Source organism: Loxodonta africana, chromosome 15, assembly GCF_030014295.1.
Source record: "Loxodonta africana isolate mLoxAfr1 chromosome 15, mLoxAfr1.hap2, whole genome shotgun sequence".
Lineage (NCBI taxonomy): Eukaryota > Metazoa > Chordata > Mammalia > Proboscidea > Elephantidae > Loxodonta > Loxodonta africana.
In genome coordinates this window covers 23,969,437-24,085,923 of record NC_087356.1, presented here as the reverse complement: position 1 = coordinate 24,085,923, position 116,487 = coordinate 23,969,437, and the positions used below count along the sequence as shown (strand labels likewise).

The 116,487-nt window shown below is 38.8% G+C and overlaps 2 protein-coding genes across 11 annotated transcripts; both read left to right on the top strand.

The window, feature by feature from the left end:
- Nucleotides 1–805: 805 nt before the first annotated feature.
- On the top strand, nt 806–64,354 carry NFU1 (NFU1 iron-sulfur cluster scaffold). Of its 7 annotated transcripts, none has more exons than XM_064268680.1 (10): nt 806–1,053; nt 3,307–3,410; nt 7,048–7,183; nt 24,339–24,405; nt 29,629–29,743; nt 35,263–35,323; nt 43,455–43,629; nt 45,855–49,139; nt 50,456–50,633; nt 51,895–57,147. In XM_064268680.1, exons 1-8 carry the CDS (start codon nt 821–823, stop codon nt 45,897–45,899), a joined length of 936 nt encoding a protein of 311 aa, XP_064124750.1. In that variant the 5' UTR covers nt 806–820; the 3' UTR covers nt 45,900–49,139; nt 50,456–50,633; nt 51,895–57,147. The 7 variants fall into 7 exon arrangements, with proteins under 7 accessions (XP_064124750.1, XP_064124749.1, XP_064124748.1 ...); XM_064268679.1 differs by having other exon boundaries at nt 50,453–50,633; XM_064268678.1 differs by having other exon boundaries at nt 50,415–50,633.
- Nucleotides 57,282–114,786, top strand: GFPT1 (glutamine--fructose-6-phosphate transaminase 1). 4 transcript variants are annotated; one of them, XM_010593623.3, is made up of 19 exons: nt 57,282–57,474; nt 64,251–64,358; nt 68,237–68,344; nt 76,931–77,056; nt 81,100–81,158; nt 82,083–82,217; nt 83,131–83,192; nt 84,264–84,343; nt 87,996–88,101; nt 92,002–92,165; nt 93,104–93,199; nt 95,217–95,314; nt 98,676–98,796; nt 99,196–99,353; nt 107,366–107,480; nt 107,885–108,012; nt 108,581–108,748; nt 109,722–109,883; nt 110,548–114,786. In XM_010593623.3, the coding sequence occupies exons 1-19, from the start codon at nt 57,468–57,470 to the stop codon at nt 110,590–110,592; spliced, it is 2,046 nt and encodes a 681-aa protein (XP_010591925.1). In that variant the 5' UTR covers nt 57,282–57,467; the 3' UTR covers nt 110,593–114,786. The 4 variants fall into 4 exon arrangements, with proteins under 4 accessions (XP_010591925.1, XP_064124745.1, XP_064124746.1 ...); XM_064268675.1 differs by lacking the exon at nt 76,931–77,056; XM_064268676.1 differs by lacking the exons at nt 57,282–57,474; nt 64,251–64,358 and adding an exon at nt 71,628–71,801 and having other exon boundaries at nt 68,236–68,344.
- Nucleotides 114,787–116,487: the final 1,701 nt, after the last annotated feature.

The following is a 116,487-nucleotide window of genomic DNA, read 5'->3' as shown; positions in this document are numbered from 1 at the left end:
GACTGCCACAGTGGCTGATGGGTTTGGAACCCCATGGGGCAGTTCTACCCTCTCCTACAAGGTGGCTATTAGTTGGAATCCACTCAAATACACACAACAACTCTGGACGTGTTATCAGGAAGAGCCAATCCCCAGAGAAGGACGGCATGCTCCGTAGAGGGTAAATGAAAAAGAGTAAGACTCTCAATATGGACTGAACCAGCGGCTGCGGCAATGGGCTCAAAACATAGCAACGATTGTGAGGATGGCCCAAGACCGGGCAGTATTTTGTTCTGCTGTACATAAAAAAAAATAGGGGCGCGATAAGTTGGAGCCAACTCCACTGGCACCGAACAACAACCACGTTCCCCAGAAGATGCTGTTGCTGCTCCAGTCCATACTTTGAGTGCTGCTGTCCTAGAGAAAGACAAGTATCACAGACAGGGTTAGCGTGGCACTTAGTGTGTCTTCTGTGCGGGTTGGCCCATAAGCAAAATCTAAAAACGGAAGGAATAAGAGACACAGGTCTCATCAGCCCCATGGGGGTAGCCAGACAGCTCGCTGGAAGAAGGTGAGAACCCTTCGGAAAGCATGATCGGGGAAAATTTGGGGGGTAGGGGGGTCACCCGTAGGGCAAGGCGGATTCCACAGACGGAATGGGGAGGATTTACGGGTGGGATACAGCATTCCAACTGCAGGATCAGCGCAAACGCAGTACCCAGGTAGCAGTAAAAGAATGTACAGCTCCGCTAATGCGTGGGGAGTCCGGCGTGCCTTAGCGAGGGCGCATGAGCAAGCGTCTCAGAGTGGGTTCTCAAGATGACACAGTAGGTAGGCTAGGATGCAAACGGCGCCCCACAAGCCTTCCCCGCTCCTCCGCAGCAGCGCCACTCGCTCCCGGCAGGGTGCGCACTCCGTTCTTGGCCGAACTGCGCCTGCGCGGAGCTTTAGGGGTCAACTAAGGGACGAGACCGGGTTCACGCCTGCGCACTCTCGGACTAAGATGGCGGCGGCGGCAGCGGCGGCCCGGCTGGCCTGGGGACGTGCGGCCGCTGCCGCTAGGCTTCGTAGGCGGTAGGTGACGAGCCCGGAGTCTCCGCATAGGGGTGCTACCGGGCTTAGCCAGCGGAGTAGTTGCCGCCTTGCCTCAAGGGGAACGGGTTCTCCTGACCGAGCTCTCGGGGCGAGCCCCCTCTTCGCACTCGTGGGTTTAGCCCTGAGGTGGGCGGTTGTCGGTGAGGCAGCTCCGCCCCTCCGGTTCGAGCCTTGTCCCAGCCTCTGGGGCGGGACCTCAGCCCCCGCGGTGGGGAAGCTCTCAGAGGCTGGCTGGAGGCCCCCCAGCCCTTCCACGACGTGCATTCCCTCCTCTTGTAAACAAATTCAGAATATCATACAGCATGGAAGACAACACCTTGTCCCATCCCCTCATTCTCCCAATGAGGCGCAGAAAGGTTACGCGACTTACTTAAGGTCACACAGCTGGTAAGCGAAGGAAGTCTCGTGAGAATGCAGACCCGTAGATTTCCTCTCCACCACCTAAGCCCACTCCGTTCCCCCTTCTTTGTGCCCTCCCTTTGAGTTTGCCTCCTAAAGGATGTCCATCAGCACTGGTGTGGTGAAAGGCAGGCTGAGGATTTATTCAGGTGTAGGACCCTGATTTTGCTTCTGGAACAAAGGGAAGGGTTGACCTCTTGAGTATTAGTGCTCTCGTGATGCTTTTGAAGTTCAAATGCATTTCCTTCAAAAATTAAGGTTACAGCAGGATTTTGTTGTTGTTGTTAGTCACTTCCTGTCTCCGTCTTGTCTTTTGAGTAAATGCACCACCCAGTGATTCCATTCCTGTAATAGCCGTATAATTTAAAGTGTTGGCAGACCTTACACGATCAGTTCTGTTTGGAGCAGGTGTCAGGAGTGGTGGTCGGGGCTTTGCAGATTACTTGATTCCCTCTTCAGTGTTGTTTCCACCTCGTCGCTAATGTTTAGCTTCTTGTTCTCCTAAATCCTTAAACCAAGCCAAACCCAGTGCCATCCAGTCGATTCCGACTCATAGCGACCCTATAGGACAGAGTAGAACTAACTGCCCCATAGAGTTTCCAAGGAGCGCCTCGTGGATTTGAACTGCGGACCCCTTGGTTAGCAGCCATAGCACTTAACCACTACGCCACCAGGGTTTCCCCTAAATCTTTAAGAAAAAAGAAATCTTTAGCAGTACTTTAATGTCCCATAATGCCCTATTTGAAGAAGTATTTTGAATGAAGGCAAAGTTGTTAGGTAATGTGTATACCAGTGAATCGGTGCTCACTCTTGCTTTGTGAGAGCAGAATCTTTATTAGAAAGTATGGTGGTGATGCAGCCCCTGTCCTTAGCCTCCTGCATATTTTGGTGGAAAATAATGAGAGAAACGTTTAAAAAAAAAAAGTGATCATTTATATGATCACAAAAGTGACTTCTGTTTAAAATTCTTCATTGACTTCTGTGAAATGACAGTTATAATGGATAGCAATAGTATTTTAAAGTAAGCTGGATTTTAAAGTTAATTGCATCAGTTCTAAAATTTTGCAGAACTAAAATCTCCTTTTATTTCCTTATCCAGTAATTGTTTTTCCCTTCTTTCTTTGTTTTCAATTTAGGAAAGCCATGAAAAATAGCCAATCAGCATTTCCCTGTCAGCGTAAAGAAATCAAAGTTACGATGTACAAAGTTAATAGCTTTCCAGTCAAAAAGCATATATATATAGGTTGTTAGCTTCTTTAGCAGTTTGGAGGAAAGTTTTAAACTTTCTGTTAAACATTTTGAATTATTGAAAGACTTTTCAAAACAGGCTATATAGGTTATCTCTAGAGAGGGAGGCATGGTGGTAGGAGGCAGAAAAGAAGGAAAAATTTTCACTGTATGTACTTTCCTTTGTTTTGAATTTTTAACCATATGAATCTGTTACTTAGTTTTAAAATAAGATGAAGAAAAAAAAAAAAGAAACTTGTACTTCTTTACCTCCTTCATGCATAGCAGAGTCTGGAACTCTTAAGATGTGAATCGCTAACGTAGATACATTTCTGTTTCTTATACCCAGATGTTACACTATCCTTTGTATATCTAATTATCAAGGCTGTAAGTTTCCATTTCAGATCTGTTTGTGAATTATTTGTAGATATGGCTTGCCTAAGGAAGTGAAAATAATGTGGATGGAAAATAAAGTCACCTCTGTAATGATTTCATTGCTGGTTATGTTTCAGTTTTACTTACGTCTTTTATATGTGAGAAGTAGAAACTTGAGTTTCAAAGATTAAATCTCTTACAATGTCATTTATTATTGTTTTTAAAATGTAGATTCCGTCACGTAATGATGAGTCCACACACCATTAAGAAACAGGCTCTGCATCACTTTGTACAAAGACCGCTTTTCTCACTACCTGCAACCTTATGTTCCACAGGTAAAATTTAACCTCTTTTAAAATAAATTATGTTTCGGATGCTAATGCAACTATGCTAGGATTTTTGGGGGCATAAAAGATGAGAATTTGTAAATTTTCTGTTTAAACGAACGGACCAAAAAACCCAAACATGTTGTTGTCGAGTCGATTCCAACTCATAGCAACCCTATAGGACAGAGTAGAAGTGGCTGGTGGATTTGAACTGCCAATCTTTTGGTTAGCACCCAAGCTCTTAACTGCTACACCGCCAGGGCTCCTCTTTTTCTGTTTAGAAGCCTGTAAAAGCAACATAGCATTTTGAATGTAGTTTTAATCTTGTCAGAATTAATCACTGATGATATTGACAATATTGTTGACATTACATGCTTTGGTAAACAAAATTTTCTTTAAAATTGGAAATAAGTATGCAGACAGGATTTGAAAAATATTTCAAATGTCGCTACTGTCCTGTAGTTAGGGAAGCTTGGGGGAGGGTGTGTGTGTGTGACTGCATACCTGTATGTGCTTATGGAGCTGTGAGAGTAGGGATTCTCTTGGCCCACCCCGTTTCCATCACTGCCTTGAATACCTCTCTGTGGCCGTACTCTGAAAGGTTACCGAGTCTGATTAAAGGCATGAGCTGGCCCAGGATAAAGACCTTACTTGTCCTGTAGGCTATGCCAAGAAGAGGAGGGTTTGCTTGTCTCCATGAATCACAGAATAGTTTAGGCATAAATATAGAGTAGCTCAGAAGATTAAACCACTTTAATTGACTTTTAAATTTTGTAGTACTGAATTAAGGTCATCTACACTTTTCAAATTAGAAGCCCACTGATTTTAGTCTTCAATATTGACATTAAGCACCATTAATATTTTGGGGGAGCTTATGCATTTTTTTTTTTATGCATACCTATTTTTTTTTTTTTATTAGGTACTTATTAGTGCCAAGCATAATAGAAAAAAAAAATATTAGATTGGTCTCTATCCTGTTGTTACCCTCATGATACATTCAGGAGCCTCAGAAAGATGATGGAGCTGGGAGTCATTTTTGGAATATCTAATTAAACCCAACCTAGACTGTAATGGGAGTGATTCTGTTAAATACCTATTCAAATTATTCTTTTAAAATAGTTTTTATTGTCAAAAGAGGAAATTTATGTGGTGATTATTACTGTCATATTTTCATAATTTTCTACTTCGGAGAGAATTATATAGATTTTACTATCGTATAACTCTGCGAGGCACTTCTACTCTGTCCTATGGGGTCGCTATGAGTTGGAATCGACTCGACAGCACTGGGTTATGTATATGTTTTACATACAGTTTTTACCTTCAAGTATTTCAGAAGGTCTTTCTTTCTACGAATGTGGTTTTACTTAAATGGACTGAATACACCCGCTCTTTACTTATTGGGCATGGTTAGGCTCCAAAGACCAGGTTGTTTGTGGAAATCAGTGTTATGTGAAAATGGAGGATGACCACATCAGATCAAAAAAATAGAGGATGAGTTCGTCATTACATAACTGCCAAATTACATCATTACGTAATTGCCAAAACCCCAAGATTCATGGCCCAACTAAACTGACAGGTAACCTTCACCATCACAGCCAGTGTCACTCTCACCTTGCACCTCAGCGTTCGTTACTGCCAGACATACGTTATTAATTTGCAAAATAGCTGGATAGTGGAATTTTTACTAGTGTTGTAGATTCGAAATATTGGATAATGAGATAGTTAATAAGTGGGGAGTAGGTGTAGAAATAAAACCAGATTTATTTCTTCAGATGTTGGCAGAATGCCTAATTTACCAGCAAATTATTAAGAAAGGCTGCAAGAAATTACTGGCTCAGAACTAGGGTTAAAAGAGCCCTGATGTCTTCATATTTTACAGAAAGTGGTGGCAATTGTTTCTTTAATGTTTTCCCCTTAATATGTAGGTTTTCAGAGGAATTTGTTGGATGGAGGTAGGAGTGGAAAATATTTGAGTTTTCCTTCTCTGGTAGGTTTTCTCCTTATACAGGTTCTGGCTTTGGCAGGTTTTACTGTATAAATATTTTAAATCGAGTGCTTGGACGTTAAGGTTATCACTTTTAATTTTTTCCTTTTTTAGGATTTTCCTGGTCACTAAGTCACCAACTGATATCTTTATAAGACAGTGACATAAGCAAAATGTATGGGAGTTTAGTTTCAATTTCTATTTCATCAAGGAAATGGTTCACCATTAGTTAGCTGGAACTGCATGGAGAGGTGCAAAAATAACTCTCAGCTGTCAAATTAGATTCTTCTCCATAATGGTTAAGAAAAGCACTTTCATGCCAACCATGTTTTGTCAAATCTGGTTTCTTTCAAATTTAAAATAAAACTGATACTTTTTGATATTTTACTATCTCTACTAAGATAAGCGGTATGAGGGTTATGACTGGATAGGATAAGAAGACTGATCCTAAATATATCTCCCTAGTATGCTTGGTACTAATAGGTGAGGAGTGGCTGTACGCACAGTGGTTAAGAGAGTCAGAGCTTGGACACTGGTCAGGCTCGAATCCTGGCTGCATTACTTACTAGCTGAGTGGTCGTGAGCTTTAGCCTGCATACTCATAAAATGTGATAAAAACAGTACCTCCCTGGAGGATATAAGGATTAAATGATGTAATGCATATAAAGTGCTTAGCATCATGCCTAGGACATGGTATGTGCTCAATAAATCTCAGTTGTTATTATATACTGTTGTCAACCTATTTAAATAAACTGCTCTAAGGTGGTAATTTTTTTAATGAGAAACATGTTTATTTTCATAATAAATAATCAGGGTCTGTTTTATAGTTTAAAACTATTCAAACCCCAGTTCTATCCTATTGTGCTAAAACTTGTTTTCATAATAGCAAGACAGGAAATTAAAAGATTTAGTTACCTCTTTATTGATTTGATAAATTCACTCTTAATCTAATCATGGCCCTGGAAGAACAGAACCTATTAAGATAGTTTTTAAATATTCCAGAAAGTAATTATATAGGTTCCAATTTGCATATATTTTATAATGTTACTATGTACCCTTGGACAAGTTACTGAACATCTCTAAGCTTCAGATTCTTCATTTGTAAGATGAGGCTAATGATAGTATCTTTTTCATATGGTTATTATAATGCATAAGTAAATTTAAAGCACTTGACCCTGTATCTGGCATGTAATAAACAATAAATATTAGCTATTGTTGTTATGAATTACTAATTTTGTTGTCTTTAAAAGACTGGTAGGACTTTGGAAGAAGAGAATGTAACATTTTACTGTGTTAATATTACAGTGATGATTTATGGTTATGATTATAGTAGTCATCGGTACCAAGACACCAAAGAGAATGTATGTAATACTCGAGTCATGATCTACTTTCCTACTTAAGTGTAGGATAGTGCTAGAATCTGTTGTATAACAAAACCATCTAAATGATCAGAACATTAATAAAAATTCTATTCAGTTTTCCTAAATATATTGATATTTTTCTTCCTTGTCTTTATAAATTCTTATTTTGTTGACTTGGGCGATAAAACCTTATTGTCTTTTTAAAAATTTTTCTTACTTCTGGTTCTTTGAAAATGTGAGCACTTCTGAAAATGTCGACTTTTTTCTTTTAAGAATAATATTATTCTCTTTTCTCTTTTAGTGAGAAACATGTTTATTCAAACACAAGATACCCCAAATCCCAACAGTTTAAAGTTTATTCCAGGAAAGCCAGTTCTTGAGACAAGGACCATGGATTTTCCCACACCAGCTTCAGCGTTTCGCTCCCCTCTGGCTAGGTATGTTACCTTATTTACTTTTGTAAGAACATAAATAACTGGATATTTTAAATGCACTGCATTTTTTCTATTTTCAGTGTAGAGAATACTTTGTTTTCTTTCCAGGTAAGAGATACAGAAAAACAAGAGTTGATACTAGGAAATCTGTCTCCTGAAAAGTGATGCATTTGAGAGGTTTATAGTATGAATAAATAAAAATTTCTATTTTTACTTAAGAAAAATATCCATCAAAATGATAATCATGGTGAATTTTCATTCCAAATTTTTATAAACCAAAAAAAAAAAAAAAAAAAAAGCCTGGTGCCGTCAAGTCAATTCCAACTTATAGCAACCGTATAGGACACAGTAGAACTGCCCCATAGGGTTTCCAGGGAGTGGCTGGTGGATTTGAACTGCCAGCGCTTTGGTTAACAGCTGATTTCTTACCCACTGTGCCACCAGGGCTCCAAATATAAACTTTATAAGTCTTTGTTTTTATTAAGAGCAATGAAAACTTGTCCATTTTATTCTTAAGAATAGCTGAATTTTTAAATATTTCAAGACATAGTTTCTAAATTTTCCACTAAGAATTAAATGCTAATAGTTATCAGATATGGCATGATTTTTTAAAAGCTAGTCAGTGAAGACCTTTTTTAAGTTACTGGATAAAAAAAAAAAAAAAAAAATGTTAAATATATGTCAGAGAACATAAAGCATAAAAGATAAAATTGTTGGATTGAACCTCTTTTTAACTGATAACTAGAGAAATTATTTATAATAAATATTAGAGTCAGTATCAATTTGAGATTTTTGATAACCTAAACCTAGTCCTGATTGCCAAGAATATTTGGAAAATACAGCTTAGGTAAATATTTTTAATATTTGTCTAATAATATCACTATTTTATGTATCTCATTTATGAGAACCAGAAATATGCTAAGCTCAGGAATAGTTTTTAAAATTTCTAATTAGTAAAAATGCACATTTCTTTTGACCTGAATATACCACCTCATAGAATATGCCTTAGAGCAGTGTTTTTCCAAGTTTTTGGTATAACCCACTGTAAGAAATGTTTTACATTTACATTGCAATGTTATATATATGCACACACACAAATGTGTGTATGAAACAAATATTTTATGAAATAATTTTCACCTCTATGGTATGCATTTTGGTATCTCCTTTATTCATCTCTTTATTCTATTCTGTTTTATTTCATTAAATAAAATTTCTGGTTACTACACAGTTGATTTCACAATTCACTAGTGGGTTTGAAAAACACTATTTTAGAGAACACTTGCACATGTACGCCGGGTGTGTTCAAGGATGTTCATTGTAGCCTCTTTGGTAATGGTGATAAGTTGGAAAGTCTGTACTTATTCATCAGTAGGAAGAGTTAGATAAACTTTGTCTATCCAGAGTCTGCAAGTATTAAAAAAGGATGAGGAAGACCCATACTTACTGTCATGGCAAGATCTCTAAAATGTACTTTTAAGTGAAGAAAGCAAGTTGCAAAACAGTACAGTATAATATAATGCATATAAAAACAAAAAACACAAAGCAAATGCACTGACAAAAATGCCTGGAAGTATGCACACCACACTGATAATAGTGGATTTGGGAGCGGTGGTCAAGGGGGATTTTCACTTTATTTGTATTATTTAAAATGTTTACGTCAAGGATGAGTTTACATATTAGTTTGTATTAAAAAGTGTAAAGGTAAAAAATCCCTAATTCAGTTACAGATTAGTTGGAGATTATTTCTGTAGGTGCTTTGCTGGCAAAAGCCTTTTTTAAATTAGTCTTTTGAAAGTAGCCTATTTCCTGGGATAACAGAGTTTATTATTTTTAGTCAAGCAAAACTAATCTCACTTTCTTTATTGTTTTAGTTGGGAATGTTTTTGCCATTAGCTAGAATGTAAGCTTCATAAGAACAGATACTAGTCTGTCTTGCTCATCATTGTATCCCTAGTACTTAGTACAGTGCCTGGCACTCAGTAGGTATTCATATACTTGTTGAATGAATGAGTGGCTATGACTAAATAAGCATTAATTTACCTTACTTCAAAGAAGCATTCAACTTCTTACCCACTATTTTTATGGACAAGACCAAGAAATGGAATGTAAACAGAGGGTGAACCAGTCTCTTGTGGTATATAAAAGGGTTCTGTATCTCTGTAGCTGGCATGTTAATTCAACATTTTTTTTTTTTTTTTTTTTAAGTCTGCAACATAAGTAAAGACAGCCTCTTTCAGATGGGAGAACTTGTTTCTATGTTGGATGGCAAAATTCAGAGAAATAAAAAAAGTTTTCATTAGGCTGCAATGATAGGTTAAAGCAAATAAGATAAAGTTGACTAGGAACCAATATAAAGCCTTCTATTTAAATTTTTAAAATGAGTAGCACAATTAAAGGATGGAAGAATCTGCCCTTCCAGATGTTAATGTGGGATATGGTACGACTCTCAAAAAAGTCATTCAAACTGTAATAAGATTTGCACTGTCCAGGTTGTTATTGTTTTTAGATGCTGTTGAGTTGTGTCTGACTCATAGCGACCCTATGTACCACAGAATGCAACACTGCTCGGTTCTGTGCCATGCTCACAATCGTTGTATTGCTTGAGCCCATTGTTGCAGCCACCGTGCTAATTCATCTGGTTGAGGATCATCCTCTTTTCCGCTGACCCTGTACTTTACCAAGCATGGTGTCCTTCTCTAGGGACTGATTCCTCCTGATGTGTCCCAAGTATGTCAGATGCACTCTCACTGCTATCCTTGCTTCTTAGGAGCATTCTGGTTATACTTCTTCCAAGACAGATTTGTTTGTTCCTTTGGCAGTCCCCGGTACATTCAGTATTCTTCGCCAACACCACAATTCAAAGGTGTCAGTTCTTTTTTGGTCTTCCTTATTCATTGTTCAGCTTTCCCATGCATATAATGCAATTGAAAATACCATGACTTGTATCAGGCGCATCTTAGTCTTCAAGGTGATGTCTTTGCTTTTCAACACTTTAAAGAGATCTTTTGCAGCAGATTTGCCCAATGCAATGTGTCTTTTGATTTCTTGACTGCTGCTTCCATGGGCGTTGATTGTGGATCCAAATAAAATGAAATCCTTGACAACTTCAGTCTTTTCTCCATTTATCATGATGTTGCTTATTGGTCCAGTTGTGAGGATTTTTGTTTTGTTTTATGTTGAGATGTAATCCATACTGAAGGCTGTGGTCTTTGATCTTCATCAGTCAGTGCTTCAAGTCCTCTTCACTTTGAGCAAGCAAAGTTGTATCATCTGCATAATGTAGGTTGTTAATGAGCCTTCCTGCAATCCTGATGCCCCATTCTTCATATAGTCTAGCTTCTCAGATTATTTGCTCAGCATACAGATCAAATAGGTACGGTGAAAGGATACAACCCTGACGCACACCTTTCCTGACTTTAAACCACGCAGTATCCCCTTGTTCTTTCTGAACAACTGCCTCTTGATCTATGTACAGTTTCCTCATGAGCACAATTAAGTGTTCTGGAATTCCCAATCTTTGCAACATTATCCATAAATTGTTATGATCCACACAGTTGGATGCCTTTGCATAGTCAATAAAACACAGATAATCATCTGTCTGGTATTCTCGGCTTTCAGCCAGGATCCACTCACATCAGCAATGATATCCCTGGTTCCACGTCCTCTTCTGAATCCGGCCTGAATTTCTAGCAGTTCCCTGTCGATATACCGTTGCAGACACTTTTGACACTTTAGCAAAATTTTGCTTGTTTGTGATATTAATGATATTGTTCTATAATTTCCACATTCGGTTGGCTCACCTTTCTTGGAAATAGGCATAAATATGGATCTCTTTCAGTCGATTGGCCAGGTAGCCATCTTCCAAATTTCTTGGCATAGATGAGTGATCACTTCCAGCAGTGCATCCCTCTGTTGAAACATCTCAATTGATACTCCATCAGTTCCTGGAGCCTTGTTTTTCACCAATGCCTTCAGAGCAGCTTGGACTTCTTCCTTCAGTACCATCGGTTCCTGATGATATGCCACCTCTCGAAATGGTTGAACGTCGACTAATTCTTTTTGGTATAATGACTCTGTGTATTCCTTCCATCTTCTTTTGATGCTTCCTGAGTCATTTAATATTTTCCCCATAGAATCCCTCACTATTGCAACTCGAGGCTTGAATTTTTTCTTCAGTTCTTTCAGCTTGAGAAATGCCAAGTGTGTTCTTCCTTTTTGGTTTTCTATGTCCAGCTCTTTGCACATGTCATTATAATACTTTGTTTTCTCGAGCCGCCATTTGAAATCTTCTGTTCTTTTACTTTGTCATTTCTTCCTTTTGCTTTAGCTGCCTGACGTTCAAGAGGAAGCTTCAGAGCCTCTTTTGACATCCATTTTCGTCTTTCCTGTCTTTTTAATGACCTCTTATTTTCTTCATGTATGATGTCCTTGATGTCATTCTGCAACTCATTTGGTCTTGGGTCATTAGTGTCGAACGTGTCAAATCTATTCTTGCGATGGTCTCTAATTTCAGGTGGGATGCACTCAGGGTAGTACTTCGGCTCTTGTGGACTTGTTCAAATTTCCTTCAGTTTCACCTTGTATATGAGCAGTTGATGGTCTGTTCCACAGTCAGCTCCTGGCCTTGTTCTGACTGATGATATTGAGCTTTTCCATCATCTTTTTCCACAGATGTAGTCAATTTGATTCCTGTGTATTCCACCTGGTGAGTTCTGTGTGTATAGCCGCCGTTTATATTGATGAAAAGGGTATTTGCAACGAAGAAGTTGTTGGTCTTGCAAAATTCTATCATGCTATCTCCAGCATTGTTCTGTCACCAAAACCATATTTCCCAACTAGCGATCCTTCTTTGTTTCTGACTTTTGCATTCCAATCACTGGTAATTATCAATACATCCTGATTGCATGTTCGATCAATTTCACACTGCAGAAGCTGGTAAAAATCTTGACTTTCTTCATCTTTGGCCTTAGGGTTGGTGCGTAAATTTAAATAGTAGTTGTATTAACTGGTCTTCCCTGTAGGTGTATGGATACCATCCTATCAGTGACGACATTGTACTCAGGATAGATCTTGAAATGTTCTTCTGGACAATGAATGCAATGCCATTCCTCTTCAAGTTGTCGTTCCAGGCATAGTAGACCATATGATTGTCCAATTCAGAATGGCCAATACCAGTCCATTTTAGCTCACTAATGCCTAGGATATGGATGTTTACGCATTCCATTTCATTTTTTTTTTATTAACTTTTATTGAGCTTCAAGTGAACGTTTACAAATCAAGTCAGTCTGTCACATATAAGCTTACATACATCCCACTCCATACTCCCACCCGTTCTCCCCCTAATGAGTCAGCCCTTCCAGTCTCCCCTTTCGTGACAATTTTGCCAGCTTCCCACTCTCTCTATCCTCCCATGCCCACTCCAGACAGGAGATGCCAACACAGTCTCAAGTGTCCACCTGATATAATTAGCTCACTCTTCATCAGCATCTCTTTCCCACCCTCTGTCCAGTCCCTTTTATGTCTGATGAGTTGTCTTCGGGAATGGTTCCTGTCCTGTGCCAACAGAAGGTTTGGGGACCATGACCGCCGGGATTCCTCTAGTCTCAGTCAGACCATTAAGTATGGTCTTTTTATGAGAATTTGGGGTCTGCATCCCACTGATCTCCTGCTCCCTCAGGGGTCCTCTGTTGTGCTCCCTGTCAGGGCAGTCATCGATTGTGGCCGGGCACCAACTAGTTCTTCTGGTCTCAGGATGATGTAGGTCTCTGGTTCATGTGGCCCTTTCTGTCTCTTGGGCTCTTAGTTGTCGTGTGACCTTGGTGTTCTTCATTCTCTTTTGCTCCAGGTGGGTTGAGACCAATTGCTGCATCTTAGATGGCCGCTTGTTAGCATTTAAGACCCCAGACGCCACATTTCAAAGTGGGATGCAGCATGTTTTCATAATAGAATTATTTTGCCAATTGACTTAGAAGTCCCCTTAAACCATGGTCCCCAGACCCCCGCCCTTGCTCTGCTGACCTTTGAAGCATTCATTTTATCCCAGAAACTTCTTTGCTTTTGGTCCAGTCCAATTGAGCTGACCTTCCATGTATTGAGTGTTGTCCTTCCCTTCACCTAAAGCAGTTCTTATCTACTAATTAATCAATAAAAAACCCTCTCCCTCCCTCCCTCCCTCCCCCCCTCGTAACCACAAAAGTATGTGTTCTTCTCAGTTTATACTATTTCTCAAGATCTTATAATAGTGGTCTTATACAATATTTGTCCTTTTGCTTCTGACTAATTTCACTCAGCATAATGCCTTCCAGGTTCTTCCATGTTATAAAATGTTTCACGGATTCGTCACTGTTCTTTATCGATGCGTAGTATTCCATCGTGTGAATATACCACAATTTATTTACCCATTCATCCGTTGATGGACACCTTGGTTGCTTCCAGCTTTTTGCTATTGTAAACAGAGCTGCGGTAAACATGGGTGTGCATATATCTGTTTGTGTGAAGGCTCTTGTTTCTCTAGGGTATATTCCGAGGAGTGGGATTTCTGGGTTGTATGGTAGTTCTATTTCTAAATGTTTAAGATAACGCCAGATAGATTTCCAAAGTGGTTGTACCATTTTACATTCCCACCAGCAGTGTATAAGAGTTCCAATCTCCCCGCAGCCTCTCCAACATTTATTATTTTGTGTTTTTTGGATTAATGCCAGCCTTGTTGGTGTGAGATGGAATCTCATCGTAGTTTTAATTTGCATTTCTCTAATGGCTAATGATCGAGAGCATTTTCTCATGTATCTGTTAGCTGCCTGAATATCTTCTTTAGTGAAGTGTGTGTTCATATCCTTTGCCCACTTCTTGATTGGGTTGTTTGTCTTTTTGTGGTTGAGTTTTGACAGAATCATGTAGATTTTAGAGATCAGGCACTGGTCGGAGATGTCATAGCTGAAAATTCTTTCCCAGTCTGTAGGTGGTCTTTTTACTCTTTTGGTGAAGTCTTTAGATGAGCATAGGTGTTTGATTTTTAGGAGCTCCCAGTTATCGGGTTTCTCTTCGTCATTTTTGGTAATGTTTTGTATTCTGTTTATGCCTTGTATTAGGGCTCCTAAGGTTGTCCCTATTTTTTCTTTGATCATCTTTATCGTTTTAGTCTTTACGTTTAGGTCTTTGATCCACTTGGAGTTAGTTTTTGTGCTTGGTGTGAGGTATGGGTCCTGTTTCATTTTTTTGCAAATGGATATCCAGTTATGCCAGCACCATTTGTTAAAAAGACTATCTTTTCCCCAATTAACTGATACTGGGCCTTTGTCAAATATCAGATGCTCATATGTGGATGGATTTATATCTGGGTTCTCAATTCTGTTCCATTGGTCTATGTGCCTGTTGTTGTACCAGTACCAGGCTGTTTTGACTACTGTGGCTGTATAATAGGTTCTGAAATCAGGTAGAGTGAGGCCTCCCACTTTCTTCTTCTTTTTCAGTAATGCTTTGCTTATCCGAGGCTTCTTTCCCTTCCATATGAAATTGGTGATTTGTTTCTCTATCACCTTAAAAAATGACATTGGAATTTGGATCGGAAGTGCGTTATATGTATAGATGGCTTTTGGTGGAATAGACGTTTTTACTATGTTAAGTCTTCCTATCCATGAGCAGGGTATGTTTTTCTACTTAAGTATGTCCTTTTTAATTTCTTGTAGTAGAGCTTTGTAGTTTTCTTTGTATAGGTCTTTTACATCCTTGGTAAGATTTATTCCTAAGTATTTTATCATCCTGGGGGCTACTGTGAATGGTATTGATTTGGTTATTTCCTCTTCGATGTTCTTTTTTTTTTTTTTATCATTTACTTTTTTTTTTTTAATAACTTTTATTAAGCTTCAAGTGAACGTTTACAAATCCAATCGGTTTGTCACATATAAGTTTACATACGTCTCACTCCCTACTCCCACTTGCTCTCCCCCTCTTGAGTCAGCCCTTTCAGTCTCTCCTTTCTTGACAATTTTGCCGGCTTCCCTCTCTCTCTATCCTCCCATCCCCTCTCCAGACAAGAGTTGCCAACACAATCTCAAGTGTCCACCTATTATAATTAGCTCACTCTTCATCAGCGTCTCTCTCCCACCCGCTGACCAGTCCCTTTCATTTCTGATGAGTTGTCTTCGGGGATGGTTCCTGTCCTGTGTCAACTGAAGGTCTGAGGAGCATGGCCGCCGGGATTCCTCCAGTCTCAGTCAGACCATTAAGTATGGTCTTTTTATGAGAATTTGGGGTCTGCATCCCACTGATCTCCTGCTCCCTCAGGGGTCCTCTGTTGTGCTCCCTGTCAGGGCAGTCATCGATTGTGGCCGGGCACCAACTAGTTCTTCTGGTCTCAGGATGATGTAGGTCTCTGGTTCATGTGGCCCTTTCTGTCTCTTGGGCTCTTAGTTGTCGTGTGGCCTTGGTGTTCTTCATTTTCCTTTGCTCCAGGTGGGTTGAGACCAATTGCTGCATCTTAGATGGCCGCTTGTTAGCATTTAAGACCCCAGATGCCACATTTCAAAGTGGGATGCAGAATGATTTCATAATAGAATTATTTTGCCAATTGACTTAGAAGTCCCCGCAAACCATGTTCCCCAGACCCCCGCACTTGCTCCCCTGACCTTTGAAGCATTCATTTTATCCCGGAAACTTCTTTGCTTTTGGTCCAGTCCAATTGAGCTGACCTTCCATGTATTGAGCGTTGTCTTTCCCTTCACCTAAAGCAGTTCTTATCTACTGATTAATCAATAAAAAACCCTCTCCCACCCTCCCTCCCTCCCCCCCTCGTAACCACAAAAGTATGTGTTCTTCTCAGTTTATACTATTTCTCAAGATCTTATAATAGTGGTCTTATACAATATTTGTCCTTTTGCCTCTGACTAATTTTGCTCAGCATAATGCCTTCCAGGTTCCTCCATGTTATGAAATGTTTCAGAGATTCGTCACTGTTCTTTATCGATGCGTAGTATTCCATTGTGTGAATATACCACAATTTATTTACCCATTCATCCGTTGATGGACACCTTGGTTGCTTCCAGCTTTTTGCTATTGTAAACAGAGCTGCAATAAACATGGGTGTGCATATATCTGTTTGTATGAAGGCTCTTGTATCTCTAGGGTATATTCCGAGGAGTGGGATTTCTGGGTTGTATGGTAGTTCTATTTCTAACTGTTTAAGATAACGCGAGATAGATTTCCAAAGTGGTTGTACCATTTTACATTCCCACCAGCAGTGTATAAGAGTTCCAATCTCTCCGCAGCCTCTCCAACATTTATTATTTTGTGTTTTTTGGATTAATGCCAGCCTTGTTGGTGTGAGATGGAATCTCATCGTAGTTTTAATTTGCATTTCTCTAATGGCTAATGATCGAGAGCGTTTTCTCATGTATCTGTTGGCTGCCTGAATATCTTCTTTAGCGAAATGTGTGTTCATATCCTTTGCCCACTTCTTGATTGGGTTGTTTGTCTTTTTGTGGTTGAGTTTTGACAGAATCATGTAGATTTTAGAGATCAGGCGCCGGTCGGAGATGTCATAGCTGAAAATTCTTTCCCAGTCTGTAAGTGGTCTTTTTACTCTTTTGGAGAAATCTCTAGATGAGCATAGGTGTTTGATTTTTAGGAGCTCCCAGTTATCGGGTTTCTCTTCATCATTTTTGGTAATGTTTTGTATTCTGTTTATACCTTGTATTAGGGCTCCTAGGGTTGTCCCAATTTTTTCTTCCATGATCTTTATCGTTTTAGTCTTTATGTTTAGGTCTTTGATCCACTTGGAGTTAGTTTTTGTGCTTGGTGTGAGGTATGGGTCCTGTTTCATTTTTTTGCAAATGGATATCCAGTTATGCCAGCACCATTTGTTAAAAAGACTATCTTTTCCCCAATTAACTGACACTGGTTCTTTGTCAAATATCAGCTGCTCATACGTGGATGGATCTATGTCTGGGTTCTCAATTCTGTTCCATTGGTCTATGTGTCTGTTGTTGTACCAGTACCAGGCTGTTTTGACTACTGTGGCTGTATAATAGGTTCTGAAGTCAGGTAAGGTGAGGCCTCCCACTTTCTTCTTCTTTTTCAGTAGTGCTTTGCTTATCTGGGGCTTCTTTCCCTTCCATAAGAAATTGGTGATTTGTTTCTCTATCCCCTTAAAATATGACATTGGAATTTGGATCGGAAGTGTGTTAAATGTATAGATGGCTTTTGGTAGAATAGATATTTTTACTATGTTAAGTCTTCCTATCCATGAGCAGGGTATGTTTTTCCACTTAAGTATGTCCTTTTGAATTTCTTGTAGTAGAGCTTCGTAGTTTTCTTTGTATAGGTCTTTTACATCCTTGGTAAGATTTATTCCTAAGTATTTTATCTTCTTGGGGGCTACCGTGAATGGTATTGATTTGGTTATTTCCTCTTCGATGTTCTTTTTGTTGATGTAGAGGAATCCAAGTGATTTTTGTATGTTTATCTTATGACCTGAGACTCTGCCAAACTCTTCTATTAGTTTCAGTAGTTTTCTGGAGGATTCCTTAGGGTTTTCTGTGTATAAGATCATGTCATCTGCAGATAGAGATAATTTTACTTCCTCCTTGCCAATCCGGATGCCTTTTATTTCTTTGTCTAGCCTAATTGCCCTGGCTAGGACTTCTAGCACGATGATGAATAAGAGCGGTGATAAAGGGCATCCTTGTCTGGTTCCTGTTCTCAAGGGAAATGCCTTCAGGTTCTCTCCATTTAGAGTGATGTTGGCTGTTGGCTTTGCATAGATGCCGTTTATTATGTTGAGGAATTTTCCTTCAATTCCTATTTTGGTGAGAGTTTTTATCATAAATGGGTGTTGGACTTTGTCAAATGCCTTTTCTGCATCAATTGATAAGATCATGTGGTTTTTGTCTTTTGTTTTATTTATGTGGTGGATTACATTAATGGTTTTTTTGATATTAAACCAGCCTTGCATACCTGGTATAAATCCCACTTGATCAGGGTGAATTATTTTTTTGATATGTTGTTGAATTCTATTGGCCAGAATTTTGTTGAGGATTTTTGCATCTATGTTCATGAGGGATATAGGTCTGTAATTTTCTTTTTTTGTAATGTCTTTACCTGGTTTTGGTATCAGGGAGATGGTGGCTTCATAGAATGAGTTGGGTAGTATTCCGTCATTTTCTATGCTTTGAAGTACCTTCAGTAGTAGTGGTGTTAACTCTCCTCTGAAAGTTTGGTAGAACTCTGCAGTGAAGCCATCCGGGCCAGGGCTTTTTTTTTGTTGGGAGTTTTTTGATTACCGTTTCAATCTCTTTTTTTGTTATGGGTCTATTTAGTTGTTCTACTTCTGAATGTGTTAGTTTAGGTAGGTAGTGTTTTTCCAGGAGTTCATCCATTTCTTCTAGGTTTGCAAATTAGAGTACAATTTTTCGTAATAATCTGATATGATTCTTTTAATTTCAGTTGGTTCTGTTGTGATGTGGTCCTTCTCGTTTCTTATTCGGGTTATTTGTTTCCTTTCCTGTATTTCTTTAGTCAGTCTAGCCAATGGTTTATCAATTTTGTTAATTTTTTCAAAGAACCAGCTTTTGGCTTTGTTAATTCTTTCAATTGTTTTTCTGTTCTCTAATTCATTTAGTTCAGCTCTAATTTTTATTATTTGTTTTCTTCTGGTGCCTGATGGATTCCTTTGTTGCTCACTTTCTATTTGTTCAAGTTGTAGGGACAGTTCTCTGATTTTGGCTCTTTCTTCTTTTTGTATGTGTGCATTTATTGGTATAAATTGGCCTCTGAGCACTGCTTTTGCTGCGTCCCAGAGGTTTTGATAGGAAGTATTTTCATTCTCGTTGCACTCTATGAATTTCCTTATTCCCTCCTTGATGTCTTCTATAACCCAGTCTTTTTTCAGGAGGGTATTGTTCAGTTTCCAAGTATTTGATTTCTTTTCCCTAGTTTTTCTGTTACTGATTTCTAGTTTTATTGCCTTGTGGTCTGAGAAGATGCTTTGTAATATTTCGATGTTTTGGACTCTGCAAAGGTTTGTTTTATGACCTAATATGTGGTCTATTCCAGAGAATGTTCCATGTGCGCTAGAAAAAAAAGTATACTTTGCAGCAGTTGGGTGGAGAGTTCTGTATAAGTCAATGAGGTCAAGTTGGTTGATTGTTGTAATTAGGTCTTCCGTGTCTCTATTGAGCTTCTTACTGGATGTCCTGTCCTTCTCCGAAAGTGGTGTGTTGAAGTCTCCTACTATAATTGTGGAGGTGTCTATCTCACTTTTCAATTCTGTTAAAATTTGATTTATGAATCTAGCAGCCCTGTCATTGAGTGCATAAATATTTAATATGGTTATGTCTTCCTGATCAATTGTCCCTTTTATCATTACGTAGTGTCCTTTTTTATCCTTTGTGGTGGATTTAAGTCTAAAGTCTATTTTGTCAGAAATTAATATTGCTACTCCTCTTCTTTTTTGCTTATTGTTTGCTTGATACATTTTTTTCCATCCTTTGAGTTTTAGTTTGTTTGTGTCTCTAAGTCTAAGGTGTGTCTCTTGTAGGCAGCATATGGACGGATCGTGTTTCTTTATCCAGTCCGAGACTCTCTGTCTCTTTATTGGTGCATTTAGTCCATTTACATTCAGCGTAATTATAGATAAATAAGTGTTTAGTGTTGTCATTTTGATGCCTTTTTATGTGTGTCGTTGACAATTTCATTTTTCCACATACTTTTTTGTGCTGAGACGTTTTTCTTATTAAATTGTGAGATCCTCATTTTCGTAGTGTTTGACTTTATGTTTGTTGAGTCGTTAACGTTTTTCTTGGCTTTTATCTTGAGTTATGGAGTTGTTATACCTCTTTGTGGTTACCTTATTATTTACGCCTATTTTTCTAAGTAAAAATCTAACTTGTGTTGTTCTATATCACCTTGTATCACTCTCCATATGGCAGTTCTATGCCTCCTGTATTTAGTCCCTCTTTTTGATTATTGTGATCTTTTACATATTGACTTCCGTGATTCCCTGTTATGAGTATTTTTTTTTAAATTTTTTAAAATTAATCTTAATTTGTTTTTGTGGTTTCCCTATTTGAGTTGATATCAGGATGTTCTGTTTTGTGACCTTGGGTTGTGCTGGTGTCTGATATTATTGGTTTTCTGACCAAACAATATCCTTTAGTATTTCTTGTAGCTTTGTTTTGGTTTTTGCAAATTCTCTAAACTTGTGTTTATCTGTAAATATCTTAATTTTGCCTTCATATTTCAGAGAGAGTTTTGCTGGATATATGATCCTTGGCTGGCAGTTGTTCTCCTTCAGTGCTCTGTATACGTCGTCCCATTCCCTTCTTGCCTGCATGGTTTCTGCTGAGTAGTCTGAACTTATTCTTATTGATTCTCCCTTGAAGGAAACCTTTCTTTTCTCCCTGGCTGCTTTTAAAATTTTCTGTTTATCTTTGGTTTTGGTGAGTTTGATGATAATATGTCTTGGTGTTTTTCTTTTTGGATCAATCTTAAATGGGGTTCGATGAGCATCTTGGATAGATATCCTTTCGTCTTTCGTGATGTCAGGGAAGTTTTCTGTCAGGAGTTCTTCAACTTTTTTTTCTGTGTTTTCTGTCCTCCCTCCCTGTTCCGGGACTCCAATCACACGCAAGTTATCCTTCTTGATAGAGTCCCACATGATTCTTAGGGTTTCTTCATTTTTTTTAATTCTTTTATCTGATTTTTTTTCAGCTATGTTGGTGTTAATTCCCTGGTCCTCCAGATGTCCCAGTCTGCATTCTAATTGCTCGAGTCTGCTCCTCTGACTTCCTATTGCGTTGTCTAATTCTGTAATTTTATTGTTAATCTTTTGGATTTCTACATGCTCTCTATGGATTCTTGCAACTTATTAATTTTTCCACTATGTTCTTGAATAATCTTTTTGAGTTTTTCAACAGTTTTATCAGTCTGTTCCTTGGCTTTTTCTGCGGTTTGCCTTATTTCGTTTCTGATGTCTTGAAGCATTCTGTAAATTAGTTTTTTATATTCTGTATCTGATAATTCCAGGATTGTATCTTCATTTGGGAAAGATTTTGATTCTTTTGTTTGGGGGGGTTGTAGAAGCTGTCATGGTCTGTTTCTTTATGTAGTTTGATATCGACTGCTGTCTCCAAGCCATCACTGGGAAACTAGTTTTTCCAGAAAATCCCCTAAAGAAAAATGCAGTCAGATCCCTATCAGAATTGCCTTTGGATTATAACTGCCATCTTGTTCCCTGTAAGGATGAAAGTCTGAGATTTGGATCATATGTGCTTGGCTGTAGATGGTTCTCTGTTTTTAGTCCAATTAGGGGTGGATTTTTGGTCCCTGGGTTTTTTTTTTGTTTTTTTGTTCCTTCTCTCAGGCTGAAAGAGTGGGTTAGGAAAAGACCAAAAGAAGAAAAAAAAGGGCGGGGGGGGAAGCAAAGCCGCCGCGGAGCTGGAGCCGTTCTCCCTCTGGCTCAGGCAATTCCAATGTTAATGAAGCCGCCTGGGGAGGGTGGGGGAGGGATCAGAGAGATAGGAGAGTAGCGCCTCAGAATATAGCCAGAGTTGCTTGTCTTGCTTGGAATGACTATTATATCTGAGATTCCCGTGGGGCGTGTCGCCTATGTGTGCTGGCTGTGTGGAGATCGCCCCCGGGGGTCTGGCCTGCTGAAGTCACGGTCAGATCCTACGCTGCCAGTCCAAATCCTAACGTCAAGGTTCCTCAGCTGGGACGCTTTACTCCTGGCTCCGAAATCAGTCACTGCCTCCCGGGGACTTCTCGTCCCGCCAGCTGCGTCGCCGCGCCGCCTCCGATAACTGGCTGGGCCCCCTCTCGGGGTTGGTTCAGGGGAGTGGAGCAGGTCCCCGTGCTTTTGCCGTGACAGCACCCAGTCAAATGCCCAGCAGCACGATTCCCTGGCTGGGACGCTGCTTTCCCAGCTCCAAGACCTGTCACTGCCTCCCGGGGACTTCTCCCACTGGCTGCGTCGCCACGCTGCCCGCGCGAACCGGCTGGGCCCCCTCCCGGGGTGAGTTCAGGGGGGTAGGGCTGGGCCCCTTGTTTGCGCCGTCCGCTCCCCTGGGCTCTGCCCTAGATCGGGCGCCAAAGGTTACCTGACTGGGATGCTGGCTCCAGGCTCTGAAAACAATCGCTGCTTCCCCGTATTTGTTCATTTTCCGTCTCTAAATCTGTGTTTGTTGTTCAGGGTTCGTAGATTGTTATGTACGTGATCGATTCACTTGTTTTTCCGAGTCTTTGTTGCAAGAGGGATCCGAGGTAGCGTCTACCTAGTCCGCCATCTTGGCCCCGCCTCCCTCCATTTCTTCTTGACGATTTCCAGTTTTCCTAGATTCATAGTTTGTACATTCCACGTTCCAGTTATTAATGGATGTTTGCAACTGTTTCTTGTCATTTTGAGTCGTGCCACATCAGCAAACAGAGGTCTCGAAAGCTTGACCCCATCCATGTTATTAAGGTGGACTCTGATTTGAGGAGGCAGCTCTTCCCCAGTTGTCTTCCAATCCGAGGGGCTCATCTTCTGGCACTATATCAGACAGTGTTCCACTGCTATTCATAAGGTTTTCACTGGCTAATTCTTTTCAGAAGTAGACTGCTGGGTCCTTCTTCCTAGTCAGTCTTAGTCTAGAAGCTCAGCCATAACCTGTCTGCCATCGGTAACCCTGCTGGTATCTGAGCACTGGTGGCATAGCTTCTAGCATCACAGCAACATGGAAGCCCCCACAGTACGACAAACTGACAGACACATGGGAGTTGTCCAGATCGGGGGAGGTAATAGTCTGTGCTCTGAATAAGTCCAACTACATTTGAGGGATTGTGTTCAGTTCTGGGTATCATATTTTCTTTTGCACATTCACAAAGTGAAGTTAGTTAGTCCTAAGGGGGGTAACCTAAATGGCAAAGCGTGTATAACGTGTTTCACCTTTTCTTTCTTTTAGGGACAGAGCCTGTGAACTCTTTGCTTAAAGCAGTCTTCATGACATTGCTGTAGATTGAGTTGATTCTTTGACGTGGCGCTTTCATTTGGAGACAGATGGTTTGCTAACTGCAGATGTACAGAAGGCTAATCTGCTGAGCCAGTCAAGGGACTTACTTAAAGGCCTCTACCTGAGTTTTTGGATCAAAAAATGCAGCCAAGGATCTTGTGAATACTTGTGAATTTAATATTGAATGGCTGTGGAAAGGACCCAGATAACATTGCATTAGACAAATTCCCAAATAATTCAAACCAGTAAAATCCTAATAGCGCTCTTATGATAATAGACAAAGAAAAGGAAAACTGTAACCTTCTTTAGAATATGTCACCTAAGGTTAGAAGACAGGAAACTGCGGTAGAGTGTATACTGTACTAGGTGTGGTAAATATGTGAGCCAGTAGGGAAAGAAGGTGCATTTCAGAACACTTGTAGGGGCTTTTCCAATTACAATCTTCCTCTCCACGCCCTATAGGATTTTTTTAAGTTAGCTGTATTGATGTATAATTTACATGCAGTGAGATCCACCAATTGTAAGTGTACGATTCGATGCGTTATGACAAATATTTACAGCTGTATAAGCACCACCATAAAAAAAAAAGTAGTACATTTTTATCACTGTAAAATACCCTTTATGCTGCTTTGCATTCAGTCCTCCTGTTCCACTCCCACGTCCTGGTAACTGCTGATCTGCTTTCCGTCACTGTAGTTTTGCCTTCTCTAGAATTTCCTATAAATGGAACCACGTGGTCTTTTGTGTCTGGCTTCTGTCACTTAGCATAATGCCTTTGACGGTCATCCTTGTTTTTGCGTGTATGATTCCTTTTCATTGCTGAGAAGTACTGCGTTGTATGAAAATACCACAGTCTGTTTATTCATTCACCAGTTGATGAACTTTTTCAGGATTTTTTTTGTTGTTGTTGTTTTGTTTTTTGTAGTTACGAATAAAGCTGCTATAAAAGATTTATGTGCAAGTCTTTGTGGAGCATTTGATTTCCTTTATCTTGGGTAAATACTTAGGAATGGCATTGCTGGACCGTAGGATAAGAAAAGGAAACAAGATTGGCCATGAGATGGTAATTGTTGAAGCTGGTGATACGTGGTATCACTATGGTTAATGGAGATTCTTTTACTTTTCCCTACGTTTAAACTTTTCTGTAATGAAACACATTATTTCTTTATTTACAGGCAGTTATTCAGGATTGAAGGAGTAAAAAGTGTCTTCTTTGGACCAGATTTCATCACTGTCACAAAGGTAAATGTAGGATTGTATAAGATACGACTTGAAGGACTTTCAGTTTTTTTGAGTCCAGTGCTCATCTCCAGAATTTGTGTTCTTAATATATTTTACACATACTGTTATTACAAATCTCAAGTGAAGTTCATTTCTCACATTTCTCAATTATTTAATAGGATTTTCAAGTTGAAATTAATTGTAGTCCAGAACCTCATTTTTCAAAAAAAAAAAAAACTTGAGCTTCAGAGGGTTAAATGAAGTGCCTAATATTATATATAGTTGATCTACAACAGGGCCATGACCCAACCTTAGCAAGACTAGAATTTAGGCTTCCAAGTATTATTTTTACTAATTCTTAATCTAAATTGATAATGTAAAAGGGAAGCAAGTATTCCACCAAGAGACTGAATATGTGTCATCTTTCAAATTGGGCACTTATGTAATGACATCGGACACATTCCCACCACCTCTCAGTAACGCTTCAGTAACAACAGCGACAGCAGTAACACTTGCTGTTATTGAACCACTGTGCCACCAGGGCTCCTTACACTTGCCTAATACTGTGTCAAACTCGAAAGTGGTCATTAAACTCCCATTAAACAGTTTAAAGGATTATTCTTTCTTTTATAATTTTTAAGGGGATCAAGGAGACAAGCCTTTGTTAATATCTCTTGACCTGTCAGATACGCTGCTAAGTGCTTTACGTATACTGTCTAATTTAATTACAACTACGTATTTTTGGAGGAGCCCTGGTGGCGGAGTGGTTAAAGTGTTTGGCTGCTAACTGAAGGTTTGGTGGTTGGAATGCACCAGCCGCTCCATAGGAGGAAGATGTGGCAGTCTGCTTCCTTAAAGATATGTAGCCTTGGAAACCCTATGGGGCAGTTCTGCCCTGTCCTGTAGGGTCACTGTGAGTCAGAATCCACTCGTCAGCACTGAGTTTGGTTTTTTTGGTTAGGTATTCTTGTCTTCTTTTTATAATGACAAATTACATATTTACTTAAAACTTTTGGTTAGTTCTTTTATATATGGCCCATACTGTATAGAAGTTTTTATACATGAAAACTCTAAAAGATTTTCTTATATTTTTTCCCTTTTCTTTGATTTGATTTGGTGAGTCATGTTTTATTTCCCTTTCTCTTCATTATTTAGTTACCCTTTTTGAAATTTCTTCACCTCCACTATTTCTTCTTAAGTGAAATAACCTAAACAAGAGATAACACTCCAAGTTAGGGCACGCATCAGTACATATTTTTTTTCCTCTAACTGTATCTTTTTTTTTTTAATTGAGCTTTAAGTGAAAGTTTACAAATCAAGCCAGTCTCTCATACAAAAATTAATATACACCTTGCTATTTTTTTTTTTTTTTAATGTACTCCTAGTTGCTCTCCCTGTGATGAGACAGCACACTCCTTTCTCCACCCTGTTTCCCATGTCCATTCAGCCAGCTTCTGTCCCACTCTGCCTTCTCATCTGCCCTCCAGACAGGAGCTGCCCACATAGTCTCATGTGTCTACTTGATCCAAGAAGCTCACTCCTCACCAGTATCATTGTCTATCGTATAGTCCTGTCCAATCCCTGTCTGAAGAGTTGGCTTTGGGATTGAACAGAAGGTCTGGGGACCATGACCTCTGGGGTCCTTCTAGTCTCAGTCAGACCATTGAGTCTGGTCTTTTTATGAGAATTTGGGGTCTGGATCCAACTGTTCTCCTGCTCCATCAGGGCAGTCATCGACAGTAGCTGGGCACTATCTAATTCTTCTGGTCTCAGGCTGATGTAGTCTCTGTATGGTCCTTTCTGTTTCTTGGGCTTATAATTACCTTGTGTCTTTGGTGTTTTTCATTCTCCTTTGCTCCAGGTGGATTGAGACCAACTGATGCATCTTAGATGGCTGCTTGCTAGCGTTTAAGGTCCCAGACGCCACTCTTCAAAGTGGGATGCAGAATGTTTTCTTAATAGATTTTATTATGCCAGTTGACCTATATGTCCCCTGAAATCATGGTCCCCAGAACCCTGCTCCTGCTACAGTAGCCTTCGAAGCATTTGGTTTATTCAGGAAATTTCTTTGCTTTTGGTTTAGTCCAGTTGTCCTGACCTCTCCTGTATTGTGTGTTATCTTTCCCTTCACCTAAAATAGTTCTTGTCTATTGTCTAATCAGTGAATACCCCTCTCTCTCCACTCTCATAACCATCAAAGAATATTTTCTTCTCTGTTTAAACTATTTCTTAAGTTCTTACGATAGTGGTCTCGTACGATATTTGTCGTTTTGCAGCTGACTAATTTCACTCAGCATAATGCCTTCCAGATTCCTCCATGTTATGAAATGTTTCACGGATTCATCATTGTTCTTTATCCATGTGTAGTGTTCCATTGTGTAAATATACCACAATGTATTTATCCATTCATCCGTTGATGGGCTCCTTGGTTGCTTCCATCTTTTTGTTATTGTAAACAGTGTGGCAGTGAACATGGGTGTGCATATATCTGTTTGTGTAAAGGCTCTTATTTCTCTAGGATATATTCCAAGGAGTGAGGTTGCTGGATTGTATGGTAGTTCTATTTCTACCTTTTTAAGGAAACGCCAAATCATTTTCCAAAGTGGCTGTACCATTTTATCTTCCCATCAGCAGTGTGCATTGATATTTAATCAGTAGAATAGTGTGTTTGATTTGTTTTTTTTTTTCAGTAACCTTGCTCATCAGGGACTGTTCCATTTATCTGATGATTTGGTGGTAGCCTATTTGCTTTTTAGATTTGTAATGGATGACTCAGAAGCTTCATTGTGCATCACTTATGTTATTTTTTTTCTAAATGTATATGTGTACTTGCAGCTTATCTACTGCATTTTCCCCCCATTTAGACAACTTCAAAATATCCTTCTTTTTATTTCCAGTATTCCCCTACTCAGCAGAGTCCATTATTTACTTAGGATCTGAAGGTGGCACTCTGATTCATCTTCTAGTTCCCATTCCCAATTGCCAGTGCATCTCTCTGGTTTTATTTTTGTATCCATAGCAATGCCTGCTTATCTTGCCTTTCTGTACTGTCTCCAAATTGATTCTAGTCCATGACAAAAATCATTCCTTTTGTCCATGTTGACTCATTTTTTTAATACTGTTTAAGCATAGCCTATAGCCAGTGACATCCTAAGAGTCTAAATAGACTGCATGTAAGTTTTTCCTCCAAAAGAGCTCTCCTTTAAAAAAATAAAAACAAAACTTGTTGCCTTTCTCTTAACTAGTTGGTAGTACTATTTAAGTATTTCAAAATCCTATTATTCTGTGAAACATTTCATAACATGGAGGAACTGGAAGGCATTGTGCCGCGTGAAATTAGTCAGATGCAAAAGGACAAATATTGTATAAGACTGCTATTATAAGATCTTGAGAAATAGTTTAAACTGAGAAGAACACATCCTTTTGTGGTTTCAAGAGGAGGGAGGGAGGAAGGGTGGGAAAGTGTTATTTACTGATTAGATCGTAGATAGGATCTACTTTAGGTGAAGGGAAAGACAACACTCAATATAGGGGAGGTCAGCATAACTGGACTGGGCCAAAAGCAAAGAAGTTTCCTGAATAAACTGAATGCTTCGAAGGTCAGTGGAACAGGGGCCGGGGCTTGGGGACTATGTTTTCAGGGGACATCTAAATCAATTGGGAAAATAAATTCTGATAAGAAAACATTCTGCATCTCACTTTGAAGTGTGGCGTCTGGGGTCTTAAACGCTAGCAAACGGCCATCTAAGATGTATCAATGAGTCTCCGCCCACCTGGATCAAAGGAGAATGAAAAACACCAAGGTCACAAGGTAATTAGGAGCCCAAGAGACAGAAGGGGCTACATGAGCTAGAGACTACATCATCCTGAGACCAGAAGAACTAGATGGTGCTCGGCCACAACCAATGACTGCCCTGACAGGGTACACAACAGAGGACCCCTGAGGGAGCAGGAGAACAGTGGGATGCAGACCCCCAAATTCTCATAAAAAGACCAGACTTAATGGTCTGACTAAGACTAGAAGAATCCTGGCGGTCATGGTCCCCAAACTTTCTGTTGGCCCAGGACAGGAACCATTCCTGAAGCCAACTCATCAGACATGGATTGGACTGGACAGTGGGTTAGAGAGAGATGCTAATGAGGAGTGAGCTACTTGCATCATGTGGACACTTGGGACTATGTTGGCATCTCCTGTCTGGAGGGGAGATGGGAAGGTAGAGGGGGTTAGAAACTGGCAAAACGGTCATGAAAGGAGAGACTGGAAGGAGAGAGCGGGCTGACTCATTACAGGGCAAGTAAGTGGGAGTATGTAGTAAGGTGTATATAAGTTTATATGTGACAGACTGACTTGATTTGTAAACTTTCACTTAAAGGACAATAAAAATTATTTAAAAAGAAATCCTATTATTATATGAGCTCTGGTGGTACAGTGGTTAAAGCACTTGGCTGCTAACTGAAAGTTCGGCAGTTCAAACCCACCAGCCACTCAGCGGGAAAAAGGTGTGGCAGTCTGCCCATAAAGATTTACAGCCTTGGAAACCCTATGGGTAGTTCTCCTCTGTCCTATAGTGTCACTATGCGTTGGAATTGACTTGATAATAATGGATTTGATTTTTGGTGTCTGTTATTATGGAATCAACTAATTGGTCAGGTATAGAAGTGAAATAGTTATTAAATCTTTTCTCATGGATTCCGGTCATGTTGACAATCTACAAGTCCTCCAGCAGTGTAGCCCTTGGTAGAGGATGTTAATGTTTTCATTAGACAGTTGCATCATTGAGTTTCTTCAGAACTCTGAAGTAACACCTGTAAGTTGAATTTTTTGAATAGTTCTAGGATATGCTATATATTTGATCTTACACTTTGTATTTATTTCCTTCAAGAGAATGGAAATCTTTTTATCATCCTCTTTAAAGACAGAGAATCCATTCAGTATTTTAGTTCTCTTCACATCATGAAAAAATATCTTCTAATCATTTTGGTATCCTTGCAGAGTGTATGGCACATATATAGTGCACTTAAAAGTTTGATGACTGAATGAATGAATAGGGGGTGTTCTGAGATTGAGTCAGACCCTGTAAGAGCTGAACTCAGAGCTGAAATGCGTTCTCCAGAAATGACTGTTCTTGCTTAGTAGGATGAAGGTGGAAAGAAAGATTCTTTAAAGATACTGGGTACTGTTCTGTATTTATTTTTGCCCTTGAGTGGAAATATTAAACAGTGTTTTTCTTCAAATGTTCACAGGAAAGTGAAGAGTTAGACTGGAATTTATTGAGACCAGATATTTACGCAACAATCATGGACTTCTTTGCATCTGGCTTACCCTTAGTTACAGAGGAAACATCTTCAGGAGAAGCAGGTAACATGTCCTGTGGGCTAATTAATAGTTAGCATTTTTTTTTTAGACTTTTTACTTTAGTCACATTTGCTCTGATTTCAGAAGTAATGGGAATACAGACTATTATCATTTAATTCAGTTAGCTCTGGAATCAGTTCCAGAGGGAACAAAACTTCATATGTACTAGTTTTATCCATCGTTTTTGAAAACTTGTATGTAAGTGGAACCTATTATACAAAACTAAATTTTCAAAAGTTTTTAGCATACACAAGGCTAGCATTAATTCAAAAAACCCAAAATAAGAAATGCTGGAGAGGTTGTGGAGAGACTAGAACACTATACTGCTGGTGGGAATGTAAAATGGTACAACCACTTTGGAAATTGATTTGGCACTCCTTAAAAAACTAGAAATAGAACTACCATACGATCCAGCAGTCCTACTTCTTGGAATATATCCTAGAGAATTAAGAGTCTCTTCATGAACAGGTATATGCATACCCGTGTTCATTGTAGCATTGTTTACAATAGCAAAAAATGGAAGCAACCAAGGTGCCCATCAGCGGATGAATGGATAAATAAATTATGGTATATTTACACAATGGACTATTACCCATTGATAAAGAACAATGATGAATCTGTGAAACATTTCATAACATGGAGGAATCTGGAAGGAATTATGCTGAGTGAAATTAGTCAGCTGCAAAAAGACAAATATTGTATAAGACCACTCTTATAAGAACTCGAGGAATAGTTTAAACAGAGAAGAAAATATTCTTTGATGGTTATGAGAAGGGGGAGGGAGGGAGGGAGGGAGGCAGATGGGTTTTCACTAATCAGATAATAGATAAGAACTATTTTAGGCGAAGGGAAAGACAACACACAATACAGGGGAGGTCAGGATAACTGGACTAAACCAAAAACAAAGTTTCCTGAATAAACTGAATGCTTTGAAGGCCAGCGTAGCAGGGGTAGGGGTTTGGGGACCATGGTTTCAGGGGACATCTAAGTCAATTGACATAATAAAATCTATTAAGAAAACATTCTGCATCCCGCTTTGGAGAGTGGTGTCTGGGGTCTTAAATGCTAGCAAGCAGCCATCTAAGATGCATCAACTGGTCTCAACTCATCTGGAGCAAAGGAGAATGAAGAACATAAAGATACAAGGTAATTATGAACCCAAGAGACAGAAAGGGCCACATAAACCAGAGACTACATCAGCCTGAGACCAGAAGAACTAGATGGTGCCAGGCTATAACTGATGACTGCCCTGACAGGGAATACAACCAAGAACCCCCGAGGGGGCAGGAAAGCAGTGGGATGCAGACCTCAGATTCTCATAAAAAGACCAGACTTAATGGTCTGACTGAGACTAGAATGACTTCGGAGGTCATGGTCCCCAGACCTTCTGTTAGCCCAAGACAGGAACCATTCCTAAAGTTAACTCTTCAGACAGGGATTGAACTAGACTATGGGATAGACTGATATTGGTGAAGAATGAGCTTTTTGGATCAAGTAGATACGTGAGACTATATTGGCTTCTCCTGTCTGAAGGAGAGATGAGAGGGTCAGAAGCTGGCCAAATGGACTCTAAAAGAAATAGAGGTGGGAGGGAGTATGCTGTCTCGTTAGGGGGAGAGCAGTTAGGAGTATATAGAAAGGTGTTTATAAATTTTTGTATGAGAGTCCGACTTGATTTATAAACTTTCACTTAAAGCACAATAAAAAAAAAGTGTATATAAAAATAAAAATTAAAAAAAATTTTTTTAGCATACAGAAAATTATAATACTTACCAGTTAGCCCTCTTCTCAGATTTAGCAAAGGTTAACTTTTGTATTAGTTGCTCTGGGCCTATTTTTAAATAAAATATTAAAGATACAGCTAAAGCTCCACAGCCCCCATCCCTTTTTGCTTCTACTTCCAGAGATGTATATAAGCTTAATTTTTTTTTTTAAATATACTTTTACTACACTTATAAGTCTTCTCAGGGGATATTTAGTATTGTTTTTTGTTCTTAAGCTTTAAATAACTTGGGTTATAGTACAGTTTACCTTTTTCACTGAATGTAGTATTTTCAAAATACATCCATTTTGAAAAATGTAGATCTAGTTTATTCATTTTAAATGCTGGGTAATATTCCATTATACGAATAAGCTACAGCTAATTAATTTGTTTCTTTATATCCAATCGAGTTGTTTGTACTAATTTCTATTATAAATATTGTTGCAATGGACATCCTTGTGCAAGTCTTCAAGTGCATATGTGGAGAGTTTCTCTAGAATATATTTTTAGATGTGAAATCGTGTCATAAGGGTCTATAAAAAATACAAAAAAAAAATTTTATTTTTAAGGGTCTATACATTAGATAATGTGTAAATGCCCTCCAAAAATGATCTAATTACTTGCACATTGGAAAATGTGTAAATGCCCTCCAAAAATGATCTAATTACTTGCACATTAGCAGTATCTAAGAATTCCACATTTTTTATATCTGTCATCACTTAGTGTTGTCTTTTACTTTTTTTCCTTTTTTCTTTCTTTTCTTTGCCACTGTGTTAGGTGTGAAATAGTATCTCGTTTTAATTGCATTTAGCTGATTAATACTGAGCCTGAAGGTTTTTTGTATCTTCACTGGCCATTTAGCATCCTTGTCAATAAATTGCCTGTTCATATCCTTTGCCTGTTTTTTAAAAATTGAGTTGTATGTCTTTTTTGTATTGATTTTAGCAATATTAAAAAATATGTATTTTGGGTATTAATCCTTCGTTAGGTCAATGTATTGCAAATAACTTCTCCCTAACCATGGCTTGGAGTCCCTGGGTGGTATGAATGGTTAACATGCTTTACTGATAACCAGAAGGTTGGAGATTCAAGTATGCCCGGAGGCATCTTAGAAGGAAGGCCTGGCAATCTGCTTCTGAAAAAACAGCCATTAAAAACCAGTTCTTCTCTGACATAACACAGCGCTACCATGAGTCAGGGTTGTCATAAGTTGTGGCTGACTTGGTGGTAACTGAATGTACGGGGTGGCTAATAACTAGTATATAATAACAATATCTGGCAGGGTAAGTTCCTCATTATTTTTTTTCAAAAAAATTTTGGTGGCACTAGTCCCTTTATTCTTCCATGTGAGTTTTATGATCAGCCTCTAAAGTTCTGTAAAGAACCCTGTTGAGATTTTGAATGAAATTGCATTGCATTTATAGATTAAATTTGGGACAGTTGAGATTTCTTCATTGATTCTTTTCATCTGAAAAAATGCTCCCATTTATTTGGGACCTCACACATTCTTTTCTTGGTAATATCCCACTTATATTTGTTATTTCTAATTCTAAGTACCATATAGGATTTGTTGTTATGATAAATGGTATTTATTTTCTTTAATAAGCACTTATAAATGGCCTTCCTTTTTCCAGCCATGGTTCTAAGCACTTTACAAATATAAATTCAGTTAATTCTTAAAATAACCCTATGAGCTAGGTACTGTTATCATTTCATTTCACACATGAGAAAACCTAGGCAACGAGAAGGTGGTAACTTGCTCAAGGTCACACAGCTAGTTAGTGGCAGAGTAGGATATCAACCCTGGGCAGTTTGGCTCCAAAGTTCATGTTGTTAACCACTACACCTTGCTGCCCGTATCAGTTTCAAAAATGTATTTTCTAACTGGGGAGAAAGGGGTGATAGTAATGCTGTTGATTTTTGCATATTGATTCCATATTCACCAACTTTGTTGAACTCTTTCATTTGTTCTAATAGTTGACGAATTCAAATAAGCATTGACTGTAAAAACTAATGTTTATATATGTACATACACACACGTGTATAACCACCTTTGGATGATGTAGTTTCGCTTCTAAATACATACTTTAAAAGAGTTTTGCAAATGTGGACAAGACAACATGTAGAAGCAAATTCACTAAAATATTTTTTAACTATAACAGCAGTTAAAAGGAACATGCTAGAGATACCAACATTAAAGACAGAAAATATTAAGTGAAAAGGAAAACTGCAGAAGGGTATGTACCATTATGATACCATTTATGTAAATTTTTAATAACACATGAAGCAGTTATATGTATTCTTGGTGGACACCAAAACCTGTTCCTGTTGAGGATTCCAACTCATAGCGACCCTATAGGATAGAGTAGAACTGCCCCATAGGGCTTCCAAGGAGCAGCTGGTGGATTTGAACTGCACACCTTTTGGTTAGCAGCCAAGCTCTTAACCACTGTGCCACCAGGGCTCACCTTGATGGATACGTAAATAAAATTGATGAAACTTTTCAAGAGAGTAACTGGCTACATCTTATCAAAATTAAAAATAACACAAGCCTATTGACCCAGTTGACTAGATGACAATGGGTTTGGTTTTTGGATTTACTCAAAATCTTACTGCTAAGAATTTACCTCATAGATGTATTTGTAAAAGTACACTGATATCTATTTATACATGTAGATATGCTGAAAGATTGTTAAAAATAGTGACAAACCTGAAACAACTGAAATAGTCCAAGAGACTGGCTAAATAAGGCAATCATGCAAAGCTTACTGGGCACCTATTTCACAAATTGCAATATATCTGTATGTGCTGATTTGGAAAGTCCAAGGTATATTAAATAGACAAGAGCAGTGTATGTTGTACGATCTCGTGTTTAAATTTATACATGTAAATGTAAGCATGTACTGTAAGGATGTACACTAAACTCATGATAGCGATTGCCTTCTAAAGGAAATGGTGGGGACTGGAACTTAGGTTTGTTGATCTAAGAGAATTTTAGCTTTATTTATTAAGGTTTTATAAAAAATATATAAGTTAATACTAATATTTGTTAGGAGGTTGCCAGAATGCCAGTGTTTGTTATAGTGTAATTTGGATTCTCTGTATTTTTAGTTTGTTTCCAAAGGTAAATAAATTTCTCAACAACAACCAAAACCTATAGAGAGGCATCGACGGAGATGAGTAAATAACTTTACAAAGTAAAGCAAAAACAAAAATGAAAAAAACCAAAAAGCCAATTTTGTGCCCAGAAGATTTATAGAACATTTTGGATATTTCCAGAAGGCTTACATCTATGACATGTAGTGTGATTGCCTCTTTGAAAACTGCTGAATTGAGAAATTGAAGATGTAACTTAATTTACAAGCTAGGTGTGCCTTTTTATCTCAAAAGTTTTCTGCAAAATCCAGACAGCCTGTTTTCTCTGCTACTTTTTAATCCTTGAGAATGATGACAGTTTACAAATTTACTGGCCAAAAATTTCAAACTCTAACATGATTAGTAGATGAAGGTGTTTCAGTATACTCAGCTTTATCACCAAATGTTGAGTTGATCATTGCTGTCTTAATTTTTCTTCAAAGAATCAAGTGGATGATCTTCCCATTTCCCCAAAGCCTCCAAAACTGGTTATATTACCTTACCAAGTTACATGTCTATGCTTTTATGTTTTTAATAAGCCATGGAATTAAAATCTTGCTGTTCTAATACTTGTATGAATATAAGATTTCTACTGTTGATTTTTTTTATTTATGATTGTTTCTAGGATCTGAAGAAGATGATGAAGTTGTGGCAATGATTAAGGAATTATTAGATACCAGGATACGGTATGTGCTCATCCCTGCGTGAAATCAAATGCTGCAGAGGCAAATTTCATGATAGCAATATACTTTTGGTTTGTCTATGAGATTAAAGTAGAGTTCCAAAGTAAGGACAAGATAATGTAAACCCCAACAGTTAACCATGGCACTTGAATTCAAAGCCAGTACACTTCCTGTATTCACTCAAAATTTAAAAATACCTGATCCATTTAAACATAGTCAGTGAAGGAATTTATCATTCACAGTCACTATTTATGTTTGATATTGTTATAATAACAAACTACCTAGAAAGAAAAAAAGATTTAACAGTGTTTGGGAGGATTGTGAAGAGGGAAAGAACACCTACTTTGAGGCTATTGACCATGAAGAAAAAATTTAAATGAGTGGAGGGCAGCAAGCTTTTGCTTCTTGTAGCACAGCAGTGGTCCTGTTGAGAACTACCAAGAAAGCTAGATAAAATACAATTTAAAAATAATTGTTTGAAGGTATTAAAAAGCTGCCAAAGCAACCAAGATTTGAAATGCCAAGGTCCTGGAGAGAAGGGAAGCTCCCTGAGATGAGCCCAACGTCCTGCACACTCTTTCCCCATGGATCATTCGCTGATTTTTGATGTGAGGCTAGAGTGTGAGAAGCTGGGGAGAGGGCAGTGTCTAAGAATCAGAGAAACCATTTGAGCTTTCAGCAAATACGCTGAGATGGCAACACAAAAATTGAAATTCTGGTTTGCCAATGAAGTCTTGATTTCAAGGGCCATGATCCCAGAGAGAAGGAAAGTTAAGAAAAGTGAGACTGACCCTTAGAGGTTTTCCTCACAAGGCCCTTGCTTATTCTTAGCTGTATGGAAGAAAAGGGTAAGAAGTCAAACAAAAAGCAGAGCAGGGTTTTGGCAGTCTTATGGTGCTAGGGGAACAAAAATAGGAGTTTCAGATCTGTTAAGAAGGGAGGGACCTCAGGAAACATCTAGACTCCCATTTGGGCTCCCTGAAGGACCATACCTTGAAAATGGAGGCAAACCAGAGGTAGACTGAGCCTTACAAAGACTGAAGTCCAGTATCAAGTCAGGTTCATTCTAGTTTGGATTGAATGAATTCATTTGAGAAGATAAGATGAATCCTTTCTGCTGTAATATGATCCCGAGTCACTTCAGTTTTTTATGCAGTGTCCATGATTCAGTCAAAAATATATCGGCATACATAGAAACTGGACCAAGAGGAGGCAAAACAGATCCACAGGTAGCCCAGATATTAGAGTTATCTTTACAAAGACACGGCCTGTCTTTATAAAGACAAATCTGTCTTTATAAAAAATAGCTGTAATTCAGGTGTTCAAGAAGATAGATGATTTGATGAAGAATTCATTGGAAAGCTGAAATCTATGTATATATAAAAGAAATAGTAATCCTGGAACTAAAACATAATAACTTAAGAACTTTTTAGATCAGTTTAACATCAAATTGGACACAGTTGAAGAGATTAGTGAGCTAGAATATAGATCAGTAGAATATAGTCAGATTGAAGCATGAGAAAAAACATGATGGAAAATACAGACAAAAAGCATGAGAGACATGGTGCATGGCAAGAAAGGTTTTACGATGTCCTGTAGAGTTTTAAGTATGTGTTGAATTAAAATGCATGACAAAATACAAAAGGCAGTGGGTATAAAAGGAAATATTCCAAGGTCTTGGCACTATCTGGGAAGTGGTAAAAGGACTAATTGATATTGTTGTTGTTAGGTGCCGTCGAGTCGGTTCCGACTCATAGTGACCCTTTGCACAACAGAACGAAACACTGCCCAGTCCTGCGCCATCCTCACAATTGTCGTTACGCTTGAGCTCATTGTTGCAGCCACTGTGTCAATCCACCTCGTTGAGGGTCTTCCTCTTTTCCACTGACCCTGTACTCCGTCAAGCGTGATGTCCTTTTCCAGGGACTGATCCCTCCTGACAACATGTCCAAAGTATGTAAGACGCAGTCTCACCATCCTTGCCTCTAAGGAGCATTCTGGCCGCACTTCTTCCAAGGTAAATTTGTTCATTCTTTTGGCAGTCCACGGTATATTCAATATTCTTCTCCAACACCACAATTCAAAGGCGTCAGCTCTTCGGTCTTCCATATTCATTGTCCAGCTTTCACATGCATATGATGTGATTGAAAATACCATGACTTGGGTCAGGCGCACCTTAGTCTTCAGGGTGACATCTTTGCTCTTCAACACTTTGAAGAGGTCCTTTGCAGCAGATTTGCCCAATGCAACGCGTCTTTTAATTTCTTGACTGCTGCTTCCATGGCTGTTGATTGTGGATCCAAGTAAAATGAAATTCTTGACAACTTCAGTCTTTTCTCCATTTATCGTGATGTTGCTCATTGGTCCAGTTGTGAGGATTTTTGTTTTCTTTATGTTGAGGTTTAATCCATACTGAAGGCTGCGGTGTTTGATCTTCATTAGCAAGTGCTTCAAGTCCTTTTCACTTTGAGCAAGCAGGGTTGTGTCATCTGTATAACGCAGGTTGTTAATGAGTCTTCTCCAGTCCTGATGCACCATTCTTCTTCATATAGTCCAGCTTCTCAGATTATTTGTTCAGCATACAGATTAAATAGGTATGGTGAGAGAATACAACCCTAATGCACACCTTTCCTGACTTTCAACCCATCAGTATCCCCTTGTTCTGTCCAAACAACTGCCTCTTGACCTATGTAAAGGTTTCTCATGGGCACAATTAAGTGTTCTGGAATTCCCATTCTTCGCAGTGTTATCCATAGTTTGTTATGATCTACACAGTCAAATGCCTTTGCATAGTCAATAAAACACAGGTAAACATCCTTCTGGTATTCTCTGCTTTCAGCCAGGATCCATCTGACATCAGCCATGATATATATCCCTGGTTCCACGTCCTCTTCAGAAACCGGGCTGAATTTCTGGCAGTTCCCTGTCAATATATTGCTGCAGCTGTTTTTGAATGATCTTCAGGAAAATTTTGCTTGCTTGTGATATTAATGATATTGTTCTATAATTTCCACATTCAGTTGGATCACCTTTCTTGGGAATAGGCATAAATATGGCTCTCTTGTAGTCAGTTGGCCAGGAAGCTGTCTTCCATATTTCTTGGCATAGACGAGTGAGCACCTCCAGTGCTGCATCTGTTTGTTGAAACATCTCAATTGATATTCCATCAATTCCTGGAGCCTTGTTTTTCACTAATGCCTTCAGAGCAGCTTGGACTTCTTTCTTCAGTACCTTCGGTTCCTGATCATATGCCACCTCTTAAAATGGTTGGATATCGACTAATTCTTTTTGGTATAATGACTCCTTGTATTCTTTCCATCTTCTTTTGATGCTTCCTGTGTGGTTTAATATTTTCCCCATGGAATCCTTCACTGTTGCAACTCGAGGCTTGAATTTTTTCTTCAGTTCTTTCAGCTTGAGAAACGCCGAGTGTGTTCTTCCCTTTTGGCTTTCCATCTGCAGCTCTTTGCACATGTCATTATAATACTTTACTTTGTCTTCTCGAGAGGCCCTTTGAAATCGTCTGTTCAGTTCTTTTACTTCATGAATTCTTCCTTTTGCTTTAGCTGCTCAACGCTCAAGAGCAAGTTTCAGAGTCTCCTCTGACGTCCATCTTGGTCTTTTCTTTCCTGTCTTTTCAGTGACCTCTTGCTTTCTTCATGTACGATGTCCTTGATGTCATTCCACAACTCGTCTGGTCTTTGGTCACTAGTGCTCAGTGTGTCAAATCTATTCTTCAGATGGTCTCTAAATTCAGGTGTGATATACTCAAGGTGATATTTTGGCTCTTGTGGGCTTGCTCTGATTTTCTTCAGTTTCACCTTGAACTTGCATAGAAGCAATTGATGGTCTGTTCCACAGTCGGCCCTTGGCCTTGTTCTGACTGATGATATTGAGCTTTTCCATCGTCTCTTTCCACAGATGTAGTCAATTTGATTTCTGTGTGATCCATCTGGTGAGTGTTCCCCACGGGTCTGTCAGTTTGTCGTACTGTGGGGGCATGTGTGTTGCTGTGATGCTGGAAGCTATGCCAACGGTATTCAGATATCAGCAGGGTCACCCATGGAGGACAGATTTCAGCTGAGCTTCCAGACTAAGACAGACTAGGAAGAAGGACCCAGCAGTCTACTTCTGAAAAGCATTAGCCAGTGAAAACCTTATGAATAGCAGCAGAACATTATCTGATACAGTGCTGGAAGATGAGCCCCCCAGGTTGGAAGGCACTCAAAAGATGACTGGGGAAGAGCTGCCTCCTCAAAGTAGAGTCGACCTTAATGACGTGGATGGAGTAAAGCTTTCGGGACCTTCATTTGCTGATGTGGCATGACTCAAAATGAGAAGAAACAGCTGCAAACATCCATTAATAATTGGAACGTGGAATGTACGAAGTATGAATCTAGGAAAATTGGAAATTGATATTAGTGCTTAATAAATCAAGTTGGTGTGTTATAGGGTAAGCACTAAATGAGTAGTAAAAGAATGTTTAACCAACAAGTCTAGAGAGGAGACAAATGAAATAATAAATTATACTGGGTTAATACAAAAGAATGCAAAATAGGAAATCAATGTTAAGGTGGCAATATAAACCCAAATGTATTGGTAATTACATTTAAATATAAATAATTAATAAAAGATAAGATTGTCAGACTGGATTAAAAAAAAAATACCCAACTCTATGCTGCTTATAGGAGATATACACCTTAAATATAAGGACACAAAAATGTTCAAAGTAAAAAGATGGAGACATATATAGCATGCAAAAGCTGAGTAACGGAAGGTTGATGTGGTTCTGCAGATATTAGACAAAATATACTTTATAGCTAAAGGCATGACTAGCAATAAAGAGAGATCTTTCATAATAATAAGAGAGTAATTTTTACTAGACCAAAAAAAACCCATTGCCATTGAGTTGATTCCGACATATAGCAATGCTACTAGAGACATATACAAATTTTAAACTGGTTCGTACTTAATAATATAACTTCAAAGTAAATGAAGCAAAATTTGACAGAACTGAAAGAAGAAATGAAAATCTACAGTAATAATGGGAGACTAACCCATCTCTCTAAGTAACAAATAGAACAAGCAGATAAAATAATTAGTAAAGACATGAGAAATTTGAACAACATGTTTAACAAACTTGGCTAAACTGACACATATAGGATACTGTACCCAATAAGAACAAAATAGTTATTCTTTTCAAATATACAGGGGATATTTATCAAAGTAGACTATATATAGAATCACAGGGCAATTCTCAACACATTTCAAGGATTGAAACCATTGAGAGCTATGTTCTCTGATTATAATGGGATTAAGCTAGATTTCAGTTAGTAAAGGGTAACTACAAATACTGTCTTATTTTAAATTTCCTTTGTAATTTCTTTTTTGACCCATGATTCTTTCTGAATTTCCAAATATTTGGGAGATTTTGGACAAACAAAGCCAGATACAAAAGAGTAAATGCTATTTTGTTCCTAAATGGAATTCATATTTATAAATTATAAAGTTCAAAAACAAGCAGAACTAATCAATGATAGTAGAAATCGGGATAATGGCTGCCTTTAGTTGGGAGTATCATTAGGAGGAAGCACAAGGGGGACTTCTGGAGTGCCGATGTTGTTGGTCAAGGTGGCAGTTACAAATGTGTGTTCACTTTGTGAAAATTCACTGACAGCATATATGACTTCTGTATTAAATTTTTCATTGAAATAAAACATTACCTGAAAATATAAGCTGACATGTCAGCCCCTCCCCCCTTACCCAAAAGCAGTGAGTGAGTGTATCTTAGGTAATCACTATAATTATTAGAAAATTTGAAGTTATAAATGCTTAAAGAGATTAATTAGTAAGATAAAATTTAATAATTAGTATAAGTTTTAGTATAAATGAATTTTGAAATGTTATGTGAAAGTCAGAAAAATTAAAATTACATGTGGAACAGAATTCAAATACACACACACACACACACACCCCCACACTCCCCTACCCACACCCACACACCCACCCACCCATACCCACACCCACAACCCACCCATACCCACACCCACAACCCACCCACCCACACACACAAAGACCAGGCTTGCTGGTCTGACAGAGACTGTAGGAACCCTGAGAGTATGGCCCCTGGCTACCCTTTTAACTCACCACTGAAGTCAGTCCTGAGGTTCACCCTTCAGCCAGAGATCAGACAGATTTGTAGGGCAACAGTAACACATATGAGGGTTGTGCCTCATAGTTCAATCAGACGTATGAGACTAATGGCCACTCCCAAACCCAGAAACAAAGATGAGAAGGCAGGAAGGGAAAGGAAAACTAGACAAATGGAAACAGGGAACCTGGGGTGGAGAAGGAGAAAGTTGACATATCATGGGGTTGGCTACCAATGTTACAAAACAATTTGTATATTAATGTTAATGAGAAACTAATTTGCTATGTGAACTTTCACCTAAATCACAGTGAAAAAAAAAAAAAAAACCAGTCACAAATAAGACAGTTATTACTGATACAGAAAGCATCAAAAGAGGATGGAAGGAGTATACACAATCACTGTACCAAAAAGAATTGGTCGATGTTCAACCATTTCAGGAGGTAGCATATGATCAAGAACCAATTGTATTGAAGGAAGAAGTCGAAGCTGCACTGAAAACACTGGTAAAAAACAAGGCTCCAGGAGTTGACGGAATACCAATTGAGATATTTTAACGGTGGAAGCAGTGCTGGAGGCGCTCACTCGTCTGTAGCCAAAAAATTTGGAAGACAGCTACCTGGCCAATTGACTGGAAGAGATCCGTATTTGTGTCCATTCCAAAGAAAGGTGATCCAACAGAATGTGGAGATTGTTGAATGATATCATTAATATCACATGCAAGTAAAATTTTTCTGAAAATAATTAAAAAATGCTTGCAACAGTACGTCAATAGGAAACTGCCAGACATTCAAGCCGGATTCAGGAGAGGACGTGGAATGAGAGATACCATTGCTGATGTTAGATGGATCTTGTTTGAAAGCCGAGAATACCAGAAAGAGGTTTACCTGTGTTTAATTGACACTCGGCTGTGTGAATCATAACAAATTACGGATGATATTGCAAAGAATGGGAATTCCAGAACTCTTAGTTGTGCTCATGCGGAATCTTATATGGACCAAGAGGCAGCCGTTTGAACAGAACAGGGAGATACTGCATGGTTTAAAACCAGGAAAGGTGTGCGTCAGGGTTGTATCCCTTCACCATATTCAGTCTGTATGCTGAGCAAATAATCCAAGACGCTGGACTATGTGAAGAAGAATGTGGCATCAGGATTGGAGGGAGACTTGTTAATAACCTGCAATATGCAGGTAACGCAACCATGCTTGCCAAAAGTGAAGAGAACTTGAAGCATATACTGATGAAAATCAAAGATATTGTCTTCAGCATGGATTACACCTCAACATAAAACAAAAATCCTCAGAACTAGACCAATAAACAATATGATAAACAGCAAAAAATATTGAAGTTGTCAAAGATTTTATTTTACTTGGATCCACAGTCACCACCCATGGAAGCAACCGTCAAGAAATCAAAAGACTTATCACATAGGGCATATCTTCAAAAGACCTTTTTCAGGTGTTAAAAAGCAAAGATATTACTTTGAGGACTAAGGTGAGCCTGACCCAAGCTGTGGTATTTTCATTTGTCCCATATGCATGTGAAAGCTGGACAATGAATCAGGAAGACTGAAGAACAAACAAATGTGTCTTGGAAGAAGCACAGACAGAATGCTCCTTAGAAGCGAGGATAACGAGACTTCATCTCACTTATTTTGGATATGTTACCAGAAAGGACCAGTCTCTGGAGAAGGACATAATGTTGGTAAAGTAGAGGGTCAGTGAAAAAGAGGAAGACCCTCAACAAGATAGATTGACACAGTGGCTGCACCAATGGGCTCAAATACAGCAACAATTGTGAGGACGGTACAGTACTGGACAGTCTTCTGTTGTACGTAGGGTCGTTATGAGTCAGAACCATACTCTGTTATAAAACTAGCTCTAACTTTGTGAATTTTGTCAATGTAAAATCTAACTTCTGAGCCTTATTAAAATTTTTTAATGAAAATTTCTATTCTTTGATATAACAAATATCATGTGCCCACAGGCCGACTGTGCAGGAAGACGGAGGAGATGTCATCTTTAAAGGCTTTGAAGATGGCATTGTACAGCTGAAGCTCCAAGGTTCCTGTACCAGCTGCCCCAGTTCAATCATTACTCTGAAGAATGGAATTCAGAACATGCTACAGTTTTATATTCCAGAAGTAGAAGGCGTGGAACAGGTATGCCAATATTGTATGATGGGCTAGATTTATTATTAAAGATTCGAAAAGAAAAATTCATCATTTGACTTTTCTTCAAGGGGTAGATTTTTGTGTTGCAGTTTTTATCAGGCTTGAAGGCTCTTTAGCTTAGAAGTAACCTTAGTATTATGAGTACCTACTATGTGGCATACGAGGCATTTTTACAAATACTACCTCATTTAATGTTCTAAGAAGATAGTGTAGAAAGTAAAGTTATTCTTGTTTTGTACGTGAGGAAACTGAGACTCAGAGGGTATACTGGTGCTTGGGTTGCAGAAAAATTTTGGAAAATGGGATTCATACCACCCTGCAGATTTATAGATAGAGTTGTACGGGAACACCACATTGGTGTACTTCTTCTTAAACATGGAGGCAAGAAGCTCACCCAGAAATCATACTTTGTTATACAGTAAAGCAGAGTACTGTGTAGGGTTATAGAGCTTTATATCATGATGGCATTTTTTTCTGCCCCGAGAAACCTAAGAATACAGCACAGCACCTTCTCAGCAGTGATAGTGACTGATGGCAGTGATTCTCAACCAAGAGTCATAGCCTTATGGGGAGAAATTACCAAGAAGGTAAAAATTGTGTGGAAATTAGAAATTGGAAAAAGCTCCCTTAAAGGAGAGGATATCTCTTCTCAGCTCCTTTGAGAATCACTTTTCCCTGAGGGTTAAAATCCATCCTTTTGGTCCAACAGATGCTATCTCATCTTTGAAGTCCTCATCAGTCCCACACTTAGGATAAAGCTGTACTTTGATCCAAAGCCTCTTTCTCTGGGCCTGTTTCAGCTTTATGTGTATGCATAAGCCCCTCGAGAGACTTGAAATCATATCTAAGTCTTTTTGTTCTTTACAATACCTAGCTCTGTGTCTTAAACACATCCTGTATATAGTTCGTATTAAACAAGTATTGGGGAATATTATTCTAAATTTAGCAATAATTCTGCCTAAAATAGAAGTCAATTGACAGAATTCTTTGGATTGGATGTTGCTGAGAGTAGATAAAAATAACAATTCCTTGGAAATAAATATTCATTTTTACTCAACTTAGAAGAGAAACTATGAGAGAATTGTGCTTTCATTGATTGTATCAGATCAGAACCAGATTTCGTTTGGAGTTTTTAAAAATATTATTTTTGTTCCATTATCCCTTAGTTTTTTTTTTTTTCAATTACCTTAGTTGACACTGTGGTGAGAAGGAACATTTTTATTCACTTGATCAGGGTTGGGTGATGAATCATCAGCAGTTATAAATTTGAATTGACGTTTTAATTGTAGTAGGTGTGGTGAAGAGAAAACAAGTTCTTAAGTTTAATAAACTTGAATTGGCCTTTCTGTTGTAGTAGGTGTGGTGAAGAGAAAAAAAAACTCTTAAGCCAACATCATCCTAAATGGAGAGAGTCTGAAAGCATTCATTCTCCTTTAGAACAGGAACCAGACAAGGATGCCCTTCATCAACACTCTTATTCACCGTTGTGCTGGAGGTCCTAGCCAGAGCAATTAGGCTAGAAAAAGAAATAAAGGGCATCCAAATTGGTAAAAAAAAATTCTTAAAAGTTTGTTTAACTCCTTTTCTCTCCAAATGAGTTTGTCTTTTTTATCTGAGTAATATATGAACTCAGAGAGAGCTATTTTTCTTGTTTTTTCCTTCACATATTCATTAGTATTTTTCTTCACTCATTAGAAATGAAAGTCTTCACATTTTCTTAAGGTTTTAGGTGATTTTTTCGCTGAACAAGAACAAAATAATTTGTTGCTAGTATTGTATTTTGTTTCTTTTTCTAGGGATTCATTTTTCTAATATGTATTTTTTATAATAGCGGTTTGCTGTAGCTCCTTAGAATATATCTAAATAAATAAGATGCTTTTGAAAAAAATGAGAAAAGTCAATTATATAGTCTTATGGCTAGGAAATGCCAGGTGAGACTCTGCTACTAGGAAACCTCTTTTGCAACAAGGAAAAATAACTGATGACTTAATTAATTGGCTAGGAGTTAATTTTCTTTTAAGTTGTTAAGATATCAGGTTATGATGCAAAATGTGTGTTTTGGGGGCTATCATAGGTTTATTCTTGCTAGATCGCCATGCACTGCTAGTATGTAGCATATTCAGTATAAAGCCTGTAAGATTAAAATCAAGAAAATAGCAATTTCTAATCTTTTTCTTAATTTTTAAATATCTCTTTGTTTTTTTTGGTTTCAGGTTATGGATGATGACTCAGAAGAAAAAGAAGCAAACTCACCTTAAAATCATCTGGACTTCTTTGAGCCCACAGAGACGTGTATCTTGATAATATATGCTCTAAGCTTTTATTATTAATCTGCTCAAGAACTTGAGGATTAATACAATATGTCCTTTCTTCAGAGAATGATATAAATATTGCATGTTTGCTTTACCTCGTATGAGTTACTTATAACATCCTGAATCATCTTCTGTACACGTGGATTTTATCCAGGGATATTTTTATTTTTATTCTTTCTTTCTCATAGCTTCTCCTTTGTGTAATGTGTGAAACAGTTTAAGATACATTTTCCCATCTATTTACCTTTTTTTATGGAAGTAGACAGGGAGAATGCTTTTTAAAATATTCTAAAATGGCTTAGCTTTTTGTGAGATGTTTGAAACTATTTTTACTGAAGTTTTAAGTTAGTTTAAAATATGAACTAAACAGAATTCTTGGTTAAAAAAGGTATTTGGCTGGTAGCCCCCAGTGTAGTGGCTCCTAACTTCTTTTTTTTTTTTTTAATTGTGTTTTAGGTGAAAGTTTACAGCTCAAATTAATTTCTCATTCAAAAATTTATACACATATTGTTTTGTGACATTGGTTGTAATGCCCGCAATGTGACAGCACACTCCCCTTTTCCATCCCAGGTTCCTTGTGTCCATTTGTCCAGTTCCTATCCCTTCCTGTCTCCTCTTCTTGCTTTTGGGCTGGAGCTGCCCATTTGATCTTGTATGTTTGATTGAACTAAGAAGCACGTTACTCACGTGTGTTACTGTTCTATAAAAAAAACCCATTGCTGTTGAGCCTGACTCATAGCGACTCTATAAGACAGAGTAGAACTGCTCCACAGAGTGTCCAAGGAGCGCCTGGTGGATTTGAACTCCTGATCTCTTGGTTAGCAGCTGTAGCACTTAACCACTACACCACCAGGGTTTTGTTCTGTTCTGTTTTATAGGCCTGGCTAATCTTTATCTGAAAAGTGGGCTTCTGGAGTGGTTTCAGTTGTGGGTTAGCAGAGTGTCTGGGGGCCATAATCTTGGGTTTCTCCAGTCTCTGTTAGACCAGGGAGGCTGGTCTTTTTATATGAATTTGAATTTTGTTCTGTATTTTTCTCCTGGTCTGTCTTGGACTCTCTGTTATGATCTCTTTCAGAGCGATTGGTGGTGGTAGCCAGGCACCACTAGTTCTGGGCTTAGTCTGGTGGATGCTCTGGGCTCCTAATTTCTTACTAAAAGACAACAACAACAACAAATCATAATGCTGATTTAAAAAAAAAAAAGTTTCCAAAATTGGAGAAAATTTCTATTGATAATAAGAGAGAGCTGAATTGAGAAAAACTGCCCAAGCATGCCGAAGCTTTACCTCTCTCTGAAGAAAGATGAGAGGATGCTTTGGTCCTTCTTCCACTGATTTGTCTTGACTTAGAGATTCATAATCTGTGCTGTGCCACAAGTGTGGGTAGTTGTCTTTCTACCGTTGGGATGCAGCTTTTTCAGACAGCCAAAACAGTGAATTATCCTTCTCTCTCATTTTTCTATAGTAATTCAGAGACAGCAGTCCACAAAAAATACTGAGAAAGGAAAGATGGTACCTGGCAGTGGTACATTGCATCTCTGGAGTTCTGGCCCCTAAAAGTAGAGTGATTAAGACATGGATGGAGACAGGAAGAACTCTAGCAGTTGTGAATGCTGGGAATTGACGTTTTTATTTTTGTGTACTGGTTCACAGACCCAGACAGTGGAATAGGAGAGTTTGTTCCCTGAGCTACTGTAGAATAATTCAGGCTATACACTGAGAATTGCTTTGCAAGCTAGACACATTAACCTGCTTTTTAGTTGAAGCTATAGGAAATAGAGATTGTGGAGGAGATGTAGTTATGACAACTTTTGGATTTGGTCATGAAATAGGTGGGTGAGGTGGGTGAAGATTAGATTATTAGAGGGGAGGAAATCTTGAAACTCAGTGGTGAGGGTATTGGGAAGATGTTCTACAAAAGGGAGCAACCATGACAAACAAAGGGGAAAAATGGGGAAGAACATTCTAGGCATCAGAAGTAGTATAATCAGAATTTGGAAGGTGCAAAGTGTATTTGGGAACTGCAAGAAGCTAAGTGTGACTTGAGTGTAAAGTGGAAGGGCTTAGCTGGAAATGATGCAGAGATAGGCACTGAGAAATACGGAAAGTGTTCTAGATACTCTTGGTTGCTTATTCAACGTACAGTCTCCCCTTTCTTCATTCTAAGAAAGGCCCTCTCAGTTATCAGTCGGTAGCAGTGTGCCGAAGGAAGGTAGGTCCCACCCCAGTCCCAGGGGCAGTTTAGTCTAAACCAGTCTGTCTTAGTTTCTTTATGCTGCCGTAACAAAAATGATACAAATGGATGACTTTAAAGAATAGAAATACATTGTCTTACAGTTTTGGAGGCTAGAAGTCCAAATTAGGGCATTGGCTCTGGGGGAGGGTCGCTGGGCATTCCATGGCATTTCTTGGCTTGTAGAGGCTCCTGCGGGCCAACGGATTTCTCTTTCTGGGCTTGGGTTTCTAGTTCTGTCGAGATTATTTGCTAGGCCAAATCTTGCAGAGGGGTTGGGTAGTTTGCAAATAAGGTATATAAAAATGTTGCCGGATTTGGTTGATTACTATGCAGAATAGGTGACTATGGCCTACCTGATAGATTGGTCAGTTTTGCCATCTTGCTAGTTTCATAAGGACGCATCCTGCAGAGATTGGAGTGGTCTTCACTACCATCAAGAAGAAGAGCTGGGAGTGGAGCACGTCCCTTGGACCCGGGGTGCCTGCCCTGGGAATCTCTTAGACTCAGGAGACAGAGCCGTAACACTGGAGATAGCATGAGACAGCACAAGATGACACAAGCGGTGAGAACCAGGAGACTGGTGTGAGATGGCTATGGTGGGCTCCCTGGCCCACAGAGTGAGGTGGCTGCAGTGGGTTCCCTGTCCCACTGAACGAGAGCTTAGTGCCTTCAGGCAGGAGACTTGCTGATGGAGTGCGGTGCCTCCAGGCACTTGATGGTGAAGCCAAAAGAGCTGTAACACTTGCCCAAGCGGGGCCTGACGGCAGCAGGCCCGGCTCAAGGAAGGCTGGTGGTGGAGGCCCAAGCACGGCCTGCCTGCTAGAATGGCAGAGAAGGAGCTGGGAGCTGACCTGGTTGGAATCTGTTCTGATTGATGAACTGTACCTATTTCTTCCAGATTGATCCTGATCCTGAATCGTAACCCATTACTTCCCTGATAAACCCCATAACCGTGAGTATGGTTTGTGTGGCCATTGTAATGAATGACTGAACCCAGCAGAGAAGTAGAGAGTGCTGTGGAAGGGATAGCTGATGCTGTTGGTAAAAAGGATTGCAGAGCGGAGGCATGTCTGACCGCTGCCTCATAGGCAGCAGCATTGGGCTGATGATGGTGTTGATTCTCCTCTCTCCTCTGAAGTTAGGTGAATTCTGATGCTACTAGCTTACAGTTTCTTACATAGTCTCTTCCCCCTCTCACCATGTGTGTTCGTGTCTGTTCTCTCTTTGTAAGACACCACTCAGAACTGATTAGGTTTATGATCTACCCTACTCTGGTATGACCTCTTTAGCATAACAAGAGAGAACTCCTATTTCCAAACATGATGATATTTACAGATACAGGGTTTAGGACTTCAGCATAACTTTTTTGGGAGCACAGATCAATCTATAATACGGTCATCTTAACTCCGTTTCACTTTGCCAGCCATGAGTCTAAAACCAACTAACCAGTTGCCATTGAGTCAATTTTAACTCCTGGTAATCCCTATTCATGGCAACCTCACATGTGTCAGAAGAGAACTGTGCTCCATAGGGTTTTCAATGACTGATATTTCAGAAGTAGTTTGCCAGATATTTCTTTCAAGGCACTTTGAGTGAACCCAAACTGCCAATTTTCTAGTTAGTAGCCAAGCGCAACTATTTGTGTCACCCAGGGAAGCCTGAGTCGTAGTATTCTGTTGTTAACTGCTGCCAAATCAATTCCAACTCTTGGTGACCCTGTGTGTGCAGAGTAGAACTGCTCCACGGGGTCTTGAAGGCTGTGACCTTTTGGAAGCAGATTGTCAGGCCTGTCTTCCGAGAAGCCTCTGGGTGGGTTCTAACCACTAATCTTTCATTTAGTAGTTAGCGATTAATTGTTTGCTCCACCCAGTGACTCCTTTAGTCATTAGTCTAGAGGGGGACATATGACCCAGCTCTGGCCAATGAGCTGTAACAGAAAGTCTGTTGGAGAGTTCTGGAAAGATTTTCTTCCCTGATTGAGACAAGTGAGAGAGAGTTAATTGTTGGCAAGAAGGCTCTTTTCCCACCCATTCCTTTCCTTCCTGCTTGGTATACTGTAATGTGAGGCTTAATGTTGGAGGCTATTACCCCAGACCAAAAACCAAACCCATTGCCGTCAAGTTGATTCTGACTCACAGCGACCCTGTAGGACAGAGTAGAACTGTCCCGTAGGGGTTGCAAGGCTGTAATCTTTACAGAAACAGACTGCCATGTCTTTCTCTCACAGAGAGGCTGGTGGGTCCAAACCCCCGACCTTTCTGTTAGCAGCTGAGTGCTAAACCACTGTGCTACCAGCGCTCCTGAGGCTACTACAGTCTTTTTTCAATCATGACGGAAAGCCAGTCCACTAAGAATGACAAGGAGGAAAGAAAGAAAGCACCTGGATCCTAGAGGACATTGTTGACCTTTGAGCCAGCTCGGAAACCAACCACTGAGTTTTTATCAAGTGAGATAAATGTTTGTCTTGTTTTATTGTCAGACATTCTGTACTTAAGGCTGATTGTATTCTAACAAAGGGCCTGGTAAATCATGGAGGACTTAGTAAATAATTTGATAGCATTTTTATTTGTAGCATACAGTGCCAAATGTCAACCTTAAAATGAAAATAAGTATTTTTAATTAATTGAACTATGTTTTCAGTCAGATGCTGATTTAGAAGGTGTAGTTTAATCAGGTAATACTTTTTAGTTTTTAATGTTTAAATTATACTTAATTTCCCCCATATAGTCTCAAAGAAACAAAATAATCATTCAATATTAGTCGTATTTAGCTAAAACAAAAATTAAGATTAAAACCCCCCAAAATGTACAAAATATTGTTGCATAAAGTACTCCTGAAAACACTTTATAAATATGGCACATTTTAACAGGTCTTTAAAACTAACAGTACTGGTCAAAAGTAAGCAAGGCTTAGTAAACTTAGGATGAAGCCCTATACAGAATATGATCAAGTGGGAGCAAAACATACAAACATAGCAAACTTTTAACTGAGCATTCAGTATGTAATGAACACTTTTCTAAGTACCTCGCATTTATAAACTCATTTAATACTATGAGATAGGGTAACTATTATTGTCCCCATTTTATAAGTGGGGAGATTTGAGGCACACAGAGGAGTATGTTTTCCATGAGTGGAAAAGCTAGGAATGGGAACTCAAACATTTTGGCTGTAGAGCCTATGAACATTGCTATTATATAATATTCTGCCTTAAGGGAGTTGGGTCCATAAATCCTTCCTGAGTATCCCTACCTGAGGAAGGAGAGAAACTTTCCTTGTCTTCATAGGTGCTACTTTGTAACAGGCAAGAGTATTTTCCATCTCTTCCTTATTCCAGACTGAGCAAAAGCAGTGGTGTGTGCACGTGTATATGTGTCCATTTGTTATCCAGGAATATGCAGCTAGCTGCTCTTTAGTCCAAATGGGAATCTGCATCCTTTTTGGGAAACCCCAGACTCGCATTTTATGCATCCACATCAGAGGGTGTTTAGTCTATTATAACCCCACAAGGGGCTTGCTGTTTAACCAGAAGTGACTTTTGTTTCCCCTGAAAGAAACTCTGGAAAATAGTGCTTATTCTGTTCTTTCAGCTCTAGGAAGCCCCCTGAGTGGTCCACCCTTTATTCTGACTCTCACCGTGCCCTGTAAGACAGAAGTAGTAGGTTAAAGATAATCTCATGGTTTTCAATTTGTTAATTCTTTCTTGGCAGTGGAATGAGTTTCATGGCTGGAAAACTCTGCCCCAGGTTCTGCCTACTGGGAAAATTCAGAGCCACCTCAGACAGAGTATTGAAGAGGGTACTACTTCTAACTGGACTCAGCATTCTTTGTTCTCAGACCTGAGATTTCCTGGTGGAGGAGTCAAGGCCATGTTCACCTGATATAGTGGGCATTGTTTGTGTCTTTTTGGGTGTCCCTTCTTCATTTTATTGGCAACGCCTTCCCCTGTTTTTTGAAGAGTTGCTCCCTCTTCCCCATTCCACATGGCTTTGGTGAATCTGGCAGTCACAGCATCCTGCCCTCTTTGCCACAGGAATAGGGTATATGACCCATGCTGGGCCAATGAGAGTCCCTGTCTAGAATGTGGAAAAAAGAGGATAGAGGAATAACACTTTCCTCTTGAACTATGAGCTATAAAGATGTGATTCCAGAGCTGCTTGAGGGTCATTTCCCTGTCCCTGAGGATGGTTAGAGAGGTGGAGAGTCAGAGTTCTGACTACATTGTTTGTGTCCCTGGATACAGACGTGCCTGAAGCTGTTTGTATCCCCGTCCTTCTAATTACATTAGCCAATAAATTCCTGTCTTAAGCTAGTTTGAGTTTCTGTTATTTGTCACTGAAAGCTCTGTTCTCTAAATTTTTTTTTTAATTTTTATTGTGCTTTAAGTGAAAGTTTACAAATCAAGTCAGTCTCTCATACAAAAATTTACATATACCTTGCTATATACTAATTGCTCTCCCCCTAATGAGACAGCCCATTCCTTCCCTTCACTCTCTTTTCGTATCCATTCCGCCAGCTTCTGACCCCCTGTGCCCTCTCATCTCCCCTCCAGATAGGAGATGCCAACATAGTCTCAAGTGTCTACTTGATCCAAGAAGGTCATTCTTCACCAGCATCTTTTTCTATCCCATTGTCCAGTCCAATCCCTGTCTGGAGAGTTGGCTTTGGGAATGGTTCCTGTCTTGGGCTAACAGAAGGTCTCGGGGCCGGGGTCCTTCTAGTCTCAGTCAGACCGTTAAGTCTAGTCTTTTTACGAGAATCTGAGGTCTGCATCCCACTGCTCTCCTGCTCCCTCAGGGGTTCTCTGTTGTGTTCCCTATGAGGGCAGTCATCGGTTGTAGCTGGGCACCATCTATTTCTTCTGGTCTCAGGCTTGATCTGTTCTCTAAAAATTTAAAACAGATAGATACATACAACATTGGGAAGGTCAGTAAGACCAGCACTGGGTGGGCTAGGTTAGTTTTCATCACCATTTTATCTCTGATTCCTTCTTCCATGTCTTGGCACCTTCTCTCTTCATCACCATATCACCATCCACAGGCCCTTATCTTGCCCAGTGCCATCCAACCAAGGCAATCTGTCCAGGTCAACTTTCCTCCTGACTTCAGAATGTCTTTCTCTTCAGCTCATCAAAACTCCCGTTTCTTCAGTGGCTTTTTCATAGCTGGTATCAAACTAAAAATTCTATAAACAGTTTCACTCTGAAGTATTAATAGCTGATAATGACTTAATATAGATCTCCTGGGGGGACCTGCATTAAATATGTAAGTACAGTAAGGAGTAGAAATAATTTTGGACAAGGGAATTTTTTGATCCCCTTATAATCCTTTTTTGTGGGTGGCTATCTATTTGTCTACAGCTCAGCCCCAACCATTTAATACCTAATTTTTCTTCAAATGCTTCTTTTAAAAAAAAAAAAAAAGGCAACTGCAAAGGTACAAAAGTTGAAAGGATATATATGTCTTTTTCAGGGACCTGCCAGTGTTTTAGTATAGATGAACCCCAAAATTAGATTGTTGAGAGATGATAAAAACTGGCAAGAGTAAGATCCTGAATAACCATGTGTGTGCACAGGAATCTAGATTGGTTCTGCAGGTGAAGGGTGCCCACCACACTGGAACCCGGGGGAACAAGATTTTAGAACCATCACCTTGATATAAAGCTGTGTAGGACTAATGAGGGGGTGGAATCAAAGGAGTTCACTCGAGGGATTTTTCTGAGGCCTTGACTGGTCCTTTTTGTTCTTGCCTTCATTTCTTCCTTCTCTCAGGGGCCCAGCCTGCTAGTTTTTCCTTCAGTATTTGCCACCATCTCCTCTGTCTCTTGGGATACGTTTCTCCACCATACTCCCTCTGGAAGTGGGACGTATGTGCCCCAGCTCCCCATATTTGTGTTATGCACAGGACTTTTTTGATTTTAATAATTTTATTGCTAATTATTGGAATTCAGATAAAGGATAATAAAAATAACAAACATAGGGATGTTTAAAATCTTATACAGTGATTTCAGTTACGGTTCTTCAATCCTTTTGAAATGGCAGTTGAAAGCCCTGATGGCCTTCCAGGCTACGTGGCAGGGAGGACTCAGAGAGCCTTCAGATCTGATGGAGCTAAACGTGTGAACAACAAAATGGACTTACATAAAGAGATGACAGATGACACCTACATACTACCATTACTCTTGTTCAATTAGTTCAGAACTTTTGATTGGGAAAGAAAATCCTTTCTATTTTGTCACATGTTCGAACTAGACCCAGACATCCATTTTCCTTCATAGATCATTTATGGTCTTCCCTTCCAGCCCTTAGTCTCAAAAGGCTCAGCTAGGGCAAAGCTCCTACAGATAGGGTCAGTTAACCAAGGTTCTTCCATATCAGTATCTTGACTGGTACATGGTGACAAAGGGCTCTTTGTTGTGGTAGGTTAGTGAGATTGTTCAAGGCTGGGTTGGGAAAATATTTGTCTTCAAACTTTCTTCCTCTCACCTAGTGCACACAGACATTCCAAATAGCTGTAGAGCGGAGACGGACAAGACATTGACAGTCACTGTGATGGAGTAACAAGCAGAAGAGGAAAGCAAGGAGTTCAATAGATTATTATAGTTTGAACATGGGAACTCTGGTGGTACTGCTGGTATATTCTTTGTGTTTGCTCCCAGTGTATGAAGGAGTTTTTTCAAATTTTGCTTTAGGTGAAGGCTTACAGAGCAAATTAGTTTCTTATTAAACAATTAATACACGTATTGTTTTGTGACATTGGTTGCCAACCCCGCAACGTGTCAACACTTTCCCCTTGACCTTAGAAAACCAAAAAACCCATTGCTGTCAAGTCAATTCTGACTCATAGCGACCTTCCAGGACAGAGTAGAACTGCCCCACAGGGTTTCCAAGGAGCACCTAGGGGACTTGAACTGCTGACCTTTTAGTTAGCCGTAGTTCTTAACCACAATGCCACTAGGGTTTCCTTCCAGACCTTAGGTTTTGCAATTTCCATTTGACTAGCTTTTCTGTCCCCTCCTGCCTTCTCGTCTTTGCCCTGGGCTGGTGTGCCCGTTTAGTCTCGTATACATGGTTGAGCTATGTGTATTATTGTTTTACGGGTTTGTCTAATCTTTGGCTGGAGGGTGAACCTCAGGAGTGATTTTAGTACTGAGTTAAAAGGGTGTGTGGGGCATTCTTAAGCATTGGAGTTATAACTTGACTCCTTGGCAGTATCACTGAGCTCTTACCAGAATTTATTACAGGAGGGTTCTGAGGCTAGTGTGTTTATCCACAGAGCCATTTGTTTCTTGAATTAAGAAATGTGTTGCCTATTAACAAACAGCTCACTGGTTTTTAACTTTGGTGATCTAGGGACCTGCTTAGGGGCCTGAAATATTAAAGGGCTTTCAGACAAAGGAAATACTTTGATTGGTTAAATGTGACATTTTCCAGCCTCTCTCTGAGGCCAGTGATAAAAAGGCACTTGTTTTCCTTTAAGAAAAATTGGAATTCCTTTGCCCACTTGATCATCTAACTAGCCATAGAAGGTCACTTCTGCCAAGAACATATGGCTTATTTCATTGAACGAACATCTTTGATCCCTTTGTGCGAGTGTTTATGCCAGGTGCTGGATATGCGAAGACTTATTCTAGACTCAAGAAACATATACTCTGCTGGGAGACATGAAAAACCATAAAATATCGAAGCATGTTGCTTTAAATGGGGAAGTTAAAAGAATGATGAGAGGTTAACCTGTGTCCCTAAATCGGTTTTGGGGAGACAGAAAGAGCTTTCCTGAAAAGGCAGCATTTAAACAGAGATGGGGGTAGGGATTCCACACAAAATAACCTAGGTGTGCAAAAGATTTGAGAATGTTGGTTCAACTGGGGAACTATCTGTTCAGTGTAAAGGGATTGAGGGTGGGACAGGAGGAGAGCAGCAGTGGGAAGTAAGGCCAGACACCTCAACAGGTGTCTCCAACAGTTCTGTATGCCCTCCAAGTTTTTATCATAGTCTGCAGTCATTAATGGAAACCCTGGTGGCACAGTGGTTAAGAGCTAAGGCTGCTAACCAAAAGGTTGGCAGTGCAGTCATTAGTGGATTTATGATAACCACTTGACTAAAGTTTTCATCTTAGTCTACTGTCAAAATGGATTTATAATAACCATTTGATAGAAGATACCATTTAAATCTTATTAAAGCAGATGCCTGGGTAATAGATTCTCAGAAATGTCATCCCTCTCTGATTCAGTGTCTCTTGGCAGGAATGATGCATTAATTCATATAATTAACCCATCAGGAGTCAAAGGCGAGGCTGTCAACTCAAAGAAGTTGCTACAGTTCTCTCAGGTGGCCATCAGGTCTGGGCCAGCAGAGTTTCTTAAGCCCAGGGGCATACTGTTGTATGGTTGAGCCTTGTATCTTCCTTTTCTAACCACAAACTTGGGGTTAGGAGGGCAATGGATGAGGGTGGATAGGGGTGCTGAGGGCTTTTAGGGGCCGAGATTATTACATAAAGCTTTAGTTAGAACTTGAATTGTCTGTCAACAGAAAGACTGGCGGAACCTGAAAGGTGCTTTGCAGCCGAGAATTTTGATAGCTCTCTCTCCGCACCTCATCCACTTCCTTACAATTTTCCTTAAGCGGCCGTATGTCCCTTTTCAATTCTGATCTGTCTGCCTCCCAAGACCCTTTTTCAGGCCTCTTGCTTTCTTCTTCCTCTTTCCCCCGCTTCGTGGGGTGCCAGGAGCTCGGGGCCTTAGTGCGAGGCGCGCGCCCCGAGGCTGTTTGCTTTGTAAACTATTACAACCTCCTCCTTCCTTGGCTTTTCGTCACTCCCTGCGGGGCCTGGCTTCTTCCTTCCGGACTGCTCGGTTCCCTCCCGCTATTCGCCCCGGGATCGGGCGGCTCCAGGAACCTCAGGCGGAGGCAGCCACTAGCCGGTGCCACGTCGCCGCCGCCAGCAAGCCAGCAGCAGCGTGGGTCTCGGGGGCGGGGCGGGGAGGGGCGTCGCGGGGAGGCGGGGCCTGCAGGTGAGCGGCGTGAACGTGGCCCAATGGGCCGTGCCGGCGGCAGCGGCTGCGGCGGCGCGGTGCGAGCCGAGGGGCGGGGCACGGCGGCGGTTGCTGGTCAAACCCGGGAGCCGGAGGGGTCTGCCGCTGCCTGCGCCGTCGCATCCCCGGAGGGAGTCTTGTCGGCGCCACCCGGGCTTCCAACCCCACAGATCGCCGCAGAGCTTCCTGTGTGCGCTTCCGGCCTCTGCAGCCGCCGGCCTCTCGCTCTGCGGACCGTGCCTCCTGCATCATGTGCGGTAAGGGGACCGGGGGGCGTGTTGCGGGGCGGTGCGGGAATCGGTGTGGGTGCCGCCGAGGCCCGAGGAGAGAGCGGTAGCGGGGGTGTTGAGGGACCAAGTCCGGGTGATGGGCCGGGGCATCCCCCGGTGGCTGCAGGTGTCGAGGTGGTGGTCGGCCTCTGCGTGCGGGAGGAAGGCGGTGGGGGCCCCGAGGAGGACACTTGAGAGGGGGCCCTAGAGGAGATCTGGGGGCTCGACGGGGACGGCTTTGCGCGAAGGGAACCAAGAAGGGAGACGACATCTGTATTGGAAAAGCGGAGAGGGCTGAGGTAACTGGGGTGTGAAGCGGCGAGCCTTAAGAGGGACCACCAGGTAAGTGAGGCGCCTGTGGAACAGCGGGCGAGGTCTCTGGAATTTACGTTATGTTCTTTTAGAATTTACCTTACAACTTGAAAATTTAATTTCTTTCCCACTGGTTCAATAGCAAATAGAGTCATAGCTAGAGCTAAGACAATGGCATTATACGTTGTCTTACTTCCTGCCATCCCGTCTCTACAGAAACCAGTGCTAATCAATAACTTGGTGAATGGGCTTGGTTCTAAGACCTGATTTTCCCGTTGGAGGAGGCCCGGAAATGACCGTGACATAGATTATACATCGTTTATTACTTGCATGTGCACCCATTTGAAGTAATAGGTATGAAAAATATTGGCCTCCATTTAATCAATTCCTTTTTTAGAATAGTTAAAAAATAAAGTTAGGCCCTTTTACTCCATGTTTTGGGACTTAGTCGTTTTATTATTTCCTGAAAGTGTTAAGGAAAGGGACTGTCAGAATAATATCTTACATAACTGATATGCTCTGAAAGTGGTATTAATTTGCCATTGTCGGTAAAAGAATTGCATTCTTAGGTTTTAATTGAAATTTACGACTGACCTTACCCTCTGGAAGAAGGAACTTTTTTTTAAAGGTAGTATGATTGTGATAGAATTAAAGTTATCTGGGGAACAATCTTTGTAGCCTTTTGCAATGCGGAACTGAGCAGAGGTAGAGTATAGTCATTAGTGTATATTTTTCTTGTATTTAAATTTATGCTAATTCAAGCTTCTGAAAACGAGCAGCATGTTTAAATTTAGATTAAAAGAAAACCCTGCACAAAAGCAGAAACACCTGTAAATAACCTGATGAAATTATTGTCATAGAGCTGACTTTTAAAGCAGTTATACTTTGGTTTTGTCTAGTTGCTAGAGTTGTTTCACAAAACACATTATTTAGTTTGCTCCTACGAAGTAGTGAATTTTCAAGCTGGTTAATCCCCAGGATGCTTCATTTTGTGTTTAACTTTTACTGAATGACAAGGTGTGTGTGCCGAGCCAAGTACCTGGCATTCTGGTCACAGGTTATTTCATTATCTTGTTCCAGAAAAAAAGAGGATCAAAAGTATTAGAAAAGAAAAGATCAGCTCTAGTTTAGAAAAGGTTCAGATAAGAGTGAGGCTTTTAGGGTGGAGACTAAGAGTTTTCACATAGCCAACATCCCCATTCCACAGTGTGTGAATTGTGCTAGACCCAGTTTTACTGCTGAAGAAACAGGCTGTAAAGAATAAATAAGGAACTAGTACAGTAAAACATGGGAAACCTGGAAACTGTGTAAGGCGGAAACCTGACAGAGAAGGAAAACTCAAATATTTTCCACTAATACAGAGCAACAGAGAAGTGGTAAGACTGGAGCCTGTCAAAGGCAGAAAACTGTGAGACCCGGAAAAGGAAGGCAGTCCCGTCGAGTTCTGGTTCTTACAGGTTTCGCTGTACTTGGCACTCTGCCCTTTGGAGAGATGGCTAAAACAAGGGAATTGCCTACCAGGAATTTGCTGTCTGATTGGAGGGAACAAGATAAGTGTACACGGAGTAGCTGATAGCACAGTCTTTGTGCGTTGCCATGTTATATACCACAGGTGGAATGAGGCAGGATTCAGACACTAGAGAGCTCTGAGCTCTAGTATCTGAGTTAGACCAGCAGTGCTCCAGATGATGGGGCAGGACTTTTATGCTGAGGAAGTAATGCCCACCGGTAGAGAATTACTGCATCTTGAGAGAGATCTTATGATAGCATATGTTACAGATTGATGAATGGAGGCACAATAAGATGATAAGTCAAGTTGAAGACCTGAAAATAGGGGTTGGTAGTAGTGATTTCATCTCTGATCAGTACCATTTTGAGTTTTGAATGCCTAACTTGGGAACATGCCCTGCCTGGCTGATTGCCTGGTTATTTGCTGCAGTTGTATGTTCCCAGCCACCCCAAGGTTATGGGTAACCCTCTAGTCCCAGTTCTGTCCCAGCCGGTGCACTGTCTTGGGCCAATAGTGCTGTCGGGGTTGGTCTGTAAAATTTACAAATTGATTCTCTTTTTATCTTCCCTGTTGGCATAGTGGTTAAGTGCTATGGCTGCTAACCAAAAGGTTGGCAGTTAGAATCCACCAGGTGCTCCTTAGAAACTCTATGGGGCAGTTCTACTCTGTCCTATAGGGTCGCTGTGAGTTGGAATCGACTTGATGGCAACGGGTTTTTTCTTTTCCCAGCCAGGGATGACTTAGGCTGATCCTGTTTCTTCCTTCTACTAGCTCTATTTTGTTCATCTTAGGAACTTGTTCTACGTGTGTCCTTCATCCTTTTCATTTCCTGCCTGGTTGTTTCAGGAGAAGTGTCACTACTTCTTATGCTTCCTCAATTCCTCTGCTTCTTTTCTTTGTTCCAATAGAGAACCAAAAAGTGACACTAATAATTACTGATGTGTATAATAGACTGCTTTTTTTTCCAAAGAAAAGGTAAGTTTTGAATTGGAATTAGATATAATGGTATTTCATTGAATCTAAGGTGCCATGATTGGGAAATGCACATTTTTTATTTGGGCCACAAAAAAAGAAAACATGAATATCTTAGAATCAATGCCATCAATTTCCAAAGCTTTAGAAAGTATTCTGAAGATGTCTTCAGAATATCATAGGCTCAGTGATCTGTCTGTACCTTAAACTGGTAATGAATCACTAATAGGAAATTACCGGACAATATGAAATACGTGTATACATAAAATACATGCTTGTGAAAGGGTGTCTTGCCCCAAAATTTTAACCTTAACTTAATCAAGCCTTTAGATCTGTCTTCCAGTTTATGGGAGATACAAGGAGTAGGGGAACTGACTAAACCACACCAAGTGGAAGCAATTAAGACTTAGCCAGAAGGTAAGAATCTTGGAGAAGGGGCAGTGAGGGAGACCGTTGTGAATTCAAAGAGACTTCAAGGTATGGCAGTGATCTTGATTAGATCATAAATGAACAAACTAGCTGTAGAAGGCATTTTGGAGGGATAATAGGGAAAATTTGAATGTGAATATTGTACTAGATGATATTAGGACATTATTATCTTTTTAGGTGCAAAAATACTATTGTGATTTAAAAAATTATTTTTTGTTATTGAGAACATGCACAGGAGAAATACACCAATTCAACAATTTTTACATGTACATGAAAAAATATGTAAAAAGTTATTTGTTCATAAGGACATAAATTCAACCAAGCATAGGAACTTCAATAATGTAATTACTGAGTTGAGTTATATTCAGTTTTGATTTCAATAAGGTTTAACAGTCTTTACTGGAAACTGTTGTTGTTAGGTGCTGTCAGATTGGTTCCAACTCCTAGCGGCCCTGTGTACAGTAAAACAAAATACTGTCTGGTCGGTCCTGTGCCATCCTCATAATGGTTGTTATGCTTGAGCCCAATTTACAGCCACTTACTTGAAACTAGGTTGATTGTAACTGAGTCAAGTCTATCATTCTGGTCTTTTCTTATATTTTGCTAAGCAAGGTGATCATAAGTGCTTTGAGTTGTGCAACCATTCTCACCCACATTTTTTGAGTTGTCCTTCCACCATTAACATAAACTCACTGCTGCCGAAGTTTCTCATCCAGTCTTTCAAGTTGCTTTTGTCAGTTTGATCCCATATAGGTAGATCTTAAAAGAGCTCAACGCTCGAAGCAGACATTTCTTACTCGTTAAACTAAACTATTTGGTTTAAAGAAGACTTCAAAACCAAAACTAAACCTGTTGCCTGACACATAGTGACCCTATAGAACAGAGTAGAGCTGCCCCATGGGGTTTCCAAGGAGCGGCTGGTGGATTTGAATTGCTGACCTTTTGGTTAGTAGCCAAGCTCTTAGCCACTGTGCCACCAGGGCTCCAAAGAAGACTTCAGGGGATATTTTTGGTTTAAGGTTTAAATATTTTCTCAGGGCAGTAGTTTGAGGGGTTCATCTAGTGTCCATGGCTCCAGAAAGTCTGGAATCTATGAGAATTTGAAATTCTGTTCTGCAACTTCCCCCTTTTGATCAGGATTCTTATATAGGATCTTTGATCAAAACATTCAGTAATGGAATCCAGTTCTTCTGGTCTCATTCCAAAGAGGGCAGTTGTTCACGGAGGGGTTACCTACACATTACATTTCTTCCTCCTGTTACTGATCGCCTTCTTCCTCTCTTGCTCCAGGGAAAGAGAGACTAATTTTTGTACCTTGAATGGTCACTCGCAAGCTTTTGAGACATCAGGCACTACGCAATCAAACTAGGAGGTCGAACAAAAGCACTAAACAGGATGTTAGGCCAATTAACTGAGATTGTCCCATGAAACCGTGACCTTTTACCAAACCAGGGAACCAAATTCCATGAGATGTTTGGTTGTCTATAAGCAGCCTCAGGAGTTAGTTTCTCTTTCTCCCTCTTTTTTTTTTTTTTTTTGTCATTGTGGTAAATAAATCTATCACATAACTTTTGCCAATTAAGTTTTTTTTATAGGTGTACAACTTATTGACAGCAATTACATTAATTGGCTGTGCAACCCTACCCTTAATTAATGTGGTTTTTCTGTTACTGTAAACCAAAACTCAGTACTCCATAAGCAGTAACTCCCCCTCCCCCCTTCTCCTTCCCTACCGGCCCTAATAAAGTTAATAAACTTTGGTCTGTATACATGTGCCTAATACTATTACCGATTTTATAGACAAGTGTCCTTATATTTTATATATTATTTTGCTTCTATTGATTTTTTTAAAAAAGATTTGATTTTGTTTAAGAGTTTACACAACAAATTAAGTTCCCATTTAACAATTTCTGCACAGTTTTTTCACTGATATCAGTTACATTTTTCATTATTCTCATTCATTCTGTTTTGGTCCTACCATTTCCATTACTCTAGTTTACCTGCCCTCTTCTTTGCTGTAGATAATTTTTGACCATTTGGTCTTCTATAGTTGATTTTTTGTAAGAAGCTTATCACTCGTGGGTGATATTCCTTATTTTATGATCCAGTCTATTATTTAGCTAAAAGATGACTTCCAGGGATAATTTTGGTTAAAGGTTTAAAGTAAGGAGCCCTGCACTCCACTGCTAACCAAAAGGCGGCGGTTCAAATCCACTAGCTGCACCACGGGAGAAAGATGTGGCAGTCTACTTCTGTAAAGATTATAGCCTTGGAAACCTTAAGGGGCAGTTCTGACTTGATGGCAAAGGGTTTTTTGGAAGGTTTGAAGTGTATCTCAGGGAGTTGTCTAGTCTTAATTGGTCCAGTACATCTAGACTTTCTTAAGAGTTTGAGTTCTGATCCACATTTTCTCCCATTCTGTAAGGATCTATCTAATGTGGCCCTGATCAATGCCTTTATTGATTCTTAAAAATATACTCTGAAAATAATAGGACCCATTCACTAGGTTTGCAGTTTTAATTTGGTGGATGCAAATGAGCCGGTGGGAATGGACTCCATGGCAGTAGGTTTGGTTTTGGGTTTTAGATAAAATTGCATGTATAACAAAATCATGGCAGAACATTGTAACAAAGAAACGAGGCCCGAAAGGGAGGTACAGTCAGTAACAGTGGTATTAAAAAGTAACGGTATCAGATTCATCAGCAGTGGTTCTAAAGCGATCAGAGAAGAATCCCCAGACATCGTAGAACATGAAGCTGGAGGTAACTGTAGACATCCTCAAACATCAGAGGGAGGAAATAATCTGACTCTTTTGCTAGTATCTGATGAACAGATGGTTCAAGGCATTTTCTTTTAGGATGATGATAGATCTTTTTAGTCATTTATTTTTTTAAAGTCTTTAGCTTTTGAGTATTCTTCACATCACTGATATTTAGAAGTTATTTATTCCTAAAGATTATTGATAGTATGGTCATTTTTTATTCCATTTATATAATTTTATAGGGCCCTTATGTTACTTAAAATATCTATTTCAGAAAATGTTGTTGTTAGTTGCCTTCGAACCAACCCCTGACTCCTGGTGACCCCCTGTGTTACAGAGTAGAACTGCTCCATCAGGTTTTCTTGGCTGTGATCTTTATGGAAACAGTTCACCAGGCCTTTCTTTTCATGGAGCCAACCTTTCAGTTAGCAGCCAGCCACAAACCACTTGTGCCACCTAGGCTTCTTTATTTCGGAAAACACTTTCCTTTAAAACATACTGCTGAGTTGCTAGGATACAATCCAGAAGTTTGTTGATTGGTTAACTCTGTATTGAATTTGACTTGTGTAAATGGCAGTGAAGGAAGATTAGTGGTCAGCCTTCTGTTGCTTTGAAAGAAAGCTCCCTGCCTTTAAACGGTTTGAAGTGAGGATTTCTGTCTTTCTTAAGGACGTAACTCAGCCTCACATTTTTTTGTACCCTGGACGCAGTTCTGTCGGTGAGGATTTGTATTTTCATAGTTGAATCAGAATTTCCCATTAAGTATTTGTTTATTTGCAGGTATATTTGCTTACTTAAACTACCATGTTCCCCGGACAAGACGAGAAATCCTGGAGACCCTGATCAAAGGCCTGCAGAGACTGGAGTACAGAGGATATGATTCTGCTGGTATTTCCTTTCAAAAAATATTAGGAGTTTTGCATGGTTTTTAAATGTAAATTTATTTATTTTTTTAGGAGACAGTTTAGATTCTTGAGTAATTCCTGTTTTGTTGTTTCTGATAATTGTAAAATCTGAAGAGTTGTTGTGTTTTAGCATGTTAAAAGGGTTTGTTTACATAATTTCAACAGTGTTATTGTTCACATAGAGTGTTGCTTCTTATGGAGATTTTATTCTTCCTTTATTAAAAATATTACTATAAAAACATAAATCATCTGGGCATTTTCATGGCAAAAGAAAGCTGTCAAGGTCTTTACTCTATGAATTATCTTTTTTCTTTCCTGTATCTTTACTTTTTCTTCACAGATTCCATGATTTTGGCATATAAACTTAACTAAAACTCTTCTGTCTTAAATAAATGACAAACAAATAAGAAATAAGTTTTTGCCAACTTTGTATTCTACTCTAGCTCCTTGCCTTAACTGTGTTGGGGGTTCCCAAGACTGCTCCCAGGTTTGGTAATTTGGTAGGAGGACTCACAAGACTCTTTATATAGTTGTGCTCCCAACTTTGAGTTTTTACAGCAGAAGAATGCAGAGCAGAATCAGCTAAGGGAAAAGGCTTGTGGGACAAAGGCTGGAAGAAACCACAAACAAGCTTCCAAGAATCTTCTCCCAGTGGAGTCACACAGAATGTGCTTAATTCACTGAGCAACGAGTTGTAATAACTTACGTGAAGTATCGTCTACATGGAAGCTCGTTATTGATTCAGTATCCAAGGTTTTTATTGGGCCTAGTCACATAGACACCTCTGTCTAGCATGTACCAGAATTCCCAAGTTCCAGCAGGAAAGCAGATGCGCAGCATAAATCGCAGTGTTTGCACAAACAGTTCAGGTGCAGTAAACCCCTAGCTGAAATCCAAGTCCCGGACACCAGCCGGGGGCTAACCTTGCAAGCAGGCCGTACTAAGGGTCGCTGTCACAGGCGTGCTATGTACACTCTTCTCTGCACCCTTAACATTGCCAGATGTAAAGGGCATCTATCTTTTTTGACTTTCCTCCGTAATGGGTGCTGTTAACCGTCCCTTTGTTATTAAAATTCTCTCTTACTTAATTTCTCTGACAACACATATCCTCTTCTAAGATGCTGATTAATTCTTTTGTCTCTGCTTTGGGAGCTCCTGTTCTTCCTCATATTGCTTAAACATTAATGTTCTTCGAAATTCTTTCCTAGCCCTGAATTTTCTTTTAGAATTTCTTTTTTTTTTTGTATTTTCGTGGGTGAGCTCTGACTTCATTAGCTTCCTATATGTTGGTAACTTGCAACCTCTACCTCTAAACCAAATGTATTTCCCAAGCTGTAGGTAGATCTGTATTTCCATCTGCCTCCTAGAAATTCCTTTATACATAGACCATGATATCTTCAACTTTTTGCTCAGGATTGAACTGAATATACTTGAGTTCTCACCCCACTCCCAAGGCGATATCCCAGACTTGACCCACCTTCTGAATCCTCATTACCACAGTTTAGTTCAAGCCCTCTTCCTTTTTTGCTTTCCTATTTTGCTTTCCTATGGCTGTAACCTCTGACAGCTGCTTTCCTCCTGTGTCTCCCCCTCCAGTCCATTTTCTCCATTGTTTCCAAAGAGAGTTTTCTGAGAAAACATTTCGTCATATCACTTCTCTGCTTGGAGCTTTTCGGTGCTTTTCCAGTACCTTCAGGGCAACTTTTTCAAATTCCTTAGGAACTTAAATACACTTTCCAGATATGTGTTTCTTGGCATTTCCTTCTTGTCTTCCTTCTGAGGTGGATGCCCATCTTCTTTGTTTCTCTATCGTACTCTAGTTGTAACCTGTAGTACTTTTATTATACCTAAAGTCACACTCAAAAAAAAAAAAAAAAAACCCCACGTGTCTGTCAGTTTGTCGTACTGTGGGGGCTTACGTGTTGCTGTGATGCTGGAAGCCGTGCCACCGGTATTCAGATACCAGTAGGGTCACCCATGGAGGACAGGTTTCAGCTGAGCTTCCACACTAAAACAGACTAGGATTAGTTGATGTTCAACCATTTCAAGAGGTGGCATATGATCAGGAACCGATGGTACTGAAGAAAGAAGTCCAAGCTGCTCTGAAGGCATTAGTGAAAAACAAGGCTCCAGGAATTGATGGAATATCAAATGAGATGTTTCAACAAACAGATGCAGCACTGGAGGTGCTCACTCGTCTATGCCAAGAAATATGGAAGACAGCTTCCTGGCCAACTGACTACAAGAGAGCCATATTTATGCCTATTCCCAAGAAAGGTGATCCAACCGAATGTGGAAATTATAGAACAATATCATTAATATCACAAGCAAGCAAAATTTTCCTGAAGATCATTCAAAAACAGCTGCAGCAATATATCGACAGGGAACTGCCAGAAATTCAGCCCGGTTTCTGAAGAGGACGTGGAACCAGGGATATATATCATGGCTGATGTCAGATGGATCCTGGCTGAAAGCAGAGAATACCAGAAGGATGTTTACCTGTGTTTTATTGACTACGCAAAGGCATTTGACTGTGTAGATCATAACAAACTATGGATAACACTGCGAAGAATGGGAATTCCAGAACACTTAATTGTGCCCATGAGAAACCTTTACATAGATCAAGAGGCAGTTGTTTGGACAGAACAAGGGGATACTGATTGGTTGAAAGTCAGGAAAGGTGTGTGTCAGGGTTGTATTCTTTCACCGTACCCATTCAATCTGTATGCTGAGCAAATAATCCAAGAAGGTGGACTATATGAACAAGATTGGGGCATCAAGATTGGAGGAAGACTCATTAACAACCTGGGTTATACAGATGGTACCACCTTGCTTGCTGAAAGTGAAGAGGACTTGAAGCCCTTACTAATGAAGATCAAAGACCACAGCCTTCAGTATGGATTACACCTCAACATAAAGAAAACAAAAATCCTCACAACTGGACCAATGAGCAACATCATGATAAACGAAGAAAAGATTGAAGTTGTCAAGGATTTCATTTTACTTGGATCCACAATCAACAACCATGGAAGCAACAGTCAAGAAATCAAAAGAAGCATTGCGTTGGGCAAATCTGCTGCAAAGGACCTCTTTAGAGTGTTGAAGAGCAAAGATGTCACCTTGGAGACTGAGGCGCGCCTGACCCAAGCCATGGTATTTTCAATTGCATCATATGGAAGCTGGACGATGAATAATGGAGACCGAAGAAGAATTGACGCCTTTGAATTGTGGTGTTGGAGAAGAATATTGAATATACCATGGACTGCCAAAAGAACAAACAAATCTGTCTTGGAAGAAGTACAACCAGAATGCTCCTTAGAAGCAAGAATGGCAAGACTGCATCTTACATACTTTGGACATGTTGTCAGGAGGGATCAGTCCCTGAAGAAGGACATCATGCTTGGCAGAGTACAGGGTCAGCGGAAAAGAGGAAGACCCTCAACGAGGTGGATTGACACAGTGGCTGTAACAAGGAGCTCAAGCATAACAATTATTGTAAGGATGGCTCAGGACTGGGCAGTGTTTCGTTCTGTTGTGCATAGGGTCGCTATGAGTTGGAACCGACTCGATGGCACCTAACAACAACAACAATAGTCACACTGTCTGGTAGTGACTTTTTCCTTGTGTGTCTTCCCAAGAGACTGTTAGAAATTTGAGGATAGGAACTGAGTTATTTTCACTTTTATTTCTTGCAGCTATCATGGTTCTTGGCAGGAAATAGGGGTTACGGTAAATGTTGCAGTACTAAATGAATGAATTAGATGAAAATGTAATTTTTTTTAATTAAAGATTTTGCCTCACAATGATAGTCTATGTAATAACCAGTTTCTGTCTTGCTTTTTTCACCTCTTGATGATTTAGGTGTGGGAGTTGATGGAGGCAATGACAAAGATTGGGAAGCCAATGCCTGCAAAATCCAGCTCATTAAGAAGAAAGGGAAAGTTAAGGCTCTGGATGAAGAAGTTCACAGTAATGTACTTAGTTTGATCTTTGTCACCCCTCCCCTTCTTTTCCTTCTCTCCCCAGCAAATTAACTTTCCCCCCAAATTTTGTGGCCTATTTTTAGAATACCCATTGGCATCAAGTCTATTCCAACTCATAGTGACCCTATATGACAGAGTAGAACTGTTGTATAGGGTTTCCAAGGCTGTAAATCTTTACGGAAGGAGATTGCCACCTCTCTCTCCTGCAGAGTGGCTGGTGGGTTTGAACTGCTGACCTCTCAGCAGTTGAGCACTTAACCACTGTGCCGCCAAGGTTCCTATTTTGAGAATAATGATTCTTAAAGTTGAGGAGAGGGAAGAAAAGGGTGTTTTGTTACTGTCTGGACTAGTTTAAAACTTATCTGTGGCTTCAAAAATGATCGTAATAACTAGAGAAAGAAATTAGGTACTTTGTGGTTAGAGTAAGCTCAGTTATTCTAAATTGAAGTAGCTTCAGAACCACTGTTCTTGAGGTAGGATCTTTTTTTTTTTTTTTGTACTTTACATGAAAGTTTACAAAACAAACTAATTTCTCATCAATTAGTACACACATTGTTCTATGACGTTGGTTAACAACCCCACGTCATGTGAACACTCTCCCTTTTCAACCCTGGGTTCCCTATTACCAGCTTTCCTGTTCTGTCCTGCTATCCAGTCTCTGCCCCAGGGCTGGTGTGCCCCTTTAGTCTTGTTTTGTTCCTTGGGCCTGTTCAATCTTTGAATGAAGGTTGAACCCCTGAGGAAGATCTCTTATAGGACAAAGGATATTTTTAGTAGTACCCTTATTCATGTTTCTTCATTGGTGGTTGTCTTCAGTTTGGACTAAATGCCTAGTTTGAATGTGTAGTCAATCTAGATGTTGTACCTTTTAGCAGGTCTGATGAAGTCAGGTAAGTATCCCATTCCTACTTGACTATTTTCTTAATTCCCTGGCACACGGTAGTTGCCAGGAGGTACACACACCATAAAAGAGGATATACTTCTCAGTATTTAGTTCATAACGTTATGCTTATACATTTTATTTTTTCATAGGAAATTTGAACACAAAACAAAAACTTGGATGGAAGTAGGTTGATCGAAAAAAAAAAAAGAATTAAAAAATCCTTTTTGAAAACCAGGAAATGGCAGGTGTCTTATGTACCTACTCAAAATGAGTGCTATCGTAATCATTATAAAGGAGGATAGGTATAAGAGGGAAAAGATGGGTTTAGTAATTTGTTTTCACGTAAGCCACATATTTAGCTGTGTAGTACTTGTATAATAAATAAAATTAATGCTTATATTTCATGTATTGTGGGTAAGATTAGCGAGGGATAAAGCAGGCACCCAAATAACTATACTTTATAGTATAAATATTCAGTATACAGCAGATACTGCATTCTTTATAGCAGAACAAATATAGCAGGTTCTGTAGGAGAGAATAAACTAATCGCTGTGAGTCAAGAAGAGTTCCCACAGGTTGGAGAGGCTGAGGATACATAGAGAATGGTGGCCGATAATATTTGGGTGGAGAAGGTGAGAAGGCAGGGCTTTATGAGCAGAAGAGCTAGGATAAAGATAAGAATAAAAACCAAAAACCAAACCCATTGTTGTCTAGTTGATTCTGACTCATAGTGACCTTATAAGACAGTAGAACTGTCCCATACAGTTTCCACGAGTGGCTGGTGGGTTTGAACTGCTGACTTTTTGGTTAACAACTGAGTTCTTAGACACTGTGCTACCAGGGCTCCAAAGATAAAATAGGGAAGGCAAATTTGTTGATGGAATGGGAGATCTGTTTATCTCCATTACCGGAAGGAGACTAGCGGGAAGCTAGAAAGGTAGGTTGTAACTAGAGACACAATCTGTGAATGTCACCGTATTGAAACATGCCTCCTGCTGCAGGAAAGTCAGGGAGGAGTGGAGAAATGGCAACTTGCAGACATTGCTGTGAAATTGTAGGTGGTAAGTCACTTTGAAGAGCAACCTGACAGTGTCAAAGTGGGAGATGCCTATACTCTGACCAAGCACTTCCCTCTTGGGCACATACTTCAAAGAAACACTGTGGACAAGAAGACATGACAAAAAGGTTCATTGTAGCAAAACTTAGAAACAACCTAAATGTCTACCTGTAAGGGAACGGGAGAATAAGTTGTATGTGATAGTGAAACCAAACACCTGTTCCCGTCAAGCAGATTCCAACTCATAGCGACCCTACAGGATAAAGTAGAACTGGCCCATAGAGTTTCCAAGGCTGTAATCTTTATGGAAGCAGACTGTCACATCTTTCTCAGGTGGAATGGCTGGTGAGGTCAAATTGCTGACCTTTCAGTTAGCAGTCGAGCGCTTAACCACCACACCACCGGGGCTCCTTTTATATGATAGTAAGTGACCATATATAGCCCTTGAAAGGAGCACACTGGATCTGATTCCACATGTAGGAACACAGATAATTTCTGTAAACCTAATGTGTTGAGTGGGAAACTCTGGTGGTGTAGTGGTTAAGTGCTACGGCTGCTAACCAAGAGGGTCAGAGGTTCAAATCCACCAAGTGCTCCTTGGAAACTATGAGGCAGTTCTACTCTGTCCCATAGGATCGCTATGAGTTGGAATCAACTCGATGGCAATGGCTTTTTTTTGTTTGTTTGTTTTAATGTTGAGTGAAAAAAGCAAGCTGCAGGAGGATATGTAAACTACTGTTATTGTTAGGTACCGTTGAGTCAGATATGACTCATAACAACCCAGTGTACAACAGAATGAAACACTTTCTTGTCCTGCGCTGCTATGGGTTGAATTGTGTCCCCCCAAAATGTGTGTCAACTTGGCTAGGCCATGATTCCCTGTATTGTGTGGTTGTCCTCCATTTTGTGATCTGATGTAATTATCCTAAGGGATTGTAAATCCTAACCTCTGTGATGTTAATGAGGCAGGATTAGAGATAGTTATGTTAATGAGGTAGGACTCAGTCTATAGGATTAGGTTGTATGATGAGTCAATCTCTTTTGAGATATAAAAGAGAGAATGGAGTAGAGAGGAGAGGGACCTCAATACCACCAAGCAAGAAGAGCCTGGAGTGGAGTGTATCCTTTGGACTTGGGGTCCCTGTGCTGAGAAGCTGTTAGACTCAGGGCAAGATTGATGCCAAGACCTTCTGCCAGAGCCAACAGAGAGACAGAGAGAGAATCCTTCCCTTGGAGCTGGCACCTTGAACTTGAACTTCTAGACTCTAGACTGTGAGAGAATATACTTCTCTTTGTTAAAGCCACCAATTTGTGATATTTCTGTTATAGCAGCACAAGATAAGTAAGACGTGCACCATCCTCACAGTTGTTGCTGTTTGATGCCATTGTTGCAGCCAGTGTGTCGGTCCAAATCACCGAGGGTCTTCTTTTTCGCTGACCCTCTACCTTACCAAGCATGATGTCCTTCTCCAGGGACTGGGTCCTCCTGATAACACGTCCAAAGTAAGTGAGGCGAAGTCTTACCATCTCACTTCCAAGGTGCACTCGGACTGTATTTCATCCAAGACAGACTTGTTCACCCTTTTGGCAGTTCGTGGTATATTCAGTATTTTTCACCGACAGCATAATTCAAAGGTATCAGTTCTTCTTTGGCCTTCCTTATTTATTGTCTAGCTTTCACATGCATATGAGGCGATTGAAAATGTCATGGCTTGAGTCAGACGTACCTTAGTTCTCAAAGTCACATCTTTGCTTCTCGACACTTCAAAGAGATCTTATGTAGTCTGTGCTGAGCAGGTAATCTGAGAAGCTGGCTATATGAAGAAGAATGTGGCATCAGGTTTGGAGGAAGACTCATTAAAGCTTGCGATATGCTTGCTTGCTGAAATCTGAGGACTTGAAGCATTAACTGACAAAGATCAAAGACTACTTCCTTCAGTGTGGAGTATACTTCAACATGAAGAGAACAAAAATCCTCCCAACTGGACCGGTAAACAACATCATGATAAACGGAGAAAAGATTGAAGTTGTCAAGGATTTCATTTTACTTGGATCCACAATCAACACCCATGAAAGCAGCTTTCAAGAAATCAAACAGTGTATTGCATTGAGCAAATCTGCTGCAGAAGACCTCTTTAAAGTGTTAAAAACTGTATAGAACTGTTTATGTAAAATACTAAAACACAAAACAATTCTATCAATGTGGGCACACATTAGCTTAATAGGAGTTTAAAGGTATGGGTAGGAAGGCTCTACATCAACTTGTCACTCCTCTGGGAAAGAAGAGAAGGAAATGGGATGGGGCAAGGTATAAAGGAAGCATGGACTGCGTTTTTATGTTTTTGATCTTAAAGATCTTAAAGCACAAGTCGCTAAATGCTAATGTTTGTTAATTCTGGGTGTGGGTGTCTGGATGCTTGTGGTGTTTGTTTTGTTGGTCCTAACATGTTTTGATATGTTTGACCTATTAAAAAAAAAAAGGAAGCATGACATTTGGGAAAAGACCATTGAATTGGTGGATTAGAGGTTATTATTAACTTCTGATTTGGGTATAATTATAATAATAATAAGGTAATACTTATTGATTGCTTTCTGTGTTCCAGACCCTGTTCCGACTGCTTTGCATGTCTAAACTCGTTTATTCCTCATTAAAGCCCATGAAATTATAGTTCCATTTTGCAAATGAGGAAATTGAGACACAGAGGCACAGAAATTGTCACAAATGGTGTCAGCAGGAGAGGCAGTAAAGTTTGGGGGTAAAGAAAAGGAAAGATGGGAAAAGGGCTGCTGTTTTAGCGAGTGACAAAAATTAAAAATTTTGTAAACCTTCATCTAAAGTACAATAAAAAAAAAAAACTTAAGCTTTTAAATATTTTATACCTTTAAAAAAAGATGTAAAGCACAAGTGGCTAAATGGTAACATTTGTTAACTTTGAGTATGGGTATTCAGGTGCTTAGTTTATATTTCCAGAAAATTTCAATATGTTTGAACTGTTAAAAAAAAAAAAAAAGATGACTTCTGAGAAAAGGCCTAACCTCAACATATTTGCATGCAGAGGGGCAAGGAACCACAGGTGGGGAATGCCCTGGGCAAATGTGGAGATAAAAGATGCAGATGAAGTAATTAGTAAAGGCGTATAGCTCAGGTCAAGGCAGAAGAGAGTATTGATCTTTACGTAGAAAAATATACTTTGGGAGTGAAAGGTAAAAGAAGACAAGTGAATCAGGAATATGAGGTGTCTTAGTTACTTAATGCTGCTGTAACAAAAATCACTACAGACAGATGGTTTTAAAGAATGTATTGTCTCACAGTTTGGAGGTTAGGAGTCTAAATTCCTGGTGTCTGCAGAGCTAGGACTTTCTCTGTGGGCTTAGAGGAAGATCCTTGTCTCTTTTAGCTTCTGTAGCTCTGGGTGTTTTTTGGCATTTTTGACTGCTTGTAGATAAATCTTCACCTGGCATCTGTCTGTCTGTCTTCTTCCATATGTGTCTCTGTGTTCTGCTGTTTTTATAAGATACCACTGGAAGGACTTAGGTTTAGGAACCACCCTACTCTGGTATGTTCTCATTAACATAACAAAAGAAACCCCTGTTTCCAAACTGGATCCCATTCACAGGTATAGGAGTTAGGACTTCAGCATGAGGTGATGGGGAGAAAGGCTGAGTAAGGTAATAATTGAAGGAATATATAGGTAGGATTGGCACTCAAGGAGAATAGAAAAGAGGTAAACTGTTGGGGAATTAGATAAGCTATCAGCTTAATGAATAAGGAACATGGATAAGTGTTCCTTTGGCAACAGAGAAATAAAACCAAAAATCAAACCCGTTGCCGTGGAGTTGATTCTGACTCAGCGACCCTAGTATGAATTTGAAATGGACTCAATTTATAGAATTCTGTGATTGTCTCCAGTGTTGCTTGACAGTTTATAAGAAGAGAAATGTGGGGGTTATCTATATTTAGGGCTCAGAAAAGGGCAATAGAACTGGGTAACAGAGTGAATAAGAAAGAGTTAAGGATTGGAAATCATGATATACTTACATAACACATGAAATATTTGTTGTGAGGAATGTGTTTATTATCATAGCAATGGCTCTTATTAGGTAGTGTTCCTTTGGCAGCAGTGAAACGGGTATAGTACTTATCATGAACTTGGCAGTGGACTCAGTTTAGAGTTTTGTGACATTCTCTAAGTTGCTTGACAGCTTGTGGGGGAGTACAGCACTTTAATTATACTTAGCTTAAAAAACTCGTCAAAGAAATGTTTTCATTGCTTGTATTAGCCTGTTAAGTGGTGATAAACCGTAATTCTGTACTTTTCTGGAGCTGGAGGCCAGTTATCAGATGACTTTAGTTATTTAGAACACAGGTAAGCTAGGAAAGAATACATAACATGATTTTATCTATTCATTGATCAAGCCCTCCAACAAAAGCTTGAGTATCTGCCCTGTATAGCTATTAGTGCTTAGAATTCAAAGATAATAAGACAAGCTTTTGCTTTCATGGAACTCGTTCTGGTGGAAGCCAGATTGATAACATACCTCTGTCGTAAGTGCTATAATAGTGTGGCAAAATATATACCATTGTAGTTTTAATCTCAGGCTTTGGGGTCAACTAGACTTACATTCAAGTCCTGTCTCTACTTCTTGCTAGCTGTGACCTTGGGCAGGTTCTGTGACCTCTTTTAGTCTCAGTTTCTTCTTTATTTGTACAATGGGGACAGTAGTACCCATGTAGCAGACAGAGTATTGTGAGGATTCAATAATAAAATGAATATTCGTTGAGTACTTATTTTATACTAGGTACTGTTCTGGGCCTTGGGAACACAACAGAGAGCAAGATAGATTCCTTGCCCTGATGGAGTTTACTGTGTAGTGGTGAGGTGGCAGACAATTAACAAACAAATACATAATCTTAGGTAACCATAGTGCTGTGAAGAAATAGTGTGGTAGTGGTGACAGTTTAGCAGAGACCATGTGATTGTCTCCAGGAGAGGATTCTATGGAGAGGGAACACCAAGTGCAGAGACCCTGAGTGCCCTGGGCATGCCTATGGCTGAAAGTCAGTGGGGTTGGAGCACAGTAAGTGAGGGGGAGAGTGGCAGGAGATGAGGCTAGAGAAGGTGGCTGGGGGCTAGATCATGGAGGGTCTTAAGGACAATGGGTTTTACCTTGTGTGATGGGAAGCCATTGGGAGATTTTAAGTAGGGGAGCGATGTGATCTAACCTCTGTTTTGAAAGGCTCACACTGGCTGGTATGCCAAGACTACGTTGTTGGGAAGAAAGATTGGACACAGGGAGACCAGTTAGGATGCCGTCGAAGTAGTCCGGGGAGAGATGATGGTAACTTGGGCTGCAGCAATAGGGACAGAGTGGTGAGAAGTCCTTAGTACTTGGCACCAAGTAAGTTCTTAGGACATGTTAGCTGCTACTTGTAAAAGATGCATTGAGAGCTTTGAGGAGTAATTGGAAGAGGCATGGGAGATAAGGATTGAAAGCTAGGTGGGGCCAGATAATGAAGGGCCTTGTATGGCATGAAAAGATACTGGGTTAGAAAATGGCTCTCTGGCTTTACATTAAAATTGTGAGAATCCCTTTACAGATCCCTGTGTTCAGGCTTAGGATCTTTCAAATATGCAGGGAGGGTTGCAAATCACTTTTGGAAGCAATGGAAAATCTGTTCAAGGATTTTAAATCCTGGGTTGGATTTGTGTTTTAGAATGCCCTCTGATTAGCCAGTATACAAACTACAAAGACTGTGGGCTAAAGTTAATGGACTTTCCTATTCAGACTCCTGAGCAGTTTGCTCTTGATGTATGTCCACAATTCTGGTAAGCTTTGTGATCTGGTTTCCTAGCCAAATGAATTCTGTATTTAGGAAATTGGGAGGCAGCATTGCCAGTTAATAACTAGAGCTGTCCATTTTTTTGTTTTTTGGAAGAATCAAGAAGAGTTAACTTATAGGGAAAAAAAAAGATTAGAATAGCTGCTTTCAATTATTCTTCTTTTCAAGATAAATGAGCACCAGCCTTGATGAGCCCACAGTAACTCCATACTTCAGAGCGTTGCTCTGGTCTCAAGCTCATTCTTTGGTTTTGGAACTGCTCCATAATTCTAGTTTATGTTGTGAGATTTCTTTATATTGATTGGGGACCAAAGAAATGGCAGTCATAAGGTTGCATGCCACTGAGAAGATGAATTTTTTACATACCTAGTTAAAATGATAGTCATTTTTTTAAGGCAAGGATTAAATATAGTGTTTTTTTTTTATTATTACATTGACACTTTATTCTTAACTCTGAAAATTTTCAAACCTCCAGGAGAATTGAAACAATAAGTACATTAATCACCCATTTGCACTTCACTTGGCTTTACTAATTGTTAACATTTTATCACATTTGCTTTCTCTCTCTGTACTTTTTTTGTTGTTGTTATTAGAACTATTTTTCCCTGAATATTTCAGCTGTGTTAACTTTTAATTCTTCTAATTACTATTTTGAATAAGCCAGATTTTCAGTTCCAGTAATTGTATATTCCAGGTGTATAGTATTGTAATAATTATTTTTAAATATAGCTTGTATCGTTATCTCTACAGCATGATTTAACATGGGAATTTTGCATCTTATCTTCCTCAGAACAACAGGATATGGACTTGGACATAGAATTTGATGTCCACCTGGGAATAGCTCATACCCGCTGGGCAACACATGGAGAACCCAGTCCAGTCAATAGCCATCCCCAGCGCTCTGATAAAAATAATGGTATGGACGGACGCTACGTGCTTTAGGATGATTGTAAAGGCCTAATAATGGCAGAAGCATGAAGTCTCTTATGTTTTTGTTCTTTTAATTTTTTTAATCTGCAAACTTTAAACATTTTCAGAGGTAGAGAGTATGCATCACTCAGCTTTGGCATTTATCAATACGTGATCAGTTAAGTTTATCTATACCCCTCCTAGGAGCCCTGATGGCACAGTGGTTAAGCACTTGGCTGCTAACCAAAAGGTCGGCAGTTCAAATCCACCAGCTGCTCTACGGAAAGAAGATGTGGCAGTCTGTTTCCATAAAGATTATAGCCTTGGAAACCCTATAGGCCACTTGTGCTTTGTCCTGTAGGGTTGCTGTGAGTCAGAATCAACTCGACGACAGTGTTTCGTTTTGTTTATACCACTCCTGCCCAGGTTATTTGGGAAGCCAATAGATGTCATATAGAAAGATATCACAGATACCTAAATATTTCAGTTATAAATATTTGAGTGTGTATCTTTAAAAGACAAGGACTTAGTAGACTGGTATGTCTCTTAATCTATAGGTTCTCCCTCTTCCTCTCTTTTTTTCCTTGCAGTTTACTGAGTTGTTTGTCCTGTAGAGTTTCCTACGTCTGTGTGGTGCCATTTAACATGTTCCACTGTCCCTTGTATCTTATAAATGGTATGATGTTTATTTTTATCTACATCAGGAAGTACAGAATGTCTAAATGTTTTTCTTAATTCTTTAGTGATAGTCTAATACTATTGTAAAAATGGCACGGGGGAGGTGTCTGACCTTCTGCAACCCCACATGGGGGAAGGAGAACCAAGATCAACAGCACAAGGTTGACTCCCATGAAGTGGAGACCAGACAAGCCTCCTCTCTCTGCCATCTTTACTAATTCTTACACCAACTGTCCCTCCCACAGCACTATCTCCTGAGTTCAATAATTCATTGCAGTGGCCACATAGAACGCACAGACTGTACTCACAATTAATGAGGCTTATTAGGGAAGTAACAGTTACAATTCAGGCTCAAGAATACTCAGGATACAGTTCTTCCATCAGGGTAGCCTCTCCCCAGCTGTGGTCACAGGCATACCTCTCCCTGGCCATCATTCTCTGTCCAAAGGCACTCACTTTTCTCTCTCTATGGTCAGGGAAGTTCACTGCACTGTCTCCTGCTGCCTGGTCTCTGCTGCTGGGTCTCTCCTGCTGGTTTCTCCTTCCTTGGTGGTGGGCTCCCCTCTCTGCTCTGGAATTGATTCTCTTTTAAGGCAAAACTGACCAGTTCTCTTGGTAGGCCACAGTTACCCTATCACACAGTCACTTGGGTGGGAGTTATAAGACCATGGCTAGAAAGGCCACACACAAAAGTAATCAGTAATACCACAAACTATTATTCCTTTTTGTTTATTATCTGGAATACTTCCATAAAGAGAAACTTTTCCATATCAATTGTTGGGTTACCCTGAGTACAGAGTGTATATAGAAAGGACAGGGTAAGTGTTTGATTCTTTCCCTTTATTCACCATTTTTCAAAAATAAACTTGTTCTCTAACATTCTCTGAGGTGAGCAGTGAGTTTTTTGTTTTTGAGTATTATTATAAACTCACGAATTTAAATATATTTGGTTTGTTTCAAAATATTGACGTAATTGTACTGATGCACAAATTTTCCCATCTCTGGCATTGGGTGCTTATTCACGTTGGCTTCTGAGTCCTTTTGATATGACCCCAATAGGCTCAGTAGCCTTTGTTATTTTCTTGTCAACCAAGATTTTCCAGGTTCATCTAATCCTGCCTCAAACCTGGATTCAGCCATTTCTCTAAGGAACCCTAGTTCTTTTTAGTGGAAATGGCATTTAATGACCACAAACTGAATGCTGGACATGCTTGTTGCACCTAGGCCTTTTCAGTGGGCTGAGCTAGGAAATAGACATGTCTCTGTGTGTGTTGTCGTTAGCTGCTGCCGAGTTGGTTCCGACTCATAGTGACCCTACATACAACAGAACAAAACACTGCCTGATCCTGCACCATCTTTACAATTGTTGTTATGCTTGAGCCCATTGTTGTAGCCACTGTGTCAATCCATCTGGTTGAGGGTCTTCCTCTTTTTCATTGACCGTCCATTTTACCAAGAATGATGTCCTTCTCCAGGGACTGGTCCCTCCTGATAATATGTCCAAAGTATGTGAGACAAGTCTTGCCATCCTCGCTTCTAAGAAGCATTCTGGCTGTACTTCTGCCAAGACAGATTTGTTCATTCTCTCTGTTTTAAATTTAAAGATCAAGCACATGATTTTATACTAATACTTCTGATTCATATTTAGTGTTCATTGATCTTAAATCTGTATCTCCTCTCAACCACACCCAAAACTCAGTTCTTAACATCAGTGACTCATTTGCTTTATCCTGTGGTGTACATAGAATAGTTATACAAGTACTTAGGGTATATTTACTGAAAACAATCTAAGATTTTTTAATTTTATTTACATATTTTTTGTTTTGACCTTAGGGTAGGTGTATATACTTAAATTACTACATTTTAGAGTTTCTTGGAATAGTACTTCTCTATATGGTTGTGCTACCAGCTGGATACAGCATTATATTAATATGTTTTCATTTTATTTGGTTTTTACATATTTCTTTTTGTTAAAAACTAATTTTTCTTATAATTATTTCAAATATTCGTGTAGTTCTGAAGTCACCCTATAAATGTAAAACAAGATATATTAAAAGAAGCCTAGTTTCTATCCTGTTTCTCTACCTTATTCCATCTCTCCCTATAGAAAACCATTTAACAGATTTTTAGGGTATCTTTTCATTTTTTAAAATAAGCAAATACATATATGCTTAGGTGCCTGGATAAATATGTGTGTGTGTATATACATATATACGCATAAATCGCCCTTTTGAGGCAAGATTTTATGCTTTAATTCAGATGCTGCCTTTTTGGTTTCTTGTGCTTCACATAATATTGAATTGGATTAGAATGCTAGCAATCTGTCAAACTTTTAACTCGGACAAGGCCTTCATAAAAGACTCCTGAAAATATATCTAGCTTGTGTTTTGAGGATTTGGCTTCAGTTTAAGGCTTTATATCAGCTATTTATCATTCTCTGTGTTCTCAAATTAGCATTTTTTTCTTAGATTTATGTTTATAGTTAGTGTCTTCTCTCACTTAAAAACCTACTTAAAATATTTGTTATTTGATTTGTAATGCAGTTCAGTTTAATCTCATTTGATATCAACTCAAGATGCCAAATAGTATATTAGGAGTATTTCCATAATTTATTAAAAAATTGATTTAGTAATTTCTCACCTGTTAATACGAACTCTAAATGAAAAATCTACTTTGGTATTTTTTGTGTACATTGTCAATGGCTGCAAATAATAATATTGTCAATGCGCTTGATTATCCATTTTTACATTTTACAAAATTATCAATCAAAAATGACACAAATTATTCCAAGATCATGTGTATTTGATATTGGAATGATATTTAATGTTCACTTACCTGACATTCTAGAAATTGTGTGGACCTTCGACAAGTAAATTGAACTATAGAACTGAATAACTGCCTATTTTTTCTCATTAAGTTACTTAACGTTCTTTCCTAAACTCATTTAATGTAAATCAGATAATTATTTTCATTTGAAAAGCCTCCTCTTTAAAGTTATACTCAGCAGTGTTTTGTGCATAGGAATGAATGAACAGAGAAGTGAGAATAATCGTTCAGTCCTCTCATTTTGCAAATGAGGAAACAGGCCCAATGCACTGCTTTCTCATGGGAACATTGGGTTAGTAGTGTAGCCACGGTTGAAAGTGATGTTACTGTAATTCCCTGTGCTTCGGCTAAGCCATGTAAACAGCCTTGCTGATGTGAGAATAATTAGAATAATGGGATAGTGAAAAGCAGGTGGCACTTGTCTGTATCTGAAAACATGGTGCAAGATGGCAGTTTTTGACTTGAGGAATATCTGCTCACAGTAATAGCTATTTAGAATGCTTATCAAACTTAAAATTTCTTGTCACTAATACTTTTATCTTTCAGAATTTGTTGTTATTCACAATGGAATCATCACCAACTACAAAGATTTGAAAAAGTTTTTGGTAAGCAAAGTGACCTAAAAAGGCTCCAGTCTTTTGAGAATACTTCTGAAGAGAGCAGGGAGGTTGTTTGTTGGGATGTACAACAGCATTTAGGTATGATCGGGCAGTTCCTAAGACAGTTAACATGGCTCTGGTGGTTTACTGGACTTTTTCTTTGTTGACTGTGGAGCAATTCTGTGTTTCTTGTATGTGAAGGAAATAATCATTTGACTTTATTATAATTAAAAACTCAAATGAAACTGGAAATTTTGGGGGATGTCTTTTGCATTGTTAAAGACCTTTTTTTGTCGTTTCAAAAAGAGTTTTTAGGTTATGTCACAAGAATCAGGACAGATTAAATGCCCTATATGGCTATATACTGTATAATAATAGCCATAATAGTGACCCTCATGAGTGTCTTCTCAGGGCTGTCAAGAGGAATTTTTGTAGCAATGGAAGTGTTCTCTATCTGTGCTGTCCAATATAGTAGCCATTATCTGCATGATATTCAGTTAGTGTGACTGAGGAATTGAATTCTAAATTTTACTTAAGTAAAATTTAAACAGAAACATGTCACTAGTGACTGTTGTACCAGACAGCTAGTATCATCATCCTCAAAGAAAGAATACATTATATTCTTTATGGAACCAGTGTTTTGTGAATGTTCTATATTTTGTTACATTTGAATTGTCTAAAGTATATTTAGTTCATATGTGACATGTATAAATTTTTATATAAGTGCGTATTAAATTACATAGAATCCTTCACTATTTTGGGTTTCCTGTACTAGGATAGTGACGTTAGTTTTGAACAATGAGTAATAGGGTATGGTGCTGAGAAAAATGTCAGAAATTGGAGATTTTTGAGGAAAAAATTCTGGAGAAAAGTTTGGATGTTGTGATTATTTCCTTAAATGTGTGAATTTTTTTTCTTTTCTAATTACAGGAAAGCAAAGGCTATGACTTTGAATCTGAAACAGACACAGAGACAATTGCCAAGCTCGTTAAGTATATGTATGACAATCGGGAAAGTCAGGATACCAGTTTTACTACATTGGTGGAAAGAGTCATCCAACAATTGGTATTAAACAACATTTTTAAGGAAATTATTGCCAATATTAATTACGATAAACTTTCTTAAATTTGATAAGCAAGAACTATGCTAATTTCTTGAGTATTTTTGACTTTTATTTCATATATATATGAAGTTAAAAAAATATGTATGTCTGTATGTGTATATATATGTATATACACAGACATACATATATAAAATTTAGTTTGACCTGAGAGACTATTTGACTTACTGCGCTTCCCCGCCATTCTACTTATTTCCCTATAGTTTATTGTCATGAGATTTAAAAGTAATTCAATCAAAGTTTGTCTAAAAACTGTGCATCCACACAAGCATGTACACAATACACACAAACATGTACACAATACACAAGTCAGGGATTTATCACTGTCTTGCTTCCTGCTTACCCAACTGTCCTTTCCAAGGCACAGGGGTGGTGGTGGTTAGATTGTTAAGTCAAGTTGGTTCTGACTCATAGCAACCCTGTGTACAACAGAATGAAACACTTGTCTGGTCCTGTGCTGTCCTCACAATCATTGCCATGTTTAAGCCCATCGTTGTAGCCACTGTGTCAGTCCATCTCGTTGAGGGTCTTCCTCTTTTTCGCTGACCCTGTACTTTACCAAGCATGATGTCTTTCTCCAGGGACTGGTCCCTCCTGATAACATGTCCAAGGTATGTGAGACAAAGTCTTGCTGTCCTTGCTTCTAAGGAGCATTCTGGCCGTACTTCCAAGACAGAGTGGATTTGGTTAAAAGAATGAACGAACCAAACCTAAAATTTAGATTTGTTAATAAACTAATACAAAATAGCAGTTGTGTCAACACAAAATTTCTGTGCCGAATTTAGCATGTTTGAGACCTTTCACATTTGATAATTGATTATAATAAATACTGCTAATGCATCTTTTTTTCCTCTGTAGGAAGGTGCTTTTGCACTTGTATTTAAAAGTGTTCATTTTCCTGGGCAAGCAGTGGGCACAAGGTACATATAAATTTAATAGTCACTAATAATTCTGTGTATTTTGAAACATTTGGTTTCAAGTTTATTCTTTATTCATTATAGATGACCATAGATATTTTATATACTTTTTCTTCCCTGTTTTACCATTTAACAGAACCTCTTAATAAAACAAATATATTTTGGTATTCATAATTGGTCTTTTGTCCATAGTGGGATATCGTGGTTACTGTGTGAATGTGTATATTCTTTGTAATTTTTGACCCAAAACATTATCTTTCTCCAGATTTTTTAGAAACGTATTTGGTCCTTGTCTAATACTCTTACGAAAGAACTGGGCAGATGTTATAATCCGCTCTATGGAAAGGCCCAAATTTATGTGGAGTAAAATAATGTTGAGCTGAATTGTAAATGGGAGACAGATCTAGTTTTTCCACAGGAGGGGGAGTAGTCAATTGAACTGATCAGCCGTTAGGTTCCTAGATAATTATACCATCACTACGTTTACTAGAATACTTAAGCCTGATCATGAAGTCCTTTTTAGAATGGTGACAAAGCCTAAGATTCAGTGAGAGAAAGGTGTATCTTTAGTTTACTAGCAGGGTGACTAAGAAGAAGGAGCTAAGCAGTGGGGTTCTTTGTACAATCAAAGGTTCCATTTAACATTAAAAAGGAGAAAAATTTCAAATACATTGTTGTAAAACAGCAACTGGCAAACTTTTTCTGAAAAGGGCCAGGTAGTAAATATTTTAGGCTTTGTGGACCATAGGTCCATGTAGCAATGACTTGATTTTGCCTTTGTCCTGTGAAAACAGCCACAGGCAGTATGTCAATGAATGGGCGTGGCTGTACGCCAGTAAAACTTTATTTACAAAAACAGGCAGAACTAGCCCTTGGGCCATAGTTTGCAGACCTCTGTTACAGATTTTTTTTTTTTTTAATTCTGTTTATATGCTTCCTTTATTATTTCTGGAGTCCAGCTGGAGGGAGGTTTTTAACATTATTTGAAAAGTATTGGCTCATTAAGTTTAAATTTTATATCATTAGTGCTTTCTTTATGAAAATGGTTTAATTCTGACTAATTTTTTCTTATAGGCGGGGTAGCCCTCTGTTGATTGGCGTTCGGAGTGAACACAAACTGTCTACTGATCACATTCCAATACTTTACAGAACAGGTAAGAACCCTTCCTCCGTCCTGCCGTGGGGAGTGTTTATAAATTAAGTGCAGCGGCTAGAGAGAACTGTTCTCCCTAAGCTGGAATAAATGCCCCCAGGTCGGAGCCACATTTATGTCGTTCTGTGTCTAGACGTGAAAAGGATTTGCTTCTGTGACTTCTCTGACCAGTAGACTTTTTTTCTGTTGTATATCCTTAGCTAGGACTCAGATTGGATCAAAATTCACACGGTGGGGATCACAGGGAGAAAGAGGTGGGAAATGCACTCTGCATGGATGGGGAGGAATCTTATCCTCTTTTGTTCAGTCTTTACTAATTCCTTGTTCTTGGAGTGGATGAATGTGCTGGGCCTCTAAAAACGTGCTTATTTTATGGGGAAACGTAGTTTGATGTTATTTTGCTAATTCGCAGAGTATATTTTGTCTGTCTGCTTTTGGCATTTAGAACACTGCTTTGAACAATGTGTTTCTTTAAAATCTCTGAGATTTGAGACAGTGGTTGAAATTACAAAGGCTTTTTCCTTTGTGTTAAAACCATGTAGATAAATTATTAAAAAGCAATGGCTTAGATTTAAAAAAGAGCATCGTGTGCTAGATTATTATAGATTGAACTAAGTGGTATTTATTTAAAAAAATGTAGCCTAGCTTTTTTTAGATTGTAGCCTAGCTTTTAACTGAAATATATTGAAGTGCTCTTTATTTTCTTTTTTTTGTTGTGCTTTAGGTGAAAGTTTATAGAGCAAATTAGAGTGGTCTTTACTTTCTGCATGACATTCTTCTTTTAGATTTACATCCAGTATCTTGATTGGCTTTGTTTGAATTTGAAGTCATTCTTCCTTTTTTTCAGTGTTTATGTTCAAAGTTTATTTTTCTGTAGGAATTTTATCCGTATAAACTTTGCATCACTTTATTGGCATAATTAGATAAAAGCAAAACAAAACAAAACCAGCATGCTGGTTATGTTCACTTATTACTAAAAACTTTCCGTGGAAAAGACAGGGAGTGGTAAATAAGAGAAATTGAAATCCATATTATTAAATGTATAATTCTGGTTTTCTTGACAAAAATTTAGCAAGGTACTTTCAACCTATTTGTCTTTAGATGGTGGCTGCTTTCACGATTACATTTAGAGCAGAGTTATTTACTTAAAGAATCTTCAATCCTGAGATACTAGAATTTCTTACCTTTTTCCCTCTTTTTTCAGCAGGAAAACTAGTTCACCAGTGAGAGTACCGAATTTGAATTCAGACTACCAGAATCTGTTAATAATTCTGCTCGTGTATATATTATGTATATGTCACCTTCTACATTTTCTTGGGCTGCTTTTAGAAATAATGGAAGAAAAAAAAACATGGCTAAGATCTTTAGAAGAAAAATTTGTCGCAAGAGAACTGTTTGAGATGAGGGATTACGTTTTCGTTACTCTTTATTTCTTATCTCCTAGTAGGTAGATTTGGAAACTCTATGGGGCAGTTCTGCTCTGTCCTATAGGGTGGCTATGAGTCGGAATCGACTCGACGGCACTGGGTGAACTGGGTTAGTAGGTAGATAATATGTAGCTTGGTAAAGGTTAGTCAAAAACAAATAGATTAACATACTTATTGAAGAGGGTGTGTAAAGGGGAGAGCACTGGTCTGGGGTTCAGGCTTTTGCTGTTTTCTCCAGGAGTGACCATTGACCAAGTTTAGCCATCTTTCTGTAAGACAGGGGTGATAATAGTAGTGTTCCATTGAAATTAGCTCAGATGAGATTATCAATACAGGAAGACATTTTGTAGATCATAAGAGCCATTGATGTCAAATTGTAGTGTTTGTTTTATTTAAATGGCAATGATACCTCAAATTATTTTAATATCCTTTATAATTAAATGTTGCTTGAAGAATGACATGTCCGATATTTGGAGAAAGAGCATAATGAAACTCAGCCCCATGAGGGCATTTTATAACAAAAAGCTAGTTGTTTTTCTAAGCACTGGCCTATCCTTTTACCTATTTTTTAACTCACTTTTTTTCCACCTACAGTAAAATTCACCCTTTTTGATGTACAATTTTTACAAGTTTTGTCAAAAGCAGACAGTTATATAACTGCCATCACAGTCAAGATACAGAATTATTCCATCTCCTTAAAAAACTCCCTCAAGCCACCCCTTTGTAGTCAACTCTTGCCCCCATTCCCAGCCCCTGGCAAACACTGATCTGTTTTTTCTTTCTTCAGTGTTGCCTTTTCTAGGATGTCATCGTATTGAAAGCGTGGTGTCTTCTTTGCGGTTGAGTTTCGATGGGAAGAGTTATTTTGTTTTTATGCCCAGAGCACATCAAATAATTGCAGATGGTTAACTTTGAGTATACATCTAAGACTAATTATTACGAAGCCTTTATAAACGTGTGTTTTAGAGGATAAGTACAGTATGGGTTTTTACAAGTATATTTCTGGTAGTTTTCTGGCCACTGTACCCATGGATTATAAGGTTGACAGTATTCTTACTTTGAATGAAGGTGCCTCTTTGTTTATAAGACATTTATATAGTCATCACCTTCTGAGTTTTTTCTGTACTTGGCTAATTTGTCAAACTTCAGTATGCCCTTCACTTTTTCCTCTGCTTTGACTTTCATCGTGAGTGAGCAGAAAGGAAAGAAATACTCTTGATCAGTGACGTGACAAACTAAGTAGAGATGCTTGAATTCTAAAGTGCCAGAATTAAAAGGATATTGTCATGCAAAAACCCACAAAACCAAACCCACCGCATTCGAGTTGATTCTGACTCATAGTGACCCTATAAAACAGAGTAGAACTGCCCCATAGGGTTCCCAAGGCTGTAAATCTTTATGGAAGCAGACTGCCACATCTTTCTCCAGCAGAGTAGCTGGTGGGTTTGGACTGCTGACCTTTGGGTTAGCAGCCAAGCACATCACCCCTGCATCACCAGGGCCCCTTCATTGCAAAAGGACCATGCTTTATCCTGACTTAAAAGAAGCATAAGAAAATCCAGTTATTAGAAAGGATCACCTCTGGGTTTGTAACAGTGTTTCTGGTGTCTAGCAATAGTTGCCATATATCATGGTTAGAGAATGATAATGTGTTTTTGTTTTGTTTTTAAATCAGAATTAATACAGTCTACAATTTGACTTCTTATGGCGACGTGCTGTTGAAACCCAGTTTGTGCTATGAGATTAAAAAAAAAATGTGCCATGAGTTTTCATTTTATTTTTCGTTGCATAGTTTTGATATTTTTAATGTTATTTTTATTATAAGTGTAGCTACACAAACATATGAATTAATGCGATCAAGTTTTAATATAAAGCTACATTAAGAAAAGATACATGCTTTTGATTAAGAAAATTTAGTGATAATAATGAATTATTTAACTTTAACCTGGAAAAGAAATATTTTATTAAAAATTTTAATGTAACACTGTTATTGGCCATGCACTCTGATAGTTGCTCTGTCACTGTACACATTTTGTCTATTGTTCTTATTGGCTCATTGCATGGAAAGTAAGTTACCTACCTAGCATTTTAAAATTGCTGAAATTATTTTGTTTTGCTACTTTTTTTTTTTTTGGTTGTTGTTGATTTGGTAGCTAATTATGTATATTTTTATATTGACCATGATTTTCTACATGTTTGCTGACTCATGTAAATTTTATGCTCTAGGCAAAGACAAGAAAGGAAGTTGTACTCTCTCACGTGTGGACAGCACTACTTGCCTTTTCCCGGTTGAAGAAAAAGCAGTTGAGTATTACTTTGCTTCTGATGCAAGGTGAGCTTCCTTCGTTGATTCAAAGAGAATGTTTTGTCCAACTTCTCATGCTACAGGAAACCAAGAAGTTATTTTGTATGAATTTAGTTCTGTTGTATAGGAAAATGGAATTTTTTTTCAATTAAAGAGTTGTAGGTGGCCATTTTGGAGGTAGAATTCTAAGAACACCTTTTGTATTGGTTAAAGCACATAGGGCTGTTTACCAGGTACAGATGTGGTCATTGAGACTTGCTCCTGTGTATGTACCTGAGAGCTCTTGGCTTTTGTTGTTGCTGTTCCCTTCTTTTAAGGGCTTACCCAAATTTTGTGGGCAGGAGAGATTTTATCTTGGAGGGTACAAAAGTCTTCTGGCTTAGCATTCCACCAGTTATAGCATAGTTGCTAAACCACTGAGGTTTTAATTTAATGTGGAGACTCATTTTTAATTCAGAAGCAATTTGAAGCACCGTCATTATAGAGGGAATAGTACTGGGCTGAGACATTTCGAGGGAAAACGTGGTAGGATGTTTAGATTCCTCTGTAAATGAAATAGCAATAAAAATGGGGTTAAGATGGAATCATTCAAATTGCCAACAAGTATTTGAGTTATTCATTGTGTCTGAAAATATGGGGAATTAAAAATGAAAAAATGATGCACTTCAGGGCTTTGGGAAATGTATTGTCTTGGTGACGAAACAAGCTTCACCATTTTCTAATTTTTGCAGGTGTGTAAAGCTATGTTGTAGTCAGTGCTAAGACGTGTCATTGGTGTCATTATGTAGGTTTGTTACTGAATTGACAGTTATGGGTTTAAATAAACTAGAAATGGCAGAAACGTAAGTATATCAGTCTTCTGTCAGTCACTCATACATTTGTTTTCAACACTATAAGCCAAACCACGTGCTAGGCCCAGGAGACAATGGTGAGTAAAAACACAAATATTATTTGCCTTTAAGGAGCTCAGAGTCTAATGGGGGAGGTAAATTTTAATAAGTAATCACACAAACTTGTGTAGACCTCCGACTGTGACAAGCTACAGAATGCCTATAGCTGGATGATTTATCCTCCTGTGGGTAAACTTCTTTAAGGGAATGATACCTACATGAAGAGATATTAGGAGCTAATTAAGTGAAGAAGAGGAGGGACAGCATTCATTCTATTAAGATGGATTAGTTCATTAGTTTCTGAGATCTTGGGATGGGTGTGAGTGTGGCTGGAATAGAGAGAGCAAGAGAGAGTTTGGTAGGAGATGAGGCTGGAGAAGGGATAAGGGTCACATTAAGACATTTTGTTGTTTTCCTGAGAGCCAAAAGGAAGCCATCAAATAGTTTATTGCATGAGGAAGAAATGTTGGCTGGAGTTGCTTTTCTGATAAGATCCATTTGACAGTAATGGAGAATGGATGGAGGGAGTTTGAGGGAACAAGTTAGGAGACTGGACAAGTTAGGAGGTTGCTGCAGTAGTTCAGCCGAAAGCCAATGGTACCTTGAACTGGTTAGTGGTGGTGGACATAGAGGGAAGCTTTGAGACATATTTAGAAGTTAAAATTGAAAGACTTAGTAATTGTATTAGGTGGAAATAGCAATGTTTTTGATATGATCTAATTTAATTAGGTTGCGGTAACTGTGCAGAGATTCTTTTATTCATTGTTCACAGTGACTGCCCTCGCTCTCTCTACCTCCCAAATCCTCCTGTGGGGGTTCCTATTGATAACCTGGAAATTTATTGTCCTTTATAGCCTTGTAGAACAAATGTGGCTGTCAGCCATGAGTGGAGCCCAGTCATCTTTTAAAGTCCTTGACTCTACCACCAAAAACATTAACTTCTTTTTAGTTCCGTAGAACTTTATTGGGCATCTGGTATGTACCAGTGACCATGCTGGGTACTGTCAGTTCTAAGAAGAATGAGACATGGTCCTCATGTTGGGAAGCTATATATATCTGATTTTTATATAGGTTTTCTCTCTCAGTTTATAAATGAGGGAAGGTGTGACCTTCCCTAGAGGTCTTTCAGGTTTTGCCTGATACCTTGTGGGATAAAAGATAGGTGCAGTACTAGTCTTGTTTCTGGAAGTTCTGTCAAGCCCTGTGTCATGGAAATTTGTGCGCTTTGCCAAGATGATTTTGAGAATCACGATCTGTGGTCATAAATGTCTATAAGCTATTTATGGCTAAACCAGTTTTTAGAAAACTGCTCTTTCATCAAGACTATCTCATACAGCAGGTGACATTTAGCTCTGCTTCCCACCTCAGAAATCCTCCTGTACGTGCACCCTTTCTGTCTTTACTGTTCTTTCAGAGAAAGAGATATTTCTTCTCACAGTTGAAGCTAATCCTTCCTCTGTGCTTGGTCAGTCGTCCTAGCTCTCTCTTTTTATCTTTTTGTTTCTAAGCAAACTCATTTCTCCTCTATTTTAAGAACCAAAACCTAAAGTCTTCTCTATATTACCTGTTCTAGACACTTCTCATTTTTTCCTTTTATTAATTTTTTTGAAGAATAGATTCTTTTCCTGTGTTTCTTATATTTACCTCCCAATTTCTCACCTCGTTGAGATCACCAAGCCAACCAAACCAAACCCATTGCTATTGAGTCGATTCTGATTCATAGTGACCCCATGTGTTGCAGAGTAGAACTTCTCCATAGGGTTTTTTGGCTGTAATTTAAGGAAGCGGATCAGCAGGTCTTTCTTCCACAGAGCTGCTGGGTGGGTGTGAACCACAACCTTTAGGTTAGCAGCTGATCGGTCACAAACTGCTTGCACCACCCAGGCTCCTCAGAGGTCACCAAAAAAACCCAAACCAACCCCGTTGTTGTTGAGTTGATTCCGACTCGTAGCGACCCTATAGGACAGAGGTAGAACTGCCCCATAGAGTTTCCAAGGAGCGCCTGGTGGATTTGAACTGCCGACCTTTTGGATAGCAGCAGTAGCACTTAACCACTATGCCACCAGGGTTTCCAGTGTTCTGTAAGTGACCTTTAAATCAGTGACCCCATTTTTCTTGAAACCTTGACAGTTGTTGTCACTCTTGGCTATCCATGATTTTCCCTGATTTTTAGCAGATTTCTCTACTTTTTCGAATGGTCTCCTATCTCTGATTTTTTCTTCTTGCTTTTTATTGAGTTTCTATTTATTTCTCTCATCCATATATATGTAGCTTGACTCTCTTTTCTCTCTCCCTCCTCTCTTCTTCTTTTCTACTTTTTTTCTTAAGCCCTCTATGTTGATTCCCAGATTTATCCCTTTATCGTGAGCTCTCTTCCTATGTTGTCATTTCCTTGGGAGCCACATCTGGATTTCCTGTAGACACCTAAAACTCAGCTCATGTAAGTTAAACATGTAATATTTCACTAAGAGCTCGTCCTCCCAATTACAAAAGTACAGCTGCTTCTGACCAAGATAATCTCCTTATTCTTCTAAACTGCAGCCACTTTCCCCTCGGGGTTGTTTGAAGCATCCTGTCTGTCAGGAAGCCTGTCTTTATTCCACAACATGACTTTTTCCTTTTCTGAGCCTGCACAATCATTTCATCTCTTATTTCCCCACATATGGTAGGTATTGATGTTTCTGTCCTGTATGCTCCCTGCAGTGTTCTCTCTCCATGTGGCACAGACACTTCATGATTGTGTCCCAACAAGTTTGGCAGAAAAACTTCTTTAAAAAATTAAGTGAAATTTAATCGAAAATAAATGTAGCATTAGACTCTGAAAAGATGCTGTCAGTTGATTACAATGTTTAATACATTATATTTGGGAGATGAACGAATGAATGAATCTATACCTTCAGAGAGAGTACAGGATGATAGAGTTTGCATTTCGCTATAGAGTTTGCATTTCGCTTTGGTCCTTGTGTCTTAGTTAAAGGTTGATCCGTAATAATTGTCTTTGACTATTGATTACAATATTTTCTTAAACAATCTACAGTGCTGTCATAGAGCACACCAATCGTGTCATCTTTCTCGAAGACGATGATGTCGCAGCGGTGGTGGATGGCCGTCTTTCTATCCATCGAATTAAACGAACTGCAGGGGATCACCCTGGACGAGCTGTGCAAACCCTCCAGATGGAACTGCAGCAGATCATGAAGGGTGAGCATTTTTGTCTTGTAGCTTGGTGTCCTTGGTGTCCACCTCCCGTCATAGTGTATGAATCTGATAACACGTGCTGAGCGAAATCTTCCATGTGTTTGGTGAAGGAATAACCTCAGGAGGAGCTGTGAGCCTTCACAGAACGTATCTGATGGTTTTACATCAGTAGGCCTCCTTCAAACTAATTCATGGTTTACTGTTTTTAACATTTTTTAAAAAGAGACTGATTAAGTAGTCCTTGACAGTTTTAAGATACTTTACAAATACAAATATAATTTTCATTCTGTTCCTTATTCCTCTCTTAACCTTTCTGGGCTTCAGTTTTCTCATGTGTAAAACAGGGATAATAGGACCTACCTCATTAAGGCTGTTTTGGGGATGAGGAGCTAATATATGTAAAGCACTTAGAGCAGTGTCTGACACACTTAGTGAGCCCTACACAGTGTTTGTTGCTGTTAACTATTGTGATTATTATTTTCCTCCTTTCTGATGAAGTTGTAGTAGGAATAAAAGCTAACATGTATTGCATACCTATTATATGTCAAGTTCTTTGCTATCTTAATCCACACTACAGTCCTGTGAACTAGCTGCTATTCTTGTTTTACAGATTAAGTAGTTTCCCCGCAACCACTTAGCTAGTAAAGGATAGAACCATGATTTGAGCCTAGATTGACTACAAAACGTAAGCTTTTCCTACTCTCCCATTTTGCTGTAACTGCGTATTTTCTCTTCACGTTGGGTAAAATGTATTTATCAAATCCTTTAAGTGGTCATGTATAAATGCCATTCTTTGTCACATGATCCTCTTTTTCCCACTTTATTTACTAAGATTAATTAAATTACTAAAATTAATTAAAAGAGGTGGAGTTTTAGTTATGTACAAATTTCTTATTCTTTGGTTCATTTTTCTTTTAATGATATAATTTATGTTATTTTAGGCAACTTCAGTTCATTTATGCAGAAGGAAATTTTTGAGCAGCCAGAATCAGTTGTGAACACAATGAGAGGAAGAGTCAACTTTGATGACTATACTGGTAATTACATGTGAATTATTTTATCATTACAGAGTCTCCTGTGGGGTTACCATTGAGAACCTGAAAGTTTCTTATCTTTTATAGCCTTGTGGAACAAGTATGGCTGTCTACCATCAGTGGAGCCCAGTCATTTTTTAAAAGTCCTTCAGTGTATCGTTAAAAGCATTAATGTCTTTGCAGTTCAGCAGCCATTTATTTGGCATCTGTGTACCAGGGACCATGTTGGGTACTATGAATTCTAACAAGAATGAGATTTTGTCCCCAGTTGGGAAGCTTACACATATCTGTTCAGCCTAGGCTCTCTCAGTTTATAAATGAGTAAAGGTGTGAACTTCCCCAGAGATCTTTAGGTATTTGCCTGATGCCTTGTGGATAACCTCTGTCCCCACCTACATTTTAAAGGCAGAGGTGAGGGTGCAGTACTACTCTTGTTTCTGGAAATTCTGTCTAGACCTTGTGTCATGGTAGTCTGCACACCTTGTTGAGATGAGTTTAATATATCTATAAACTATTTATTGCTTTTTTTTTTTTTTTTTTTTGGTGAGCAGCTCTTTCATCATGACCAGTTTAGTGAACAGTTTAAGAAACAAGCTTTGGACTAAGCTTCTCAGTTAGGAATTAATTTTTGAGAAACAATACTGGTGTGCAAAAATCCTTAGTTCCTAAATCTGTTGTCATATGTCCACTATTAAGCGTCTTCTCCTTTGTATCACATCCTGCTAATTGATAAACAGTTATTTCTCTGAATAAATGAAGGCTTTATATCTTTTTTTTTTTTTGAGGAGCATCAGACGCTCAGTAGGAGAGATTTGTTGAAGGCTGAATTATGAATTGAACAACTGCCCTGTGCAGAGCACCATCCTGAACATGCTTAACCTGTGAGGTCTGGAGTCCTTATCAAAAGTCCAAGGTTATAGGCATCATCTCTTAGGAACTGAGGACAAAGACCAGATTACTGTGGTTAAAGTTAAATTCTCAAATCCTACACAGGTCGTTCTCTCCAGCCAGATTTGGGACTTTCTGAGTATAGAACTGTGGGAACCACTCAGTGCCTTGAACAATATATTCACTTGGGGTGTGGGTGCACAGTGAATGTCAGTGGAATAATTGAATGGCTCGTTTGTGGAGTGGGTACGGAGGAGTGATAGAGCAATCGAGAATGACTCTTAGGTGTTTAACTAGAGCAGCTGGGTAAATGGTGATGGCATTTACCATAAAGAGAAGGACAGGGGAGTGAGTCTGTATTGTGTACAGAGCACTGTTCTTGACATCATACAGGAAATGAAGATAACTGAGATAGTTTTTTTCCCAGGCAGGTTTATTGAGGTACAATTTATATATATATAATAATATATTATTATGTATATATATAATTTATTGAGGTATAATAAAATACATCCTTAGTGTATAGTTCAAAGTCAAACCTCCACAACATAATCATAATCCTAACTTCCGTAACAGTTAAGACGTAGAACAGTTCCATCATTCCAAAAATTTCCTTGTGCCCCTTTGTAGTCAACTGTCTCCCAACCTCAGCCATGTAAAATGACGAAACAAACTATGTAAAAACACTAAACAAGGTAGAATGCGATAAATATTGTGGAGGCGTGTAGAGGGGTGAGTAAGGTTAATTACAGGTATGGGGGACAGTTATTTGTGACTTGTTTATTTCTCAAAACTATAGAGGATTATTCCTTTTTTTGTGTGTGTGGTGAAAATATATACACAGCAAAACATACACCATTCAACAGCTTGTACAGTTCGTACATTTTTCAGGCTGTGTCAGCATTTTCTCTGTCTCAATTCAAATTATTTCACCCCCATTAACTTTGACTCTCTGCTCCCTAAATGTCTCATCTGTGCTTTAGAGTTCCTATTGTGAAGAACTAGTCTTAGGAAGAATGTACATTCTTTATACTAGTGGTAGTGTTTCCCAGGTTGGCAATGAGCGCTCGTGAAAAGTGATTCCTGTTTCATATGATTCTTTTCTAATTTTATACACAAAATTTTATTTCAGTGAATTTGGGTGGTTTGAAGGATCACATTAAGGAGATCCAGAGGTGTCGGCGTTTGATTCTTATTGCATGTGGAACAAGTTATCATGCTGGTGTAGCAGTAAGTGGCTTCCTAAAATTTTAATTAAGTGGTACGTTGGGTATTAGGAGATATCTGCAAACAAATAGTCCTTCTAGTGTATACCATATAAAAGTGTTTTCTATTAAAATATCCTGTTCTTTCATTTTTGTGGTAATAAAAATCAAGAGAGTGGAGGGAGAAATTTTAAGGGCTGCTTGGGATTATTTACCAGTGTGGAAGATCTGCTTTAGAAAGGTCCTTAGATTATCAGATAGAACACCTGAAGCTGACTTCATGAAAAGTAAAGTGTGGTAGAGTTTTTGGAGGATCCTAGACCTTGGTCTAGGGAGAGTTCCTGCTTCTGTAGTCATTGGGTTTTCTGTACCATTGTTCACTTGCCCCAGACAGATGGCAATGACTTACGTGAACCTCCACAGGAGTTTACTTGGTAGGTGCCTATCTGCAAAGAGATGAAGCCTGCTGTTTGTCAGACTCTTTCCACTGTTAGTTTGGAAGCTGAAATTCTGAATCAAGGACATTTATTGATTGTCAGTACAGAAGTATAGAAACACAAGGGTCTTTTAGTCCAATAAATCAGATCCACACGTCATTTCCTTATGAAGAGACAGTTTATGTGTTGTGATGTCAACTCTCATAGGTACAGAAGACCCTCACAGAGTTTATACTACTTAGGATAAACTAAAAATAACCCACAGCCATCAGGTTGATTCCGACTCATAGCAGCCCTGTAGGACAGAGTAGAAATGCCCCACAGAGTTTCCAAGGCTGTAATCTTTATGAAGGAGACTGCCACATCTTTTTCTCACGGAATGGATTCCCAAAATTCATGACATAGTAATTTTTCTTTTGCGGGGGCATAAATATTTATTCTCTTAACACTTGCAGGAGGCAGTCATTTAACCAGTGAGTGAAACTAGCTGGTCACCCAGCCCTTGCATCTCAACAAAGCTTTATTCTTCCCTGAAGCCTTTTTTTTAACCTTGGTGAAAAAGGTTTTGAAGAGAAAGTCTGTGCAGTATTATAGGGAAGAGGTCTAGGTGATGGTTCTGAGCATGAAAAAGAAGAATGAGTTAAAGACATTAGAGTAAATTACAGAAGGGACTCGCTAATTCAGTGGTGGCTTCAGTCTAGTTCAGAATGAACCCCTGGTGCAGAAACAAAAAGTAGTTGATGGTGCTTTTTGATTAAATGCTTCATCTAATGCAAAGCCTGAATTTCTGGGTGGGAATTATATGTATGCTGTGCTAGAATTCTCCATTTCTGAGACTTTATAAGGTGTAAGGACATATATTTTTTTTGCAAATACTGCAGTTAATAAATTCCCTCGTGGTTTATCATACACAGTAGTGCCATTCGTTCCATTAATTCTAGTCTGGGTTTTGTTTTTGGTGTTTTGATGGCATCACATGTGAATGACACATTTGCAGAACTGCTTTTTTAGACTATTCTCTCTGTATCCCCAATATTGACAGCCGACAACACCCGAACCATTCTAAGTATAGCACGCTTTCTAAGGTGTTAATTGTCTCTGAGTTTTCCCAGCAGCATGCAAAGGCATGTATAACATTAGTCTCTAATGAAAATATGTCATTCTGCATATTTGTAAAGAGTTGCTTTTGCTGAAAAAACAAACCATTAGCACAGATATATCTTGAGATTACTTTTTGGGGGGTATATTTTAAATATCTAGTAAGTTTTGCCAGGTTTGTATCCTTTTTTATTTTGAAGACTGTAATTCCAGTGTAACATTTATACCCTCAACTGGGGGGAAAAGTTTGATTTACATTTGTTTGAGGGAAAGCATTGAGCGTTTTAATGTCAGTAAGTTATTTACATATAACTAGTAAGTATAATATGTCAGTGTAAAAGGTTAAAAATAGGAACATTTCCCTTCAGGAGCAAGGGAGAATGAAGAAAACTAAAGATACAAGGAAAAGATTAGTCCAAAGGACTAATGGACCACAGCTACCATAGCCTCCACCAGACTGAGTCCAGTACAACTAGACGGTGCCCAGCTACCACCATTGACTGCTCTGACAGGGATCACAATAGAGCGTCCCAGACAGAGCTGGAGAAAAATGTAGAACAAAATTCTAACTCAGAAAAAAAGACCAGACTTACTGGCCTGACAGAGACTGGAGAAACCCTGAAAGTATGGCCCTGGACACCCTTTTAGCTCAGTAATGAAGTCGTTCCTGAGGTCTGCCCTTCAGCCAAAGATTAGACGGGCCCGCAAAACAAAAATGAGACCGAATGGGTACCACAGCCCAGGGGCAAGGACTAGGAGGCAGAAGGGGACAGGAAGGCTGGTAATGGGGAACCCAAGGTCAAGAAGGAAGAGTGTTGACATGTCATGGGGTTGTTAACCAATGTCCTAAAACAATATGTGTACTGTTTAATGAGAAGCTAGTTCTGTAAAACTTCATCTAAAGTATAATAAAAAAAAAAAAGGAACGTTTTTCTGTACATGATGTTATAACATCGTTAAAAAGTGTTGACCCAAAGTTTTTTAATATTCTTTGGGAAGCAAAATAGAACAAAGCAGTTCTGTATAAATTCATGGGCACGTAAACCTTAAAGGGCTGTGAAGTAGGGGAACATTTACAGGCTTCACTACCGTGAAGGAGGAATGAGAGATGGGTCAAGGTGATCTCCATAGTTACTAAAACAGTGCTAAATACAGACATCTGTATAAATATATATTATTTGCCACTTAAAAGTTTGTTTTTGTATTATTTCAATTTTCTGATGTTTAGAGTAAAAGGAATTTAGTTTGAGTGGAAATTTAGTAAAATGGAGCGTTAAGGTGTCTTCAAAGAGATGCATACTGCCCCCACCCCAGCCCCATACCATGGAGTTTGAAAATGTGAGCCTTCTTAAATGAGAGTTCCAAAATATATTGACATTTGGGGGGTAGGGGGGAGGAACAGTACTATTTGTGAATACATTGTCTACTTAAAGTGTTTTTCACTGAGTGTTTATACATCTTTGTTATCTCATTTTCAAGCGCTCAATGATTTAGGTGTTTCATGGATTTCCATTTCAAAGATCAGGAATTGAAAAGTTAGAGATGCCATGAAGCTGACTCACACGGTGTTTTTCCCACGTAACTTCTCTAGACATTTCACATGTGTGGGTGTATTTGCTTATGGGAATATATGCCTGGATAGTTGTCTAAAGAGACTTGTACTAGAATGTTAAAAGTGGTGGTGGGCTTTTAATTATTTTTTATGCTTTAATCTGTGTGTACTTCTTACAAATGTACATGTATCATTTTTATAATCAGAAAAAGTGCAAACAATACATGGAGTCCAAAGGACAGTGAAAGAGAGGACTGTTTGAAATAAGGTTACGTGACTCAGCCATCTTTTCTCTACAGACACGGCAAGTTCTTGAGGAGCTGACTGAGTTGCCTGTGATGGTGGAACTAGCCAGTGACTTCCTGGATCGAAATACACCAGTTTTCCGAGATGATGTTTGCTTTTTCATTAGTCAGTCTGGTATGCTAATTTAAAGACATAAAGAGAAGAAAAGTCATTCTTTCTATTAATTCTGGCATATCATGGTAAAAACAGTTATTTAAAGATACACTGGTATTACAGATGACTTGAAAAATACAGATTTGTTTTAGTATTACATAATTCTTCATGAGTTAGTAAAGTTAACGCCTTACTTTCAAAGAGCTGAATTTCCCAAGATAGAGAAGGAAAAGAGATGTTAAAAAGCTTTTGTTAAAAGTTTTATTAATTAATTATTTTACGTGCATGTTTTATATTTAAAACAAATGATTCTGTTGAACATGTAATCAGTTTCTGGTTTTTGTTTTTTGCATCTAAGAGACAGCATATGTTGAAACCGTTCCCTGTGTCTTAGAGTGGGTTATCTTAATTTTTACACAGGCGAGACGGCAGATACCCTGATGGCTCTTAGGTACTGTAAGGAGAGAGGAGCTTTAACTGTGGGGATCACAAATACAGTTGGCAGCTCCATATCAAGGGAGACAGATTGTGGGGTTCACATTAACGCTGGTCCCGAGGTCGGTGTGGCCAGTACAAAGGTAAGTTCTTGACTTTTTTTCTCATGTGATTATTAAATCCTAGCGTTGATGAAACAGACAGATCTGTGCCTTAGGCTTCATTTGCCTCATTGGTTGTTGAGTTACGGAACTCATTACTAATCGTTTTAAGACTTGAGAGTCAGTAATAGATAAAAGATTTGTCCCCCAGCCCCTGGATCTTAGCATTTAAAAGAAAAGGTTTCTGCTGGCTGTCCCCATTCATCACTTCCACTCCTTCTGCCAGGTGTGGTGGGATACATGGTGAGTGTAATGTCCCCTTCTTTTATTATGTATAGTCGAGAATTAGGCAAGTAACAAATTAGAAACATCTAGTTTAATAATGATGTTGATGTATTTTTATTTACATATTCATGGTTTTTAAAAATTATGTCAGAAGGTATACACTACCTTTGAAAGTTTGTAAGGAGGAGTGTTATCACCTTTGGTATAAAATTTGATGATTTAAAAAAAAGTAAAAGTAAGTATTGTATGATAATATGTTTCTCTGTAGATACAACATCTGTGGAGGTTTGACAGTATCTTCATTTTTTTTTTTAAGACTTACTTTGCTCTTTGTAAAAAAGACTACTTTGCACTCTCAGCTGGAATATACATGGATTTAGTACTAGTCGTAAAAATAGGAAATTTGTGTAATTGTAGAATATGCTATTTCCAAATTTTAAGTTTCTCATTTTCTGTTTTTCTGCTTAAGTCAAATATTTCTTGCTAGTTGTCTGACAACAGGTCTGAGTGTCAGTGGATTTGAGTTTAATTAAAGGCGTGTGAAAGATGTTATTGACGTGTGTATAACCACATTTGAATTTTTTTTCTTTTTGAGAAAAGTCTCATGGAGAGTTTTTGTGTGTGGAAAGTTTGTGATTGATTCTTATGTGAAAAGTCTGAGTGAGGTTTTGATTCTTGGCTATTTGATATTGCTAACACTGTAATTTACAGAGAGCTAAGACCTGAATTTCCTGAACGTGGTAGTTAAAACATGAAAGATGTTTGTCCTTGGTTTTCCATCCTGTGGCTGAGTAAATAACCGGCTGCCCTCAGCAGCAGCTTTCAGATTTTTGGAACAGTGTGCAGGCAGACAGCTTTCACTGGGGGATTGGAATCCCAGGGCCCCTTTTATTCATAACTTGTCATGAAACAAGAGCTTCAACATAGTGTATGTGGTATATGGGATCATACCACTGAATGCATGCTATTTCCTCACCTTTTTATAAAGCCCTTCTTGAACCGTGAGCTGCCAATTTCCAATTCTTTTGCTTATGAGAACTCTAATTTTTCCCAACATTTTATCACGATGATTTTCAAATGTATAGAAAGTTAAAAGAATTTTACGTTAACACTGATACACTTATTACCTGTATTCTGCCATTAACTTTTTGAAATAGCTTTATTGAGGCAGTCTGATAGATAAAACTGGAGTGTTATCTATGATGAATCACACCCACCTGACCGCTCACACACGACTTGTTTCCGTTCCTGAAGAGCATCTTATTCATAATATGGTGTAATGATACATTGTCTGCTTTGAATATAAGTTCCGATTTAGAGTTTAGCACTATTTGAAAGAGAAGAAACCAATATATAAAGGAAGAATTTTCATTTCCCCTGGCATTATTGACAAATAAGTGTATTTTGAAAATGCGGGAATGTATGCTGCATTTTTTTAAAATTTGCTATCCAAAAGCATAATTCTTTATAATTTTGGAACATACCTCACAAGTCTCCTGTTCTGCAAAACATTCTTTCAAGCTTGAAGTTAAATTGTTTCCGTTTTTGTGTTCTCACACCACTTTTTCATGCTCCTGATACAGTATTTGAACTCCCTGCATAGCCTTGAGGACAGTACCATGTCTTTGTGTACCCAGCGTGTTACACACTCTCTAGCTCGTAGTAACTGTGCAGTAAATATTTAATGAGTATAGGTTATCACTATGCAAAATGCTGTATGCTGTTGATTTTCACTAGTGGCTTACCATCTCAATTTCAGATATTCTTACGGTTCCTATATAAGAAAATAGGCATCTTTTTACAGCACATACTTTTAATTTCTTAAAAAGCAAATGACTCTCTTAAAAAATTTTTTAAAGTGTGGCTACTTCCATTTTTCTTGCATTTTAAAGTAATTTTGTTTTCTTCAGCTGCCTTAGACATTCAGGGCTTGGGGTTATTTAAAACTTTTGGGACATTTGGTCACAGACTATTTCTGAATGGTAAGTGTAGTTTATAAGTTAATGGGTGAAGGAAGTTGATTATTAATCCTGATCCTTGAGCCCAGTGGTGGAGCTAACGGAAGAATTCTGTAACCTTGGTTACAAATTCCCAACTTGGCCTGAGAAACTGTCAGGGTTAGAGGAATATCCCTCACTTTCTCGTAATGTCAGACCATAGACAACTTGATATTTCTGTAGGAATTGCTGGATATAAACATGCAGGTTCAGAAATTTTTGTATGTTATTGCAGGTGTTTAAAATTTCACCACAGTACTGACTTTTGTTGATTTTTTAAAAAATAATCCAGTGTAACTTTATTTTTGGCTGAATAAAAAGAGAAAACTAAGTTTAAAAGTTCAGAGTCAACATTTTCATGGTAAATTCTTTTAAACCTCAGTAGATTGTAAATGTGGGGTGTAGCTGATTTTTCTCATAATTGATTTTCTAGTATGTATCAATGAAATGAAAATATGAAATTGGAAATTAAGTTGTAATCAAAATGGAATGAAAAAATGCATACATTAAACTTACTCTGTTTAACATTTGTACTTAAAAACCAGTTATGAGATGTTTTAAGTCCAAACAAAGAAACACTAATCTGTAGAATAATATTTTTAGTTATAAGCTGGAGGAGCTAGAATACTCATAACCTTTGAGTTGGAAACAATTTAGGTATCCCAGAAGTCCAAGATGTTGGGTCTCTGCCCTGATAGTATATTTTGCAATGAATCAGCTTATTAAAAGGTAAACTGAACTAGGGAGAGGTAGGCTGGGAGAGACGGCCATTTAGAATGCAGTTGTGCTCAGTAAGCTGGAGGCAGGGACTCCAGATCCACTTCACTGCCGTGGGAAAAATTCTGGTAGACAGGTGGAAACATAATAGGACTATGGGGACAGGTAGTTGGTAGGGGACTGTATGAGCAGCTGGTAGTGGGGGGTGAGAGAGTCCAGCAAGAGGAAATAGGACTCTCATTTACCTATCGAGGAGATAAGAATCATTATCAGGGTGATTTTATTTTATAGGAATCTCATTATCCACATCATAACAGGGAAATATTCACAAATGAAGTGATCCCTTATCCAGAGAAGAGTAATAGAAATTCACCGTATAGTAGGACACACGTACACACACACTCTCTCTCTCTCTCACACACACATGAAATAATTTTCTTAAAGTTAAAATTGTACATAACATGCCACTTTGAAAAATCATCTATATGAGACCAGTCAACAATTACTTTAAAACAAAGATGAGAATATAAGGGGCAGGGGAATTAGATTAATGGAAACGGACCAACTAGAACAGAAACATTGAGAATTGTGAAGAATGTAACCAGTGTCACGGAATAATTGGTGTAGATTGTTGAATGGGAACCTAAACTGCTGTGTAAACCTTCACTGAAGACACAATAAAATATATATGTATTTAAATTGTGTATAACACTGCAACTGATGATACTATAATAATCTTAGTGATTTAATAATAAAAATGTAAATAAAAGCCTCATATGCCCAAAGTGTAAAGATGTTCCTCTAAATAACCATTGGGTTAAAAAATAGCAAAACTGCCATTAAAAATGCTATTTGGAAAAAAATAATTACAATGAACAATATGGGTAAAAATTTAGAGTGTGTGACCACTGTGATAGAGGCAAATTTATTGCTTTAAATGTTTTGCCTTTAAAAATAAAGCGAGTTAGTTATTTAACTCAAAAAGTTAGAAAACCCAATAAAGCAGGAGGAGGGAAACAGTAGAGAAAAACAAGCGAATGAGCTGTAAAACAGAAAGTCCCAGGACCTTTGTCTCTGGGGGCCCTAGCTGCTCTTCTGGAACCTTACTGGGGTTTAATCTGTGCGACTGTGATGCAGAGGCAGGAAAGGTGGCCTTAGGATCTTTGTTAACATGATGTGTGGCTGTGACTACCAGTGGGTTAGGACTGACTATAGGAAACGTATTTGCTATCTCTGTCCTAGAAATTCTGTCCAGTTTAGTAAGAAAAAATAAGTTACAACAATAGAAAAAGAAGAAGCAAAATTCCCCTTGTTTGCAGTTGATATGATTGACTACCTGTAAAGCTTAAGAATATCAACCAGAAGACTTCCTAGAATGAGTAAGAATTAAGTAAGGTGCTTTATGCAAAACATGTGCAGAAGTCTTCTCTATAAACCAATAATATCTATGTAGAAAAGATGTGGCTATGGGGGGGGCGGGTAGTGAATTCTATTTCCAATAACTATAAAAAATACCTAAAAGTAACTTTACCAAGCTATGTATAAGATGTTCTGTAAATATTGAAAAGATGGAAACTATACATCATTGTTGACTTTTAAATTCCTAGCACAAATTGATGGACATGCCATATTTCAGGATGGGGGATTTGTTTTGTAAAGAAAAGACAGATGGAGTAGAACATAATTTCCCTAGTCCTGCAACAGAACTCAAGCGCATCAAAGAACTTAGACTACAGCAGATGTTATAGACCAGCAGAGAAAGGGAGGGGAGAAAATGGTGGGAATTGGCTCTGTGTGTGTGTGTGTGTGTGTGTGTGTATAAAACATATAAAAAGTTCTCACCTTGCACTAAAATTAGTTTCAAATAGGTGAAAAAAAATCAGATTAAAAAGTAATAGTGATAACAGAACTAAGAAATTTAAGAATAACTGATGTTAGGATGTAGAAGGATTGTGTAAGTTCAAAGGTACTGCATAGAAATTAAAAAATAAGACTTCTGTGCAGATAAATACTAATATAGAAGGTAAATCTAAACTGGGAGAAAGTATTTGAAATGTAAAGGCCTTCTTAAAACCAAAGTTAAAAAAAAAAACTCAAGCTGAAAAACAGGTGAAGAACAATGAAGTTAAATTCTCAAAAGAGAAAACATAAATGACCAATAAACATGAAAAAAAATAATTTTATTGAATATGCATATTAAAGTAGTAGCAAGGGTCCATTTTCCAGCAGTCAGAATGGTAAAAATTTATTGAAAAAGTAATTCTTAATATTGCACAGATTGGGAATGGAAATACTCTTTTAGAAAAACAATTGGCAGTATGATTTAATAGCCTAGGGAAGTAAGCTGCTTTTGGTTGAAGCTTTCAACAGTAAAAAGTTACTCTGTATTGAACCTGCATGTCAGGCATTGTGCTGAGTGCCTTACTTTTTTTTTTTTGGTACCTTAGATGAAGGTTTACAGAACAAATTAGTTCCTCGTTAAACAATATACACATTAAAACAATTAATATGCATATTGTTTTGTGACATTGGTTGTCAACCCCATGACATGTCAACGCTGTCCTCTTCTTGACCTTGAGTTCCCCGTTACCAGCTTTTCTGTCCCCTTCTGCCTTCTTGTCCTTGACCCTGAGGTTGTGTGCCCATTTAGTCTCGTTTTGTGTTATAGGTCTATCTAATCTTTGGCTGAAGGGTGAACCTCAGGAGTTACTTTAGTATTGAATTAAAAGGGTGTCCAGGAACCATACTCTCAGAGTTTCTCCAGACTCTGTCAGACCAGTAAGTCTAGTCTTTTTTTGTGAGTTAGAATTTTGTTCTACTTTTTTCTCCAGCTCTGTCTGGGACCCTCTGTTGTGATTCCTGCCAGAGCAGTTGGTGGTGGTAGCCCGGCACCATCTAGTTGTACTGGACTTAGTCTGGTAGAGGCTGTGGTAGTTGTGGTCCATTAGTCTTTTGGACTAATCTTTCCCTTGTGTCTTCATTCTCCCTTGCTTCAGACTGTGGGACCAGTGGAGTATCTTAGATGGCTGCTGACAGGCTTTTAAGACCCCAGATGGTACTCACCAAAGTAGGATGTAGAACATTTTCTTTATAAACTGTGTTATGCCATTTGAGCTAGATGTTCCTGGAGACCATGGTCTCCAACCCTCAGCCCAGTAATTGAGTCCCTCAGGGAGTTTGGATGTGCCTCTGAAGCTTCCATGATATTGCCCTGGTCAAGTTGTGCTGACTTCCCCAGTATTGTGTACTGTCTTAGCCTTCACCAGAGTTACCACTTATCTGTTGTCTAGTTTGTGTTTTTCCCGCTAACCCCCTACTCTCCCCCTGCCCCCTCCCCCGTTGTTTGTTAGGGGCCTTCAAGTCAGTTCCAACTCATAGCTACCCTGTGTACAATAGAGCGAAACACTGCCTGGTCCTGTGCCATTCTCGTTATTGTTGTTACGCTTGAACCCTTTGTTGCAGCCCCTTTGTTAGTCCATCTTGTTGAGGGTCTTCCCCATTTTTGATGACCCTCTACTTTACCAAGCATGATGTCCTCAAGAGACTGATCCCTCCTGATAACATGTCCAAAGTATGTGAGACATAGCCTCGCCATCCTTGCTTCAAAGGAGCATTCTGGCTGTACTTCTCTCCCTAGTAACCATCGAGGATTGTTTCTTTCTGTGTATAAACCTTTTCTAATGAGTTTTTACAGTAGTGGCCTCCAGTATTTGTCCTTTTGTGATTGATTTATTTCATTTAGCATAATGCCCTCCAGATTCATCCACGTTACGAGACGCTTCACAGATTCATCCTTGTTCTTTATTGTTGCATAATACTTCATTGTGTGTATGTACCACAGTTTGTTTATCCATTCATCTGTCGATGGGCACTTAGGTTGTTTCCCTCTTTTTGCTATTGTGAATAATGCTGCAGTGAACATGGGTGTGCATATATCTATTCATGTGACGGCTCTTAATTCTCTAGGATATATTCCTAGGAGTGGGAGTGTGAGTGCTTTACATTTGTCTCATTTAATTCTCAAGACGATCTTGTCCATATCATGTGCCTTTAACAGATGAGCATCTAAGGCCTAAAGAGATAAAGAAAATTGCACAAGGTTATGACAAACCAGTAAGCAAGAGAGAAAGAACTCTGTCTTGGGAAAATACTTACAATGTTAATTAGGGGTAAAAGCAAGTTATAAAATGGAACCTGCTAATAATTTTCTTAACGATATAAAGACAGAAAAAAGAAAAGCATAATAAAGACTAGAAGAGAGTATTCACAAATGTTCTTGATAGCATGTTAATATAATTAATCCTATTGTTGTTGTGTGCCTTCAAGTTGATTTCCGACTCATAGCGACCCATGTGACAGAGTAGAATAGCCCTGTAGGGTTTCCTAGGCTGTCATCTTCACGGGAGCAGATTGCCAGCCCTCCCACCCCCACCCAGCGACTGGTGGGTTTGAACCACTGACTTTTCAGTTAGCAGTTGAGCACTTAATATTGCTAATTAATTGGGGATTATTCTTATTTCTGTTTACTTTTCTAAGGTAAACTTTTATATTTAAAACAAAGTTTTTTTTAAAAAACAAAGGAGTGAGAAATGGGCAATAGGGCAAAGGTGAAAAACACCAAAGAACCATTTTAAAAGAATCCAACAAAACTAGTTTAAGTACTCCCAAGGGAGTCCTTCAGCTCCTTGGTTTTTGACGTATGTGGGAAACTTAATTTGCTTAGGCACGTTCAGATATACTCTCTACTCTTCTTCCTTTGGCTTATCTTCCTTTCTCAGGAGGTGTTAGACATTTCGTAAGCATCCAGTGTATCATAAGGTGTTTTTATGTTATAAATGGTAAAATAAAGATTAAGACGATTGTTCAAGATTCAGAAATGGAGACTGTTGGTGGATTGGTTCCATTCATGTTACTAATGCTGCTTTTAAAAGATGAGTCATGTATACTATAAAACCAGTGGGAGTTTTTTTCATTTTCATCTTTCTTCAAATTAAACATTCCAAGTTCTTAAAATGCAGCTTCCACTCATTCTCCTGCTTTTTTTGTGGTGCTTAGGCTTACACTAGCCAGTTCGTGTCCCTTGTGATGTTCGCCCTCATGATGTGTGATGACAGGATCTCCATGCAAGAAAGACGCAAAGAGATCATGCTCGGGTTGAAACGGCTGCCTGGTACGAAGATGGTCCCACGTTACTCTTGTGGTGTAAGGGAGCGGGTAACGGATGAAATTACCTGCCTGTCCTTTGAAGCTATTTAATCAGTAAGAGCTTCCTACGTTTGTTCCCGTGCTTAAAAAAATCCCATACTTATATCATGGAAAAATAGAAATTTTGTTGATGGCGCAGTGGTTAAGAGCTCAGGCTGCTAACCAAAAGGTCGGCAGTTTGAATCCACCAGCCACTCCTTGGAAACCCTATGGGGCAGCTCTGCTCTGTCCTGTAGGGTCACTGTGAGTTGGAATCTACTTGACGGCGTACGAAGCAACAACAACAGCAGTCAGTATATTATTATTATTAGGTCTGTTCAGTTTATTGTCCTTTTTTTCATAGCTTTTGCTAATATTACTTCTTAACAGATTTGATTAAGGAAGTGCTGAGCATGGATGACGAAATTCAGAAACTTGCAACAGAGCTTTATCATCAGAAGTCAGTCCTGATAATGGGACGTGGCTATCATTATGCTACTTGTCTTGAAGGGGCACTAGTAAGTTTTCTCGCTTACAATTAATGCAATCTGTTGACTTACGGGCCTGAAACACAGTAATACTTTTAGACTGAATGAAGGAGATGAGCAAAACTTTTAAAAGTGCCTTTATGTGCATGCCTCTGGTTTGTTTACCTTGAGGTAGTGCTGTAAAAGAGTACTCCATTCCAAAGTGAAAACAAGGAGAGTATTTTTTAGCATGATAACTTGTAAGTAACTTAGGTTAATTTGTTGCCCAAATGTGGAATAAAGATAGTTTAAGCTCTCTAAGATGTGAAATTGAATTGAAGTCAAGCATGAGGTAAGTAGGAGAACAGTTAAAAAGAAATATGAGTAAGTTCACGATAATCTAAAATCTTCAGAAAGTTCTTGTGGTGTTTTAAAACTTCTAATTATTTAACTTATTATAGAAATAATGACCCCTTAACCTGTTAGCAATATTTAGTGGTCCTTTAATACTTTGGATAAATAGACAGTGACTGAAGACGTCAGAAACTTTGTATAAAATGTACTTAAGGATGGGTTTTTGAAAAACAGACTGAAGACTAACCTGACTCTTTCCTGTTAGAAAATCAAAGAAATCACCTACATGCATTCAGAAGGCATCCTCGCTGGTGAGCTGAAACACGGCCCTCTGGCCTTGGTGGATAAGCTGATGCCTGTCATCATGATCATCATGAGAGACAACACTTATACCAAGTGTCAGAATGCTCTTCAGCAGGTGGTTGCGCGGCAGGTGAGCCAGGTTGCTTGAGGACACCATGGGGACCTACGGGGCGGGTTCCTAAAGCTTATTGGAATTTTATGAAATTTGAAGTGATAGACCAGCGCCATTAAGTGGCTACAAAACATGTTCACACTCAGGTCATTTGCTTACGAATACAACCTTTGAGGTTTACATGTGAGCAATCTACGGGAAGACTCAGTTTTGACGTGCCCCAGCTCATAATTCTCATAATAGGCAGAACCAAGACCAAAACTTAGGCCTTGGTCTACAGGTCCTGTCCTTTCTCGATTGCTGCTGCCTTTAAGTTGTTATTGTTATTAGATGGCTGATGATGAGTCTGTTCTAACTCATAGTGAACCTGTGTACTACAGAATGAAATATTGCTTGGTACTGTGCCATCCTCAAAGTCATTGCTGTTTTTGAGCCCATTGTTGTAGCCACTGTGTCAGTCCATCTCGTTGCAGGTCTTCCTCTTTTTTTTTTTTTTTGCTGGGGCCTCTACTAAGCCTGGTGTCCTTCTCCAGGGACTAGTCCCTCCTGATAATTTAAATGCATATTTCAGGAGAAACTTAATATTTAGACTTTATATTAATATTACAGATACTTTGCTTAACTGAGATTTCTTCAGATCAGTTGGCTTTATATATAAATTCCCAAAGATATTACTCCCTGGGGACAAGACTTTATTAGGAAGGCACAAGCTAGTGATTACAGACGTGAGTTTTGAAGGCAGACGGACAGGCCTGGATTCAAGTACTGAGCCTGGTATTTCTTAGTTCTGTGAGTTTAAACAAATTTCTGAACCCCACTAAGCCTTCATTTCCTAACTCTGAGATCATCCGACTGACTTCACAGGACTGCGAGTTTAAATAAGTCCGTGTCGGTGAGGCCACATGTGGGTTGTGCAGGGCAAAATTTGCTACAGCCCTGCCTTTGGTTGCCACTGATGTGTGCGTGTGTGTGTTTGGATTTTCTTTCTCAGGGGCGCCCCGTGGTGATTTGTGATAAGGAAGATACTGAGACCATTAAGAACACAAAACGAACAATCAAGGTGCCCCACTCAGTGGACTGCTTGCAGGGCATTCTCAGCGTGATCCCCTTACAGTTGCTGGCCTTCCACCTTGCTGTGCTGAGAGGCTACGATGTAAGTGGTCCACCATTGCCAGAATCTTCTGATGGCTCTTCACACTGGATACAAGTTTTCTTTCCCAGGTTTTAACAATAGCATGTGAGGGATCCATCAGATAAATATCTGTCACCTGATATATTTGCATGGCCTGATTTTTAGGTTACATCATAACATTTCTTGCCCATAGAACTTGGAGGAACCTTGGAGGCCATCTCCAAGATTGTGACTTTCTTTGGGGAGTCTTTGCCTATTTTCTTGTTATAACCCAAAAAAACGTATTTCTTAACAGGGAAGCTATTGGCATTTTGAGGCAGGACAATGCTTTGTTGTTTGGGACTGTCCTGCACATTGCTGGACTTTTTTTATTCCTGTTCTCATCTGTCATTGTGACAACATTCTTCACTTACCCATTTCCAGTGTTCCCCAAGAGGCCCCCACCTCTACAGAGGACTGTGGTAGCTTTTCCCATGCTGAATTGACTCCTTTAGAATTCTTATTCCTAACTGAATTCAGCTTTTCTCAAGATACTTTACCATTATATTTTCTGATCTAATTTCTTGTGGTTTATAATGAAGATGGTTAATGAGCATATTATTCCTTTTTAACAAAAATATTTTGCTTTAGGAAACCCCCCTCCCCAACCTATATAATCTCTCAGATCTTGTTTTTTTTTTTACAGGTTGATTTCCCACGGAATCTTGCCAAATCTGTGACTGTGGAATAAAGAGCACCTAAACTCTGGGCAATTGAGCAACACAAGACACCTTTTGTATTTAAAACCTTGATTTGAAATATCACCCTTTTAAGCCTTTTTTAGTAAATCTTTATTTATATATCGGTTATAATTATTCCACTCAGTTAGTGGTTTTTGTGAAAATTACCTCTTCTATTTTTACAATAATTTGTGGGGGAGTTTGAATAATGGAATCTATGTCAGAAAGAGATTTTAACTGTCATTTTCTTTAAAGAACATTGGGTGTTGAATTCCTGGAACCTCCACTTCAATCTGAGAGGATCGTATGTTTTTAAAATCGTTGGCATTTGTTTACCATGGTATTTGGACTATTGAAAGAGTAATGGGTAAAATTGAAAAATCTAAAGCCAGCAGCAATGTATCCTAATACTTGGATATCTAATTAAGGCTTTTTTCAGTTATACATAAAGAGATGTTGTGACTGATTTTGAAACTTGTTTCTGCTTGGTTTTGAAATCAACCTATAAAGCTGAAAAACTGAAACTTTTTCTTGATGGGACTTTATATCTAGGTTAGGTTGACCTTAATTTCTCAAACTTGTTGCCTGTAAGAATCTGTAGGTTGAGACAATTTAGGAAGCAAAATATTACAGTAATGCCTTGGTTTTCCCCAAACCTTAACAAAATGTATTTGCACAAATTTATAGCACAAACTTTAAATGCGAGCCACTTAGGACATCCGACAATATGATTTTGAATTTGAAGACGGGATGTGTCCGTGTTGGGCATCCTACTCCTTGTTTTTTCATCTCCCAAAAGTGGTTATTTTTATTTTCTTGTACCTGCAGTCTTTTATTTTTTAAGTAACTGCTGAATGACTTGTTCTTTCAAATCCTAACAGAGAGCTGCTATGAAGGTGTACATTAAATCAATAGTGATAATATTGATGTCATACCTCTTCAACTTTGTCCCAAGGAAGAATTTCTTGCAGTGACTTTTTCCTTCCCTTCACTGTTTTGTTGCATAAAACTAGTACCTTAGTGTCAGCTTGGAAGAGCTGCAAGTCTTTGAAACAGTCATTTGACTCTAAAAATGTATGGTAATATAGGCTCAGAAAAACTAGATGCTTTATGTTGATATTGGTGAAAGAGTGCATCAAATTTAGTAGTATTTCCTAAATATTTTTCTCTTTGTATTTTCTGCATCCTGCCCCTTCCCTTCCTCTGTCCTTACCTCTTTCCCTCCTTCCCTTTCTTTCAAGTCTTTTATTTTCTTCTACAGTGAATTTTTTCTGAATGTTCCTTTGCCCATTTTGCTATTGGGGCAGTCATCTTCCTTAACGATTACTAGAAGTTCTTTACGTGTTTGACATATTAATCCTTTGTCGTATACATTGCAGATACATTTTTTTTTTCTATTTTGTCATTTACCTTTTGTTAATGGTGGGTTTTTGCAGATTATTTCTAATTTTTTTGTAATCAAATCTGTCTCTTTAACCTTATGGTTTTCGTCTGCAATTATATTTGGAAAGGCTTGAGGAGAAAGGTAGGGCCTAGATCCCAGAGAGTCTGCAGTTTATCTTGGAGCAGTGGGTATGGCACTATTGGAAGTGGAGCTTAGATTTGTGGGGTGTGGATGGAGGAGGCTGTTGCCATGGTCCAGGCTCAAGACAGTGAGGATCTGACTGGCAGAAGTGCATCCAAGAGGACTTTTTAGAGGGTCTTTTTTTTTTTTTTAATAGCAGTAAAAGACTAATGTTAATTATAACTATTGTCTGCTGCAACTTAAGTGATTTTCTAAGAAGCACACGTCATTTAAAAGTATTTATTAAAAAATTAATAACTCACACTGAATTTGTGAAGGCCAAAGAAATTGAAGGGAATGGTAAAGAAAGATCTTTTAGTCTTCTGATGTCAGTGTATTTTGTAGATTTTGTGTACAAGAATACCAGACACAGTGTTTTACCCATGGAAACAGATTTCAGGGTACTTCACTTGGTTCTGTTAGAATCTCTAGACGTTTTAGCACAAATCATTTTTTTCCACCATATCTCCCTAGCTTAACTTAATCATATCTTTACATCTATGACAGTGGCAACCAGCAAGACTGATAACACTAGCTTCAAATACCAATAGTATCCAGGGTTAAAATAAAAATCACACTTAACTAGCGGGACTATAAAGTTATGACATATTAATTTGTCTGTAGTAGCTTGATATCAAAGATTTTATGGAATATACCATAAATAATGGCTATTGAGAACATCTTAGGAAATTTTTGAATTACCTTTCTTATGTATATCATTTTCAGAATGAATATATAAATGACCCTGTTAGCTTTTTAAATGTTCTCTGGTTGAATGTGTTTTTGCTTAAATAAAACTTTTGGTATTTGTTTAAATAATAACTTCTTATGAACTGGAAATTTTAGAATCGTCCTTGCTTTGTTTCAGTTTTCTGTTCTTTGAGTGTTTAGTTTATTTACTGAGCCAGTTGGTTATTTCTTCCTCATGTCTTGTAAGTGCAGTGACTCTTAAGCCTGAACTGTGAATAAATTACCAAAAACTTGCTGAGAGTTGCATTTTGGCGTAGTTTGCCAACATTTGAGGTGTATATGCTCTTGCAGCTGTGTTAAAGATTGTATTGTGTTAAGAATGTAGCCCATGTTTGGTTCAGTAGTTAGTAAACATTTCTGATGCCAAAAGTTTATTCTTTAATTCTGCTTAAAAAAAGAACGATTGTATAAATATTGTCAAAAGCTGCATGTCTCCAGCCCAACCTCCCAGGAGTTTGAGAAAGACTCAGATAAAACAAATGCTGTAGTCTTTTTGGTATCACACTCCATAGATACTCTTTCACGTCTGTTTAAATTTTTGCAATAATGTTTGTAGCAAAAGGGGGATACTCCAGGTAGATGAATAGCGAGACAGCATGCATCTCAAATCTAAAGTCTCTCTGCATCTGGCAGTATATTAATTATGGAACAAAGATTCTTTTCAGAAACAGCAAGCTGGAATCTCTATCCCTAGTGCTTATGGCACTTGCAGTATTTTGCAGGAGACAGTTAAGCCAGGGTTGGTGTGAATGAATAGATGGGCTGTTTGCCTCTCCAGGAGAGTGGACCCCAGAGGCTGGTCTCCGCTCTCCTGGTTGCTCTGCAGCAAGGCCCAGGGCTGCCACACCAGCACTGGTCATTTTTTCCACAGGCCCCATTTTTGGCATAAAATTCAGCTTTACTCCTAACGAACAGTTTTCTCTCAAATCAGCTGTTCGTATTTACTGAGTGCTTACTAATGGCCAAGAAATAATTTCTCTAAAAGTTAAGAGGCCACTTTTCATTGGAGTGAGATTTGGGAAAAATTTTAACTTTTTGGGTAAAGGAAAGAAGTAAGCATTCAGTTTTTCCTGATGAATCTGAAGGTGAATAGTTTTCTCTCGTTCTTTAGATGATGTAGGAGCCTTATTAGCTTATTAGGCATCTGGAGGAATAAACTAATCTTGTAATAATGCACAGGAAAGTTACCAGGTATAGCTGACCCCTGCCCAGGAAGTATAGATGTGTGTGTTTATATAGATATAATTCCCTTTTTGGTTAGTGTGTATACAGAATTATTTCCAAGGTTGGAAAGGGACATTTGTGGACTTTATATTAGCATGACTCATTGACTCAGATTCCGAGGTTCATTTATGTATTTTCTCATAAAAATGCTATTGTGCAGCCACACTTGCCTTTTTATACTTCAGGAGATTTTGAGTATGAAATATAGGTGTGTAGTTGAAAATAGAGAGTAAAAAATCAAGCTTGTAGAATTTGAGAAATGCTCTTTGAATAGAATTGTAGCCAATTCCTCCCCATTTATATATCAGTCTCCTCTATGTGTGTATAAAATTAAAAAGTGTTTGTGTTCGTTAGGATGAAAGCAATTAGCATATTTTTATATGCTTTCAATTTTTTGCAGCATACTGAATGATTTAGAAGTCTGCAACAATCCAAAAACCTAAGCCACCAAATAACGGCACATCACAAAACTCACAGATACATATATATAAAAATTTAGTGGTTCCTGTGTACCTGGGATCTTTAGGAGTTAATTTCTGCCACTCACTCAACTTGTAAGTTTTGAAATGGAGATAAATATACTGAGGTCTTGGAAGGAAAATTGCTGGAATTCTCAAAGCATATAAGTAAATACTCATTGAGAATTGTAGCTATTTTTTTTTTTTTTTAACATAAAGGGGAGATGATGGAAACAGTATTGGGAGCCAGGTATAACTCCTTGGTACTTAACTAAAGACATTCTTAATGTATGAGACTCAAAGGTTGATGTTCACTAATTTAGATTGTCATACAACATCCAGGCCGCCAAGGCCTAGATGTATCAGGATCACTACAGTTTGCTTCTGTGAACATCCCCCTTTAGGTGACACCGTTGTCCTCATTAGGAAAAGTCAGTCGTCAGTCATTGATGTTTTACTGTGGCAAGTTGAGTGTGAGATGGGCTCATTAGAAAACTGGATCCATCATCTTGAAATAATGTACTTAATGGAATGGAAACTATCTGAGAAAAAAGGGCTTAGTTTCTAGGCAAAAGAAATAACTACATTAAATTCTAGTATCTCTGTGTTAGACTTGAATGTGCCCAGCCAGTTTGATTTAGGGGGGGCTTTTGTTTTTTTCTCTATTGTACTTTGTATGTAGAGTTGTTTTGAAATTTCAAGCATATTTGCTTTGAACTTTATCCCTTGCTTTTTTAATTTTATGTGATTCCTTTGAATAAAATAAAAACCTAATATTGACTTTATTATTTACTTTCACCATTCCTATGTAGAGACCTAGCAACTATGGAAGTCTTTGTAGGATTTTCTATCTTATGTTCTTGGTTATTAACTTGGATCAATGTGTTGTTACTAAAGTTTAAAACATTTTTTTTTTGAAAGAAAAAATTAGTTTTGGAACTTTTTCATACACAGTCTTTTTGGAGCTTTAAATGAAATAGGAAAGTATGCTGTCCTCTGAATACAGAATTGACTTTATTGACACACCGTTAGTAAATTAGGTGCTTTGAGTTTTTGTCTCTGTAGTGGATTTATACAAATTTGTACACTTTTGGCTCTTCCTGTGTCAGAGGACACAAAAATGAAGGAGAGAGTCACTGGGTGTTATGGATTGAATTGTGTCCCCCAAAAATATGTCTTGTAAATCTTAACCTCTATGCCTGTGGTTATAATCCCATTTGGGAATGGATTGTCTTTGTTATGTTAATGAGTCAGAATTAGTGTAGGGCGAAATTTTGAGTCAATCTCTTTTGTTGTTTAAGAGCAAGCTAGTAAACAGAAATGGGGGAGGGATGCGGAACTGCATGAAAATCACCCAGCAGCAGAGGCTCAAAAGAGACAAAGACCTTTCTACAGAGCCAGCCTAGAGAGAAAGCCTTCCCCTACAGCTGGTATCCTGAATTCGGACTTACAGGCTCAAAAACTGTGAAAAAATAAATTTGTTAAAGCTATCCACTTACGGTATTTCTGTTATAGCAGCAGTAGATAACTGAGATACTGGGGTTCCCTAGGACAGAGAACAGCTAGTTGACTTGCAGACACATTGGTCTTCACAAGTTGACCTTTCCAACAGATTGATTCATGAGCTAATGACTCTCAACTCCTTTGGGTTTAATATGGTGAAACTAAGTAAGGGCAGCTTTGAAAATGTTGACAATCACCAGATGAGAAGATAGGGGTAATTTTTAATATTATTTTTAAATTAAAGAACCTAACCATAGCTTGAAGAATATTGAATATACTATGGACTGCCAAAAGAACGAATAAATCTGTCTTGGAAGAAGTGTGACCAGAATGCTCCTTACAGGCAAGGATGGCGAGACTGCGTCTTACATACTTTGGACAGGTTGTCAGGAGGGATCAGTCCCTGG

Coding starts and splice junctions, on each gene's coding strand:
- NFU1 (XM_064268677.1), top strand. CDS start 821: ATGCAAACGGCGCCCCACAAGCCTTCCCCGCTCCTCCGCAGCAGCGCC. Junction 3,411..7,047: donor TGCAACCTTATGTTCCACAG/GTAAAATTTAAC, acceptor TTTCTCTTTTAG/TGAGAAACATGTTTATTCAA. Junction 35,324..43,454: donor TTATTAGATACCAGGATACG/GTATGTGCTCAT, acceptor ATGTGCCCACAG/GCCGACTGTGCAGGAAGACG.
- GFPT1 (XM_010593623.3), top strand. Junction 98,797..99,195: donor CTTTTTCATTAGTCAGTCTG/GTATGCTAATTT, acceptor ATTTTTACACAG/GCGAGACGGCAGATACCCTG. Junction 107,481..107,884: donor CGGGTTGAAACGGCTGCCTG/GTACGAAGATGG, acceptor ACTTCTTAACAG/ATTTGATTAAGGAAGTGCTG.